Source organism: Giraffa tippelskirchi, chromosome 14 (assembly GCF_054371585.1).
Source record: "Giraffa tippelskirchi isolate mGirTip1 chromosome 14, T2T-mGirTip1v1.2.pri, whole genome shotgun sequence".
In the NCBI taxonomy this organism is placed as follows: Eukaryota; Metazoa; Chordata; class Mammalia; order Artiodactyla; family Giraffidae; genus Giraffa; species Giraffa tippelskirchi.
In genome coordinates, this window is record NC_137288.1 from 53,809,347 (window position 1) to 53,921,325 (window position 111,979).

General features: G+C 46.1%; 2 protein-coding genes across 3 annotated transcripts; both read left to right on the forward strand.

Annotated features, from left to right (window-relative positions):
* Positions 1–9,334: 9,334 nt before the first annotated feature.
* On the forward strand, positions 9,335–92,192 carry RAB31 (RAB31, member RAS oncogene family). Its single transcript, XM_081561663.1, has 7 exons — positions 9,335–9,477; positions 42,457–42,536; positions 47,164–47,245; positions 61,237–61,308; positions 62,218–62,324; positions 81,516–81,625; positions 88,610–92,192. Exons 1-7 carry the CDS (start codon positions 9,439–9,441, stop codon positions 88,705–88,707), a joined length of 588 nt encoding a protein of 195 aa, XP_081417789.1. The 5' UTR covers positions 9,335–9,438; the 3' UTR covers positions 88,708–92,192.
* Positions 92,193–94,956: 2,764 nt separating this feature from the next.
* TXNDC2 (thioredoxin domain containing 2) lies at positions 94,957–97,625 on the forward strand. Of its 2 annotated transcripts, none has more exons than XM_081561661.1 (2): positions 94,957–95,239; positions 95,548–97,625. In XM_081561661.1, exons 1-2 carry the CDS (start codon positions 95,167–95,169, stop codon positions 97,605–97,607), a joined length of 2,133 nt encoding a protein of 710 aa, XP_081417787.1. In that variant the 5' UTR covers positions 94,957–95,166; the 3' UTR covers positions 97,608–97,625. The 2 variants fall into 2 exon arrangements, with proteins under 2 accessions (XP_081417787.1, XP_081417788.1); XM_081561662.1 differs by having other exon boundaries at positions 95,565–97,625.
* The last annotated feature ends 14,354 nt before the right edge of the window (positions 97,626–111,979 follow it).

The following is a 111,979-nucleotide window of genomic DNA, read 5'->3' on the forward strand; positions in this document are numbered from 1 at the left end:
TCGAGTCGATGATGCCATCCAGCCATCTCATCCTCTGTCGTCCCCTTCTCCTCCTGCCCTAAATCTTTCCCAGCATCAGGGTCTTTTCCAATGAGTCAGCTCTTCGCATCAGGTGGCCAAAGTCTTGGAGTTTCAGCTTCAACATTAGTCCTTCCAATGAACACCCAGGACTGATCTCCTTTAGGATGGACTGGTTGGATCTCCTTGCAGTCCAAGGGACTCTCAAGAGTCTTCCCCAATACCACAGTCCAAAAGCATCAATTCTTCGGCGCTCAGCTTTCTTTATACTCCAGCTCTCACATCCATACATGACTACTGGAAAAACCATAGCCTTGACTAGATGGACCTTTGTTGGCAAAGTAATGTCTCTACTTTTTAATATGCTATCTAGGTTGGTCATAACTTTCCTTCTAAGGAGTAAGCGTCTTTTAATTTCATGGCTGCAGTCACCATCTGCAGTGATTTTGGAGCCCAGAAAAATAAAGTCAGCCACTGTTTCCACTGTTTCCCCATCTATTTGCCATGAAATGATGGGACTGGATGCCATGATCTTAGTTTTCTGAATGTTGAGCTTTAAGCCAACTTTTTCACTTTCCTCTTTCACTTTCATCAAGAGGCTCTTTAGTTCTTCTTCACTTTCTGCCATAAGGGTGGTGTCATCTGCATATCTGAGGTTATTGATATTTCTCCCAACAATCTGGATTCCAGCTTGTGCTTCTTCCAGCCCAGTATTTCTCATGGTGTACTCTGCATAGAAGTTAAATAAGCAGGGTGACAATATACAGCCTTGACGTACTCCTTTTCTGATTTGGAACCAGTCTGTTGTTCCATGTCCAGTTCTAACTGTTGCTTCCTGACCTGCATACAAGTTTCTCAAGAGGCAGGTCAGGTGGTCTGGTATTCCCATCTCTTTCAGGATTTTCCACAGTTTATTGTGATCCACACAGTCAAAGGCTTTGGCATAGTCAATAAAGCAGAAATAGATGTTTTTCTGATACTCTCTTGCTTTTTCGATGATCCAGTGGATGTTGGCAATTTGATCTCTGGTTCTTCTGCTTTTTCTAAAACCAGCTTGAACATCTGGAAGTTCACGGTTCACGTATTGCTGAAGCCTGGCTTGGAGAATTTTAAGCATTACTTTACTAGCGTGTGAGATGAGTGCAATTGGTGCGGTAGTTTGAGCATTCTTTGGCATTGCCTTTCTTTGGGACTGGAATGAAAACTGACCTTTTCCAGTCCTGTGGCCACTACTGAGTTTTCCATATTTGCTGACCTATTGAATGCAGCACTTTTACAGCATCATCTTTAAGGATTTGAAATATCTCAACTGGAATTCCATCACCTTCACTAGCTTTGTTCGTAGTGATGCTTCCTAAGGCCCACTTGACTTCACATTCCAGGATATCTGGCTCTAGGTAAGTGATCACACCATCGTGATTGTCTGGGTCGTGAAGAACTTTTTGTACAATTCTTCTGTGTATTCTTGCCACCACTTCTTAACATCTTCTGCTTCTGTTAGGTCCCTACCATTTCTGTCCTTTATTGAGCCCATCTTTGCATGAAATGTTCCCTTGGTATTTCTAATTTTCTTGAAAAGATCTCTAGTCTTTCCCATTCTATTGTTTTCTTCTATTTCTTTGCATTGATTGCTGAGGAAGGCTTTCTTATCTCTCCTTGCTATTCTTTGGAACTCTGCATTCAAATGGGTATATCTTTCCTTTTCTCCTTTGCTTTTCGCTTCCCGTCTTTTCACAGCTATTTATAAGGCCTCCTCAGACAGCCATTTTGCTTTTTTGCATTTCTTTTTCTTGCAGTTAATTCTTGTTATGTATTTATTTTGGCAGCACTTCACAGTGTTTGGGATCCTAGTTCCCTGAACAGGGATCAAACTGTGCCCACCTAAGGTGGAATCTTAACCAACAGACAGCCTGGGAAGTCCCTGCAGCTAATTCTTGGTTCTCTATGTCAGCCCTGGTATTTTCCTTCCTGCTCTGCTCATCATGTTTACCCACACACCCCTGCCAATGCCTCAAACTAAAAACCAAATACACCTAAATGCAAGATGTGGTAGTTAAGTCGCTAAGTCGTGTCTGATTCTTTGCAACCCCATGGACTGTAGCCCACCAGGCTCCTCTCTCCATGGAATTCTCCAAGCAAGAATACTGGAGTGGGTTGCCATTTCCTTCTCCAGGGATCTTCCCAACCCAAGGACTGAACCTGAGTCTCCTGTATTACAGGCAAATTCTTTACCGTCTGAGCCACCAGGGAAGCCTGCAGTAGTTCAAGTGCTCACTGAATAGCCTGTCTGGGCTGGAATCCCAGTCTTAAGGCATGGGCACAGCTTCACAGAGACCATCTGCCTCCATTGCAAGGACAATAGCACCTTCTTCTAGGCAGGAGGAAGTGAGATGCTGGGCAGGGTTGCACCTGGGACCTAGCTGGCAGTCGACACTCAGTAAGTGTTCGTGCTCATTGTTAAGGGTCATTCTCCCTTCCAGACTTCCATGTTCAAAGGGGGAGAATCTCACCAGTGACCCTGACCTAATCTTTCGGGTCCTGTTTCCTCCCCTCCTATCCTCTATATAAAAATATCATATTTTTAGCAGAGAGCTTTCAGATTTTTTATCCTTCTCCCCCACCAGAATCCAAAAATAAGCTTGATGAGAGTATAAATTTGCTTATCGAGAGTAACAGAGAAAACAAACAAATATTGCTTCAGAGAAACGATGTGTGACATCCCTGTGGCAGAATGACTGTGAGGATACATGCATGTGTATGTGCCAAGTCACTCAGTCATGTCTGACTCTTTGCAACCCTGTGGACTGTAACCTGCCAGGCTCCTCTGTCCATGGCATTCTCCAGGCAAGAATACTGGAATGGGTTACCATGCCCTCCTCCAGGGAATTTTCCCCACCCAGGGATTGAACCCGCATCTCCTGCACCTTCTGCATGGCAGGTGGGTTCTTTACCGCTGAGTCACCAGGGAAGTCCAGTGAAGATATATAAACATATATAAAGAAAAACCATGTAAAGACACGCATACACACATAAAGAAAGAATGTGTGACTCCATAGGTCAAACAGTGGAGTCCAGCCAGTGTGAACGGGCACTGCTCCTTCTGCTCCACTCACCACAGCATGGAGGTCTAGATTTTATGATTTGCTGGTTTGCTGGTTTGATAGGTGGAAAATGATTTCTTGATGCTTTAATCTGTATTTTTCCTCACTTCCAAAGTTGAATACTTTCTTCATAGATTCATTTCCAACTTGTGAATTGCCTGATCATACCTGTTCACTTTTTTAAAAGACTTTTTTGTTTTAAGAGCAGTTTTTGGTTCATAGCAAAGTTGAGAGGAAAATGCAGCGATTTCCCATATGCCCTCTACACTGACACATGTACAGCTTCCCCCTTATAGACATCCCCCAGCAGACGGTACACTTGTTACGACTGATAGCCTACACTGACACACGATAATCATCCAAAGTCTGTCATTTACAGTTTGCTCTTTGTGCTGTTCATTCTATGGGTTTGGATAAATGTATGACATGTATCCATCATTATAGTTTCATGCAGAGTATTTTCACTGTCCTAAAACTCCTTTGTGCTCTGCCTGTTCATCCCTTCCCCCTGACCCCCAGTGATCTTTTACTGTCTCCATAGCTTTGCCTTTTCCAGAATGTCATAATCACCCAAATACACAGCCTTTTCAGATTGGCTTCTTTCACTTAATAATATGAACTGAAATTAGCTCCATGTCTTTCATGGTTTGATAGCTCATCCCACTTTAGTTTTGAATACTATTCCATTGCCTGGATGGACCACAGTTTATTTATCCATTTGCCTACTGAAGGACATCTTGGTTGCTTACAAGTTTTGGCAATTATGAACAAAGATGCTGTAAATAGCTGTGTACAGATATTTTTGTGTGGCTACGTTTTCAACTCTTTCGGGTAACTGGATTCAAGTGGATTCAAGTGGATTGAATGCTAAGAGTATGTTTAACTTTATAAGAAGCTGTCAAACTGCCTTCCAAAGTGGCTGCACCATTTTGCATTCAGCAATGCAATGACATTCTAGTTGCTCCACATCCTTGTCAGCATTCGGTATTGTCACTGTCCCCGATTTTGGCTATACTGACAGGTATGCAGTAGCAGTACCACACGATCTAGCAATCACGTTCCTTAGCGTGAGCTGTAACAAACTGGTGTGACTTAACTGTTTAACATGCAGAGACAATTCTTGCATCATCTTATACTCATGAAAACTTATTTACTGCGAACGTCTGTCTAAATCTACCTCACGTATGCATTTTATGTATTACCTAAGTGACATATACCACTGCACACTGTTAAAGATAACCCAGTAAAGATATCCGTTTGCTTAGTCATTCCCAAATGTGAAGAGATTTCAGTTGTTTCACCCCTTTTATATGATTTATGCAGCTGTCCTCTTCCATCTCAGCAGAGATGGCTTTTTGTTTTTCAAATGTATCTGTTTCTTTGCGTGCATGTCTGTTTGTCAGACAGTCAGGCTTCTATTTACTCACTTTTCTGTGTGTTTTTCCATGTTATTGTCTGAAAGAGGATTTGCTGGATCAAGCAACACGGTCAGTTTTATGACTGTTATTAACTAGATTTTAAAAAAAGAATGGGGCAATTTTTCCTGTCCCTTGGTTCAGTTCAGTTCAGTCGCTCAGTCGTGTCCGACTCTCTGCGACCCCGTGAACCGCAGCACGCCAGGCCTCCCTGTCCATCACCAACTCCCGGAGTCTACCCAAACCCGTGTTCATCGAGTTGGTGATGCCATCCAACCATCTCATCCTCTGTCGTCCTCTTCTCCTCCCGCCCCCAATCCTACCCAGCATTAAGGTCTTTTCCAATGAGTCAACCCTTCGCATGAGGTGCCCAAAGTATTGGAGTTTCAGCTTCAACATCAGACCTTCCAATGAACACCCAGGATTGATCTCTTTTAGGATGGATTGATTGGATCTCCTTGCAGTCCAAGGGACTCTCAAGAGTCTTCTCCAACACCACAGTTCAAAAGCATCAATTCTTCGGCGCTCAGCTTTCTTCACCGTCCAACTCTCACATCCATACATGACCACTGGAAAAACCATAGCCTTGACTAGACGGACTTTTGTTGGCAAAGTAATGTCTCTGCTTTTAAATATGCTATCTAGGTTGGCCATAACCTTCCTGCCAAGGAGTAAGTGTCTTTTAATTTCATGGCTGCAGTCACCATCAGCAGTGATTCTGGAGCCCCAAAAAATAAAGTCTGACACTGTTTCCACTGTTTCCCCATCTATTTCCCATGGAGTGATGGGACCAGATGCCATGATCTTGGTTTTCTGAACGTTGAGCTTTAAGCCAACTTTTTCACTCTCCTCCTTCACCTTCATCAAGAGGCTCTTTAGTTCTTCTTCACTTTCTGCCATAAGGGTGGTGTCATCTGCATATCTGAGGTTATTGATATTTCTTCTGGCAAGCTTGATTCCAGCTTGTGTTTCTTCCAGCCCAGCGTTTCTCATGATGTACTCTGCATAGAAGTTAAATAAGCAGGGTGACAATATACAGCCTTGACGGACTCCTTTTCCTATTTGGAACCAGTCTGTTGTTCCATGTCCAGTTCTAACTGTTGCTTCCTGACCTGCATACAGGTTTTTCAAGAGACAGGTCAGATGGTCTGGTATTCCCATCTCTTTCAGAATTTTCCACAGTTTATTGTGATCCACACAGTCAAAGGCTTTGGCATAGTCAATAAAGCAGAAATAGATATTTTTCTGGAACACTCTTGCTTTTTGGATGATCCAGCGGATATTGGCAATTTGATCTCTGGTTCCTCTGCCTTTTCTAAAACCAGCTTGAACATCTGGAAGTTCACGGTTCACGTATTGCTGAAGCGTGGCTTGGAGAATTTTGTCCCTTGGTAGACTTTCACTAAATAATATTTGTTGGTGAATTACTCGTTTCTTTTAGAAGAAATCCCCACCCAGAACCTTCTGAGGTGAGGTTCTGGGTGAGTATTCAGGTCAGCCTTCCTGTTATGTGGACACCCCAGTCCTGGGTCTCCCAGACCTACAGACCCACCAAACAGGAGTCTCATTTGAATCAAGAGAGGCCAGAGACCCTGCAGGAAAAAGTCCTACATAGACTGAGGTGAAAAGATTAATTTCTAATCACCTTTCTTTTCTGTGGCACAGCCCCATTCCCCCCCGCCCCCAATCTAGTCATTTTCACACCCTGGTGACACAGAGGTGACCCCACCTTCACCTATTGGCACCTCTCATACCGACAGATAATTCCATTATAAGTTTAGACCCTGACCAGTTGTAAAAGGGATTTAGTGCCTAATTATGTTTGTCACTAGCAAACTCCATTAACAATAACCAGGAAATAAAAATAGAATCTAGGTGATGAAATAAAGCCTAACCTTGTTTCTGTGCTGAATCTAGTCCCCTAGCTCCTGGGGCACTGTGTGCAGAAGCCTGGAGCTGGACACGTCAGACCAGGGCTCCTGGTACAAAATGGTGGCGAGGACACCTCAGCTCAGGGACCTGTGCAGAAGCTCCGCCCCCAACTCTGAGTTGACGAATATGGGTGAGCCGTGTGCAAAGATGCCGCATCCAGCACTGCCATCTGGAGCGAGGGCAGCAGCTGTGCCTGGGTGCCCGAGAACCCCGCCCCCTCTCCCCAAAGCAGCCCAGCCCTGCTGTCGGCAGAGCGGGTGTTCTGGAGCATGACCTCCCATCTCTCCATCTTTTGATTGAAGAGTCAAGCTTTCCTTTGCTTCTGAACTGAACCTGGCTTCAGTTCTACTGGCTCCAAGGACACTGGGCAGGACCCTCACGGGGGACAGGAGGGCAAGTGAGCTGCTGAGTCAATGCTAGAGAGCCGTGAGTAGAGCACGTGCAAGCCCAGGCAGAGACCTCCCTGGGAGGTGGCAGCTGAGCACGTCTCTGGAGGTTGATGGGTTCTACCAGCAGGCAGAGAAGAGGCTGGTTTGGGCGCAGCATTATCACAAGATGTACTCAAGAGTTCAATTGCATCTTGTAGGCGCCACCGAGGACTTCACAGCAGCAGAAAAGCATAAATCCAAATTAGCCCGATGACCTTTTGGTTTACAAAGATTTCATGGCAAACATTTGCCTATTCTATCTTTTAAAAATTTGATAAGCCCTCAGTTACATACCATTGGATTTTTATCTCTGCTTAAGTTACATCAGAACCTCTTCGTATTTGCAGAGAATTCCAGAGGAGTCAGGCTGAGCCCTTCCGACAGTCATCCTAGAGTATGATAAAAACATTCCTAGGGAACACTGTACCTTTAATAAGTGGAGACCTACCCAGGACAGACAGTCCCCAAATGCGTCTGGGAGCAGCCACTGTCTCTCCTACCCGGGAGAGCCTGGTGCATCACTTTGGGGTGATCACAGGGACCAGGGTTTCCTCGAGGCCAGTTCTTAAGCCCCCAAGGATGACCTGGCCCAGGAGAGGGTATAAATCCATGATGGTGGTCCATAAAGTGTTGGCATTTTGTGAAGCGGTTGCCTGGTCTGAATGAGACACGAGTGAGGAGATTTTAATGGGGTGAGTTTGGGGAGAATAAAACAGGCGGGTGATTCTTAGGGGGAAAGCCCGGATCAGCGACTGCTAGGGGGGAACCCAGAAGCCACACAAGCATGGCAGACGCCTAGGCCAGTGCAGAAGCGAGAGGAATGGGAGGAATGAAAGAAGAACAGGGGATCCGATGAGAAATTCTGCCAGCCCACTTGTCGGGGGCGGTCCTGCCCTCAGGGACCTGTTGCAATGTTAATGGAAAAGCCACCAACCCTGGTTTGGCTAACTTTCGGGAAGTGAGAACTGGTTTGGTTGACTTTGGGGAAGTGAGAAGCAAGGCCAAAGGGAAGCACTCCGACGGACGGACGTGGAGATTCAAGTTGTTCTGCTGGGGATGTGAGGCGGCCTGGCCAGAGCTGCTTGACCACGGCCACTCTGCTGCTATGTGGTGCTTGTCCTCTGCTCAGCAGATCTGAAGACAGGAGGCCCAGTGCCCAGGGCTGGGAGACTCTGGGCAGGCCTCTTTTCATCCTGTCCTTGCTTTAGATACTAAACCAAGGACAGGTATCGATACAAGAATCTCCACGCTGAATAAGACCTGTATGTCATCCATGGCTACTTTTTAAACAATTTAGTCCAGATTTATGTGAGCCAGTAATCCTCTAAGCCTGCCCAAGCCAGGGGAAGCTACTGCCCTGGGGGATTCACTGCCAACTGTCAGGGCTTTTCTTTGAGAGAAGGGCACTATTTTGACTCCAGCCTTTCAGAATTTCTCTCTGGAGGTCGTCATTGCACGCTCCCACAGCATGAGGTCACCCGGGTGGTGGGTAGCTTCAACATGGCCTCACTAGGAGCAAAACCCAGATAATCAAGGTGGGGCGGGGGTTCACTGGAGAACTGCAAGGTCAGGACAGAGGCCTGAGAGTTCGGTTAGGGGATAAAGTTTAAAGAAAGTTGTTTCCAATCTGAAATGCCACACCTAACTCAAGTACCTATGTCCAAAAGGCTGACATTTCTGTAGTGGAAGAGGTGCGCGCGCCACTGTGAAGACAAGCCCGCAGGACCCCAAGCCCGCCTCGAAAGGATGCAAAAGGTCCGCCAAGCTGCCTGTTTTTGGTCGGGGGTCTGACCCTAAGCTGCAGCATTTTCTGTGCCCTGCACAGCAGCTTCCTGCCTACAGTGCGCTTCCCCTTTCAGACGCGGACCAGCCTGTTTTGGGGGGAGGAATAGGCTTTTGCTTCTAGAACCACTTCCGATGACACATGGAAAAGCGAACATGCGGCTGAGACTGGCAAGCGACCTGGGGGTACACTGAAGCCCCCTCCCCACCGCACGAGGAACTGCGTGAGAGGCGGGCTGCATGATCAGACCCTCCTTCCGCCCGACTGCCTCTGTCCAGTGCGCTCAGGCTTCCAAGTGCTCCCGGCAGATCCCGGGCGGACAGCATCCCCTGTACCGAGGGGGATGCAGTGTCCAGTCGTGGGCCCCCGCCTCCGCGGGCCGGACCGGTCCTCCCTCCACCCCGTGGCCTGGGAGCCGGGGGCCGGGGGTGGGGTGAGCTGGTCCAGTCCGAGGCCGGGCTGGCCGGAAGGAGGAGGCCCGGTGCCAGGACGCCAGGGGCACGCCACGGGCGGGGGCCCGGGGGCTGACGCCGTCAGGGGCGGTCCTGGGAGCCGGCCGGCGAGGTTCCCCGCACCCCCGGGAGGAGCCAGCGGCGGCCACGTGACCCTCGGCGCGGCCAGAGGCCCAGAAATAGCAGCTGCCGTGGATCCGCCCGCGGGCGGCGCGAGGGGAGGCGGGGACCGCAGGAGCCGGCTGGCGGGGCGCGGAACGGCGCGGCCCCGGAGGATGCGGAGCCCCTGCTCGGCCCGGCCCCGAGCTCATGATGGCCATCCGAGAGCTCAAAGTGTGTCTCCTCGGGGTGAGTCCTGCGCCCCCGGGGCCGCGCGCCCCCCTAGCCCCAGCGTCCTCTTGGTTACCCTCCTCCCTGCGCCCTCCTTGTCCCCGATTCCTCGCGCCCCCTCGTCTTCAACTTCCCCCGCCTCTCCCCGCCCCCCAACCGCCCCCTCCCCACGTCCATGCGCCCCCGTGTCCCCTGTGCGCACCCCACCCCCGGCCCCGCCGGGTCCGGTCCGAGGCTCTCGGGCGCTTCCTGGCTCGTCCCCTCGCCGCGCCCGCATCCCCGGAGCCCTCGTCCTCTCGGACCGCGCCGGACGCCCGGGACCCCTCCGCGGGGACAGCAGGCCAGGATCCCGCCTCCGTGGGCTTTCTCCTTCGCCTTTAATAATTTCCTTCCGGCGGAAACTTTAAGTTACTCAGCCAAGGCGCGCAATCCTTTTGCCTCCTGGGGGCAATTGGTTTATTTACTTAAACAAACAAACAAAGCTCAACTCGGCGTGAAAAAATGCGCGAGGGGATGACCTGGCGGGAACGTAAAGGGAGAACGCACCGTAGAAAACTTTTCGTGCAATGGATCAGGGCAGGATGGCTGAGTCCTCCCCTGTCCCCACTTCCCCTCCCGAAGTGGGTCCTTCTGAGTCCAAAGAAACGTGGAAGAAGCCGGAAACAAAGACAGACATAAATTCCCCAGTGGTGCGGACCTGCCCGGGGGGAGTGCCCAGGGAATTCAGCTGGCGTTTTGGATCGCTCCCTCTTGGGTACCCACACCACATTCCGGAATTGTTTCAAGAGCTGGTTTTCAGCCCTGGTTTTAGCAGCTTTTGGCACGGACGCCTAGTGTTCAGTCCTTGGCAGTTCTGGTCTCCCAAGAAAACAGTTTCCGAAAAAAGCAGCAAAGGTTGGACTGGTTCTGTTTATATCAAGGCAGTGCCAACTGGTCTGTCAAGAGGGGTGTGCAGAAGCAGATAAAGAAGGAATGGTTCCAGGTTAGGGCCGGATTGCCCAGGACCCTGATGCTGGGAAATATTGAGAGCAGGAGGAGAAGGGGGCAACAGAGGATGAGATGGTTGAATGGCATTACTGACTCAATGGATATGAGTTTGAGCAAATTCCAGGAGATGGTGAAGGACAGGGAAACCTGGCGTACTGCAGTCCATGGGGTCACAAAGAGTGGGACACGACTGAATGACTGAACAGCAACAACAAGGGGCTGTCTGGACTCCCTGGAGGCCCTTCTGGAACCTGGGGAGATCTGCCCTCACTGTCCTTTGCTAAAGTCCCATTTACACTAGGTTGTCTGGTTGGCTTTGGTCTCCTGATTCATCCAGGGGCATCAGGCAGAGGCCCTCCCTTCTCTGTGCCTGACCCCATGTTGGGCCATGGCCTGGATCTGGTGGATGCTGTCCTGGCCTCCCTCTGTTGACCTTTGTCAGCGTTGCAGGGGTAGGTGTCACATACTGCCAGGCTCTCTTTAACATAAGCCAGACACAAATTCCAGGAATCGCGTGTTTTCCTCCTGAGGAGTGATTTCAGCCTCCAGAAAGCGCTTCAAAGACTCAGAAGGTCGGGTCCCCAGGAGCCAAGAGGCAACTTTGACATGTGTTGTGTGTGTCAGGATTGGCCTTGGGAATAAATAAAGTCAGAAATGATATGCTTGTCCCAGCACATGAATTATGTTCAATTTTTCTGCTTATAGATAAGTCTGTTTCCTTCTACAATCAGGTAGGAAGATCCCTGATCTGAAGCAACAAGCCTGGGTTCTTATTCTCTCCTGCTCACTGCCTATGCAGTTTTGGAAAAGTGTCTTGATCGTGGTGCCTGTGAAATGGACATGATAACATCTTCCTCTTTAAGGCAGAGGACTAGACTAGAGGATCTCCTAAGATACACAGCGCCATTCCCTGTGACTCCAGGATGATAATTAGCAAGCCTGGGAGATGATAAAGCTGGGGGAAGCCCCTGCACTTCTTTTTGCCTTATCTCTAAGGATGGAATGCACTTGTTCAGTGACTTCCTGGAGACAATGCCTCTCCTTGTGTGCTGGTCCTTTGCAGAGGCCCAGAGGTAGGAGGCTGGGCTTGAAAGAAAAGAACAGCCCCACAGCAGTTCAGGAAGATAAATCTGAGCAGATGGAGACTTTGAAGTTTCAATCCCATCACACTGTATCTGTGGTCTTCTCTTTTTGAGAGGCTCTAGGTTTTATTCTTGTTCAGATCAGAAGCCATTTATTTGAAATCTCGGAAAGGGCATTGCTCTTTTTATCACACTGAGTAATGGGTCTTAAGTCCCCCGGTTTGGCTCATCCCATCCTGTGTGTGTGACAGCTACGTTCTCAGCTGCTCCTCAAGCAGGGCGATGCTCTGGGTGAGGTAGCACTGGTGGTGATGGTGGTTTAGTTGCTAAGTCATCTCTGGCTCTTTTGTGACCCCATGGACTGTAGCCCGCCAGGCTCCTCTGTCCATGGGATTTCCCAGACAAGAATACTGGAGTGGGTTGCCATTTCCTCCTCCAGGGCATCTTCCCTACCCAAGGATTGAACTCCAGTCTCCTGCATTGCAGGCCGATTCTTTTATCGCTGAGCCGCTAAGGAAGCCCTGAGTTCACACTGGGTGGGGCCAAAGCCAATCTAACTGCTGGTTTGCTCTCTTGGCGGATCCACAGGAGAGAGAATCTTGTGGATTTGCCCCTGGAAAAGAGAGTCAGTGCCAAGCTCATGGTCCTCTCAGAATTTTAACAGGAGCCCTGGTTCCTCTGTTCTTTGTATGGGAGGCCTGTCTTTTGTGGATGAAGTCTTGCATGCAGTCAACACCCAGCTTCCTGTTTTCAGCCACTGCCACACCTTCCTGAAATCTCAGGCCCTTGTAGCCACGCCCGCTGCCAGCATCACTGTCTTGTCAGCCCAATTGAGCAGGTGATGGAGTGGGACCATTTAGCTGCCGCCTTGCTGGCTCACCCGAGAGGCTGAGGGGCTGGTCCTTTAGTGCCCGGTGATTGTCCCTGTCACTCGGTGATCACTGGGGGACCTGTTTCCCATTTAAGGCCGTGGTTGTACTCAGCTTGGATGGTGCAGGCGTACCCCCCTCTGAGCTAAAGGTCCCCATGTGGGTGAAGATTCCTAGCTTGAGGGTCACTTGCAGCAAGTGGCAGTGGGGTGTGCCAGGTGGCATGCACCTGTGCCTTTCAGAACCCTGCTGTTAGGCCCTGGGGTTCAGAACCCTGATCTCACTTCTCTTGGTGCCTGCTCCCACATGGAACCACAGCCATCTGTGGAGCATTCCCCGAATGCTTTGTGCTTTTGGAAAAACCAAGGACTGAGAACGTGGGGTTTATTTAGGCTACCTGTTAGAAATTCTTGGCTCTTGTTGTTTCCATGGGAGGACTTGGTCATATTTCTCCCATGCCTTCGTGAGTGCCCTTCCCCGGGTTAAGCCCAGATGTCTTGGGATCAAGCTGGGCAGCAGACTGTCCAAGTTGGACGTGTAGGACCCATGAATCTCACTCTTGCCAATTAAAGTGCCAGTCTTCCCGCTTTGTGAATGTCAGTTAGTATTATGAAACACATAGCTAAAAAACAACTCCATTAAAAACAGCGAAGTATGTTTAAAAAAAAAAAAACTAACAAAAACAATATTGAGGCAGCAGCTGTTCCAACCCCCAAAGTGGAAAGCATCCCAGTTAGCGTTTTTAACACACATCACCACGTGGCAAAAAGCAGGAGGGAGGAGAGAGAGAGAAAGAGAGAAAGAGGAGGGGAAGGAGCAGGGGTAGGGCCAGGGGAGGGAGAGAGGCGCTTTCTTTTCTTTTATTATTTCCTCTGGGTGTACGCAGTTAAAAACTGCTTCCGAATGAAATCCCAAAGAGATTTATATTTGGACTTCGGTTGTCTTGACGACAGTTTAGAGATTTCTGCCACTTCCTCCGCAGCCATCAGAGGCCTGGTGAGGCCTCTCCTCTGGCCTCTGTTCTAAGAGCAGGCAAGTCCCTGGGATTCTCTGTGACATCTGGGCAGTGAGGACTTCACCAGAGAGGGCTGTGGGGTCCCCGGGGGCACCAGGACCTACGAGGCTGCTCACAAGAAGCAGATCAGCCCGACCCGTGGACCCTGGCCTGGCTGCTCTGGGTGAGGGTGAGCACCCATTACTGACAGTGTTCTGTAAGGTGATGTGAACGTGTGGGGTCCTGGCGGAAGGAACACATGCGTAGCATGGGGAGGAGCCGCCCAGGCAGCCATCAGCGTTGTCTAAGTCTGAGGTTCTGTTGGTGGTGCTGGTGCTAAGCTGTTCAGTCATGTCCGACTCTTTGCGACCCCATGGGCTGTAACCTGCCAGGCTCCTCTGTCCATGGAATTCTCCAGGCAAGAATACTGGAGTGGGTTGCCGTGCCTTTCTCCAGGGGATCTTCCCAACCCAGGGATCAAACCTACATCTCTTACATCTCCTGCAGGCAGGTTCTTTACCACTAGAACCACCTGGGAAGCCCTGAGGTTCTGTTAACATACTCATTTTTTTCTTTTCTGGAAACTAGCATTTCTTTTCTTTTCTTTTTTTTAAGTGTTTTTTAAAAAATATTTATTTATTTATTTGGCTGTGCTAGGTCTTTTAGTTGCGGCATGTGGAATCTAGTTTCCTGACCAGGGATGGAACTGAAGTCCCCTGCATTGGGAGCACAGAGGCCCAGTCACTGGACTGCCAGGGAAGTCCAAACTAGCGTTTCTTTTGGTGGTGGTGGTGGAGGCAGGGGATGTGGAGAGGCTAGGAACATACAGTAATTTGTTTTCTACCTGCTTCCTCTATTAAACTGAATCCCCGTTGGAAGTGTGGTTCAGCTTTGGTGACTCTGGGATGAGAATAAATACCCACGATGCAGAGGGTGTCTCCCAGCAGCGCCCAGTGTGGATCCACCAGACCCTTGTGCCTCTTCTGTTCATGGCCAGTGTGTGCATCAGAATAATTTGTGGAGCAAATGGTCCCTCCCCAGCCCTCGTCTGTAGCTACACCTTAAGGTGAAAGTGTTAGTCGCTCAGTCATGTTTGATTTTTTGTGACTCCCTGGACTGTAGCCTGCCAGGCTTCTCTGTCCATGGGATTCTCCAAGCAAGAATACTGGAGTGGGTTGCCATTCCCTTCTTCAGGGGATCTTCCAGACCAGGGATCAAACCCAGGTGTCCTGCATCACAGGCAGATTCTTTACCATCTGAGCCACCAAGGAAACCTATACCTTAAGGACCAGGACGTAAGGAGATCTGAGCTCAGGCATTAGAAAAGGTCTTCAAGTTCAGTTGTGTCCAACAGGTTAGACTAATGTCTAACTTATTGTCACATGTGTTAGAAATTGGAATAGGCTTTCCTTCCCTCGGGGTTCCCTGGTGGCTCAGCTGGTTAAGAATCCATCTGCAATGTGGGAAACCTGGGTTCGATCCCTGGGTTGGGAAGATCCGTGGAGAAGGGAACAAGCTATCCACTCCAGTATTCTGGCCTGGAGAATTCCATGGACTATACAGTCCATGGGGTCTCAAAAAGTCAGATACGACTGAGTGACTTTCACTCATTTTCCTTCCCTCAGTTATCCATTGATTATTGACCGCTTCTTTTGTGCCGGGAGCTGAGGGTGGCGGCAGGTGGACAGGACAGCCATGATGCTCTTCCATGCGCTCTGCCTTTCCTAGGACATGGACATAATAACACGTGAACCAAATGATATTCCTTGTATTCTGTGATAGCACTCACCATGGAGCCACGAGCCACAGAAGTGACAGAGTAGGGTGATGATAAATATTGACTGTCGTCCATCTTGTTAGACATGAGGACAGGTGAGGGACAGAAAGGTTCTGCTCGAGGTCTGTTCTGAGTACCTGCTGTGGATAAGGTCCTATGTCAGCTCTCCTGGAGGTAGAAAGTTGGGAGGGTGGGCTGTGGTCCCCCTGGTGATGGAGAGGCTCTTGGTTGGGCAGGTAAGGCAGGAGGCAGCATCCATGGCCACAGTGACGAGTGGGATATGGAGCTGTCGCGTGGTACGGTGGGGGACACACAGGTGACGTTAAGTGCAGTGGGGGCTGGGAACCCAGCCATCTAGAAGGTCTCCCAGTGTGGGAAGGATTTGTGCGGGGCCTCAAAGATTGAGTAGAGCTTGGTGAGCTTGGACTCTGGGATCCGGAGAGCAGGCTCTGGGTCTTGCGGTATTTTCTGGAAGGCTGAGGTCGTTGGAGGAGCACTGCTTCCCACTCCCAGGCTGAGGGTCGCCTCTTGACCCACCATCTGTAGCAGGGGGTCTTTTATCTTAACTCCCCGTTCTTGTTCTATTTTGAAAAATATCAAACTTACAGAACAGTTGAAAGAGCAGTAGAATGACGGATAATTCTTGCTACTCTTGCTTTTCTCTCTCTCTCTCTGCTGCTGCTGCTGCTAAGTCACTTCAGTCATGTCCGACTCTGTGTGACCCCATAGACGGCAGCCCACCAGGCTCCCCCATCCCTGGGATTCTCCAGGCAAGAACACTGGAGTGGATCTCTCTAATGTATACAAATAATGCTACCCCCTACCCTGCCACCACCGACCCCGAACCATCTGAAAGTGAGTTGCAGAGATTGTGACACTTCACCCCGCAGGCTTCAGTGTGTATCTTTTAGGGAAAAGGATATTCTTCCCCACCCCACCCCCCACAACTGTAATATCATCATCTCACCCCTGATATTGAACACAGCAACGGTATCGGTTGTATAGTTCATGTTCAGGATGCAGTCAGGGATTGTGTGTTCCATTTGCTTCTCACCTCTTTCATCTGAGACAGTCCCTCTCTTTTTTCCCCACCGTGACATTGGCATCTCTGAAGCATCCAGGCCGACTGTCTTGTACAAAGCCCTGGGATCTCAGTGTTTCCGTTTTGTTTCCTTGTTGCTTCTTCTGGGTTCAGGTGGGAAGACAGTGTAGGTGATGTTGAACGGTCTTATTTTTTTCTGTGCCCATGTATAATGTATAGTGTGGAAACATCTTTCTCATTTAGCTCCATGGCTCTCACTCAGTGAACACTCCTGGCTGGCTTCTCTGACTGTGCAGTGGTGTGTCTGAACAGAACAAAGGGCCTTGACCTTGTGAGTCTGGTGCTTTAGCAGGGACTCAAGGTGTAGACTGAAATCTACTGGGGGTGAGTGAGATGCTGATCTCACCCACCCACCCGCCCAGTTCTCCTCTTGGGGCTCTGGGCCTGGTCTTTTTCCGTGAGCACTGACCACCTCCTAACAGACCAGATGGTTTATTTTCCCCAGTTGAGTGCTAAAGCTGCTGAGAGTCACAGGTGTCCTGAGGAGTTTGTTGGCAGAAATACAGAAAAGTGGGATTTAATATCAGGGTCCCCTGGAAATCTTCTCCCCGAAGAACCTTCTGACTCCAGGAGTCTTTTCTGATCAGTTTCCTTGCTCCTGAGGCCCAGCCTGCTCTCTGTTCTCTGGAGGTTACCACTGCACCTTCTGCTTACTCCAGATCTAACCCAGAATGCAGCCTGGGCCTCTTTCAGTCTCCATGGAGGCATCTGGATGACTCGGGCTGGTAGAATCCAGGGAGGTCACGTCCCTCCTACTTTCTTTCCTTTGAGCAAGATCTGGGGAGCTGGATCCCTTTGTATCAACAGTCTGTGTTTTTCTAGAAGAAACAGACGCCTGAGTTTTCCAGAATAACTCCCTTTCTGCTCTCATGGAGTTGCTAGTTTAAGGAGGACATGCAAATAAGATGCCTTGTCCTGAAAAGTGCCTCTTCACCAGCCAGCCCTGGAAGGGGAAGAGAAAGAAGGAATGTAGGGTGGGGGAGGGGATCGGGGAGAAGATAAGACATAGGCTTACGCACACAGACACACACACACACACACACAGTATCACATAACATTTGCCCTCTGCTGGCAAGAGAAGAGAGCAAAGCTTTTCTTGTTCTCCTCCCTCCCTTTCTTATCAAACAATTGGCCAGGGCATTTACATTTATAGCAAGCTTAATTAAGAAAGTCTTTCTTTGTGTGTTTTTGAAGAACATCTCATAGCATCAAAGCTAAATACTTCACAGAACCCTTTCATTTTAGGAACTAAGATACTTTCTAAACTTTTTCACAACAAACTTCTGAAAGGCTACTTTTTTTTTTCCATTGTCTGTGCTCCTCTTCATTGAATTTTGAATCTAATGATGAAGTTGGGGAGGGATTAGGGGTGAAATGGCAGAGACGGGGTCGTCACCAGGATGACGCCTTCAACCTCGTCTCTATTAGGACATGGAACTGTCCTGCCTTGCCCAGGTCTTGTTGCCTTGGGTGCGATGGAAATCCCGCAGCTGTGAAGACAGCATCCCGCCTGCCCTCCTTCATCTCACGGCCACCTCCTGATGGTTCTTCTCTCCCTGTCTTTTATGTTCAGATGACTCCTTCATTTTATGATCAGCATCCAGCCTGCCGTCCTGCCCCCTGGTTTTCTCTGTGCTTTTCAGCCCCACAATCTTCCATCTTTGTGTTTCCTTATTCTCTCCACTTCTCATGGGTGAATCATCAGTCTGTCCTTTAAAGAGACACCAGGGCTGGGCACTTAGAGGAAAATGTTTCTGACTCTGCTTTCCAACCCTCTGAGCAGGGGGGTGTGCTGAGTCCCAAAGAGTGACCTTTTCTTCCGCTGCCAGTATAGACCAGAAACCCGGCCAGCTCACCCTGTGGGGAGTAACGCAGGCATTTCATGAGGCTTCCTGTTTTAGTTTTTAAAAAGGGATCTGTATAAAGTAGATGGGGATTTCACTAATGGGAAGAGTGCTGTGGGGATGAACAGAGACCCTTACAGGTGTGTGCGTGTAGGCAGGTATGAGGACTTGCCACAGAGCTGGGGTGCTGAGGGAGGCTCTGTCCCTGGGTTTCCAGCCCAGCATGGTCCTTGGGCAGGAAGCGGGAGGTGAAATAACAGCACCAGGTGACCCCTGAGATGTCACATGACACTCAATTGCCAGGTAAGGGAGTGGAGCTTTTAGAGCCTTAAAAGGGCCCCAGAAGCACAGCCCAGAGAATATTGTTTTTAAAGAAAGACATTGCTTTAAAAAGGTGGAGTGTATTATTTCTAGATCTCCATCTCAGGTTAGGTTAATCTTAGTAAGATAACTAGTAGAATCTTTTTTCGATAAGAATAGAAATATTTTTGAAACTCTTGCTAAAGTTACAGTCGATGTAATTTATGATTTGAACATGTTGCTGCTATTGATGTGAATTGCATGATTGTGCATTTTACTCCTGTCAGCCCTATGCTTCCAATTTGTTAATGGTAATTATCGTGTCACAGCTAACCACGTGCATACCCTTAGTCTTGCTCGTGAGCAGATGCTCTGCTGGTGTCTTCTCTGTATGTCCTCGACTTCTTCCTTATTAAAATTATCCATGGGTAGAAGAAAAACAGTAATTATAAACTTACAAGCACCATAATAATTTGCAGTTGCCCTCAGCCCTGATCACAACAACAGTGACATCAGTAACAGTTGAGGAAGATTGAACCCAGGCCTGGAATTGAAGCCAAAACTTAACTCTGTTCTTTCTCAGGCAAGAAAGTGCTTTGAGAGAGTAGTGTTGAAATATACACATTACCCTGTGTAAAGTAGCTAGCTAATGGGAAGTTGCTGTATAACACAGGCAGCTCAGCCTGGTGCTCTGTGACAACCTAGAGGGGTGGGATGGGGTGGGAGGTAGGAGGGAGGTTCAAGAAGGAGGGGACACATGTAAACCTGTGGCTGATTCATGTTGTTGTACGGCAGAAACAAACACAACAGTGTAAAGCAATTATCCTCCAATTCAAAAGAAATTTAAAAATTAAAAAAAAAAGAAAAAAAAAGGAAAGCACTTCAGAATGCCTTGGATGAAGTGAGATGTCTTGAAATTACTCTAGTTTATGAGTATTTCTGTAATCAGGACAGCTGACATGTACCGAGGGTAACTCACATGCCAGACACCGTGCTGACTGTTTTGGCTTTCTGTTGCCTTATGACAAACCGCCCCAAACTTAGTGCTTAAAACAACAATTTATTGCTCCTCCTCAACGACTGCTCTGTGGGCTGACTGGGCTCAGATGGGCAGTCCTTGCTCAGATGGTGGCCGGGGCTGGAGCCGAAGTTGTGGTCGCTTGGGCTGGGCTGGCTGCACCCGCTGGGTGACCAGACATCTGTCTTCACGTGGCATCTCCACGCCATCACGTGGGCTTCCTCCACGTGTGGAGGGCAGTCAGGGCAGTCAGACTCCCTCCACCGTGGCTGGTCATCTCCAGAGCAGGAGTTGTGTTGTGAACTCAAGTTTTCACACATGACACACAGTGAGGCCAAACAAACTGAAGTGTCAGAGTTTGCAGCAGAGAAAGGGGTATTGCAGGACTGAGCAAGGAGAACAAACAGCTCATGCTCAAAAAAGTCTGAACTCCTTAATGGTTTGGAGAGAAGAGTTTTATAGGAAAATTTGGGGTAAGGGCAGGTAGCAGGTTGTGCTCCAGGAATCTTGTGCTCTGCCTGAAGTTAGCATCCTCCACCTGGGTGAGAGGATTTTGAGCATGACCTTGCTAGCATGTGAAATGAGCGGTAGTTTGAACATTCTCTGGCAATACTTCGGCAGCCTGACGCTAAGAGCCAACTCATTGGAAAAGACCCTGATACTGGGAAAGATAGAAGGCAAGAGGAGGGGGATGGGCAACAGAGGATGAGATGGTTGGATAACATCACCGACTCAGTGGACGTGCGTTTGAGCAAGCTCTGGAGGTGGTGAAGGACGGAGAAGCCTGGCGTGGCGTGGTCCATGGGGTCGCAAAGAGTCGGACACAACTGAGCAACTGAACAACAACAACCTGGGTGGGGGCCTTTGTTCCTGCAAAAGAGCTCAGAGAGATTTTCTGTGCATCCCTTGAGGAGGAACCAGGACCCCGCCCCAAGGCTGTGCTACTATTTCCTGTGTGCTTTTCCTTTGTTTCTGCATCTCCTCCCTTCCACAATTAGAAACTGCTTGAGTCTGCCCTTTGGAACTCGGGGAAGGTCTAGGAGGCCGAAGCCTTTTTCCCACAAACAAGAAACGGGGGACAAAGAAAGGCTTTTGTTCCCACAAGGGCCCCACAGAGTCCTGCTTGGTTTCTGTTCCATGAGCTTTGGGTGGATGCTAACAGGCTCCTTGCTCACAGATCACAGAATGTCATTTCTGTCACATTTCACTGATTGAGTCAGATGGCCAACCCAGAAGCAAAGGGGGGATTAGACTCCATCTCTTTTTCAGTCTCTTGGACTGGATGAGCGTTTCACCCGCATCAGGCATTAAAGGAAACTGAGGCTCGGGGCCAGATAACAGCACAAAGACTCCCAGCTGATAATAATAAGTGAGCTTTCGAGGATTACAACCAGCTCCACATGACCCTGGAACCAGCGCACACAGCCTCTTTGCTGGGCTGCAGACTTTCTCAGTCACAAATTACTTGTTCAGACCGGCATGTGGCACAGTAGAATGGGGTCACAAAAATAAAGAAATAAAATAATTCGTCAAATTGAACCAGGTTTGAAGTACTTCCCTGGATAAGAAAGTGGAAGTGTTAGTCGTTCAGTTGGGTCCGACTCTGGGCGATCCAATGGAGTGAGTATCCTCCCTGAAAGAAAAGGCAGATACCCTCAATATCAGGGTTCTGGCCAGGGTTGGGGAGGTGAGATGACTGGCCTGAATTAGTTGTGAAGACGTGAAGTGGTGTCTGCAGGGAGGCCGAGACACACACAGGACACACCGTGCTTGCGACAGTGATGCCGGCCCACCTTGGGTTCCCTTAGCGCCTCCAGGGGCAAGCGTGCGGTCTGGTCCCTGAGTTGTAGTCAGTCTTCGGTCAGCTGTGTGACAGCCCCTGCCTGTGCTTTGTGGTGTGAGATGAGCTTTGGCGGGTCCTGGCATCCCTGACGTCACAGGGCTGTGTGTGCAGAGAGGCCTTGGGTTCAGCTTTATTTGTTATCCAGCTTGTGTTCAGGAAGCCCTGGATTCCAAGCCTTTTTCCTTTGCTCCCTCAGGGGATACATGTGAAGTGCTGTAATTGTTTCAGAAAGTGTTGGTTCGCAAACTGTGATCAACCTGCTGGATGGTGGAGCTATAGGCATTAGGAGTTTCCAGGGCTGCAGTTCAGCTGTCTTCACAGCTAGGTGAGCCTCCTGCCAGACGAACGCTTGCTCTGGCTTTGTCATGTCCTAGCTCGATTCCTCTGGGAGATCACATAGCTACTGGGGTCCAGATTCCCACTTTGTAAAATGCTGGCAGTTTGCACAGACAACCCCTCTGACCCGGCCTGGTGTTTCATGTTGAAAAATTCTCTTACCTCTTCTTCCAAAAACAATTTTACACCCTGATGATCTTGAGGCTTAAGAGAGTCTAAGTAGATTCTTTGCACAAGAGGATCTCCAGTTAAGTTTTATTTAATCTGCTTAGCCACGGGATCTGGCAAGGCATAGGTGGTAAGTAATAACTTTTGATTTACTGTGTGATATTGTAGAACTTCATTCTTTTCATGAATTTGACCCGATTTGTAGTTCAGTTCAGTTCAGTCGCTCAGTCGTGTCCGACTCTTTGCGACCCCATGAATTGCAGCACGCCAGGCCTCTCTGTCCATCACCAACTCCCAGAGTCTACCCAAACCCATGTTCATTGAGTCGGTGATGCCATCCAACCATCTCATCCTCTGTCGTCCCCTTCTCCTCCCGCCCCCAATCCTACCCAGCATCAGGGTCTTTTCCAATGAGTCAGCCCTTCACATCAGGTGGCCAAAGTATTGGAGTTTCAGCTTCAACATCAGACCTTCCAATGAACACCCAGGATTGATCTCTTTTAGGATGGATTGATTGGATCTCCTTGCAGTCCAATGGACTCTCAAGAGTCTTCTCCAACACCACAGCTCAAAAGCATCAATTCTGCGGCGCTCAGCTTTCTTCACTGTCCAACTCTCACATCCATACATGACCACTGGAAAAACCATAGCCTTGACTAGACGGACTTTTGTTGGCAAAGTAATGTCTCTGCTTTTAAATATGCTATCTAGGTTGGCCATAACCTTCCTTCCAAGGAGTAAGCGTCTCTTAATTTCATGGCTGCAGTCACCATCAGCAGTGATTCTGGAGCCCAAAAAAATAGTCTGACACTGTTTCCACTGTTTCCCCATCTATTTCCCATGGAGTGATGGGACCAGATGCCATGATCTTAGTTTTCTGAACGTTGAGCTTTAAGCCAACTTTTTCACTCTGCTCCTTCTTCATCAAGAGGACCCGATTTGTAACATACTCTTTAATTTTTTTAAAAAAATAAATTTGACATTAACACTGAATAAGTTTAAGGTGCGAGCTCAGTCGCTCTGTCGAGTCCGACCCTTTGCGACCCCGTGGACTGTAGCTCACCAGGCTCCTCTGTCCATGGGATTTTCCAGGCAAGAATACTGGAGTGGGCTGCCATTTCCTCTTCCAGGGGATCTTCCTGACCCAAGGATTGAACTTGAGTCTTCTGCATCTCCTGCCTTGGCAGGCAAATTCTTTACCACTAAGTTTAAGGTTAGGTGTGTATACACTTATGTGTTTTAATACGACTGCTGATGTAGTCATATTTGTCACATTGCATAATTATAGTACAATTTTTGTCTATATTCATCATACTGTGCCTTAAATCTCAATGGCTTATTCACTACTTGTTACAACTTTGTGCCCTTAACAATAGCAGTCTTACCCACTCCCCTCCTCCTGCTGAACCCCCATCCCCTGGTTACCACCATTTTACTGTCTGTTTTTTACAGGTTTACCTTTTTTCAGATTTAACATAGAAGTGGTAGCACCCAGTACTGGTCTTTCTCTGCTTATCTCACATAGCATCACGTGCTCAAGGTCCATCCATGTGGTCACAGATGAGAGGATGTCTTCCTTCCTCATGGCTGAATAATACTCTCTTGTCTGTATGTACCACATCCTTTTTATCCATTCATTTGTTGATGAGCGTTTGGATTGTTTCCGTATCTGGGCTCTTGTGAATAATATTGTGGTTAACATGGGGTGCAGATATTTCGTTGAAATTCTGTGCTCATTTCCCTCGGGTATAAACCCAGAAATGGAATTACTAGATCATATGTTAGATCTATTTTTAATTTTTAGAGGAACCTCAATATTATTTTCCATAGTGTTAGACCAATTTACATTCCCACCACAGAGCACAAGGGTTCCCTTTTCACTACATTTTCACTACAACCTGTTGTCTCTTGTCTATTTGGTGTTGGCCATCCTAACAGGTGTAAGGTGATATCTCATGGTGATGTAACATATTCTTCACATTTTTATACTGAAGGGTAATGTTCTTGCAGAAAAGCTCACAGATCTTATAGTGCGCAATGGATTTTTACAAATTAAACTGATGTCTGTAATTAAGCTATGTAATGTCCAGATCTAAGAGCAGAATATTCCTGGGACTTCCCTGGAGCCTAATGGCTAGGACTCTGTGCTTCCACTGCCAGGGACCCAGGTTCAATCCATGATCAGGGAATTAAGCTCTCACAAGCTATGAGGCATAGCCAAAAAAATTAAAAACCAGAATATTCCCAGTAAGTGTTTATGAATGATTTTCTGCACCTTTACCAACACTGAATATCATCAAAACTTTTTATCTTTGCTGATGTTATAGATAAAAGATGATAACCTGTTCTAATTTGATTTCTTTAATTATGGATGACTCTGAGCATCTTCTTATGTTTATTGACTAGCTATATTTCTTGTTACCTATACATTCACATCATTTACCTAATTTTTATTGGGTTATTTTTCTTATTGACTTGTGAGAACTCTGTATATTAAGAAACCAAACCCTTTGTCATTTGTATTGCACAAGCCTTTCTTCAATTTGTTGCTCTCTAGTTTACTTTTCTTTACTGAATTAAAAATCATATTAATATTTTAAAATCTTTATTTAGTCAAATGTATCAATATTTTCCTTTATGGTTTTGGTGTTTATGTCTTGCTTAGAAAGTGCTTCCATATTCTAATATTGTAAAATTTTAACCTGTATTTTAATTTTTCTCTTGTCCATTCATAGTGTCTTAAATTTTTTTTAATTAAAAATATTTTTTTATCATGTGAAATTTATTTTGGTACAAAGAGTCAGGTTAGGATTCAGATTATTTTTCTTTACTCCAAATGTCTAGGTAGTTCTTTTAATGCTGTTTATTGATTAGTGCATCATTATTCACTGGTCCGATATGTTATTTTTTATCATAAATGAAGTCCCCGTATGTATTTGGGTCTGTTTCTGGACTCTGTATTGTTCTATTAAAAAATGCACTGATTTCTGAATCTATCAAATTCAGGAAAATTTAGAAATCATGTGAAGGAATCTGCTTTTGGGGACTGAATGATGCATGGGTCTTGGACATCCAGGGCTGCAGGTACTATCTAGTTGATTGGTTTGCTCATGGAACAAATATTACTATAAATGAGCACAAGCTTTACTAGGTGCTGAGTGTATTGTGAGTTTGTTCATCTGTGCCAATGTTCATCTTACAGAGAATGATAATCTGGAACATTGCATATATATGGAATTCATTCAGTAGTTAGTGGAAGATACTTTGATGAGTGAAAAATTTTAGAGGAGCTAAAGGAAAGAGTGATGTTGTGAGCTGAGCCTTAACTGGGTGGTACTCATCTCTGAAGTGCGATGGCTTCTGTGTTTGGACCAATTTTAGGAAAATAAGTAGGCGAAATGATGAGTTAACAGTTTCCACTATCTACAGCACTGGGGTATTTTCCATGCTGTGTTTCTTTATTTTTCCCCCTTCAATATGAGTGGGATTACTTCTACTGGAGTTAGTCCAGAAAGTGCTATGTCAGTGGGAAAGTTAGTGCTACATTGAGCTTAACGTGTGACGCAGTCCGTTTTTAAAATGATCCTGGATCCTGGATCCTTCATCTCCCACAAATAGAGCAGGGGTGGAGTCCTTCTTGTGACAGGCTGAAGCTTTCTAATACCTGTGGTGATGGGCTGTAGGTCATACTCTTCGGTCAGTGAAGCGATGACCCCGCATCATGGTGGGTCCAGCACTGCTTGTTGCCCCTCAGGAAGGGCAGAGGCTACTTTCAGAAGGACACGTTTCAGTATCAAGTGTGAATCCAGAGGCACAGGTTCTTCTTCTTTCTAGAAGTCGGATTCCTCCTCTCTGCCAGGAGTCTCAACTTGAACCCCAAGTGTCATCCAATTTTCCTGGGCTCGCATCACTTCCAGGAGTTACCCAAGAGGGGTATGGACAGAGTTCCTGGGACCACGGGCTGCCACCTGCCTCCTAGCTTGCAACCCCTGCTCCTGCTCTCTGGGGGCGGATCCACATGTCCTGGGTGCTGTGTCCCAGCCTCTCTGCCGCCGGCCCCTCCTGTCTTTAGACTCATCTTCCCTCCCATGAGCCCTGATACGTGAATCCGCGCACATGACTGGTGAAATCTCATGGGTGTGAAATGGGCTCATTGCTCTCTGACGGACAGAACTCCCTTTGACTGGAATGTTAACACTTCTGTTGCCCGTAATCCTCGAATATCACGGGATGGAAGACTTCCTTGGGTTAGTTTCCAGGTCACATATAGGGTGGGCAGGATTCTCAGAGCCCCTGCAAAGTGCCCGAGGAAAGAGCTGCTTCTACCTGAGTACTAAGCTGAGTTTTGTCTGGAGTTGGGTGTGGTGCCCAGTCTGAGTTGCAGAAGCCACAGAATTAGCCGGAAGGAATGTGGTCAGTGTTTATGTGTTATTTTAGTAAATTCCTTAGAGTCTTAATTTTGGACGGCAGTAGATCTTGCCTCTGAATAGACTCAAAGAGGCCGAGTACCTCTTGGGCAGCTCAGCCACGGGCAGGTGACCTAGTTCAAACAGCCTGAGGTCTGCGCCCTGGACCTGGCCTGGGAGCCAGGCGACAGTGGGGAGCTGTGCCCGCAGACTCATGGTTGGCCTGGGGTTGAGACGTGATTTCGGCTGTGACCACGGCTCTCCAGTGTCCTGAGAACCCTGTGAGTAATGCGTATGGCTCACCACGCCCCGCAGTGATGCTCTTCTGGACCTGAGGTCCTAACAGAGCTCACACCTCATGGTGCCAGGTGATGGAACGGCGGTCTCACATCAGCAGTGTGTGCTGGGCGTCTTGTGTGTGATCTTATTCTCACAAAATCTATTTCTTCTTTTGAAAAGGGGCACTTTTCCTCCCTCTTTGCCATCTCGATGTAGAGAGTAAACAGCATCTTCTTTGCCATTAAGACGTTTAATTTTGACTCTGGACTTTGGATCCTGAACCCAGAGCTGAAGCTGTGGAAGCTGGCTGCCCACTGTTGTCACTGCTCTGTCTCCCTGTTGAGTCCGCAGGGGGACCGAGCTGGTCCGGGGCCTCCCCATAGGTGGTGCCCTGTGATGCTGGAGGCAGCAGAGCCTTTTCTGTGACTGAGTGGGAGTTCCTGCTTGTTCATTCATAGTCAGAGCTGAAATTTCCCATGTATGTGAATTTGTTGATTTATAAATTTCTTGAAAACTCAGAATAAGAAAATAGTGGCATTCAACCTGGGAGTTCTTGGTAAATATTTACTGATTGTGTTAACATGATATCGGGTGTCCAAAGGCAATTCAGCAAATGTTAATAATTAATTAGACTTATCGAAGGCAATAGAAGTCTCCAGTGGGTCATGCTTTCAGTTTCTAAAAAGTCTTCAGATTCCAGTGGTGATAAATTTGCTTGAAATGTTGTATAATCTGTATTAGAATACACAAATGTATATTAAAAACAGAGTACTGTTTTATGTGAATTTCCAAGCTTTCCCCTAAGACTAAAAGGTAGTGCTTTGAAATATTGGATGAGAGGATCCAGAGGTCATTATTTTTGTTTTTAAATCTGTGTGGTCCCCACTTTACTCTTTCAAGTATCTATTAAAATGTATCACCTATTTGCACTTATGAATGTTTTATATGCCAGTTGTAAAAATGGATCAATGGATTTATGTGTCTAGCAGAAGATCAGTTAATTGGTTTTGAATAGTGTGCCAAGGTGACACAGTCAGTTTTATGATTTCCATAGATGATAGATTTTGCTCCCGTGACAAGGTCAAGCACATAAAAATTCCAATCAAATGCCATAAAAAGCACAGTTCCGTATGCCAGTCTGATTCTGTAGGAGTCTTTTTGTGGCAGGGCTGGCAATTCCATCTGTCTCAGCTTAAGGTCAGCCTGAGTCCTGTCTCTGTAGCAGGTAATCACACACACAGCTTCCTGATACACATAATATAGTGAATACATGGATAATGTGGATTTACATTATAGGTCATTTAAATCTGAAAGCGTATTTCGATTGCAGTTGAGGCTGAGTGGGAGGTGGAGTGTAGCTGTCATAATTCAGGAGGGCGAGGGCGCTTTCCTATCACTTTCCTATCTCTTGGTGATAGTCTGTTTTCCCTCTCCTGCTTGGTATCCCGGGGGGAGCGGGTAAATACTGCTGTTAATTACGTGCCGCTCCTAATGGGCAGATGTCTGTCGTCCCTGACTGCAGCTCTTGATCAAAAATGGAGTGGTCAACGCGAATAGCTTGTGTTTATTATTCTGGTCATGGAAGACAGCAGGTGTCACAGCAGATCAATCTCAGATTGGTAATAGGTCGTTGAGAAGGCAGAAGATGGCAGGCTAGGACAATTTGACCCATATCTGTCATATAATCTCAGGGAACGATGGTTGGTTGATGATGCGTGCTGCAGCTGAAATATATAGCTTTAAGGCATCTAAGTCAGGGTCAGGGGGTTCCACCAGATACCCCACCCCCTTCTGCTTCTTTCAAGGGCCCCTGTTACTGAATGGTCGTAAAAAGAGTTTTGTCTGCTCTAATGGTAACCAACAAGACAGGATTACCAACGACTTTGTCTTGGCAGGCAGCCAGAGTGTAAAGGATGCTCGCTGCCGTGGCAACCCTGCTGGGCCTTAGGCGTGGAAGTGGATGCAACTGCTGAAGAAGGGCCAGAGCCGCCCTGTGGGGCAGAGAGTGCGACCCGGGTCAGATGATGTCGTGCCAGCCCCGGGTGGTGGGAAACTGGGTCTGGGCAAACAGAGAACCTGCCCAATAGCTAAATGTGGGTAAGTGGCATTTTCCAAAGAAGGGCGTAGTCTAGAAAGAATATGGGTTTAAAGAAATGGTATACTGTCGTACTTGTATATAGATATACAAGTAAAGCTTATCAATTTAGATTTGGAAATTGTGAGATTTCAGACACAGGGCCAGAATGAATCTGCCTTATAAATGAATGAGAAATAAGCAGATGATGAGATCCAACAAGCTGTAAGGATAATTCTTAGCCTGTTTAGAGGGATGTGTGGGTTTTTAAATTCTTTAGATGCACTGTGTTGATGAGGATACAAGCTGAGATCCCAAAGTCCAGGGACTTAGGCAGGAGAGAAATCATCTTTTTCTTCTTGGTCAGCTCTGGTAGCTGATTCAGGACTGCTCTGATGGATTTGGGGGTCAATTTATTGCCTCTACTTCTATCCCATTTGCCGGAACCTAGTCTCCTGACCACCTCGACAAGCAGGGGTGACCTGCTAAATCTCAGGGCTCTTTTTCTAATGGATGAATGGCAGCAATGATCCTCTCCCATATGCCCCTTTCATGTCCTAACAAGGTCACTGCCGGCATATGAAATTTGAAGACAGCGGGTTTATTACTTGACCGGATCTTTGACATGAGCCATCTCTCAGACTCTGGATTCTAAGGAGAGAGAAGCAAGAATTAAGCTGGTTTGTGGAGCCTCTTAGACTCAGATCCCTCACTTGTATAATGTTGGTAACAGTGTCTGTCCCAGCAAGTAACAGTTACACAGCACAGGTAACATGAGACCACGGGAGGCCCCTGCCTGTCATGTGATAACTTCTCAATAGAAGGAAGTTCTTCCTCCCTAGGAAGACTGGTAAAGGTCATCTACTTCCCCGATGCTTCTGGAAAAACAAGTCGATTTGCTCAAAAGTTACCTTAGTTTGCCTTATTACACCAGGATTACACCACATTACTGTAAAAGTGTTTTTACTTCTCCAAATGCAAATTTTAAAATTCTGTGATGAGCTAACGTTCACCCAGAGGCTACTCATACTCTCTAGACACATCTTCTGGCCCCATTGCACCAGTGCTAGAAAGAAGGGACAATAGAGCAGGTGTCTGGGGCATGAGGCATGCCCCGTGAGCTACAGTCCCTGAGGCAGAGTGGACATTCTCCACCTGGCCTGTAGCCCGGGTCCCTGGCTCTCGAGCCCAGACCCTGTCAGGCGAGCTGCTGGTCCTGGGCAGGCCCTTGGCAGGTGCTGCTTTGGGGCAGGTGTGATTCCTGCTGGGGAATCTTGTGCTAGAAATGTGAGATGGCCAGTGGCACGCTGGGACATGGCGGCTCCAGATTTAGGGGGACATCGCTAAGTGATGTATCACAGGGACTGAAGTCCTGAGGTTGGAATTGATGAGGCTTTAGTGGGGGGACCCGCTGTTTGGGAAGCCACGTTCTTTCCCATCACTGCCCCTCCCCAGCCGGGGTCCCACATGTGGGCTACCAAAGCAGCTCCCCCAGTGCTTTGCTGGCTTCCCTGGGCTGTGCCAGGGGGTGTTGCGGAGCATGGACTTTAGGCATGGGCTCAGTAGTTGCAGCTCCTGGGCTCTAGAGCACAGGCATAGTAGTCGTGGTGCACGGGCTTAGTTGCTCCACCGTTTGTGGGATCTTCCCAGAGCAAGGATGGAACCCATGTGTCCCATGCTGGCAGGCAGATTCTTTACCACTGAGCCACCAGGGAAGCCCCTGAATTGTTCACTTTAAAATGATTAATTTTGTGTTATGAAAATTGCACCTCAACAAAAACAATGAGTGTAGACAACTTCCACATGTGATACGGTTTAAACGTGAGTAGTTAGGAGGCAGAAGGTTTAGATCACAGTATTAACATTTTGCTATCAGAGACATGTGACACATAGGACGTCGGCGATGGAGCTGGTTTCCAGCAAGGTTCCTGTAATTCCACCTTTGTTTTGCTAACTCTGATTAACACAGTCACACGAAGCACACCCCATAGAGGCCAGAATCTGTGACTTGGGTGATGGCTGTTTAAAATTTGGATAATACAAAGGAGTGTGGGGAGAACATGTTAGTGGAAAAAGTTACGTTTATACATAGAAGCTTAAAGAAGGAAACACAATGTGTATGCCGATTCCTCTGCGTAGGATCACATCTGTTCCTACTTAAAAATAGATCCAAGGAGTCCTTTGTGTAGAATTACAAAGTTCAAAGGCTACAAAAAGGTACAGCCTTCCCAATCTTTGTTGTTGTTCAGTCGCTCAGTCTTGTCTGACTCTGCGACCCCATGGACTGCAGCACACCAGGCTTCCCTGTCCTTCTCTATCTCTTGGAGTTTGCTTCCAATCTTGGATGGCCACTGTTAACGTGTTTGTATGATTTTTTTTTTAAGGATGTATTTCAGGCTTGTGCTCGCTCACCCAGATATTTTTTTTTTAAGTAAAGAAGTCATTAGAGACCTGTAAATGAAATTTTTCAATCTATAGATCTTGGAACGCTTTCCATGCATAGTAGCTCCTGCAGGTGGACTTCTTTCTTTTGAGTGGCTGCATAATCACCACGATGACAGTTGGCCAGCACTGTTCTCAGTGCTGTGGATGTATTATCTTATTTAATCTTTACCACAGTCCTACTTGGCGGGCCTCTGCTATTGCTCACAGAGGAAGGAACAGAAGCACAGAGAACTAGTAAGAAAATTAAATCTCGTGTGTCAGACCCCAAACACACACTCTGACCACCCCCAAATTCTGCTCCCCTGCACAGTTAGTTTGTGGGTGGGCTGGGGGCTATCATGAGTTCCGGTTTCCCTACAGGCCACCTCCGGCCTGTATTGACTGTTATTTTGCACTTTTCCTTTGTCACAGCATCTCCTGGGATGTACGCCCATGTGTCTCATACTCTGGGTTGTGATCTCTTGGGGTCTCTGTTTCCTTGAAGTTCTCTTCATGTTTTCCTCCAGTTAAAAGAGACAGGAAACAGCTCAGAAGAGCAAAACAATTATGATTAAGGTTTACAAAATTATTCCCATATAGCTATCAGATTTGGATCTTTTAGCCCGGAAAAGAGAGCATGCAGAATTTCTGTGGCTTGGCGTGCGCACAGGAAGAAATCTCGGAGACTCATCTCCTGTAGGGGAGGCAGGTCCTGGGTGTCCCCCTGGGATGCTGTCTGGTTGAGAACCACTCAGATTTTCTGGGTGCCCCTGTCTGCCCTGCCACGTGGTGAGTGGACTCCAGGTTATATACCGGGGCTGAGGAAGCCCCCACCCCGGGTGCCAGGGCCCTTGCTGTTTATTTCTTCCTTTTCTTGGCACTGGGTCGTTGTCTCCCATGCTGAGTTCCAGATTGAACAGTAGCTGGTAACCCAGCCCATGGATCAGAGGGTAGGACGCTGGGTACTTGGTGACTTCATGGCATTATCAGATGCGGGATGTTGCAGAGAATAGATGTGCGCTGGGCATTGGTGTTTCACCTTTTTTAGAGAAGCTAATAGACACCGGGACTTCCCAGGTGGCGCAGTGGTCATGAATCTGCCTGCCAATGCAGAAGACTCAGGAGACGTGGTTTGATCCCTGGGTCGGGAAGATCCCCTGGAGGAGGGCATGGAAGCTCTTTCCAGTATTCTTGCCTGGAGAATCCCATGGACAGAGGAGCCTGGCGAGCTACAGTCCATGGGGTCGCAAAGAATTGGCCCTGACTGAGCAACGGAGCACACAGGCAGACGGACAGTGCAGTGATGCTGGCCAGCCTTGTGGCTACTGTTTTGAGGAAGCATGAACAACATCGAGCTGGTTTGGATCTAGAGTCCAGATCAAACGTCATAGAAAACTCAAGTTCCAAAATGTTTTCCTTCAGTCAGCAGAAGGGCAGAATGCTGCCGCTGTCTGCTTGTTCTGGCTGACTCTGTGTTCCTGGTTGCCAGATACAGTTTGCCGTTTAGATCCATTTAGCAGAAAAGGATTCCATCTTGTAAAAACACAGGCTTGATGTGCGCTGGCACTCGGGAAGCTCAGTTAAATATTCTAATCCTTTTCTGGGATAGAGGCAGGCACACAAATGAGATCGTGTCACAGATTTACCCGTGTGTTTCTATACACGTCAGACCTTGGGCAAGTCTCTTTTGTGCTAGATTGGGTAAGGCACCAGATTCGTGGGTAGGAAAGCAAAGTTTGAAATGAGCTGCTTGGGTCATGTGGTCAGGTCACGGTGGAACAGAAGTTTGTGCTCTCAGGTCACAGAAGTTCTTTAGTCCCATCCCTGACCCCTCAAGCTGTCCAAACCACCGAGTGAAGAAACACACTTCCTTTGGTTTGTCTGACCAAATTATTATCTAGCAACTTCTGGCCTGGTTGCCTCAATCAAACTGCAATCTTCCTGCCTGCTTGAGAGAGAGTTTGGTGGGGGAGGCGGGGGCCCCAGAGTCTAGATGGGTCCCCAGAGTCAGAGCCTGAGCGGACAGAAGGGTCCAAGTTGAAACCTGAATCTTGAGCTCACCCCTGGAACAAGTCATCGTCTTTCCCAGATCATTGCTTTTTCTTTCTTGTTTTGTTTTTTAATAAAGTCAATCAGTTGTGTTGTTCTAAAGCTAGAATGTAAAACAGACATTCTCATCCTGTCACTTGGATTCTGAATGCATGTGTAGCAATGCCTTTAAGCCATGACCGTGACCTGAGATGCAGATGAAATAACGCCCGAGGTTCATGAGTGGCCAAGGGGGTGCTCCGGCTGGAGGTAGCCAGACTTTACTGTTGGCCAGGCCCAAACATAAGATGACGTTTTCCAGCCTCTTGTTTGATGGGAGAGCAACATGTGAAGTTACGACTTGGTTGTAACTGCCTGCAAAAAATAGTAGGTGTGATAATGTGATGGCCTAGTCCAGGGGCGGGAGGAGTGGGCCTGCGGGTGGTGGGAAGTGACCAGGGTCAGCAGTAAAAGCCTTACAGATGCTTCCTCCTGGGGGTCCAGCTTCGGAAGGGCAGCCTTCTGCTGTGTTTCCCGTGGCTGGTGGGGGAGGTTCCAGTATGCCCTGTGCTAAGTCACTTCAGTCATGTCCGACTCTTTGTGACCCCATGGACTATAGCCCGCCAGGCTCCTCTGTCCATGGGATTTCCCAGGCAAGAATACTGGAGTGGATTGCCATTCCCTTCTCCAGGGGATGTTCCCAAGCCAGGGATCGAACCTGAGTCTCTTGGGTCTCCTGCATTGGCAGGCGGGTTCTTTACCATTAGTGCCACTTGTAGCCTCCTACTGCTTCCCGTGGCCGTCGGGAAGATTCCACATGCCCTGAGACCCAGTTAAAAAAGAAGAAAGATACAGTGGCCCACAGAACCCAGAGCAGGAATGCACCTGGGCCTCAGGAAGATACCAGAACTGTCTTTGGGCCACTTGGCTTAACTTCTCTCTGCACAGCTGCTTCCGCTTTCCAGCCCAGGGAGTTGAAAGGTGGCCGCCTCCAGCCTCCCATCCACATGGTGTGGTTCTAGCCTCCGGGGGCTTAGTCCCTGTGTTTCCCAGTCTCTATGTGTCGAGGTGGTGGTGGGGGGCACATTGAGATTGAGTCCTTCCCCCCAACGCTGGACTGTATTGATTGTAAATCTGTCTATGACACCGACGAGGCTATTTGGTTGAACAAAGACCTGAAATCTGGGAGCTGTGGCAGTTGCAGCTTACGCCAGCCTCGGCATCCAGGGATTTCTGTATTTGGTGGCACAGTACTGAGAAGATCCTAGTAGGTCATTCTTTTAAAAATTTCTACTCTTGGTTATGTCCTACAGGTTGTCTAATATCTTAGTACAGTTTTGCATGTGTGCAGTGTGTAAATAGATACACACCTATCAGAAGATCCACACCTCGTTTTCTGCAGTCAGGGATGAGCAGTCAAAGCGGCCTGAGACTCGTCCTTTGTGGGATGTTTGCAGTGCATGAAAGGTGTTGACCCCCAGCGTCTCTGGGAATATTCTCTTCTGGGAATATTCAGTGATTTGTACAAGGGACAGTTCCTATCTTGGGAAGCATAAACTACGTATTTTCTTTCTTGATCCTAAAATAAACTTTTTAAAGAGTTGTATGTCCACAAATCTTGATTTATCCACAAGGAGAACGTCACGGTGTTGGTACATAAAGTTCAAATATGTTGATTCCCTCCTATCAGCATGAAGAGGTGGGGATTCTCCTGGTAGCCGTGATGCGGGCAGCCTTGTGTTTCCTGGTCAAATTTCTTAAACTGAGTGTGCTAGTTTAGTATTTATTCCTAAAGAGCATAGATGGAAAGTGAGGGGGGGCAGTATTAAATAATCCCCCCCCCATTGGAAATTCACTGCTGCCTTTCCTGTGTGTTTTGTAAAGTCTCTGAAATGCTTGCAGAAGTGCTGGATGACTGAGGGACCAAGCCGTGAGAAAGTCAAGCCAGCGTGATGGTTACGGGAATGGCTCTCCTTGCACTCTGCAGGCTCAGCCCCCACCTTCTGATACCCAGCCCCTCTCTAATACATCTCCTCCCTTCTGTGACCTCCCCTTCTGAATCTAGTGTGGGCATCAAGTCTGGGCGGAATCCAGTTGACCCTCAGACATATAGGATGATTCCTCACCTGTCGTGGGTCAAAAACTATCACTGTTAATGGGGAACAGTGACAGTCAGGAAGGTAGGTGAGTTGTGAGCAGAGGCTGGCGTCTCTGCTCATCAGTACCTCGCAAGTATGTTGACTGTTTGCTCCTGACCAACAAGGGAGCGTGTGTAAGCGCTGCAATCTAGTGTCGTGATTAAAGATCACAGCAGCTAACTTTCTGCATCACATAGGAGCTCGGCTTGGGGTCAGCAAAGTGTTGAGTGTTAACTCAGGCCAGCGAGTGGTCTAAGGACAGCAGCTGTCAGGCTTGTCAGGGTCGGGATATAGGAAGGATCCCATCTGCCTGCCCTGCAGAGCTGAGCGTGAGCGCCTGCTGAATCTCTGTGTGGAGTCTTAGCTCTGACAGGATGGACTGGCCACCGTCATCTGTGAAAACACCTGGCACATAGTAGGTGCTCAGTAAAAATGCAGTAGATGTGTGCAGTCTCCTAAATGCTTCTGCTTCCTGGTTTGGTTTCCTTCTAGTCCTCTTAAAGATACCCCCGTGCTGGGTCTCCTTGATTCCACTGTCCTCGGGACGAAGCCCAGGCTCCAGGGGCTGGAGGGGAGGAGGGCCATGCCTCCTCACCCAAGTCTAAGAGCCCTTGGGGTCCACATCTGCGCTTCCCACTTGAAGGACAAATTCATGGTGTGGCAGTACCAGCTGATCCTAAGGATAGCAGAGCGCCCTGGATGGTCACCAGGTGCTGTGACTCCAATGTTTCTGTTTCCAGGAGCTCCGGGCTGGGGGCGGGCATCCTGGTGAGAAAGGGGGACCAAATCTCAGTGTTCTAAAACCTAACATGGGGGCTGACTTCTGTCACTTTCACCATTTTTCTACTTTTTAAGAGCAAGTTGTTGGGTCCAGGTCACATGTGTATGCTAAGTCGCTTCAGTTGTGTCAGACTCTTTGCGACCCCCATGGACTGTAACCCACCAGGCTCCTCTGTCCATGGGATTCTCCAGGCAAGAATACTCAAGTGGGTTGCCATGCCCTCCTCCAGGGGATCTTCCTGACCCAGGGATCGAACCAGCGTCTTGATTCCTGCAATGGCAGGCAGGGTATTTACCACTGTGCTACCTGGGAAATCCCCCAGCCTACACACAGGGGACCAAATACCAGGTGTCAGAAGTCACTGGGAACCACATTAGAAGCTGCAATTATGATCATTCTGTGTCCTTATTTGCTAGACCTGCAACTTGGGAGGAGTGAATATTGGGTGTTTTGTCAGAACATTACAGAACAATAAAATCCCACGTCCGTGCAGGGAGCCTGTGCAGGCCGGTGGGTTCCCTGCTGGGAACAGGGGGCTCGTGTCTCTGCGGTTTGTCTGCAGAGCCTGGCTTGCCCAGTCGCTACCCCACACGTGTGCTGCTTGAGCAGAAAGAAAGGTGACAGAAGAGCAGGTGATTCCTCTGGCAGGAAGTGAGATTAAGTAACACACAAGATTAGAAAAATTTTTAAACAGTTAAGGTCACACTTTGTAAGTCTCGGACACACGGAAATGCCTGCTTGGCTGCACGGAGTTTGTGCGTCGGGATGAAGAGCTCTCTGGAAAAGCCGAGAAGCGGCGGGATTGCGATGTTGGAAGTGGAGGGTGATGGGACTCACCCTCCTTCCCCTCTTAAGAAGCATCTTCCTTGTTCTTTTCCTTCTTTAACTCGTCTGAGGAGTGAGGCAGAGGGAGGACTTCTTTCGGAGCTGCGCTGGTAGAGGGATGGAGCCCCTGGTGCTCACCTTTTCCCACACCAAATACTCGACCTCAGTTTCCTTAGAACTCCTAGGACTTGCCTTTGCCACCTGCAGGATGGAGAGGCCATCCCCCCGCTCTGGAGCCAGAACACTGGATGATTGATGGAATGCTAGACTCTGGAATCCAGTAGATCCGCCAGGGCTGGAACAACGAGAGGCAGATAAATGTAACAGCAGTAGAAAGGGCCGGCATTTAAAAATAGCATAAATGTTTTCTTACTAGAAACATTTTTTTGCGGGGAGTGGATGACATCCCAGAATCGAGGCCACTTGTTCTTTTTAAACACCATTCTAGAGTCAGAGAAGACCTGTGGGGCGTCCTGAACTTGGAGACCCACATCCCTGGACAGGCTGCTGTAATTCCCCTCCTTGGGTGATGCTTCCAGGACTTAAACTTGACCAATGATAGGAGGATACAGGGCAGTTTAACTGAAAACTCTTCCATAAACAATGGAAACTGAACCCATGGAGAATCTAGATAATGGACTTTCAACTAGAAGATCGTCATTGATGCCACCCAGCGTGCTGCAGCTGAGTCCCAGCACAGCCAAATACATAAATCAAAATAAATATTAAAAAGTAACATATATACATGTTTATTATGTTCAAGGAAATAAAAGTCATGATTTCAGACTTTGGCATGCCATCAAAAACTATACCATGAAAATTTTACAGTGGAAAAACTGCAATAACTAATATCAGAAAATCAATAAATGGGTTTATCATCATGTTCAATACATCTGTAAAAAGAACAGGAAGATAGGTCAGAATAATTCCAAACTCAGACTAAACAACTGGAACTCAGACCAAAAAAAAGGTGGAAACTAAAGAAGATAAAGATGTACGTGGTATGGTGAAAAAGTATAGTACAGACACAGCTGGAGTCACAGAAGGAGAGAAGAGAGACGACAGCAGAAACAAAGTTTGAGGAGATGATAGCGGACATTTCTCATAGAAAACACCTGGCTGGGTGCCGAGAGCTTTTATGAACTCAGCTTTTGTCATCGTCGCTGTGAATGTTTAGTCCGCTCCTGCTCCGAAGAAGGGTTGGGATTATTGGCAATATGCCTGGAGTCCAAATTCAGGAGTCCCCCAAGGCAGGCAACAGAGGATGAGATGGTTGGATAACATCATCAACTTAATGGACATGAGTTTGAGCAAACTCCGGGAGATGGTGAAGGACAGGGAAGCCCGGCATGCTGCAGTCCATGGGGTCGCAAAGAGTCGGACATGATTTAGCAACGGAACATCAGATGTTCCCCAAAGATCTCTTCACTCCTAGGGTGTTCTGCTTGGACTGCCAGCCTGAGAGTCTAGTTGGCACTGGCTGAAATCCCCAGTTTGAAAGTAGAATAAAGTTTCCTATGGAAATAATATTATAAATGGCTGTTGGGGGTCTTCATTGTAGAGAGCTATAGTGCAGGGGCAAGCTTAGGAAAGAATCATGATTTATTTAGAGCATTATGTCAACAGAAAGATGCACACCTGAGTTTCAAAAGTTTGGAACCCAGCCATCAGCCATCCCGTTGACGTCTTGGGGTGGCTTGTGCAGTCTTGGTCACCCTGGCTCTGACACCTGGTCTGATTCCTTTGAAAGTTTAGGTCTGATGTGTAAGTGACCTGGGGGTTTACCAGGTGGCTCTAGTTATAAAGAACCTGCCTGCCAATGCAGGAGATGTAAGAGACCCTGGTTCGATCCCCGGGTCGGGAAAATCCCCTGGAGGAGGGCATGGCAACCCACTCCAGTATTCTTGCCTGGAGAATCCCATGGACAGAGGAGCCTGGCGGGCTACAGTCCATGGAGTCTCACAGAGTCAGACACGACTGAAGCAGGTTAGCTCACAATGCAGCACAACCTATTAGGGAAAAGACTCTGACCAAGAGTAGATATAGATACAGATGTACGTGTGTGTATGGCTGTGTCACTGTGCTGTACACCTGAGACTAACTATGAACGACATTTAAAATCAACTATGCTTCAATTTAAAAAAGGAAAGAATTGGTTTTATGCTGATGCTTCCTTGGTAGTTGGCAGTATGTCCCCCTCTCATTTGGGCGAGACCTAGTAGATGTGTCTTTAGGACGGATGACTCTTATGGGTGGTGAACCTGGAAAGCAGTAGTAAAGGCCCTCCTCGTGGGTCCGAGAAGTGGACTTCTTTTAAGAAGACATTTACATCTGTCGGGGAGTTGATTTACCTGGTGAGAGCCTTTAGGGGTTTCACAGGACTCAGAAAATTGTGCTCTGACCCTCCAGCCCACTGTGTGACCTCAGGGAAGCCACGCAGCCTCCTTTCCTGCAGACTAGGGGCTGGATAGGCTGTGACAACGTCCTGTCATCTCAGGAAGCGGAGCCAGCTTCCTTCCAAGGGCGTCGAGTCCCCCGGAAGTCATGGGGCCGAGGAGAAGGGGTGAGCAGCCTGTGCCTCCTGGCCCGCCTCTTGTTCCTCTGACGCCTTCACCCACCCAGGAGTTGCTGCATCAGAGCTTTGCAATTTCCTGTGGGACAGGCATGATCCGGGGCGTTTTCCTCTTGTGTGTGTGTGTGTGTGTGTGTGTGTGTGTGACCATTTGAAAGAGGTCCTGCAGGAAAAGGAAGTCACCCAGTTCAGTGATTCATGACAACTGCCCTGCATCCTGCTCTGCCATCCTCTGCCATCTGCGGGCAGGGCCTTCCCCTGGTGGCCAGTGGGGGAATGGCAGGCCTGGGAGCAGACCGACTCCAAGTTGTCACAAAGCCTCTGACCCCACAAGATGATTTTGTCATCGTTTAGTTGCTCAGTTGTGTCCAACTCTTTGGGACCCCGCGGACTGAAGCACGCCAGGCTTCCCTGTCCTTCACTATCTCCCAGAGTTTGCTTGAACTCATGTCGGTTGAGTCGGTGATGCCATCCAACCATCTTGCCCTCTCCTGCCTTCAATCTTTCCCAGCATCAGGGTCTTTTCTAATGAGTCGGCTCTTGGCAGCTGGAACCCTTGGGTAGAGCAAGTAGATGGGCTCCAAAACCTGCCCCCTGGAGCAGAGTCCTGCCCATGAGAATGCCCCATCAGGCCAGTGCCCTGGACGCCACCCGCTCCCTTAGAGGACAAGGGCTCTGCTGCTGGGGGAAGGCTATCAAGGGGCCATTGTCCCAGCTGGGTATGGGGGAGGCCTGGGTGCAGTGCAGTTCTTTCTGTCCAGAGTCGCTGGGGCTGCGAGGACTGCAGGGTGGCAAGGGTCTGCTCTTTCACAGGGACTTTAAGTTCAGCTGAGATGGGAAGGACGGGGCTATGGTTTGGGGACACCGAGAAGTGTTAGCTGGAGTCCCTCCCAGGGATGCGGGAAATAGCAGTCACATAGATCTGGAGTCCAAGGAGCCGGTGTTTCCTTTCTGTCGTCACCTCTTTGAACTCTGGACATCGACCCAGGGCTGCAAAGATGCAACATCGGGTGCGGCTTTTTTCCAGGGCTCAGAGCCAGTGCAGGCCACGTGCTCCGGGAGGTGACACCTTCTGGACAGTGACCTTCTGATGAGGATCCCAAGCCCGAGGCCCTCCCGCCCCGGGTTTGCTAGGATTGTCCCCTGAATGCGGGAGCGAGAGGGCACGCCCATAATTCAAATGCTGATGGTGTTTCAAATCTCATTTCATATTTCAGTGTCTGGAGAAAAACACCTTTCTCTGAGTTTCAGCATTTTCTCCTTGATCTGTGGGCTTATGTGAAGCTTTGAAGAGAAGCTCATCACTGTCTTTTCCTTCGTGGGCTAGGTGTGTCTCTTTCCCCTCTCACTTCTCTGTCTCAAGTCTCCTCGGTCCTCCCAGAGCAGATCTTTCCATGCACCCTGCATCTCCTCGCTGTGCGGCCGCTCTCAAAGGGGAGTGGGGGCAGGAGCTTTATTCTCCTTTGTCCTGCTTTCTGTGCAATCTCTGGACTTCACCTTGCCAACTCTTCCTTTGAAATTTCCATTTCTGTCATCATGTTTTTAGTTTCTAAGGGTCTGTTTTACTTTCTGAATGATCTTCTAAAAATGCATCCTGCCCTTTTCTGTGGGTGTAAATCTCTGGTATTTCTTAGTTGAGCATTTCTTTTTAAAAGATGAAAATGCATCCCCAGGGACTTCCCTGGTGGTCCAGTGGTTAGGGGTCCACGCTTCCAATGCAGAGGACATGGGTTTGATCCCTGGTCAGGGAACTAAAACCCTGGCATGCTGCGTGGCTTGGCCAAAAGAAAAAAAGAAATAAAAGGAGAATGTTTAAAAAAATAAAATGCCTCCCCAAAGCTCTGTTTGCACAGGGGCTCGTGGGTGGGGGCACACGTGGCCTCTAGTTGGGGGTCTCCTTGTGTTCATAGCTGGGTCTGCAAGAGGGTCATAGCCTCCCCCACCCCCGAGCTGTGTGCAGGGTCGTGGGCCAGCCTGTGTCTGACACAGGTTTTCTGGAGTCAGCCTCCAGCATCCTCCTGGAACATCCCTCCTCTGGTCCCGTGGCTGGGACGCCTAGGTGTGATCCTCTGCAGTCTTGCCTCTGATTCAGATATTCTGATTCCAGCACTGCCTCCAGCTCTTGGTACCTTCAGGGAACGTGGGCAGAACTGACTTGCTCTCCTCCCTGCAGGCCCTTAGGCTCCAGCTCCTTCTTTCACAGTGACCCCCCTCCCTCCCCCAGCTGTTCCTCTCTGTCCTCACTTGTCTGACGGTTGTCTCTTCTCCCATCTCTTTGACCTTGTGAATGTGTTTTTTTTATTCCTTAAACCATTGACAAGGGATTTGGAAAGGACTGGAGAAAATGCACTTGCGACTTCCCAGGTAGCACTAGTGGTAAAGAACCCGCCTGCCAATGCAGGAGACTAAGAGATGCGGGTTCGATTCCTGAGTCTGGACGATCCCCTGGAGGAGGAAATAGCAACCACTCCAGTATTCTTGCCTGGAGAATCCCTTGGACAGATCAGCCTGGCCAGCTACAGTCAGGTCGCAAAGAGTCAGACACAACTGAGCAACTTAGCACGCACACATGGAGAAAAATGCATGTGTCTGTTTCCAGTGTGTGAGTGGACCCCCTTTCCTAAGAGCTTTACAGAATTATTTAACAGAGAAAGAGCTGAGATGAGACCTTTATACAATTGAGCAAAACTGGAGGTTCTTATGCAGCCATCAGATTCTAGAGAGAAAATGATAAACATGCAATAATTAGAATTTATCGTTCTTACAGGATGATACCTAGTAAAATAGGTTATGTCTTTTTAGAGTGCTAAAGGTTTGAATAAAATCAGTTTCTACCAAAACAAAGTGATGTGTTGCCATACTTCTTAGACCCTTCCCCAAATTTCCAAATTTCTGGAAGTAAATGTATTGGAACATGCCAGTTCTAGGTTAATTATTGTGTATAGATGGCACATGTTTCTGAAACTTACTTTTAGCATACTTCTTTTATGAAGGCAATACAACTTCATTGTCAAAAATTCTGGTATGAAATAGAAGAAAATATCCCACTTCTCCCCAGCTGGAAGTAAGCTCCCCTGTGCTGGGTTCTGTTTATACTGGGTCAGAATCCGTGCCCATGGTCTTCATGGCTGTGTTCTCCTCCTCTTTTAGGACACTGGCGTGGGGAAGTCCAGCATCGTGTGTCGATTTGTCCAGGATCACTTTGACCACAACATCAGCCCGACCATTGGGTAAGTTCTCATCTGTTCTTCCGATTCACCTTTCTTCCTTTCTGAGTGCCCAGAGAGGTCACAGTGTCTGAGCTTTCGGGGGTGTTCATCCCAGCCAGGGAGACTCAGTCCCGACTGTGAGGACTTGGACACAACTCAGGGACTTGGGCGGTGTGTCCGGTCTTCCTGTCCCTGCAGTCCCTTCCACCCTGCACCAGCCGCCCTCACTGCCGCCTCGGATTGTTTCCTTGATCTCCGAGTGCGTTATTCTGCAGATCATGCTGAATTTATTTCCAGATGGAAGTCAAGATCTGGGACAAATCCCTGAAGGTCCTGCTTGAACTTGCCTGCCAGGAAACCTGGGAATGTGTCCACTCACAGCAGAGCCGTCTGCACGGCTCGTGGGCAGATTGATTTTCCTTTCCCAGCTTAATCCAGTGTTAGCATCTCTGTTCTGATGCTTGGGAGGGGAGGGGAGGACTGCCCTCCTACCCCCTGCCCTGCCCAGACCCCAGCCTTGGGACGTGAGAGCACTTCCTGTTCACTTTCCCCTTGCTTCGGATGCCTTCACCAGATGTGCTTCTGCTGTGCTGTTTTGCAGGTGCTTAATTTTTCACCATCTTAGTACTTGGCCCAGTGTGTTTTTCTCCATAAAGACAGCATGCTCTCTGCAGAGAACAAGGTTTGATTTTCCTCAGCAGGGAAACAACTGGTGTATCAATTTGGGGAACTGGGTAGGATGGATGAGGACAGGGCAATGGCCTCCATCAGCCTTGAGTGGAGAAGATTCACGGTAGGGCACACGGCAAGCTTCTGACTCACAGCCATCAAGTCCACTGGGAGTCCACCCGCCTCCCATGGTGATCACTGCCTTGGGAAAGACCTCAGGCTGTGAAAGGGCATCGTTTCTGCACCAAAAGTTCATCCTTGTCGCCCGGTGACTCATGAGAAACCCTGACTGCTGTTCAAGCAGATTGTCAGCATCATGAACAGATGAGTGCACCTCTCTTTCCAGTTTGACCTTTACAAGGACATCGTGTTTCTTCTCTGCCAGATTCTGCTTCCCACAGGTAATGAAGCCAGTTCAGCATTGCTCATCCCCATCGCTAGGGGAGTGAAGATGCCTGAGAGTCTGAAGTTGAAAGCTAGCAAGGAGGCTGAAAAAAAAAAAAACCCAACCAAAAGAGCAACGGTTGTCAGTCTTCATTTCAAACAGTAATCGTCTTTCTCCTAGTGGCAGGAAATCAGGAACAGAGAGAGGTGTGTGCATGTGTGCACAGGCATGTGTCTGCACATACAGGTATGTGTGTGTGTGTGCATGCTCAGCCGTGTCTGACTCTTTGCGACCTCATGGACTGTAGGTCGCCAGGCTCCTCTGTCCATGGGATTCTCCAGGCAAGAATCCTGGAGTGTGTTGCCATGCCCTTCTCCGAGGGATCTTCCCGACCCAGGGATCGAACCCACATCTCTAGCATCTCCTGCATTAGCAGGCAGATTCTTTACCAGCTGAGCCACGAGGGAAGCCCCACATATAGGTGAATACATACATATCATATGGTATGACATGCATTGCTACTCTCACTAGAGCTGTTCCTCGTGGGCTCACTGTGTACCGACGGGAACATCACAGCTGTCATTGCCTTATTTGACCCCGAAGCAGCCCATAGATCACACAGAGTGGATTTGGGGCCTATTTCACAGATGAGCAAACTGAGGGACTGTGACTCTCATCCCCTAGGGTGGCCATGGGGCTCTGTCTTCACTCCTGACTGTGCCATCAGATTCTTTTCTTGACCAGGGTCAAGGCCGTCTCTTACTTCCATCTTATCTGTAAAGTGAAAAGTGTAGCCTGGGTATATTTTTTTCCCCTAGCTCATAAAAGTCTAGGATTTTAAAGGCATGAACTTAGTTTTCTAAACCTGAGAACTTTTTTTGAGCAGAGTTGCTGTATTATTTATCCCATTGCCTTGTTGTTTAGTCGCTAAGTGACTTGTTGTTTAGTCGCTAGGTCGTGTCTGATTTTCTGCGACCCCATGGACTGTAGCCTGCCAGGCTCCTCTGTCCTTGGGATTTCCCAGGCAAGAATACTGGAGTGGGTTGCCAATTCTTTCTCCAGGAGATCTTCCTGACCCAGGATTGAACCTGCATCTCCTACAATGGCAGGCAGATTCTTCTCTACTTTACCACCGAGCCACCTGAGAAAATCAGACTTACATCAATGTAAAAACAAAAATAAGCATCAAGACAAAATGTTGATATAGCTGTCTACATACAGTTTTAAAAAGCGTTTTTGGAAAATGTTCCATAAGCCAAGTTAAAGGGCAAAGGTTAAACTGGAAAAATATTTTTTAAAATACACTGTTACCAAAAGTTGGTATAAAATAGTCAGAAAGGACACAAGAAGCGGGATGACCATCCCCACTAAAAAGTAGGCAAAGGTCATGAACTAACGATTCACAAAAGGAAACCAACTGAAGAGTAAACACTAAAATGATGTTCAGACTTACGATAACCATGACAAAAAACCAGAAATGAAATACCATTTCCTGTGTGTCATCCTGGAGCAGATTCGAAAGGCTCTTGTTTGGGGAAAAAGTCATCTCATACATTTCAGTGGGTGTATAGGTAGGTACAAGCTACCATTTGGTGAGCATAGCAATGTAGAGAATATATGCTTCCAAGAAGTCCAAAGAATAGTTGTACAAGGACACAAAGATTCAGGTACAAGGATATTCATTTAACCATTGTCATAATAGTGAAAAATAGGTGACCATGACATGGTGTGTAATACGCAGTCACCAGGTAACGATGCTGATCTATAGTCACAGAAATAGAAAGATGTCCAGGATATATTAAGTGCAGGAGAAACGAAATCTATGTATCATCAACTTGAGGGATAAAAGTTGTGTCAACACCATTTGAAAGACAATACCAACTTATTAGCAGTGATTATGGCTGGGCAGTGACATTACAACTGATTTTATGTTCCTCCTTTATATTCATTTAAAAAAATTTTTTTGTGTGAAGTACTAATATTGCTTTTATAATGAGAAAAGCCATCAAGAGATTTTGATTTTTGGAGTATATTTGTTCTGACAAGTTAAGTGGGACGTAGTTTAAGAACTCTTAAATAAATGAAATGTCATGCGGCAGATGCGATTTTGATCATGTTAGGTTATATCACTTAGAAAAATGCTTAGAATTTCCATCTAGTGCAATTGTGTGTTGATAATTAGAGCTCTCTGACTATTCACCTTGGTGTTGAGTACGTTGTGGGGACAGTCATGGGACCTGCAGAAATGAATATCTTCCTCCCTGGAACTTCCGTGGTCTGCCCTTAGTCTCAGGGAAGAGTAGAAATTGAGGAAATCTTACCAGGACGAGCACTGAGTGATTGCAGGGTTGGACTCTTGGTGGACTGTGAGGGCCCTTGGGGTCCATGAAAGTGAGAGAAGACATCTGGATGGTTTACCCCCGCACACTGCAGTGTGCGTCCTGAGAACAACAAGAGGAGGACACCCTTATTGTCCCTAGAAAGTGAATTTGGTTCAGTGATCATACCTGACATATAGTCTAAATTTTCATTTTTCCACTCAAAATGTCTTTGGAGTGCTTTTCCCACTAATCCAAGGTCCAGTCAAGGTCCATACAGTGCATTTGGTGGGTTTGTCTCTTTCCTCTCTCTTAATCTAGATTCTAGAACAACCCCCCATCTTTGGTTTTGTTCACTTTTCATGACATTGACTTACTCCAAGCATTCGGGCCTGTCATCTGGTAGAATGTTCCCTATTCCAGATTTACTGGATTGCTTCCTCACGATTAAATTCACATTAAACATTTTTTGGCAGGAACTCTGTACAGGTGAACAGGTGATGCATGTACTGACCACACCACGTCAGGAGGCTCCTCTTGTCTGCTTCTCCCACAATCAGAGGCTTGCTGTTGTTTAATGAATGGGAAACTTTATCACACAGGAAAAAAAAACCCCACAAAACCAAGGCTACTCAACATTCCTTGTGTTAGACTTTTACATCTTTTCTGAGTACTGAGAAAAAGCTTAAGAGGAACTATGCAAAAAAGAAAGTATCAAGTGTTTCATTATCTACTGAGAGTTTCAAATTCTCCCTTTTTCATGGAGAAAACAAGTATTTATTCATTACCCATCTTTATCCCTGCACTTGTACAAGCAGGATGAGGGTGAGACACAGTATTCTAATGGTTGCTGCCAGTGCTGGGGTCATAGAGCAGGGAGTATGCACCACTGTTTACACCTCTGCAAGGCCCACACTCTCATGTGCCCGGATACAGCCACTGTTTTCACTCTTAATTGTGGTGATGATACATTTTTAAAATCAAAGGTTTTCTTTCCTGATTTCAGGCATCTAATGTCTTAGGACTGTTGAAGACAAGTGTTTTGAAACACAGTGCTCTGAATACACTTTTTCCCTCCCCCCACCCAAGCCCCCTGTTGGACTAACAGAAGAGGTGGGATTTCTTCTTTGGGGTGACAGGTCCCCTTTCCTCTCCATGGCCCCTAGAGGAGAGCTATGGGGTCCTGCCAAGGCCCCGCCATCACCTGTTGGAAACAGGAGTCTTCGTAAAGATCGCAAGGGTGATAGCTGATGTGCCAATGTTGCTTGTTTTTCAGGGCATCTTTTATGACCAAAACTGTGCCTTGTGGAAATGAACTTCACAAGTTCCTCATCTGGGACACTGCTGGTCAGGAACGGGTAAGGACACACTGCTGCTGGCTTCCTGGGGAAACGATGCCAAACAGTACTGGTTTCTTTGTATCTGGCAAGACTTGGTGACTAGTGGTAGAAACCCAGCTTCAAATGAGCTAAGCACAAAAGGAAACGTGCTCTTTAGGCATGAGGAACGGAAAGGGGCCGAATCCCATCCCTGCCAGTGTGCTGTCAAAGCTGCACGACTCTATTCCATTTTCTTTGCTTGCTGACCTTGAAATTGACTTCTTTTTAGGCCGACACCCTGGCCATCAGCAACCCCAGAAATAGAGCAGCTCTGGGGGCTCCTCCTCTACCTGGTCTGAGCCATGTGCTCAGGGGATGTGGCGCCCCTGCTGGCGGGGCCGGGGAGTGCATGTGCCCCTGGAGGTGGCTGCCTTATTTCCAGCTGAGCCCCATGGCCCGGGAGCTGGACAGGCTTTGTTCCCTGAAGTCTGGGTTCCCATCCTGGGACACGGGGGAATGGGTACTGGGTTACCAGGAACAATGGATGATGGCTCTCTTATTCCTGTTGTTGTTTTTCAGTCGCTAAGTTGTGTCCAACTCTTTGTGATCCCCCTGGACTGCAGCATGCCAGGCTTCCCTGTCCTTCACTATCTCCTCCCATCTCTGATTCCTGATTCTTTTTATTTCCTGAAAATATTTATGGAGATGATAACTCAAGAAGCTCACATCTTTAGATTTTAAAAAGTGAAGTAATAGATACCTACAGACTGTCTTGAGCAGGGAATGTGTGTAATAACTAGGGCATATGTTATCAGAGTTGAGAGGAGTAGCCTGGATGGGTGAACACAGGGCTCACCACTACCTTCTCTTAACCAATCAAAACTGGCCCCAGAGCTGGTTATCGCAGAGTAAGACAGGTTGAACTTGCCCTGGTCTGTTCCCAGCTCAGATGTCGCCGTCTCTGCCCACCCCACTTAGAATGTTGGCACTTCCTCACTCCCCACTCCGACTTGCTCCCTTTTTCTCCACAGCCCTTCCTATGTGCATTCAGGTGCTCTGTTGTGTCCCCATGGACACAACTTTGCGACCCCATAGACTGTAGCCTGTCAGTCTCCTCTGTCCATGGGATTTCCCAGACAAGCATCCTGAAGTGGATTGCCATTTCCTTCTCCAGAGGATCTTCCCAACCCAGGGACTGAACCCATGTCTCCTGCATTGGCAGGCGAGTTCTTTAACCACTGTGCTACCAGGGAAGTCCACAGCCTTCACCACCCTCTAACAGGCCCCTCAGTTCACTCATCAATTCTGTCAACCGTCTCCCTCTCACCGGAGAATCCAAGACTCAGGATTATCCATCGTTTTCATTATGAGCTCCTCACACAGCCGGTGTGTGTTTATACGAATTTCATTTTCTATAAATCCCCTCTTAAAACGAACATTCCAGTGTTTGTAGATGAAGCTGTCTCAGAGGTTTCCTTTCCTTTAATGAGGACGAATCTTCTGGCCTCAAATGCTACCCTCTTTAGAACATCTGTTACTTCGCTGTGGAATTGAGAACTCAGATTAGCACACAGGAAGCCGTTACCTTGGGCCCCTCTTTCTCTCTGACCGTGGGCCACACCCACTCCCAAAATTAGGGGGCTGGAGTCCAAGGGAAATGACAGCATAGGGGTCTCTTCTCTATGTCCCTGTGTGTTCTCTGTAGCAATTGGCTAGATTTCTGTTTTTGGAGTTGGGGATTTGTTCCCTTAAGCAAAGAGATTTTCTTCTTCCCCATTTAACTTTTGCTCATGAAATAGTTGCCTATGCAGCTGCTTTTACAAAAATAATTTTATTTATTTATTTTTGGCTGTGCTGGGTGTTCCTTGCTGTGCTCATGGGCTTTTCTCTAGTTGCAGTGAGCAGGGGCTACTCTCTAGTTGTGGGGCACTGGCATCTTATTGCAGTGGCTTCTCTTGTTGCAGTGCCTAGGCTCTGGAGCACAGGCTCAGTAGTTATGGCCCATGGGCTTAGTTGCTCTGCGGCATGTGGGATCTTCCCGGACCAAGGATCATAACTGTGTCTCATGCATTGGCAGGCAGATACTTTACCACTGAGCCACCAGGGAGGCCCCTGCGGCGGCTCTTCCTGAGTATCGTAAGTCAATTTTACACAGAGAGGCAGCGTTGCGGCTCCTACTGCCGCTGCATGTCCTCTAGGCTGTGCCCCAGTCTTGTGCTCAATGCCTTCTGTGCACTAATGCATGTAGCCCACTCATGGCACTCAGCTGGGGACTGTCTTTATTGCCATTTACAGGGGAGATCACCCAGACTCAGAGAGGTTGAGTAACCTGGTCAAGACCACATAGCTAAGAAGGTATAAAGCAGAAATTTGAATCCAGCAGTCTGGGTCCTGTGATTGACAGTTGTGTTTTGATGGAAAAAGAATCACACAAAACCACAAATTAAAATTATCCAAAATCCCATGGCCCAGATATTATTTCTACTGTTGACGTTAGATGACCATTCTCCAGATAGCTCACAGTGTGTGTGTGATAATTTCTTATCAATGGGATCCTGATTCTTTATAACCTGCCGTTTTCACTTGTGTTAAAGTGTCCCTAGAGGGAGATTTCTGTGTGACTGAAGCAGGGCTCTTGACATTGACTTACCTATTCTAATAGTCATGAGAGCAACTACTTCGAGTGAAATTTGGCCCTAACATGACTATCAGAGTTTGGAGTCTGGCCCACTTAGCATCTCAAAGCAAAATCACCATAACATTTCTTTCGTAGGCCTGTATTTTTAATTATTCTAATTGCTTTTCTAAAATTTGACTCTCAGATTGTAGATACCTGTGACTATATCACTGTGTCTATAATTTGAAAAGCATAAGCCTCATATTAGGGCTTCTTCTTATACTCCAGGGAAGAAGGCTTGGGTTTGGGTGGTCATTTCAGGTGAATCCAGGTTTGTGGAGCTTGAGTGGACAGAGTCCACCTGACCTTGTGGTCGTGGATTCCTCTGGCCCTCGACAGCCTGGCATGTCACCCCCAGGCTGACCTTGTCTCGTCCCTCCATGCAGCCTGCCCTCGCTCCAGTGATGGCAGTTTTTCAGTCGTTTTGGCAGCTTCATGCTGGACTTAATCGTGCTTGTAATGACGTTGCCTCATGTTTGAGCTAAAAATAAATTCCCTGCTATTGCTGGTGCAGATTGTGGTTGGTTCTCTCGTTAATTGTTGGAGCCCAGTGCATTTTATTTTCCCTACTTATCGTTGTAGAAACCTACTGCTGTTCTCTTTAGTTTTCACAATGCTAAATAAACCCAATCTCTTTGGATTTATGAGTTGACCATATCAAGACAGATTTCACTGCTCAGTGCGGTGCTTTGCATGTGATGATTTCTCAAAGCTGGACCACGTCTGCGTCTGCTTGGCACACATAACACTCCTGTCAATGTCCTACTTACTGTGGTGCTGAGTCTACATTAGATGTGGCACAGATTTGTACTCTCCAAGGATGATTTTTCCCTCTGAGCACTGAAGATGTAAAAGGATCCTGGTCTCCTGTTCTTGTATAAGAGCGCATTCGTTCTTGTTTGTTGTAAATTTTATTGAAGTGTAGTTGATTTACAATGTTGTGTTAATTTCTGCTGTATAGCAAAGTGGCTCAGTTATACACACACACACATATATATTCTTTCCGTACTCTTTTCCATTATGGTTTATCATAGGATGTTGAATATAGTTTCCTGTGCTATACAGTAGGACCTTGTTTATCCATCCTGTTTAAAATAGCTTTCATCTGCTAATTCCAGACTCCAGTCCATCATCTGTCTAAAGCCCTCTGTCCCTCTTGGTAACTACAAGTCTGTGCTCTGTGTCTGTGAGTCTGCTTCATAGATAAGCTTATTTGTGTCATGTTTTAGATTTCACACATAAGTGATATCATTTGATATTTGTCTTTCTCCGTCTCACTTACTTCACTTAGTATAATACTTTCTAGGTTCATCCACATAGCTGCAAGTGGCATTGTTTCATTCTTTTTTATGGCTGAGTAATATCCCACAGTATATAAGTACCTCATTTTCTTTATTTGTTCCTCTGTTGATGGACACTTAGGTTGTTTCCATGTCTTGGCTGTTGTGAATAGTGATGCTATGAATCTTTTCCTACTAGCGTTTTGTCTGTGTATAAGAGTGCATTCATTCTTGACATGTTGTCTTTTGCTTTTAGTTCACCCTTATATAATAGGCATCCTCCAATTATTTCAGTGGCAAATGGTAATCCATCAAGTGCCTCTGTAAAAAAAAAAAAGGTTAAAAAAGTATAACCATTTCCAGTTGATTGTTGAATCCAGTCTGTTAAAAGCTTACCATGTTTGAGATTTGTGCATTGACTGTGCTGCTCCCCAGGGGGGTGTTTTGAGAGAAGAGTGCCCTTTTGGAGTTCGGAGGCGGCTTCTGGCGTGTCCATCCTGTCCTATTCGCAGGGGTTGTCCTGTTGGTTTCTGCTTCATGCTGACAGGTGAGGAGGGGCAGCGGTAGGTCAGCAGAGCCTCTAGCAGGATGCTCTCAGCGACTGGAGCTCAGAGAGAGCCCTGGGGAGAGAAGGGAATTTATCTGCTGAGCTCTGTCATCCCAGCTCCTCTTGTCAGGAGTTGTGAGGGGAAATGAGACTTCTGTGCCAGGTGTCAACTCATTCCTTCCTTCCGAGTGTCCTCTGATCTCCTCCTTTGTTCTTCCTTTCAACTGGGGACCGGTGTATCCTCATTGCTCCTGAATATCACAATGTGAGACGAAGCCTTACTTTTCTAGATGTATACTTCCAAATCTTTCTGTGCCTGCTTTAAAACACAATCACAATCCATAGAATAACTCCATTAAAAATGTCAGCATCCTGGAAAAATGTCAGACTTCCTTCTCCTGATGTGATCTGTCAGAGCAGCATTATTTTAAGAATCTAACCTGGAAAAAAGTGAACATCATCTTATTGTTTTGTTTCATTTGGTTAGAGTCATCACTGTAGTTGTCCGTCTTTCCTAGTGGTCTTGTTGTTTAGTTGCTCAGTCGTGTCCTACTCTTTGCGACCCCAGGGACTATAGCTCTGCAGGATCCTCTGTCCATGGGATTCTCCAGGCAAGAATACTGGAGTGGGTAGCCATTCTCTTCTCTATGGGATCTTCCCCACCTGGGGACAGAACCTGAGTCTCCTGCACTGCAGGCAGGTTCTTTACTGCTGAGCCTCCTGGCAAGCCCGCTCGTTTCCCTCCTTGGGCTCAGCTCCTCCCAACTCCCATAACTTGGAAGCTTAGATAATGGGATCATAGATGCTAGGGTGCAGTTGAGAAAGCCATGGCTTCAATATTGGATCTGAATGGGTCCTTGGGAAGGAAAAGAGAATCGAAATCAGCAACTTCAAGGTCAAGTTCAGGCTCTTTACAAACATCAGAAGAAACTTCTGCTCCCTTTCCTTCTTTCTTAGGGCCCTGGAGTTCGTGGTCAGGAAAATGGTTCACTATTCATAGGCTGTGGCTAAAGTCAGAGGAAAGTTTGACCTTCAGACATCCTTGAAGAAAGAGGCCTCTTACAGGCCCTGAATGAGCTGGTCTTTGTTTTCTCCCTGGCTCGCCCTACAGACCCTGGAGAGAGAGGCCAGCTCCCAGCACCGAGCCTACACTTTCAGCTCTGCTGGAGGGCAGGGGGCTTCACCCCTGGCACCTCCTCACAGACTTCCATGGGGGCGTCTGCCTTCAGTGGGAGGAGGTAGGGTCCATGCAATGCCCCTTATTAGAGAACAGTGCTTCCACAGTGTGGACTGAGGTCTGAATTAGGGAACTATGCCGTCCCTCCATCAACCCCCCTCCCCCCACCGCCCTAAGAAGGCTCTCAGAAAGGAAAAGTGGGTGAAGGTTGTGTGTGAAGCTGATGGCTCAGAGGCCCGCAGATGTGCTGTTAAATGAGAGCAGCGGCTGTTGACGGGGCTAAGGAGCCTCAAGAGTCACCTTTTAGTGAAAAGTCACCCAGAGGGGCAGAGACCTGGGGACAGAAACCGAGGAAAAGAGTGTGGCAGTGGTGTTCGGGCTGGGGCAGAGCTAGCTGCTCACCAGCCTGGCTCCCAGGGTTTGTTCTATGTGGGGGTGTTAGCGTCATTTAGGAAAATAAGATTTTAGGTGCAGAATTGTCCTGCTGGGTGTCAGAATGTTGCCGACAGGAGGGAAAGAGGAAAGACACATCCGTGTACTGAAAAAATAAATCCAGTAAGTCCTTCAGGAAACACTGCAAAGTCTCTCCCCTTGGTGGGTGGAATGGGAATGCTCGGAAGGGGCAGGGGATGGGGAGTGGGGACTCACAAACAGCAGCGGGGTGGGAGGTCTCAACCCTGAGCTGATCTGAAGGGACCCAGCCCCTTCCTCCGGCATCCTCCCCACCACGACAGACCCTCTGCTCCCCAGAGAGCATCTCCCCCTCCTGGGGATGGATGTGGCTCCTCTGGGTGAAGACTCTTGGCTGCTAGGGCTTTTTCTGTGTGTCTTTAGTCTGGGATGTGATGCCATAAGGCCTTCCCAGGTGGCGCTAGTGGTAAAGAACCCACCTGCCAATGCAGGCGTTGTAAGAGATGTGGGTTCAATCCCTGGCTCACAAAGATCCCCTGGAGGAGGGCATGGCAACCCACTCTAGTATTCTTGCCTGGAGAATCCCATGCACAGAGGAGCCTGGCGGGCTACAGTCCATGGGGTCGCAAAGAGTCGGACACGACTGAAGCGACTTAGCGTGCATCCACATGATGCCATAAGTGACTTCTCATTGTGAGGCAGGGTCTGCACCTCTTGGCTAAAGGCCAGTCTCCTCCTGTGACTCTCAGGGGAACTGGGGCAGAGAGCCCAGATGGTGGGGCGGGAGGCAGGACTTTGGGGCCCGGCTGGGGCTGTGCTTGTTAAGAATCTGAGATGCCCTTTACCTGGCTGGCCTTCTCTTCTCCCCCGCTTTCCCTCTTTTCCTTTTACGCAGCAGATTTCATACGTCTGGTTAAAATACAAGCAATAAATGTCGCTCCTGATAAGGAAGTTAGACACACAGACTTCGGGTAGCATGGAAAAGCATGTCTGTGAGCCCCTGCAGGTCCTGTTATGGGGACAAAGGCGTGTCCTCTGAGCGAGAACTTTATCTTCAGAGCAGCCCCTCTGAAGGAACCACCTCCTCTGTCCATCCTGAGGAGAGTGTGTGCTTCTGAAGTACAGGGATTTGTCGTCGTCTTCACCGTCTCTGTTTCCTGTGGCTGCTGTAGCGCACATGTAGTGCCTTCTAACAGCCTGGGTTCACACCCTCCCAGGTCTGGAGCGTGGGCCGGCAGGTTCATTTTTGGAGGCTCTGAGAAGAGTCAGCCCACAGTCTTCACCTTGTGGCCCATTCATCCATCTTCAAAGCAGAGCGTCTTCAAGCTTCTCTGACTCCCCCGCCTCCCTCTTCCACCTGAGAGGACGCATGTGGGAGACACTGCGTGATGCCACTGCCCCCACCTGGTAGCCCGGTGTAACCACCCTTCCCAGGACCAGCTGCCCACCTCCGGCTGCCCTGTGCTGTAACAGGTCACAGGTCCAAGGATGAAGCTATGGACCTCTTGGAGGACTGTTGTCCTACCTGCTGGCCCTCTGTCCCCATCGCTTGGAACGGCCCTGTCATGTACCAGATGTCCAGTAGATGGCTGTTGAATGAATGAGTAAAGTTAGCGCCAGCCCGTATCTTCATTACACCTCTGAAAGTGATGCTTCATTTCAGAGAAAAAACTGAATAGTGGAAAAAGTGGGATTTGGGGTCAGAAGACCTACATTTAAGGACTGTTAAGAGCTATGTGTCTGTGGGCAGTTTGCTTAATCATCCTGAGCCTTGGTTTTCTCATCTGTACAATGGGACACCCCCCCACCACCACCATCTAGCCTGCCCATCCACACAGGGTTATTGGTTCTTTCATTGCTGAAAGCTTGTTGAGTTCCTGCTGCTGCCCAAACAAGGGGTCACAGAAGGTTCTGGGTGGAGAAAAGGTGTGAATGGAGGAGGGGCGAGCTCTGTGGATGTGATTCCTGAATGCTGAGGAAATCCTTGGGCATTGGCACTTTAAAAGAAAAAAGAAAGCAAAGGGGGAAAAAAGTCCCCTTTCATTGCAAAAATAATATATACAGTTAACATTTTAAAAGAGTTCTTTCAGGAAACGTGAAAACAAGTGATGGGTTTGCCTGTAATGGCGTTACTCAGAAATAGCCATTTTGATAGGTTTTTCTATTCAACTTTATGTATTTATTATTGGGTTTTTAGGACATCTGAGTAGGCATATTAAATAGGCCTCTGCTTTCTGTGGAGAGAGAGGGTCTGTGTAAAACTCAGAAACCTTCTTCTGAATGGCACAGAAAGTACATTCAGTGATGGTTTTTCCATTCAGCCTCTGCCAGCTGGGAATGTCGGGAATGTCAAGAACGCCCTTCCCCCTCTTCTCCCTTTGTTTGAATCCTGAGGGACCTCAGGACAGGTTCTGGCTTCTGCCCTAGACTGCCCACTGCCCTGGCATTCTGGGGGAGGCTGAGGATTTCTGCTTGTGTGCTGCCCCTCCCCCACCCCCAGGACAGGCGGGCACTGCCCCCGGACTATGTGAAAGCATCACACAAGGGACCAGCGTTCTGTGAGATCCTCAGACAGCCAAGCCCTGCAGCTTGTGGGCCCGATGCCAGTGCCCTCGGCTGGGGTGACTCTCATCGGGGAGGCAGAGCCCAGCTGGGGTTGGTCCTTTTTAGGAAACTTCATGTATTTTCCATCACTGCTCCTTCATGACATGCAGAACATTGCTGCTATGGAATTTATGATGCCACAAACCTGCGTGTGAAGAATTTTGCCTGAAGTCGACTGGGTGGTCTAAAGGACTGGGTTTCCTGGAATGGTACTTTCCACTGTGTGCTGACTCTGTGTGTGTGTGCATGCGCACACAGGATGCTGTGGGATGGGATGAAGGGAGCTGTGTTGCAGGTGAGGCAAGAGCAGGGCCAGAGTCCCATCCAGAGTCTGTCTGACCTTGACCATGAGTGTCCTCACAGAGCTAGGAAAACCTTAGCTGTCACCACCCCCCACCCCCGCCATCCCAAACCAGATTGGTACTGAGCCAGATGCAGGTCAGCACCCTGTCTTGAGTCGAGATCTCTTCACCTTGTGCCCCTAAAGTGGGTTCTCAGGACACTCATAGGTCCCTAGATGTTAAGAAATATAACTTGAAAAAAGGTAGGAAATAAATAATTCTGAGTGAAAGCAAAATAAATAAGTTTCTTTACTATAGAAAATTTGAGAGCCTTTCATGTACCAATAATACTCCGTGAACTCCAGGGAAGCATTATAACATGTAGTTGTTCAGTTGCTAAGTTGTGTCCGACTCTTTGCAACCCCATGGACTGCAGCATGCCAGGCTTCCCTGTCCTTCACTGTCTCCTGGAGTTTGCTCAAACTCATGTCCATGGAGTTGGTGATACCATCCAACCATCTCATCCTCTGTTGTCCCTTCTCCTCCTGCCTTCCATCTTTCCCAGCATCAGGGTCTTTTCCAATGAGTCGGCTCTTCACATCAGGTGGCCAAAGAATTGAAGCTTCAGCTTTACCGTCAGTCCTTCCAATGAATATTCATGGTTGGTTTCCTTTAGGATTGACTGGTTTTATCTCCTTGCTGTCCAAGGGACTCTCAAGAATCTACTCCGACACACTGTTCGAAAGTTTTAGTATGTAGCGGTTCCTGAAACTTGCTTGGCCAAGAAACCTTTCTCTCCAAAAAGCACTTCGAGGGCACAGGGTTCTGCAGGACATCCCACCCACCCCCCTGCTGTGAAATACTGAGCCATCTTGCCTTCTATGCCATTTCATATTTTTCAGAAACTTGAGTTTAATTGCTGCCCAGTATTCCAGCAATTAAACCAACCAAAGATGGTTTCATTGAGGCCACCTCTGATCATCCCCTTCAGAAGTGAAACTGTTGAGTCAAAGTGTACGAATGTTTCAAGACTTTTTTTTTAATTTTAATTTTATTGGATTTGTTGATTTACAATGCAGTGTTAGTTTTAGGTGTATCGCAACATGATTCAGTTATACATATATTCATTCATTTTTAGATTGTTTTCTCATGTAGCTTATCACAGAATACGGAATAGTGTTCCCTGTGCTTTACAGTAGGTCCTTGTTGGTTATCTATTTTATATATAGTAGTGTGCATGTGTTTATCTTCTGATTTATCCCTCTCCCTCACATTTACTGTTTGGTAACTGTAAGCTTGTTATCGATATCTATAAGTCTGTTTTGTATCTTTTTAAAGAATTAGATTCCACATATAAGTGATATCATATGGTATTTGTCTTTCTGTGTCTGACTTACTTCACTCAGTATGATAATCTCTGGGTCCATCCATGTTGCTGCAAATGGTATTATTTTGTTCTTTTTTTAATAGCTGAGTAATATTCCATTGTGTACCCCAGCGTTCGAACCTTCATCCCTTAGTCTCCTGCATTGGCTGGTGGATTCTTTACCACTAGTGCCACTTGGGAAGCCCATATATATACCACATCTTCTTAATCCATTCTTCTGCCAGTGGACTTTTAGGTAAGCCTTTGTAAATACATTGTCCAGATGCTTTCCAGAAAGGCCATGCCCATGTATCCCTCTGCTGGTTGCTGGAAGTGGGCAGCACTTTGCACCTGTGAAAGGTGAGGGTCTAAGACGCTCAGAGGAGGGCAATCCCTTGCCCTCACCCTGTAAACATCCAGGAATTACAACATAGTCACCCCCACACACAGACATAAACAGTCATTTCTTTTGAGTGAACACATTGTCTATTCGCAGCGCCGTGTGCTTCTTCTAAACAATTGAATGTCACCTGAAAGTTATCTGAACTCTTTAATGTGGCATTCTAGATATAGTTATGGAGGAAGGGATTTCGAATTGGCCTCTATTGTGCTGATTTTCAAATACCCTTTCAAGGTGAGTTGTTTTGATAAGTTTTGTCAACCTCCTGTGATTGCGTACTTTGTTTCTACAAGAATCTTTTACTCAAGTGTTTCATCAGTCTTAATTCTGACCTCATGGAAATGGAAGGATGTCATGTTGAATACTGAGGCTGTTTGTGGTGCTTTTGTTTTATATTTGTGGGGGGAGTATACACATTGTAGGTAAGAGGTGATTTATCTTTTTGTCCTCCACAAACATCCTTTGGTCAATGCGTTATTGAGTTTTAGAACTGAGACTTGAACTTGAGCTCATTAAAACCCCCAAGTCCCCGTCAATAAAGTTGAAGTGGCTTCACCCCCGGATTTATTTCAAAATGATTCCATTTGGAGGAAGGAAAGAGCAAGTAATGCATTATATAGAAAGCTCTAATCAATAATTCATGAGACCTGTAGACCAGTGACTGTTCCAGATTCACTTCATGGCATTACTGCTGAGAACTATTTTAGAAGACCCACAGTTTGTGTCTGAGTTCGCAAGTGTCTCGATTTTCGAGATGTACGTTTGGTACTGCCTCTCCTACTTCAAGTGTTTAAGTGGACTTTTCTTAGATGGAGGCTGTTTTGGAAAAATGGGCATTTTATGTAATTGGGCTGCAGGGACACTTTATTCCTTTCCATTAGCAAAGCAGGAATGTCTAGCAAACACATGGCTTTTTCCTTCTTTATGACAGGAATTCTGATTTTGGTTTCTGCGTCTGGAGTGGGTTGCCAAAAAATGGACTAAAAATAGATGTTTGAGGGCTGACAAGGACAGCCCAGAGCTGGGTAGTCAGTGCTGATGGAAAGCTCTGTCCTCAGTGAGTCATGGGCAGTGGCCAGGGCCCTCCTGCCGGGAACTCCTGTGTCCATCCTGAGCTCCATGTAACTCGTGCCCCCTTCTGAAAACCACACGGGTGCAGGGCAGCTTCTCATGGAGTGGAGACCCGCCTGAGGGCCAGAGGCTGGGATGGGGACCTGTTTTCTCGTACACTCTGGTGAGGCCATGCTAGCATCCTGCAGTAGAAGGGAACCTCGGGGGTGGACATACGTCCAGTTTCCAGATAGGATCATTTCAACTTGGCCAGTGTTGGTTCAGTGAAAAGCATTGCCCAGAAAGTAAACGAATGATGGTTTTATTGTTTGCCGGGAAAATGTCTGTCCTTCCTCCCCTCCCTGCTCCCCCCAACCCTGACTCTAGTAAATATGACTGCTTTTATTTTTATTATTTTAAATTTGATTTTTATTTCATATTGGGGATTTACAGTGTTATGCTACTCTCGGGTGTACAGCAAAGTGATTTTTGTACATATATATAAATCCATATAAGAGACAAGGGTTTGATCCCTGAGTTGGGAAGATCCCCTGGAGTAGGAGATGGCAACCCACTCCAGTATTCTTGCTGGAAAATCCCATGGACAGAGGATCCTGGCAGACTATGATCCATAGAGTCACAAAGAGTCAGACATGACTGAAGCGACTTAGCAAGCACATATCCCTCTGAATCTACTGTTTTATATATAGTAGTGTGTATATGGGGCTTCCCAGGTGGCGCTAGTGGTAAAGAATCCATCTGCCAATGCAGGAGACACAAGAGATGCAGGTTTGATCTCTGGGTTGGGAAAAGCCCCTGGAGGAGGAAATGGTGACCCACTCCAATATTCTTGCCTGGAGAATCACATGGACAGGAGGACCCTGGCAAGCTACAGTCCATAGGGTCACAAAGAGTCAGACATGACTGAAGCCACTTAGCATGCATGCATGGTGTGTATATGTTAATCCCAAACTCCTAATTTATTCCTCTTAGCTTTCCTCTTTCGTAACCATAAGTTTGTTTTCTATGTCAGTGAGTCAGTTTATGTTTTGTAAAGAAATTCATTTGTATTATTATTTTAGATTCCACATATAAGTGATATCATAAGATACTTGTCTTTCTCTGACTTTCCGTAAACAGTTCTTTTTATTTTTTTTCTCCTTTAAATATTTATGTATTTATTCATTTACTTGGCTGCGCTGGGTCTTAGTTGTAGGTTACAGGATTTTCGTTGTGGTGTGTTGCATCCCTGGTTGCGGCATGTGGGATCTAGTTCCCTGACCAGGACTGGACTCCGGGCCCCCTGAATTGGGAGGGTGAAGTCTTAGCCACTGGACCACCAGGGAAGTCCCTCGATAGTCATGTCTTTAAATACATTGCTGTGGATGAGTGAGTGCCTCCCTCCTCAAAGCCACACCAACTCCAGTTATGGTGTCTGTTTAATACTTAATAAATTAATAAATAGTCCATCATTGGTTTTGTTTTCATTTCTCTTATTATCATCGAACATGTTTAAAAATATTGGCAATTTATAACTCTTCCTCTGTGATTCATCTACCTATCTATATCCTTTGTTCATTTTTTCTATTGAGCTGTTATCTTTTTCTCATTGTCTTTCAAAACCCCTCTGTGATGTATTCTTCAAATATATTCAAATATGTTTAAAGGTATATTCTTCAAAATAGACACACAATCTGTGTGTGTCCCCAGGATAAGTATCCATCCTACTTGAGGATAAGTGGTTCTGGTGACCAGCGATGTTCACATTTGGAGCGAAGCTCATCTCTCTCACCGTTTGTTGAGAATTTGCAGGAATTGCCCAGCCCCTAGGGCAGAGGCCGAGGTGCCCCAGCGGTGTTCCTCCCTAGAGGCTGGCCCTGGATTGTGTGATCTGTGTCCTTAGTAGACATCTTCTTATTGTTGTATCATCCTACTGAGATTGTCCTGGTCCATCATATCAGATAAACAAAGAGCAGTAAAGAAAGGAAAATTCCTAGGATAGCCACACTGATAATAACGTTTACTTTTGGCCAAGCCCAAGAGTGAGTTTCATGGTCTGTAAACCACAAGGGTATGAGCTGTGGTGGAGGAAAATGTATTATCTGAGTCCTGGGGAAGTCCTAGGGGGGGAATCCAGGGATCCTATGGGGCTGATGTAGGACGATAATTTTATGGTAATGTGGGATTGTATAAAATATGCTTACTTTGGCCTAAAACTGTACCTTGTTCCTCATCAGTTTCATTCACTGGCCCCCATGTACTATCGTGGATCTGCGGCGGCTGTCATAGTGTACGACATTACCAAGCAGGTAGGAACGCCCCCTTTAGAACTTTGGTGCCATTTATGGCCACTCTCTGTTCTAGAAAGACCGAAGCAGGAACTTCACTGCCTGAGTCTTGCCCGGAGACTGGGATGAGGTTGCACAGTACGGTGCAACGGTGATTGCTGGGAATGAACACTAAATGCTGAATTTTATCTTGTCTATATGTAGCAAGTGGAGAAAGAGATGGCAACCCATACAGGAATTCTTACCTGGAGAATCCCGTGGACAGAAGAGCCTGGTGGGCCACAGTCCATAGGGTTGCAAAGAGTCAGACACGACTGAGAAACTAAACAACATCAATATATGGCAAAGCCTTTCAAATCTATTTGCTAAATTAAACAACAGTCATCATTCATTTTTAAAATTGATTGTTCCTAGGAGTAAGGTCATGCCTGCTAATACTGTTCTCCAGAGTGTTCAAATTTTTAAGAAAAGGAAAAGTACTTTTCAGTTTTGCATCTTTGGTTATTGTTGTTTAGTCACTAAGTCATGTCCAACTCTTTTGCAAAAAAAAAGATATATGTATATATATATCTGTTTTTTTCTTTTCTGACAAATCATGAACAACATTGTTTCAGTCCTGTAGCTTCGTCTTATTCATGTTAAGGCAAGGCTATAATTTAAAATTAATGTTATTTGTAGAAGGAAATTACTAACATGATTATCTTAACTTCATCAAGTTTATGTTTTAGAAAAGGAACCTTTTACAGCCTATGTGAGTAAAACTTAGCTAATACTAAATTTTGTGCCAAGATTGGGGTAATAGATTCATCTGTGTGTGTGTGCCCCCTGAAAATATTTTTCTTCAGTGGATTATATTGGGTTTGTATTTCTATGTGGTTGAGATATTACGTTGATGGGTCTTTCCCAAGGTTGACTACACTTTTGGTTTAGGATTCATTTCATACCTTGAAGAAATGGGTGAAAGAGCTGAAAGAACATGGTCCAGAAAACATCGTGATGGCCATCGCTGGGAACAAGTGCGATCTCTCGGACATCAGGTGAGAGGAATTTAAAAGATGTGTGTGGGGCTCATGTCCTCCACCTTGAATGTCGGTGCTTCAAACGCTGCCATACCCATGTGGTTAAGTCTGTTCTGTCATCATTTAACTGATGTTGTCCACTTGTGATCGTCAAGGTGTTATTTATTTAAGCAGAGTAGAATTGAGGGGAAACAATTGGGAAATGCAAATATGAGGGAGCACTCATGAATATTAACATCAAGTCTCCTGTACAGAGCACAGTTACACTCCTGACTCTACATGTCTTTGGGCTAAATGGTTTCATTATTTTTAAAAATAAATTAATTTATTTATTTTACTTGGCCTCACCAAGAGGCTTGCAGGATCTTAGTTCCCCAACCAGGGATGGAACCTGGACCTAGCAGTGGAAGTTTGGGTCCTAACCTGTGGACCACCAGGGAATCCCCTTATGATTGTTTATTGTTACATTTCCTGTTAATTTTGTCATTAGTACTACCATTACCATTTTAGTAACATTTTCATATGGGAAGGAGTGTTAGAATTCTTCACATTTTCCATAACGTCCGGTTCGTTTTCTTTCTAGACTTTAAAGGATGTGGCCAGGTCTGTATGAGCTCACTGTTTTGTTCCAAGATCTGAATTTGGTGCCTCATGTGTGAACACTTGGGCTTCCCCCAGAGAGAGTGGAATGTCTGCCTTGGCTGTTTCTGGGCAGTCATTGTGAGTAAAGAGCAGATAGGAAAATAGAAACCCCAAAGTGTGTGTGTGTGTGTCTGTGTGTGTGTGTGTGTGTGCGCGCGCGCACGTGTGTGTATGTGTGTATACACATGTTTTTTCTTTTCTGATAAATCATGAACTACATTGTTTCAGTCCTGTAGCTTCGTCTTACTCATGTTAAGGCAAGGTTATAGTTTAAAATTAACGTTATTTGGATATTGAACTTGTGCTGGAGGAAGATTTGTAGGGACCTAGACTACATAGACGAGAGCTGTGATGGTGGCTTTATATAGCCTGATAAGCAAACTATTTTTCCTGATTAAAACTGAAATAAAAAAGGAAACAGTGAATTTGCAGTGTCTCCCTCCCCTGGTTAATTTAATTCTCAGCAATGCGAGTACTTGATTTTCATAAAGACCATGACCCACGCTTCAGGTTTTGCTAATCCAAACATGATGAAAACAAAGCATGATGAATGATGAAAACAGACCTTGTGAAAACCCTTAAGGTAGTCTCTGCCAGGTTGCTCTGTTTCTTTGGGATTTCAAAAGCTTTATATCACATTGCATCAGGTTAGTTTGTAATCACACCCATAACCACCACTTAATTGTTTGTTTTTTAGGGTACAAATCTTTAAACTCTCTAGACTTAGTGTAGGTCTCTGCCTTCTTTACTGTAATCCTGAGATTAATCCTGTAATATCGTCGGAAGGAGGTGGGGTGGGCAGATGGAGGTAGGCTCTGCTGAGAGAAAGCCTCTGCTGTCAGCCGACACCACGGATTGTGGTAAAGGTGTGACTTTCAGTGAACTAAGCCTTGAAGATTGTGGGAGAACTTATGGGTCACAGTTTAAGCAGAAAATGATTTAAACATGAATGGAATTAGGACTCTTGATTACAGGGAATTGAAACCCAATTGAAATTAATTTCAAGAAAGAGGGGAATTTGTTGTAAGGTACTCATGGCTCAGACAGTCAAGAATCCACCTGCAATGCAGGAGACTCGGATTCGATCCCTGGGTCAGGAAGATCCCTGGAGGAGGACAGGGCAACCTGATCCAGTATTCTTGCCTGGAGAATTCCATGGACAGAGGAGCCTGGTGGATTACAGTCCATGGGGTCGCAGAGAGTGACTAACATTTTCAGTTTTCACTGGTATCCACATGGTCAAAAAACAGAGGTGCCTTTATTCTGGTATTTGGTTTGTTCCATTTTTGGTCTCTGGAAAGATCCTGGCCTGATGCTCTATCTGTTTCTAAATTGCCGTGGAAGAATTGCCCCACATCATGACACAGCATTTGTGGCTGAGAAAGAGGATGTTATTGGGACATGATTTACATGAATATAAAACTCTGGAAGACAGTTGGGCAATTTCTTTTAAAACAAGCATGAAATTATTGTGTTTAGCAATCACACTCTTGGGGCATTTATCCCAGAGAAAAGAAAATGTGGGTTCACAGAAAACCAGCACATGAGTGTTCATAGAAGCCTTGTTAGTGGCAGAATCAGTCCAGCTGTCCTTCATTGGACACAGCAGGCGTGTCACCCTGTGGAATACGACTCAGCAATGTAAAGAAACAGAACAGATGCAAGCCGCCTGGACAAATCTGCGGGGAAATACACGCTGAGTGAGTAAAGCCAGTACCAAGGGTTTCATGGTGTATGATTCTACTTGTATAACGTTTTGGGGAGTGAAGCCATTTTTGAAACAGAGGAGGGTTAGTCATTATGGTCAGGATGATGTGTGGGGGGCAGGGGGAGGAAGGGCAGCATGGACATCCTCGTGATGCTAGAACTGTCGCCTCTCTGTGCAGCAGGGGGACACACAAACCCACACGGGTGATAAAACTGTGTAGAACTTAATTCATACAGAGGAGCACGAGTAAAACCAGGGGAATCTGAATGAGATGGAGTGTGGGTGTCAGGAGTCTGGCTGATCTTACAGTTTTGCAAAATGGTGCCGTTTGGGAAAACAGGGCAATGTGTACAAAGACTCTCGGTATTATTTCTTGTAACTACGTGTGAATCCACAGCTACTCCAGTAAAACTTTCAATTCACAAAAACTGGATTTAGATTAAAAAATTAAGTAAATCTTAGGCAGTGGTGTGTGTGGGTATGTATCTGTGCACATACACGCGTGCATATTATATATGTTGTATATGATGAACTAAAGCTTTGTAAACACACTGGGCCAAAGAGTGAATTTAACTACTCACCATACCCCACCCCCCACATGCTGTACAAAAGAACAACAGGGGAACTATATAAAAACCCCCATTTAGGAAAACCCGGAGGGGGAAGCCTGGTGCACTGGTCCTTGCCCGAAGGATAAACTTTCTCCCTCTAGACAGAAATAGTCTAGTAAGTGATAGCCCTGTGAACCTAGCGGGCACCTGCTGTTGATTCCTGTCCATGGCAGTGGAGTCGAGTTCTTAGTCAGCCAGTCCAGCTGCTCTGGATTCCGCCTACGACGTTTCTGGGGCATTAGCCAAGTATCTACACTCGAGACCTTATTTAGTGCTTGACCTTCTTTTACTTTAATCTAAAGTACTAGGCTTCTTCTGTAACTGCCAGAGACTACAGTTTGGTTTTCACTGGGGGTTGGAGAAGGAGCGTATATAGATTTGGGGTGTGTGTGTGTGTGTGTGTGTGTGTGTGTGTGTGTGTGTGTGTGTGTGTGTGTGTGTGTGTGACTACAGTTTGGTTTTCACTGGGGGTTGGAGAAGGAGCGTATATAGATTTGGGGTGTGTGTGTGTGTGTGTGTGTGTGTGTGTGTGTGTGACTACAGTTTGGTTTTCACTGGATGTTGGAGAAGGAGCGTATATAGATTTGGGGTGTGTGTGTGTGTGTGTGTGTGTGTGTGTCTACAGTTTGGTTTTCACTGGGGGTTGGAGAAGGAGCGTATATAGATTTGGGGTGTGTGTGTGTGTGTGTGTGTGTGTGTGTAAGGGGAACCAGGCTCACCTAACAGACTTTGGTTGGTTGTGTAAGCCTCTTAATCCTTGTGCCGAGCTATTCCTGGCATAGTTTGAAAGTGCCCTGGAATTGAAATGGGGTTAACTCCCTGACTCAACTCAGCCCACTGGAGGCACTATGGGAAGTACAGGGAAAGAGAAGAAAGTGTCTCCTTAGAGCTGTTTCCTTTGTTTGGGGAGCCAAGAGGGCCACACGGTGGGAGAGGGGGAAGGTGCCTAGTGAGCAATAAAAACTGTGTTAATAAAGTTCCACGTTCGGGTGCAGGGAGGACAAAGGGATTCGGGAACAGGAAAGCCCACAGTCATGGAGGTGATGGGGAAGTCTCGTGGATACCACATGTCACACACTGGGCTGTTCAGGAGGAGCCGGATAGGAGGCGATTCCGGGAAGGGAAGACAGTGGACAGAGGCGTGCACGTGAGAGGGCCTTTGACAGTTGTCATGGGGGCCTTTGACAGGTCTGCACTTGGGAATGGGGAGAAGATGGTGGGTGGTACGTGGAGAGTCTGTAAACAGCTTACAAGTATGTGGAGTTTGGGTTGATGTGCGTGACTGGGGTGGCAAACCCCTGGGGTCCTGCCTCCTGCTTGTGTCTCTCATACCCGGGGCTCCATCGTCCATCAATCACGACTCTGCCTTCTCCTGAGCCTCTGTGGGCTCAGCTTCTTCTCAACACAGAGCTTTGTGGAGTCACCAGTGACTAAAGCCGGGTAGCTTAACTGCCAGCCTCGGGGCAGGCATGGGGGCCACTAAGGTTCTGCAGTTTCCTGTGTAACAGCTAGACCAAGGGCCTGGGCTGAGGGCTGGATGGTGCAGGCTCGGCCCCCCCGTGCAGCTGCCTGAAACACACACCAGCTCCATCAGAAGTCACCAGGCACCAGTGGTTTCAAGTCTGGGGAGAAAGTCAAGGGCTTTAACAGATGAGAAAAATATTTGGAAATACATTTTTTTGACTAAGAATACACAAATTGCTTTCACTTCTTACTTGTGACTTTAAAGCTCATTCCAGTCTTAGCAGTGGGCCAAAAATGGTCTAAGTGTTTCTTTAAAATTATACAGACCAAATGATGGAACTTTAGATGTTGGGTGATAAAAATCCAATTTATTCCAAATACCGAAAAGCACAAAAGCCAGTGAACGTCAAAAACCACTACTGTACAAGACGTGGAAATATGCTGCAAGTTTTAAAACACACCAAGGGAATTCCCTGGCAGTCCATTAGTTAAGACTCTGAATTTTCACTGCCCTGGGTTCAATCCCTGGTCGAGGAACTACGATCCCACAAGCCTCGAGGCGCAATATAAACAAACAAGTAAATGAGTGAATGACATCAACGCACCCAGCATTTTCCTTACGTGAGATAAGAAGGTGTAGAGTCTGCCCTGTTACAGTGTGTGCTCTGAGCCCCAAGATGCACGATTTTCTGTGCCGTGTGGGGGCCGAGGCTGCATCCTTCATCCAAGCAGGAGGAAGGAACTGATGACTGTCCTCCCCAGACAATGATCTGAGATTGCTTTCCATTTCAGTTATAAAGGACTCTTAATGAAGAGACAGGAGGAGGGGGCGGCAGAGGAGGAGATGGTTGGATGGCATCACTGACTCAATGGACATGAGTTTGAACAAATTCCGGGAGATAGTGAAGGACATGGAAGTCTGGTGTGCTGCGGTCCTTGGGATTGCAGAGTTGGACACGACTTAGAGACTGAACAACAGCAACAACTTAATGAAGAGTCTATAAAACATTTGCGTGTATCTTAAAGAATCATATGAATTTTAAAGAACAAAATGAACAGCTCTGAACCTACGAGTGCGCCTCCCTCTCCAGTCACATCCCCTTCTCTCCCTGCACAAATCTCTGCAGCTGACTTCTGTGATAGCCATCTCTTTTTTCCTTTGTACTTTGCCACCCATGTTTGCCTTTCTAAACAATAGGCTCAGGCTTGCCTGCTTTTGAACTTTGCACAAATGAAATAACCTGTGTGTCTTAGATGATGGCTTGTCTCTTACCCTGGGAGATTCCTGATGAAAGTTAACTGTACTTTGCCCGTTTCCAGCACACGGTTCTGTTTGAACTGAGTGTAACATGGCTTATCTCCCCATCCTGCAGTGGTGGGTATTTGCGTGGTTTTTGGCTTGTTGTTACTATGAACAGTGCTTCTTAAATATTCTTGCACATCTGTTAGTGCCAAGTGTAAGCTTTCCTCTAGGCTTGAGTGTGTGAGAGCCTAATTGCTGAGTCATGGGCTGGGTGCGAGCTCAGTTTTACCGAGGTGACACCAGGGTTCTCCAAAGGGGACCTGGGCTGTGCAGGAGACACCTGCTGCTCTCTGCCCTTAGTGCTGTAAGATGCCAGGGCGTGGAGAGAGAGCTGATAAGAATTTCAGTTTGCTTTTCCCCAGTAACCAGCCAGATCGGCACGTTTTTATTTATTGGCCATTGAGATTTCTCCTTGTGTGAAGAGCCTGTTCAAGTCTTTGCCATTCTTTTCTGTTGGGATGTTTACCTTAATCTTATTTATTCATAGCATGTGGTGGCTCAGTGGTAAAGAATCCACCCACCAATCAGAAGACATGGGTTCCATTCCTGGGTTGGGAAGATCCCCTGGAGAAGGGAATGGCAATCCACTTCAGTTTTCTTGTCTGAAGAATCCCATGGACAGAGGAGCCTAGGGGGTTACAGTCCATGGGGTCTCAAAGAGTCAGACATGAGTGAGCAACTGAATGACATTTGTCTATCTGTTATCTATCTTTGATAGTATATGCTAAAATATCTTCTTCAAATTTATGTCTTATATTTTCACTGTCTTTATATTTTTACATCATCAGAAGTCTATAATTCCTACCTAAGAGAAGTAATCAATTTTTTTTCCTTTACACTTTTTTTTGGCATGGAGGGTGGAGGGAGGGTGAGTCATTTAAGAAATCTTTCCACACCCCTAAGATCAAGAAGATATTCCCTGTGTTGATTATCTTTGAAAAGCTTTGCAGTTTTGTTTTCCTGTCTGTCCTTAAGTCACTTGGCCTCGATTTTGTATATGCTGCCTAGATTCTCCTATGTAGACATCCAGGTGTCTCAGCACTGCTGGTTATAAAGTTCGTTCTCTCCCCTCTGCAATCTCTCCATCTCAGTCCTATGTCACGTGCCCTGGTGCACAGGTCTGTTTCTGGGGCTCTTCGTTCTGTTTCACCAGCCTGCTTAGTCATCGTCACACCTATACTTCTCTGATTTAATTATCACAGCCTTATCCTGAGTCTTGATAAATGGTCTTGGACTTCTGATATGGTCTGGAATCTCTCTCACCGATACTTGTTGGCCACACAGGTTTCATGAGAGTGTATGGTGTGACTGGATTTGTGTGTTGTGGTCTGCTGGAGATTAGGAGAGAGTTGGGGCCCAAATCTACATGTGTGTATTGGGGAGTGTTTATTTTTATAACTAATTTGAAACTTAGTAGTGTGTGTGTGTTCAGTTGTGTCTGACTCTTCGCCACCCCCTAGACTGTATCCCACCAGGCTCCCCCGTCCATGGAATTCTCCAGGCAAGAATACTGGAGTGGGTTGCCATTAACTTCTTCAGGGGATCGTCCCAATCCAAGAATCAAACCCTGGTCTGCCTGTTGCAGGCAGATTCTTTACCATCTGAGTCACCAGGGAAGCCTAAATCAACTTTATTTTAGAATAGTCTTATATTTACAGAAAAATTGTAAAGTTAGTATGCAGTTCTCATATACTCCACATCTAGTTTTCCTATGTAAAAAAATATTTGTTTATTTGTTTATGACTGCACTGGGTCTTCCTTGTTGCTTGCAGACTTTCTCTAGTTGTAGAGAGCAGGGGCTACTCTCTAGGTGTGGTGCAATGGCTTCTCAATGCAGTGGTTTCTCCTGTTGCAGATCAAAGGCTCAGTAGTTGTGACACACGGGCTTAGTTGCCCCACAGCATGTGGGATCTTACCAGACCAGGGCTCAAACCAGTGTCCCCTGCATTGGCAGGTGGATTTTTATCCACTGCACCACCAGGGAAGCCCCTTTTCCCCTACTTTTAACATCTTACAATGATTTAACATCTTACAATGTGGTACATTTGTCACAGCTGAGCAACATATCGGTTCAGTTCAGTCGCTTAGTCGTGTCCAACTCTGTGATCCCATGGGCCACGGCACACCAGTCCTGCCCGTCCATCACCAACTTCCGGAGTTTACCCAAACTCATGTCCATTGAGTTGGTGATGCCAACCAGCCATCTCATCCTCTGTCATCCCCTTCTCCTCCTGCCTTCAATCTTTCCCAGCATCAGAGTCTTTTCAAATGAGTCAGCTCTTTGCATCAGATGGCCAAAATATTGGAGTTTCAGCTTCAACATCAGTCCTTCCAATGAATATTCAGGACTGATTTCCTTTAGGATGGACTGGTTGGATCTCCTTGCAGTCCAAGGGACTCTCAAGAGTCTTCTCCAACACCACAGTTCAAAAGCATCAATTCTTCAGCACTCAGCTTTCTTTACAGTCCAACTCTCACATCCATACATGACTACTGGGAAAACCATAGCCTTGACTAGACAGACCTTTGTTGGCAAAGTAATGTCTCTACTTTTTAATATGGTATCTAGGTTGGTCATAACTTTCCTTCCAAGGAGTAAGCATCTTTTAATTTCATGGCTGCAGTCACCATCCACAGTGATTTTGGAGCCCCCAAAAGATAAAGTCTGTTTATTTTTTTTTTTTACTGTTTCCATTGTTTTCCCATCTATTTGCCATGAAGTGATGGGACCGGATGCCATGATCTTAGTTTTCTGAATGTTGAGCTTTAAGCCAACTTTTTCACTTTCCTCTTGCACTTTCATCAAGAGGCTCTTTAGTTCTTCACTTTCTGCCATAAGGGTGGTGTCATCTGCATATCTGAGGTTACTGATATTTCTCCTGGCAATCTGGATTCCAGCTTGTGCTTCATCCAGCCCAGCATTTCTCATGATGTACTCTTCATATAAGTTAAATAAGTGGAATGACAATATACAGCCTTGATGTACTCCTTTCCTGATTTGGAACCAGTCTATTGTTCCATGTCCAGTTCTAACTGTTGCTTCCAGACCTGCATACAGATTTCTCAAGAGGCAGGTCAGGTGGTCTGGCATTCCCATCTCTTTCAGAATTTTCCACAGTTTATTGTGATCCACACATTCAAATGCTTTGGCATAGTCAATAAAGCAGAAACAGATGTTTTTCTGGAACTCTCTTGCTTTTTTGATGATTCATCGGATGTTGGCAATTTGATCTCTGGTTCCTCTGCCTTTTCTAAATCCAGCTTGAACATCTGGAAGTTCATGGTTCACCTACTGTTGAAGCCTGGCTTGGAGAATTTTGAGCATTACTTTACTAGCATGTGAGATGAGTACAGTTGTGCGGTAGTTTGAGCATTCTTTGGCATTGCCTTTATTTGGGATTGGAATGAAAATTGACCTTTTCCAGTCCTGTGGCCACTACTGAGTTTTCCAAATGTGCTGGCATATTGAGTGCAGCACTTTCACAGCATCATCTTTTAGGATTTGAAATAGCTCAACTGGAATTCCATCACCTCCACTAGCTTTGTTCGTAGTGATGCTTCCTAAGGCCCACTTGACTTCACATCCCATGATGTCTGGCTCTAGGTGAGTGATCAAACCATCATGATTATCTGGGTCGTGAAGATCTTTTTTGTACAGTTCTTCCTCGTATTCTTGCTACCTCTTCTTAATATCTTCTGCTTCTGTTAGGTCCATACCATTTCTGTCCTTTATTGAACCCATCTTTGCATGAAATGTTCCCTTGGTATCTCTAATTTTCTTGAAGAGATCTCCAGTCTTTCCCATTCTATTGTTTTCCTCTATTTCTTTGCACTGATCGGTGAGAAAGGCTTTCTTATCTCTCCTTGCTATTCTTTGAAACTCTGCATTCAAATGGATATATCTTTCCTTTTCTCCTCTGCTTTTCGCTTCTCTTCTTTTCACACTTATATTCCTTAATTATTAATACTTTTATTAACTTTATTGATTATATTGATACTTTATTATTAACTAAAGTCTACACATTACTGAGATTTCACTACTTTCCCCTCATATCCCTTTTTTATTCTGGGATCCCATCCAAAACACCATATCACATCCAGTTGCCAGGTCTCTTTAGGATCTTTGGACTGGGACAGGTTCTCAGACTTCCTTTGTTTTTGATGACCTTGACAGTTTTTAGTACTGGTCAGGTAGTTTGGAGACTGTCTCTCCTTTGGGGTCTGTCTGCTGTGTTTCTCATGATTGGACTTGGGGCAGGCATGTGTTTAGGGGAAGAAGACCACAGAAGTGAAGTGTTCTTTTTGTGGCTTTATTACCAGTTAAGAAAGGGTTCGTGTTATCAACATGATAACATCCCTGGTGAGGTGGACCTTGACCTTCTGGCTGAAGTGGTGGCTGTAAAGTTACCCTCCCCCGCTCTGTGGAAGGCAGTCCCTGGGCACAGCCCACACTTGAGGGTGGGGATTGTGCCCCACCTCCTTGAGGGAGGAGTCCCCATGTAAGTTGTTTGTAATTCTTCTGCAGGTGAAGTTTGTCTCCTCTCCCTGATTTTTGTATTTAGTCATTTATCTGTATCAGTGTGGACTCACGGATATTTATAAGTTTAAGTTATAGTGCAATATTGTGTTACTTAACTTGTTGCTCAAATTGCTCCAACTTTGGCCACTGGTTCCTTTAACAAATTCCTGTCATTTTGGTTCTTGAGCACTTCCTTACTTTTTGGCACAAGGAGATGTTCCAGACTCATCTTGTATGTTTTAGGCTACAACCCTAGACTCAGCCATTTCTCCAAGAAGCTCTTGTCGATTCTACTGGAAAAGGGTATTTAGAAACCAAGATCTGGGATAAGTGTGCCCATTGCTACTGGAATGTCGTTGAGTCTAGGTAAACAGAGCTAGGAAATATGTGTATGGATGCTAACTGGAGTATACACTCACATGTATCTATAATTATTTCTATAATCATTCATTTGTATCTATATTAAAATAAACATAAGTTTATACTGATACCTCTGACTCTAACCCAAAACCACAGGATTCTTTCTAACCTTCTTTAGGGGGTGGAGGAGAGATTTTTAAAAGGTCAGCAACTAACACACAATTAAGCAGAGGGATAAGCTTTTGTTCCTGGAGATTTTCTTAGAATATACTAGTCTTTCATCTTTCACTTTACATATTGCCCAGACCTTTCCGAGTTCAAAATGTAACTTCTGTGAAGAATTATAGCCATGTCACTGGTTACTTTCAAAATGGCACAATATTTGCTTAAGTACCCTTCACTTAGATAGTGGACTGAGTCATCACTGTCAACCTGAACTGAATGCTTACTGTGTGCCAGTGACTGTTGTAAGTAGTTTATCTTAATCTTCATAGCCCTGCCTGTGAGAGTTACCATCATTCTCCCAACTTACCAATAAGGAAACAGAGACACAGATTGAGGAGCTTACCCAGGTCCTGTGGCTGAGAAGATGTGGGGCCCAGCTTCAAACCCAGGTATCTGTCCCAGACATCACTTTGCTGACTAAGGTCCATCTAGTCAAAGCTATGGTTTTTTCAACAGTTGTGTACAGATGTGAGAATTGTACCATGAAGAAGGCTGAGCATTGAAGAATTGATGCTTTTGAACTGTGATGCTAGAGAAGACTTTAGAGTCCCTTGGATTGCAAGGAGATCAAACCAATTAATCCTAAAGGAAATCTACCCTCAATATTCATTAGAAGGACTGATGCTGAAGCCAAAGCTCCAATACTCTGGCCACCTGATGGGAAGAGCAAACTCATTGAAAAAGACCCTGACGCTGGAAAAGGTTGAGGGCAGGAGGAGAAGGGGGCGACAAGATGAGATGGTTGGGTGGCATCATCGACTTAATGGACATGAGTTTGAGCAAACTCTGGGAGATAGTAAAGGACAGGGAAGTCTGGCATGCTGCAGTCCATGGGGTTGCAAAGAGTTGGACATGACTTAGTGACTGAACAATAGCATCTGTCCCAAAGCTGATGTTCATGCTTTGTTCATCTCTTAAGAGTAAGAATAGGATCCAGGAGAGACAGTGATTTCTGAATTACCGAAAGAAAATAAAGGGTAACCGATTTGATAGAGAATTTCAAGCTAATAACTTTTTCCAGTGGTTTCTCTGGCCTCTTGGAACTAGCCTAGGTTTCTGTCTGGAGAAGACGTGTTAGGAGGCAGAGGAAACGGCCAGGCCCCCCTTGAGACCCTGTGTTTTCTGCTCAGTCCTCATTCAATTCAAATTGTGACATTTCCATGAGAAAACAGTCCATCTAAATCTGTGGCAGGAACCCGACACTGCTTGTTTGAACTTGACACCAGGAATGTGGCCCAGTGGATAGCATTTACAGACTCATATTAACAAGCAGGCTTGGCCCCCTGGGAGCAGAAATCCTTCCCAGGGTACACATGCCAAGTGCTTTAACTGTAAGTGCTTAGAATCATTATAAAGAGTTATTGTCCAATCAGATATTTATTGCAAAGGTAGTAATTCTTTTTTTTTTTTTTAAGTTCGGTTAACTTTTAGTTCCACCTTACAGATAAGCCAGTCTGAGAATCTAAAAGTACTGGCATGTTGAACAGAGATTTTGTGGCTTCACTTATTGCTAAAATGGTTGCCTCTCTGGGTGTTACACAAATATCTTGGATATTTAGATATAAAGTACGAGCTGGCAGGAGCACAGTAAACCTTGAATATTCATTTCAGTGGCTGCTTGAGGGAGCTGGGGAGACAGAGACCACTTCAGGGCACATGACAGCCTTTGCAAACAGCCTGCAACCTGCCTCTGCTGGGTCTTGGTGGGATGTTGCGATTTCCATTGCTGTGGGCTAGAATGCCTTAAACACGTGGGAGGTTTTGACAAAAAGTAATGCCAGCAGACAGTACACAGCCTCTCCCACTCCTGGTGCCCTGTTGTGTCCTCATGGCCAGCTGAGTCAGTGGTATAAGCTTGACCTTGGAAGGGGGCTATGGTTGGAGGAGAGAGTAAACTTACAGGGCACACATTTTTCAGTGAAATGGTAACTGTCTTATCCCAGGTGGTTGGCAGAATATCAAATGCTTTCTCAATGCTGGTATGGTATTATAGAAATATAATGTCCACACTAGAACACACCAGAACCACGAGCTCTTTGGGAATAGCTCAAGAGGCCATTATTCACTTATTACTTGTAAAATGGTGTCTGATAAATAATATACTTTATTATAGTATACTTTATTATGTCCTGGATATATAGTCATCATCTTAATATAGATATCCAAACTCTGGACTTCACAGTGTCAGATTATGAATCGCATAGACTGCAAAAATATCGAACTCAGTATCTTATAGTCTACCTTCTACGGGAGTTGTTCTCAATCAAAAGTGTAAGAAGAAATTCAGAAGTTGCTACAATGCCCATTTCTGAGATGAGCCCACTAAACATTCTGGTTCAGTAGGTCTGGACACAGGGGTCTTCATTTCTAATTAGCCCCAAATTATCATAGGATCGGAGGTCTGTAGACCACACCCGACACTGACGCCCTTTGAGATGTCTGGTGGCATCCTCTGAAGACATCTAGGGAAGCTTCGTGACTGTTGTCATGAGACGAGAAGAGCAGGAACCCTGGATGTTTGTCATTTCGCTTCTTTGTTTTTAGCATCAAAGTGTTTTGTTTTTTAACATACGTGTTTACTCTTCTGGGAGAATGGAGACTTTTGTGCACTTTCTCTAAGACACCTGAAAATGTCTTAGAAGATGTGGCTGGGTTGTTCTGCAGTTACCCATGAACTCTTTGGAATCACATGGTGACCCTGCCTGCGGAGTTTGAGCCTTCCTCTCTCTCCACATGCTGACATTGCAGATAGTAATCATTTCATCTTGACCATCTGATGTGTGAATAATGTGATCCTCATTTTCATGTACATTTCTTTCATTGCAAGCAGAATTAAGAAAACTAAGATCTACTGAAGAACTATCCTTTACTTATAGACAATAAATAATCAATTAGGAAATCAAGTTGAAGTGAAAACCGTCTTTAAATAGCAATGTAAATCTGACTAATAGACTTTTTTGCTGTGTGTGCCATTTTTTAAATTTGAAATATTGTTAATTCCTAGGAATGAATTTAGCAAGAATTGAGCTAGACCTATATAGATAAATGTTACAGTTCTAGGTAGGATAAAAAGGTGCTTTTTCCATGGATAGGAAAACTGAGTAGTATTGTAGAAATGTTAGTTTGTTCTAAATTAAATCATGAATTCACTGAGATTCTAGGTAAATTATCTCAGATAATTTAAAGTAACATTTTAGAAAGGGTTTTACAAAATGATACTAAAATTCTCCTAGAAAGATAAACAGGTAAAAATAGTTTTGGAAGGACTAATATCAGCATATATTAAACTATATTTTAATGATTCAGTAATAAAACAATATAGCATGTCACAGAAATGGACAGAAAATCAATGTGCAGACCACAGAATCTAAGACATAGGGTGAAATATGTAGGGATATTTAGTATACGATAAAGGTGATATTTAAATAAGTGCAAAAAAGGGGATAGTTCAGTACATGGTTTGGGGATAATAAGGAAAAAATGAGAGAAAATAAATTCAAAATGGATCAAGGATTTAAGTGCAAAGTAACAAAACTATAAAAGTTAGAGAAAGCAGTTGAATCTTCAAAAATAACCTGGGAATGAACTATTTAATAATGAAACAAAACTCAGAAGACATAGAAGAAAATGACCGGTAAGTCTGATTATATAAAAACTCCTGTATGGCAAAAATGCCACAGACAACATCTAAATACAAATGGTAAGCTGAAAGTAATGCAGAAAATATATTACAAAAGGCTAGATTCCTTAATATGCAAAGAGCACTTACAAATAAATAAGAAAAATCCAAACAATCCAAACCAAAGTGTGCAGAGAACAAGCACAAGAATTTCGTAGAACAAGAAGTATCTGTGGCTTATAAAAAGTTGTGTTCCATCTCTGAATAAAAGTTACTCTGAATTAATATCAGATTTTCCTCATGGAGAAAGAACTTTATGATGTAATTTTACTCTTGGAGTGATTTATGAAAGTTAGTGTATCCAGGATTTTGGCCACCTGATTCGAACAACTGACTTATTGGAAAAGACCCTGATGCTGGGAAAGATTGAGGGCAGGAGGAGAAGGGAACAACAGAGGTTGAGAAGGTTGGATGGCTTCACCGATTCAATGGACATGAGTTTGAGCAGGCTCCAGGAGTTAGTGATGGACAGGGAGGCCTGGCATGTTGCAGTCCATGGGTTCAAAAAGAGTTGGACACAACTGAGCGACTGAACAACACATGTATTTAATGCTATAGCCTGTGTTCCCTGTTCTTCCGTGGAGTAGGGACACCTTGCCTTGGAGCCTTCCTGGGCCATTAGACACGGGGCATGAGTCAGATAAACCTCCTCGGGCTTGGAGGTACTTTGAGCCTTCTGTTTGCCTGTTTCCTCCAGTTGATTCATTTCCTCAATCTTTGGGACTTTTGCTAAGAAAGTGGTACCATCTTTGTAAAGATTTATTCTGGAAACTTTGGTCTATCTTATCTATGTGCCAGGTACTGTTTTGAGCACTTTATGATATCAACTTATATTTAAAACGGAAAAGCGTTCATGCCATCTGGCAGCAAAGGGGGCTGAGACCTGAGTGAGGGAGACGTGAAGAGGCTGATCACTGAAGGAGAAAATCTCACTCCCATGAGCAGCAGGCTGGGCTGCCTTTCTGACGTGAGTGCTGTCCCGTGACACATTGTGAACGAGAGTTCAAGGCCAGAGCATTGCACTTCTGCACGGGAGGCCCATGGAGGTCACCGCTCCCTGCTGTCAGGAACGGCACCCGAGGGTGAAGAGCTGGTCTGCCCCAGCCTGCGGACTGAACTCCCCTCCTCACCGGCGGGGCCCCCGGAGTGCCTTCTTGGGGTCCCTGCCCCCCTCTCCCCCTGCCATCCGTGGAGGAGGCTCGCAGGGAATTAAATAGCCCGAGACTGGAATGAGTCAGCTGCTGCGTTGCTGGGTTACACCCGCCAACAACAAAACAAGGACCCTCGTTGGGCAGCCCGGCCTGTGGAGAAGTCTGGAGCCACAGGAATGTGGGTTCCCGCCCTCCTCCCCCGTGGGGAGCCTCCCAGAACCAGTGGCCTCTGCCTGGATGGCCGGTGGGTGGACCTCCCTGCAATGTGACCTCTGAGGCCTGTTGGAGCTTGGGGCTGGGGGAGATGCCCCCTCTCGTGTGTTTTTCAGCCCTAAGTCTCCCTCCTGGCTGGGTGAATCTTCGCCCCTCCCTGTCCACACTCCCCATACTTCCCCTGAAGTCTGCTTGGACTCTCTACCTCAGTCGTCCTCTCGGCTGAAGGCCACTCGCGGTGACGGTCACCCTGCCATTTGGCAGGTGCTGACTGATTGCCTCGTAGGTGCCCGACCCTGTTAGGATTCCTGTGTTTGTGCTTAGTCACTCAGTCATGTCCGATTCTTTGCGACTCCATGGACTGTAGCCCACCAGGCTCCTCTGGCCATGGGAGTCTCCAGGCAAGATTACTGGAGTGTGTTGCCATTCCCTTCTCCAGGGGATCTTCCTGACCCTGGGATTGAACCTAGGTCTCCTGCAGGGCGATTTCTTATCATCTGAGCCACCAGGGAAGCCTCCCCAAAACAAACCATGGTCCTGATCGCAAGAATCCACAGCCCATTCAGGTGACAAGTCTCACCAGGGCTCTGGGCTCTCAAGGAGGGGGTGCTGTGCTGCACTCTCTAGGAGGCCTCGTGTGGACGGTCGTCAGGGGGATGCGGAGGGGTGGACGAGAGCAGGGGCCCAGAGACAGACGTGAGCTCCGGAAGCACCCAGAATGGCTGTCGCCTGGGCATGAACAGGGATGTCTAAGGCAGGAAGCCTCTAAGTCCTGCTAAGGCGCTGGGTTTTACAGGTTAGAAGACACGGAGGAATTCTGTTCACAGGAACATTTGGTGGATCAACATTTGTGTGTTGATCCCCTCGGTGGGCCTGGGGGTGATGACTGCAAGAGCTGGAGGACCAGTCAGAGGCACCCACAGGAACCCGGTTGGGGCACAGCATTTCTGGAAGTCCTGCCTTCCTGGATGTAACTTCATCTTGAAAGTCTAAAAGTACTCTTTCCCATCAAAATCGACCTGCTGTGTGCTTATGCCGTGGCTTGGGTGGACTCACTTCAATTTACCTATTGAAAGCCTAACAAAGCACCCAGCCTTATTGCAGACACTCGGTAAATATTTGTTGAAAGAACTGAAGGAAAGTTACGGATGCCGTGGTCTTCTGTGAGGGTGATCACAGAAGGCCCGTCTCTGAGATGCCCTCTAGCCCCCTCCCCGGGCTGTGCGTGACCTCTCCTGACTCAGCCAAAGGGCTTCCCAAGGTCACCTGTTGGTCACACGTCTGCTGGAGGCCCGAGGCAGCACACGCTCACCTTCCCAGGGTCTCCTTTCAGATGGTAGCTGTACTGTTTGTTCCAACAACAGTTCTCTGACACCCATTGGGTGTCCTGCAGTCCAGCTCATTTCTGATGCTAATCTCAGTTCACTGAGGAGGGAGAGGGACACCCCTGGACCCTCAGGCTCCTAGGGCTGGAACCTGTTCTTCAGGACAGGCTACACTTGGCCCCTGCCCCCAGCCCTGCCTGCACCAGGCTGCACTCTGGGGACATTTCTTTGACTGTAAAGACTGAAGGAACAGCCTCAGGAATGTGGGTTCCTATTGGGTGGTTGGATGGGAGCAGTGTGAGCAGAACCTGCTGGGCTGGCCCTGCCTCCGCCCCGAGTCTCCTTGTCACCTTGGCAGGTCATCTGTTTAACGAGACCTGTATCTAAACCTGGGGGAAATCGGAGGACACGCTTGTCCTCTCTCCACCGTCCAGGGCCCAACGTTGTCAGCTGTGAGAGCATCTGCCCTTCTGGAAGGCTTCCCATCACCCTCAGGGTGGGTGGTTTGGATTTTGTCATGAGTGACTTTGTTCTCACCGTAATCCTGGTAGACGGTGTTCTATTCCTCTTGGTCCCCCGAGAAGGACACGCTGAAGCCTGAACTGACCTTCCCTGCCTTGAGGGGAGGGGTCTCTGCAGCTTCCACGGTGGCTAGAGGGCCCCCCCCACACACACACCTGTGAGCACACACAGTCTCCTCTGCTCCATCTTAGGGCAGGGAGGAGCCCCACCCTTTGAGCTTTGGTTTGATAAAGACGGCCAGGAAGAAAAAAAAATGTAGAGTAACTTGCCAAACTGAACCTAGAAAAGCCCTCTTCTGGGATATTTCATCTGTAAAATGCATTGCCACCAAAAGACTGAAGACTTTTTTTCTTTTTTTTATAACTGAGAGGCCTGGGGGCTTGTCTATTAGAAACAAGGAAGAGGGTAGATTCAAAAGGGTCATTTTGCCCGGGGTGTCCTTGGTAAGAATGATAAGGCAAGTTTAGAGTCCAGCCGACATGGCTCAGGTGTCCACGTGGCAGTGGGTCCCACACCACATGAGGGGTGAGGGTGCGCCCCACCTGGGGGATCATTGTCAGGCTCTGGTCCACGTTCTCACTGCCCCTGGAGGCCACACATCAGTGGCCTCCTCTATGGCACCTGCCCGGGCTCCGTGCATCAAACGCTCGGCTCTCTATCCCTCTACTCCTGAGCACTTACTTTGTAATCTCCGTGTTGCAGACATTATAATAGTGTGGCTTAGTGTGTCCATAGGTGTGTGTTCTTTGCTCTCAGGTGTACGTTCCATAAGGCAAGGACTGCCTACAGGAAAGGGCTGGCGTACAACCATTCTCTCTAAATATTGGTTGAATCAATGAATAAACTTCTGGAGAATAGGAACTGTGTCTTTTTTAATCTTTCAATCCGCCGCAGTGTCTTCACCTGAGAAAGTATATCAATAAATGTCTTTTTAGATTATTCATCTGGATAGAGTTCATGTCCTGAACCTTTGCAGTAACAGCCTTTTAAAGGAGAAAGTTCAAACACGCCGTTGGAACTGTAAATGTGTTCATTGCCAGCCTTCCGGATCACATCATGTATTTTCTCGGATTTGTAAAAGGCAATATATAGAAAGTGTTAGAAAAGCACATATGCGAGTGTGTGCACATGTGCAATTTTTAAAAAACATTGAGTCATTATTATGGGAAAAAATCTGGAACCAATCCTAACTAACTCTGAAAGCTGGCCTCACTTGTAATGCCTTTCCTACTGTTCTGGAATTCTCTCCTTTGGTGGGACCAGGGACAGTAGCTTATACACGCATGGCCTGTCTCCATGGATGCCAGAGACTGGGTTTCAAGCTTGAAAAAGCTTCACACACGTTTCTAATACTTACTGGGTGACTGAGTTGTTATTCTGCAGGCCCACGAGGGAGCTGTTTGCATGTGAGCTGTTTCTTTGCTCTGCCGGGTTATTTATTCTGTACAGACGGGCATTCACCTCTGCTGGTCTGCCGTCTTTTCCAGGGAGGTGCCCTTGAAGGATGCTAGGGAGTACGCGGAGTCCATCGGTGCTGTCGTGGTTGAGACAAGTGCAAAGAATGCGATTAATATCGAAGAGCTCTTTCAAGGAATCAGTAAGTATCTAGTTTGTGTTTTCAACATAGTTTGCATCTTTATGCTTCTGGGGTTCAGAGGATAAAAGCCACGGAGCTCTGGAGCAGAGCGTTTTCTCTGAGTCAATTTATCTGATGCCACAGACACTAAACCCTGCAGCCTCACCCGGGTTCCTGCAGACCCACACGACCCCTCTCTGTTCTCTGTCTCCAAGAGTCTGTGCTTTCACCTGTCCAGTCTGTGTTTCGCGACTCAGAATGAAGTAACTCCGTTGCAAAATAAAATTTATTTTACTTACAGAATTACGTATTTGATAGCATTTTATGTTCGTATGTTGAGGGGAGGAAAAAGAGAGAGAGTGAGAAAGATATGGAAAACCAAAGTCCTCCATGAAGCTGAATGACTCTGGGCAAAGGAGACAAGGGAAGCTTGTAGTCATTTTTTGTGTCTGGTGATCATCAACAAGAAACAGTGTCTCCCTCCTATGTGACCTGTGGGTAAAGAGTCGATGTGGAAAGGTTTTCTTCATTTCTGATCTTTTTTTTTTTTTAATTAGAGTATAGTTGATTTACAATATCATGTTAGTTTCAGGTGTACAGCAGAGTCATTCAGTTATACATGTGTGTGTTTGTCTATATATGTATTATATATATGTATGTATTCTTTTTCAGATTCTTTTCCTTTATAGGCTATTACAAGATATTTAGTAGAGTTCCCTGGGCTATACAGTAGGTCCTTGTTTATGTACGTTATATACAATCGTGTGTATATGTCACCCTGTCCCTGTGCAGCTCCCCGTATTTTCCAGAGCTCTTTCTCAGCGTCAGTGCAGCTCTGTGTACCTGAAATTCACCTTGGGATTTCTGCACGAGCTAGGAGACCTCCCAAGGTTTATGCAGTCATGTTGTCAGTAAAAAATGACGTAAAGACTTCACAGAAGAAAACAAGCCTAAATCCAAGCGTTAGTCTCTTCATGCGAAAGATATTCCTTTGCACGGCTCAGCCAGTATAAATCTCTTCATGTGTATGAGGTCTTTTTTCTTTTCCCCTTCATGTGGCCTGTGAGATTTTAGCTTCCCAACTAGGAATCGAAACTGCCCCCCACCCCCTGCAGTGGAAGCACAGAGTCTTAACCACTGGGCTGCTAGGAAAGTCCCTTTTTTTTTTTTTCTTTTTTTATATAAGGTCTTTATGGCTCAAAGTGATGGGGACTTTGCATAAGGAATTCCTGAGAGCCTGGTGGTCTGCTTCATTTAGGAAAAACAAATGTTTTGCTTATGTAGTGCTTAGTCGTGTCTGACTCTTTGTGACCCTTTGGACTGTAGCCCGCCAAGCTCCTCTGTCCATGGGATTTTTCAGGCGTTTTTCTTATACTGGGTAATTATGCCTGAAATAAATAATTGCTTCAATGTTTACTAGCTCATTAATGCCCCGTTTATGTTATGAAATCATCTCTGTTATCGTCCCTGCTTTACATGAGGACACTGAGGTGTGGAGAGGTTTGCAACTTACTCCCGAGCACAGGGGGTCAGTCTTGAGAGCAGGACTCCAGAATCCATGCTCTGACCCTCCAGTCTGTCCACTTATTGCAGATGGCAGCTTCTGGTAACGTTATTCATGATGGTGAAAAACAGGAAATGACTTAACTGCCCAAAACTTGGGAAATGATTTTTTAATAATCCTGGAACACCAGTATAAACTAGTGATTAAAAACAAGGATGTAAATCTGTCTTTACTGACATGAAAATATAAACTGTTGTGTGTGAAACAGAAATTACAGAGCACTTTGTATAATATCCTGATTTTATAAAATGTGAACCATAGAACTACATTCCCTGGTGGCTCAGATGGTAAATAATCCGCCTGCAATGAGGGAGACTTGGATTCGATCCCTGAGTTGGGAAGATCCCCTGGAGGAGGGCATGGCAGCCCACTCTAGTATTCTTGCCTGGAGAATCCTCATGGACAGAGGATCCTGGAGGGCTGCAGTCCATGGGGTCGAAAAGAGTCAGATGTGACTGAGAGACTAAGCACGTAGACTATGTAATTGTAAATATATTCTTTTGGGCAAAGAGTCAAAGGGAACACACATGTTAAAATGTTAACAGTGGTTGTTTCATGGTGGTGAGATTGCAGGCACTTAAAAAAAAGACTTTGTTACAGAAAAATGTAAACATATACACCAGTAAACTGAAGAATGTAATGAACATCAGGTACGGTCATTGGAGGATTGCTTCCGGGACCACTGACACCAAATCCAAAGATGCTCAGTTCCATGTATAAAAGGGCATTCTATTTGTGTATAACCTACGCACATCCTCCCATATACTTTAAATCATCTCTCGATTGCAAATAATACCTAAGACCATAACAATGCTATGCAGTTGTAAATACAGTGTAAATGCTATTCAAATAGTTGCCAGTGTGGCAAACTCAAGTTTTGCTTTTTGGAACTTTCCAGAATTTTGTTCTTGAATATTTTCAGTCTGAGGTAAGTTGGATCCAAGGATACAGAACCTGCAGATATATAGGGCAGACCATACTCATAACCAAGCTGCCTTCATCCCTACCTGACACTTCCCCCAGCCCGCCCCTCCCCCCACACCTGTATTATTTTGAAGGGAATCCAGGACATCATTTCATCTGTAAATATTTTCAGTATGTAACTTTTTTTTTTTTACAAAGCAGTTACATGATGGCCTTCATCGTCATAATGCTATTATCATATTAATGACATTGAGCATGTGATGTTCAAATTTTTAGTAGCTTATAATTATCAGAAATGATTCGTTTGCATTTAACAGTATGTTTGGGTCAGGATGCAAATAAGCTCCATGTATAGTGATAAAATTAGCTGGTGTGCCTTTTAAGCCTCTCCTTCACAGTAGGTTCCCTCCATGCAGTTTCTTTATTTGAGCAATTAGGTCATTTGTCCTGATCCAGGTTTGTTGTTCAGTTGCTAAGTTGTGTCTGACTCTTTGTGAGCCCATGAATTGTAGCACAGCAGGCTCCCCTGCCCTCCACTATCTCCAGGAGTTTGCTCAGACTCATGTCCATTGAGTTGGTGATGCCATCCAACTACCTCATCCTCTGTTGACCCCTTTTCCTGCCCTCAGTCTTTACCAGCATCAGGGTCTTTCCAGTGAGTCAACTCTTCACATCAGGTGGCCAAAGTATTGGAGCTTCAGCTTTAGCATCAGTCCTTCCAATGAATATTCAGGGTTGATTTCCTTTAGGATTGACTGGTTTGATCTCCTTGCTGTCCAAGGGACACTTAAGAGTCTCCCATGGCATTCCATAGCATGAGTAAAAATTTGTTAATCCACTCACCTACACATTTGGGTAGTTTCCAGGTTTTAATGATTACAGGCAAGGTTATGATGAGATTTGATGCACAGGTTTCTGTGTGGATAAACAGCTAGGAGTGTGACTGGCTCCTCTCATAGGCAATAGTCCACATTCTAAGGGTCCCCCAGTGGGGGACCGAAGTGTCCCAAAGTGGTTTTAGCATTTTTCATCCCCACCCCTAATCCCTCAGAGCTCCAGTAGCTCCAGCTCCTTGCCAGCATGTGGGACGATCAGTTGTTAAATTTCAACCATTCGGATGGGAATGTGATGGTCTCCTCTAGTGGTTTTGACATCCGTCTTCTGACGACCGACAGTGTTGAGTGCCTGTTCAAGGGCTTATTCACAATCCTTGTGTCTCCTCTGGTGAAGTGTCTGTTCAAGTTTTGCCCATTTTGTATTGATTTGCTGTTTTTTTTAAAAGTATTTATCTATTTTGACTGTGCTGAGTCTTTGTTGCTTAATGTGGGCTTTTCCCTAGCTCCAGCATGTGGGGGCTACTTTTTGTTTCAGTGCTCTGGCTTCTCACTGCGGTGGTTTCTCTTGTTGTGGAGCACTGGCTTCCACAGTTGCAGCATGTGGGCTTCAGTAGTATCGGCTTGTGGGATTAGTTGCTCTGCAGCAGGTGGGCTCTTCCTGGACCAGGGATCGAACCTGTGTCCCCTGTGTTTGCTGGTGGATTCTTAACCACTGGACCACCAGGGAAGTCCCTTGAGCTGTTTTCTTATTTCTTCACTTAATGATCAGCAGTGGCTCATCAGTTGTAATAAATGCTCCCCACGCATGCCAGGTGTTAAAATAGAGGACATCGGGGATGAGGGGGAGGAGTGTATGAAAACTCTCTGAACTTCATGCTTGATTTTTTCTGTAAACCTAAAACTCCCCCTCCCCCCAAATATAGTCTACTAATTTTTTAAAAAAGGAAAATGGTGCCTTTGAATAGCGAGGAAGCCTAACGATTTTAAAGGAACTTAAACCCCTCCATGTTGAAGACATTTGGTGTTTTGGATTCAAGGTCAATGGTGATCTCGCCCCTTAATTCCTTCTTTGCTGGGGCACTACCGTTCCCACGGCTCCTGGACTTGAACTTCAGTTTTCTTCCTCCCTCTCTCACCCTCTCACCTCCGATCAGTTGTCACGTCTGCCAGGTATCTTCCTACAGTCCTCCTTCCCTCCCTGTTTTCTACTTCTCTCCGTGGCACTCTCATTATCCCCAACCAGGATTTCCTGCCAGCATCCTGGCTGAATCCACTTCCTGAATCCTACGCCATGCTCATCCTGCACAGAGTGTTAGCGCCTTTCTAGGTCTAGACGCTAATGTTCCAGGTTATCTCACAGTCCCAATGTTGTCTTCTTGACGGCAGCAAAAGGACAGTTCAGAGGAAGACCTCAGGTGTCACAAGTGTGGCACCAGCCCCATTCTGTATTCCTGGGCAGGGCCACCTGATTGTGAGCTCTGCAATGGGTCAGAGAGGACCCCCTCGCCCCAAATAGAGAGACTGGGAGATCGTGATTAAGAGCAAATGCTGCCGAGTCCTAGTAAACACAGTCAGTTTGTTAGTGTGTTAGTCACTCAGTCATGTCCGACTCTTTGTGACTCCAGGGACTGTAGCCCACCAGGCTCCTCTGTCCATGGGATTCTCCAAGGAAGAATATATTGGAGTGGGTTGCCATTCCCTTCTCTAGGGGATCTTCCTGACCCAGGGATTGAACCTGGGTCTGCTGATTCTTTCTTGCAGATTCTTTACTATCTGAGCCACCAGGGAAGAAGGGAAGCATAGTCAGTCTACTTCTCTGGATAATTCAGAAAATCAGAATTGAGAAATGGAAGTGACAGGCAGCCCCTCTACCACCCATCCAACCAAAGCGGAGCCTGGTAGATCCTGGGGCCAGGGTGAGAGAGGGAAGCACCCAGACAGCAGCTTGGCAGGAAGAAGACGCCAGGCCTGTGCAGGAAGCGGCCGGTCCCCAGGACAGCTGCCGCTGAGTGTGCTGTTTTATTTTTGTTGTGTATAAAAGCGTCACAGCCCCAGTCCAGAGCCACCACGATTTACGGTTTAGAGGCTTAGAATCGGTTTTCTCCCATAACTTTGTTCTTGAGGAATTATTTACAAAACCTGCTTTTTCTCTGGGCTGTCAACTTTCAGGAAGACAGAACTCAAAAAAAAAAAAAAGTCTTTTAACTTTTCCTGAGTAGAATCTTGCGCAATCCAAACCTTATTAAAATAAACACCCTGCTGTGGGATTTATCCTCCAGAGGACCTGTTTGGAGACTGTGCTCTCAGAGGACATTTGGTAACAGCACAGACATACTCGGATGCCCAGAGCCTTTTCAGATGTGTGTATGTGTGTGTGTGTGTGTGTTTGCCCTATTCTGTGCCCATGTAATTAATACTGATTCAACAGTGTTCCAAGGTGATCGCCTTGGTACCAAATGCTATGGCATTTTCTGGAACTCTTCTTTTGTGTAAGTATGTTTACGCTTTCAGTAAGTTCCATGTAACTCAGACCACAGGATCTGAGTTCTCGGTGTGTTTCCGCAGTGCTAGTGGCTTCCTGCTCTTTTTAAGGGGCTTGCCTCATTGTTGTTGTTCAGTCGCTAAGTCAAGTCTGACTCTTTGCAACCCCACAGACTGCAGCGCACCAGGCTTCCCTTCCTTCACTATCTTCTGGAGTTTCCTCAGACTCATGTCCATTGAATTGGTAATGCCATCCAACCATCTCATCCACTGTCACCCCCTTCCCCTCCTGCCTTCAATCTTTTCCAGCATCAGGGTCTTTTTCAATGAGTCAGCTCAAGTGACCAAAGTATTGGAGCTTCAGCATCAGTCCTTCCAATGAATGTTCAGGGTTGATTTCCTTTAGGGTTGACTGGTTTGGTCTCCTTGCTGTCCAAGGGACTTTCAAGAGTCTTCTCCAGCACCACAGTTTTATGACTTAAGAAATCATAAGAGTATTGCAGTACTTCCCTGGTGGCTCTGCAGTAAAGAATCCGCCTGCCAATGCAAGAGACTCAGGTTCGATCCCTGGGTCAGGAAGATCCCCTGGCGAAGGGAATGGCAACCCACTCCAGGATTCTTGCCTGGAGAATCCCATGGACAGAGGAGCCTGGTGGGCTACAGTCCATGGGGTCACAAGCAGTCAGACATGACTGAGTGACTAACATTTTGCTCGGCTTGTTTATGGCATTAACATACTGTTTCCTGTGAATAATGTCTCTAGAGGCTTTCCCGTTAACGCTCTGAGTGCGTTGGCAGGATGAGGGATGGAAACCCAGTGTTAATATGCAGCGTTGCTGGGACCATCGCAGTTCCCCAGCCAGCTCTATTTTAAGAAGCTGAGGCCTCACTGTTGCTGTTGAAACTGAGAGGTGGTCGTTCCAGTGGGCGGGTGGGGGAAGGCCGGGAGCGAGCCGTGGGCTGATGTCTGTGTGGAGAAGGCGGATGCGGAAAGCTGGTTTTACCTTTCCTTTCTATGTTTGACGTCACACAGCCCAGGCCTGGGGGTGGCGTGGTGGACGGACACCGGGAGAGGTAGCCCCTCCGCCTTGTTGCAGCCCTCAGGTTGTGCACGTGACGTGAGGGAGCGGAAGCAGGCCTCCATCTGCACAGGGGGTCAGTTGGGAATGAGAACTCACCCTTGGCCTCCCTTCCTTGCAGGTCGCCAGATTCCACCCCTGGACCCCCATGAAAACGGAAGCAGTGGATCCATCAAACTGGGGAAGCCAATCTCGCAGGCTGGCCGGCGGTGCTGCTGACCCAGGGCTGGGTCCCCTGTACTTGACAAGGCCAGAGCTCCCTCCCTGGGCCCTGCCTCCGGGCCTCCTGCCCTCAGTGGTCTGGCCCCTGGCTCAGAGGGAGGAGAGCCCCGCAGAGAACAGGGCAGGAAATGTCCCTGGAAAAGGATTCTGGGAAACTCTGGGAAAACCTGCCACCCCTCCACAGAAGGGCCTTTGGTGTGTGAAATTCACTCAGAGGGAACGGATTTTAGGTATTAAGTATAGTTGAGTTTTTTTGTTAAAAGCCTTAAAATATTCTTAAATTTGTACAAGAGTCTTATTGGCTTATGTGTGTGAGATTCTAAAGAGGTGTTCCACTCTGATTTCCTGTGTTTCTAATCAAATGTCAGGAACTTCTTCAGTGCTATTGCCTTAGTTACTCCACTAAGCTTTGCTGAAAGGTTCCCCTAATTTTCCTTTCAGTGGGGTATAATTGGACCATCTACGGTAGAACTTGAGCTTGTTATGAAAGTGGAGAAAGACGTATTAGGAACTGTTGTCTACATCTCTGACTTTTACTCCATGAACATTTTTCCAAGCCTTGGTCATATAAACCAACCAACCGAACCCAACTACAGTATTTCACGTTGTGCTGGGAGTTGGAGGCCTGGTGTTGGAAATCATTTGGAGTCATTACTGTGTAAGCAGTGACAAATGCAGGATATAAATGTTATTCCAGAGACCACCTGGTTTGCATGACCTGCAGGGTAATAAATCCCCACTCTCTTAGGGAAGTTTCCCAGAGAGTGTTATTTTACTAAGAGAGTGTGATATAGTGCCATATCCCGGGAACAAATTACCTGAAGGATGTTTGAATCTAAATTGTAGGGCAAACTTCTCATATTAAACAATATCAATGAATAATTGATTACAGGAAAGCCAGCCAGAAGAAGTACCGGCACAGTAAGATTCTAGACCCCCGCCTCCCCTGCCTGCCCCTCCTCCCTGCCCCCGCCCAAAACTATGAAATCAGAGGGTCTTTAAGAAGAGACCAAGCTTTGGTGGAGTGGGTATTAAGGTTGAACAGAAGTCTACCCCTGGAATGCCTGTTAGCTGGGAACAGGCTCCAATGAACTTTCCCTTTTCAGATTCCCTGTCAGCTCAATGAATTGTTTTGTGCTCAGTCGTATCTGACTCTTTGCAACCCCATGGACTGTAACCCGCCAGTCCTTGGGATTCTCCAGGCAAGAATACTGGAGTGGGTTGCCATTTCCTCCTCCAGGGGATCTTCCTGACCCAGGGATCGAACTAGGTCTCTATGTCTCCTGCATTGGCAGGTGGACCCTTTACCACTGAGCCACCTGGGAATCCCAGTGAATTAAAGATGTGTGAATCCAGTGGAAGGGAAGGGAAGAAAAACTGTTCCTATTGAAAGTTCACATGCTGTTTTCTTTCTAATTTTCATAAAAACCTGGGATCGAGAAGCAGTTGTTTTTCTAGGAAGGCTCAGGATGGGGAGTGAACCTTGGAAGAGATTCAAATTGGTGCCTTTTGTGGGGTGAGATGTGGCTGACCAGGTAGTGTGGTAACAGGGCCAGTTGGTACCTTCAAGGCTCAACAAACATTCATTGAAGACCTACAATGTAAAAATCAAGAAAGAGATCATGAGCCGATGAGAGACCTTGAACTTTCTGTAACTTGGTGTGAGCCATTCTTGAGCCCTGCCATGCTGGTCCCACCAGCCCTTGATGGTTGGGGTTACTGAGTCTGCCGTCAAAAAAAGTGACAGTCCTTGCGAGATCAGGGCCCCATTCACACTTCTTCACATGGGCTGCAATGAAGAAAACAGTTTGAAATCTCAGACTTAGGTTTTTTTAAACTTGAGAATATGTTGTCAATTTGATGCTCTTACCACTTCACTCAGCTTGCAAGAATCATTTGACAATCTTAGGACATGGAAGCTGAAAACACTTATTTTTGATTCAAGAGTTTAAACTCCAGACGGGTTCCCCTAAAACTGCTGGCAAATTGGAACTTGGACACCTTGGTAGGGACTTTGCAGGGTTTTAAGGATTTTGTGCACCTTGTCAACATTATGGGCTCCGTGATTCTGCTTGCAGGCTGAGCCATTATCTTGCCTGTTAACAAAGTTTAAAAAAATGTGGGTTGCACATTTAAGTGACCTCGTTCCAGGTGGCATGCAGGCTTATTTTGGAATCTTTCATCATCTGGCAGTCCCCAAGGACCAGAGCTTGTCTCTAGACAAGGTTGCCTAGCTAAGGAGGTGCATGGGCCGGAGGAATTTGCAGCTTTGGGCTGGATGTTCAACGCTCCCATCTTGCATAAAAGAGCTGGTCTTAACCACGCATAGCAGGCTACCCACCTGTGAGCCTGTGGCTTAGTTTCAGAAGCCCACGTGGATGGGAGCCACTCGTTTGCCTTTCTGTGCAGCCTTAACTTTTCAAGGCATCAGCCAGCCACATGCCTGTAGTCACTCCTCGGAGCAATTGTGGAAAGAGAAGATGGCCCTCAGGCACATAGACGTTTGCAGGAACGCGGGGTCTTTTCTGAAGACAGAGGCTCGAGCCTTGTCCACAAGGAGCCTTGCTTATTTTCCTTCATTTTGCCTTGAGATTACTTTCTGACTGTTCTAATCTCTGAACCATAACCGTGTGATGTGATGTAAAGGCCTGAACATTAGTGTTGTTCCAAGTTGTCCAGCAGTGTCCTTCACCCAGTTTCCCCAAATGTGCTCTTCTGTTTTCCTTTCTCTCCCTTGTGGTACGTATGCGCACGTGTGTAAATACAACTTCAGATTTGTTACAGCGACATGTGATCCATTTCCCTGGCTGAGTGTGGCTCGTGACTCAGTTGTGTAAATCGGGCATGGGCTCTCAGGGGGATTGTCTCCCCATGGGAATCCCCCAGATGGCAGTGGAATTGTACCAACGCTGCATGCACGTAATTGAGCTGCCATCTTTATAGTGGGGAGCGGTGCATCGGAGGACTTTCTTGCAGACCAGAGAAGTCTGGAGAGCTGAAGCCAGCCTTTAGCCAAGCAAAGGGCTGGACCCCGTGGAGGACCCAGGGGGGCTCAGGTGACCAAGGTATGTCCCCTGAGGTTGAGGAACATGACCTGCGATGGCCCAATAGGCTCCCCTCAGGGCCCTGCTTCTCTCTACTCTGCGACGCTCATCACAACTTGAATAACGAATGAAAGAGAGGGCTCTGAGCCGCATTCAGCCCCGTTAGGTTCTGGTTTAACCTTTGTTACTAAAACCAGACCCAGAGATCCAGTGTCAGCACTTGATTGTGTACACTGCCCCCTCCCTCGTGTTTTCATAAGGGGCCTCTGTCTGGGCTGGACCCAGTTCCCACGTATAAAAGACGCCGCTGCAGACCTTAGGACCTACCTGTCCACTTTGTATTCTGTAGTAAAGCACTGCCTTCCACGTCATCCAATTGTATCTGTTATTTTTGGTTTAACGCACACTGATTCATACTAATAAATATTTTAAGTTTTATCAAGTTGTCTTTTTCTTACTATAACGTTGGGTTGAATAATTGTAGTTTTTTAAGTCAGTTGCTGGCAATGGGCAGAGAAGTTGGAAGACCAATGTCTCTAAGCTTCAGTTTCCTCATATATAAGATGCAGAGTGTAATTCAAGTGCATCCTTACCCACAATTCTGGAATCTCAAAAGCCTCAGAAGGGACTTTTTCTGAAGTTTGATACAGATCCTCTGGCTGTAAAACCAGAGCTGAGTGGATGTGGTGTTCTTTGTAGTTATTCATCCCACCAAGGAGAGGGGCAATGTCTACATGTCCCGTTGCAGAAATCCTGCCGTTTGCTCATCAGTCGATCCTTGGCTCTGCTGTAGGCTCTGTGATAGATGCACCAGATTGCTGTCAGAAAACCCAAGCAAGATTCTGAGCTCCCAAAACCCCTGTCCCCAAGGTGTCACACAAGGTACGATATCCACCATATTCATGAGAAACTGTCCAGGGGGGCTCTGGGCAACCAGCGGGGCCGTGTGTACACAGACTCCGACACACGAGGGGTCTCCTGAGTGGGCTGCACGGGTTTCACTCAACGGAGAACACGTCTTTTAGTCCTGGCACAGAGCCGACGCTCATAAACAAGACACTTGAGTATAGTGACCTGCTTTGCCCCAGCTGCTGCACCAGGTGTTTTACATCACATGCCCTCCTCCTGTTTTCACAATCCCTTTATCAGGCCGATACCACGATTGCATCCATTCTACAAATGAGGAAACCGAGGCCCAGGAAGTTAGTAAGTCATGTAAAACCATAGACTAGGAAGAGCTGTTGTTGTTTAGTCACTAAATTTTGTCTGACTCTTTTGTGACTCCTTGGATGTAGCCCACCAGGCTCCTCTGTCCATGGGACTTCCTAAGGCAAGAATACTGGAGTGGGCTGTCATTTCCTGTCCTGGGGATCTTCCTGGACCAGGGATCGAACCCACGTCTCCTGCATTGGCAGGCAGATTCTTTACCACTGAGCCACCAGGGAAGCCCAGAATAGGAAGAGAGGAGGAGCCAAATGTCAGCTTCTGTTATTTTTTAAAAACTTTTAAAATGGAGATATAATTAACACATATTAGTTTCAAATGTACAACATAATGATTCTATATTTGTGTATCTTGTGAAATGATCACCATGTAAGTCTAATTAACATCCGTCACCACACATAGTTACAAACTTCTTTTTCTTGTGATGAGAACTTTTAAGATCTACTCTCTTAGCAGTGTTCAAATATGCAGTGTGGTATTATTAATGATTTATTACATATTAATGTATTGATTAATTATAGACACCATGCTCCTGGGGGATTTCAGCCTAAGGAATACGGTTTTACTCTGATGACAGCTCTGTCTTCCGATTCCTGCCCTTTCTCCATAATATGTGGGTATACAGGGCTGTGTGAACTCTGGCTGGTTGTGGGTACACAGGGCTGTGTGGACTTGCTGTTCCTGAGCCCCCTGCCTCCTGCTGGTTCCAAGGTGAGGCGGTTGGTCTGGCCTGGTCCTAGAACTGGGAACTGTTAAGGATGGAGGAGGCTGTCTGGGGTTGGAGCCCGTGCTGTCACCTGCTGGTCAAGCCTGTGCCCCTGGTCCTTGCCTCTCGCTGCAAATCCCCCTGCACTGTGGCTTCTTTGTTCTTCTTGAGCTTCTCCTGGTTAGAAGAGAAGCTCAAGTCTTAGAACATCACAGCCCCACTTGGGATGTGAGGACCTCCCTGGCCCAGCAATCTGCCCATCACCCCTGCTGCCGTGGGCACATGGAGCCCACATGGCTGTGGCATTTCCTAGCCTTCCAGGTGGTGCGGGAGGCAGATGCTCCTTCGCTTCCAGCTTTCCTCTGAACACATCCAACCTGGGTCCTTGCTGAGGCTTCTGCCTAGAGAGGGGAGGCCAGGATTCTCTGTCACATGGATGGGGGGCCATGTTCTCACTACTGCCTCTTCTCAGTTAGGGAACTCCTCCATATTGTAATCTGCCTTCCCAACATGCAAACTGGATATCTGACCAGCAGGTAGGACTTTGCAGAAGAGGGTGATGTAGTTGAGAGGAGACCTTGTTGTTTAGTCATTCAGCTGTGTCCGACTCTTTTCGACCCCAACTGCAGCACACCAGGCTTCCCTGTCCTTCACTATCTCCTGGAGTTTACTCAAAGTCATGTCCATTGAATGAGTGATGCCATCCAACCATCTTATCCTCTGTTGCCCCCTTCTCCTTCTGCCTTCAATCTTTCCCAGCATTAGGGTCTTTTCCAATGAGTTGGCTCTTTGCATCAGGTGGCCAAAGTATTGGAGCTTCAGCTTCATCATCTGTCCTTCCAATGACTATTCAGGGTTGTTTTCCTTTTGGATTGACTGTTTTGATCTCCTTGCTGTCCCAGGGACTCGCAAGAGTCTTCTCCAGCACCACCGTTCGAGGAGATCACAGAGGAGACCTTAGTAGATGGTTGTGGTGGCCGAGTCATAAAGAGAAGGCTGGGGGTGGGGAGTCCTGGAGGAAGGGGGTAGGAAAGGTGGTTTCAAGTCATCCCCCTGGATGGGGCACTCAGCAGGCAGCCCAGCCCAGTATCAGGAGTGTGGGCTTGGAACCTGCCCCACAGATGAGCTCTGTGACCTTGAGTGGGTCCCATAACTTCTCTAAGGCTGAGTTTTCTCACTTGTAAGGTGGAGGTCACAATGGGACTTACCTCAGTGGTTTGTTGTAGGAAATAATACCTATGAATTCATTTTAGGGACTGGGCATGGCCCCACACACCAGAGCAGCCCCAAAACCCAGAGTGTCATGAAACTCTCAAATGGGACCCTTGTGAGAACGGAGAGGGCACGCCGGCTGTAGGCTCCACCCCAGTACAGGTTGTTACTCAACATACGATGTTTGGTTGGAGAAGGTTGAAGGGGATGGCCTTGCTGGTGCCATGAGGCACCTGTGAAGTAGGGGTGGGTAGAGACCAGGAACCGGAAATGGAAAGTGATGAAGCTGGGGTCCTGGAGGAACCAGAAATGAGGTCAGACAACCAAGCAGAAACAAATGAAGGTGAGGATAAAGGTCAGGAGGAGGGGAGGGGGCTGTTTTGGGGACCTGTGTGCTTAGGGGGTCAGCTGCAGTGTCAAACTAAGCAGAGAAGTTTGTAGTTAAAGGAAAAAAAACCTAGGTGAAGATTACGTGTAATCACATGCTGCTTGGTCTTGTGTGGAATGTGAGTATGCAAATGAATGTATCAGTTAGAAGACTACCTTCATGCGCTCTAAGAAGGATGCCTGCCGGTCTTCCTTGGAGTAGATGATCAGAATGCTTTTGTTTCTTCTCTGACATTTTTATTTTTTTTTTAACTTTTTCTTCAGAAAGTCCATTATTACAGGTTATGTCCAGCCATGTGACTCTCCAGGTCCCAGCACATACCCTGGAGGCCTTTGTCCATGAGGTCAGCAATGTTCAACGTACACATGTGGGGGCATCCGAAGCCCTGCAGGCCGTGGACACACTCCCACCTGAGCAGAGTGTTGACACCCCCAGCTCTCCAGCCCAAGTTGTCCTGCCCAAGCAGGGGGACTTTCTCAATTCCTCAGCAAAAGCTGTCCCATCCGAGCAGGCTGACACTCCCAGTTTCCCAGAAAAGACCATCCTATCAAAAGAGAGGGAAATTCTCGATTCCCCCCAGAATAACATCTTGCCCAAGCAGGCTGCCACCCCCAATTCCTCAACCCAAACCGTTTCTCCAAAGCAGGGTGACATTCCCAATTTCCCAGAAAAAAACATCCCGCCAAAAGAGGGTGACATTCTTAATCCCCCCGGTAAAACCACCCTGTGCAAGCAGGCCAACAACACCCCCAATTCTTCAGAAAAACCCACCTTGCCCAAGCAGGGTGACACCCCCAAACCCTCAGCCAAAACCATTTTGCCCAAGAAGGCTGACACCCCCATCTCCCCAACCCAAACCATTCTGCCCAATCAGTCTTATGCCTCCAAATTCTCAGAAAAAACCATCTCAACAAAAGAGGGTGACATTTTCACCTCCCCAGCCAAAGTCATTCTATCATGGCCGGCTGACTCCCCCAAGCTCCCAGCCAAGATCATCTCACCCAAACAGGCTGACTCCCCTAACTCCCCAAACCAAATCCTCCCAGCCAAGCAGACTGACTCCTCCAATTTCCCAGGCAAAATCATTTCATCATGGCGGGCTGACTCCCCCAAGTTCCCACTCAAAACCACCCTGCACAAGCAGATGGACATCCCCACTTCTTCAGAAAAAAACATCTCACCCAAGCAGGGCAATACCCCCAATTTTCCAGCAAAATTCAGTTTGCCCAAGCAGAGTAAAACGCACAAGTTCACAACCAAAGCCATTGTGCCCAAGAAGGGTGACACACCAAAGTCCTCAGCCAAAACCATTCTGCCCAAGGAGGGTAAGACCCCCAAGTCCTCAGCGGAAACCATTCTGCCCAAGGCAGGTGAGATCCCCAAGTCCTCAGCCGAAACCATTCTACCCAAGGCGGGTGAGACCCCCAAGTCCTCAGCCAAAACCATTCTGCCCAAGGAGGGTCAGACTCCCAAGTCCTCAACCGAAACCATTCTACTCAAGGAGGGTAAGACCCCCAAGTCCTCAGCCGAAACCATTCTGCCCAAGGAGGGTGAGACCCCCAAGTCCTCAGCCGAAACCATTCTGCCCAAGGAGGGTGAGACCCCCAAGTCCTCAGCCGAAACCGTTCTGCCCAAGGAGGGTGAGATCCCCAAGTCCTCAGCCCAAACCGTTCTGCCCAAGGAGGGTGAGATCCCCAAGTCCTCAGCCCAAACCGTTCTGCCCAAGGAGGGTGAGACCCCCAAGTCCTCAGCCCAAACCGTTCTGCCCAAGGAGGGTGAGACCCCCAAGTCCTCAGCCCAAACCATTCTGCCCAAGGAGGGTGAGACCCCCAAGTCTTCAGCCAAAACCATTCTGCCCAAAGAGGGTCAGACTCCCAAGTCCTCAACTGAAACCATTCTACTCAAGGAGGGTGAGAACACCAGGTCCTTAGAGGACACAATTGGGCCCCCAGAAGGCAATAGCCTGCAGTCATCAGAGGAAGACACAGAGTTTCTGGATGAGGACCTGGTGAAGGTGATCCTGAGCAAGGAAGACTTTGAGGTGGCGCTAAAGGAAGCTGGGGAGCGGCTGGTGGCCGTGGACTTCTCAGCCATGTGGTGCCGGCCCTGCAAGACCATCAAGCCGCTCTTCCAGGCCCTGTCCCTGAAGCACGAGGATGTGGTGTTCCTGGAAGTGGATGCCGACGAGTGTGAGGAGCTGGTGAGAGAGTACAAGATCAATTGCATTCCAACCTTTCTGTTTTATAAAAAAGAAGAAAAGGTGGGCCAGTTTTCTGGTGCCCTGCACGAAAAACTTGAGACACTCATTACAGAATTAAAGTGATCGTGTGTTCCAAAAGCATTAGAAATAGTTGGCTATTCATAGCTTCTGATTTTCTTATAAAAAGATGAGGGGTGACGAAAGTGTGTGTTCGAGTGGCACCTGCTTGTAAATCAGAAACATTAACTCTACCCTTTCTGAAAAGCCCTAATGCCTGTTGTGTCCATGTTCTTGTTGATGAAACAGGTGTGAAATTATATCATTTCCTCTGATGTAGATGGGAAGTCCAGCTGTCTCCTACTTCCCCCCACCTTTTTTTTTTTTGGCCGCATTGCATGGCATGTGGAATCTTAGTTCCCCAACTAAGGATTAAACCTGTACTCCCTGGACCGGAAACCCAAAGTCTTAACTGCTGGACCATCAAGGAAGTCCCTGTCCCCTATTTTTTAATCTTGATTTTTTTTTTTTACTCAATCTTGAAAAAATTTTTTTCACTCACTCATGTAGTCCTAGTGGCAACATTGGAAATTTAGATAATTCTTTTGTTGTTGTTCAATAGCTAAGTTGTGTCCAACTCTTTGCCACCCTATGAACTACAGCATGCCAGCCTTCCCTTCCTTCACTATCTTCCAGAGTTTGCTCAAACTCATGTCCATTGAGTTAGTGATGCCATCCAACCATCTTGTCCTCTGTCGCCCCCTTCTTCTGCCCTCGATCTTTCCCAGCATCAGGGTCTTTTCAAATGAGTCAGACAGGAAATGGCAAGAGTGAACATCAACTTTTTAGGAATCAGCGAACTAAAATGGATGGGAATGGTATAATTTAATTCAGATGACCACTATATCTACTACTGTGGGCAAGAATCCCTGAGAAAGAATGGAGAAGCCCTTATAGTCAACAAAAGAGTCCAAAATGCAGTTCTTGATTGCAATCTCAAAAATGACAGTGATTTTGGTTCGTTTCCAAGGCAAACCATTCAACATCACAGTAATCCAAGTCTATGCCCCAACCTCTAATGCTGAAGAAGCTGAAGTTAAATGATTCTATGAAGACCTACAAGACTTCCTAGAACTGACACCAAAAATACTCTTCTGTAGAGGGACATGATTTAATGATGAGTGGGAATTTCTTTTCTGATGTTCATGAACCTTTGGGATTTCTGATAAGATACTTTTGGAAGTGAAGAATTTGAAAGAGTCACGTATCTAACCTCCTTCATGTACAGGAAGTGCTACGGAAACGTCAGGGAATTTCACAGGCTCTGTAAACCTCTAAGGGGTTCATCGGTGTCAGAGCTGAGATGGAGGCCATGGTTCCAGATTTTAAGTTCGAACCTCTTTCTACTGACCAATGCTCATACAATCTGAGACAACGCAAAACTTGTGGTTTGCTGCTACCAAGAGCTTTATGATTCAAATTTCAGTTAGTGTGACCCTTGCTGCCATTATGACATCAGCACCCTAGTAGCAAGCTCCTGCTTTGTTGTTCTGGCAACTGGGTTTCCGACACCTGCTCTCAGGTGTCTCAGAGTATGTATGTATGTACGTATGGGCTTCCCAGGTGGCTCAGTGGTAAAGAATCCACCGGCCAATGCAGGAGACAAAGGAGACACAAGTACTGTTCCTGAGTCAGGGAGATTCCCCTGGAGGAGGAAATGGCAACCCACTCTAATATTCTTGCCTGGGAAATCTCATGGACAGAGGAACATGATAGGCTACAGTTCATGGGGTTGCAAAGAGCCAGATACAGCTGAACACACACACACGTATACATATATGCATGTGTATACATGTAGTTAAAGGAGGGGTACACAACTCTGGAAAGACAATTCTGGGGGCCTGAGACACCGGGAGCAAATGGGTGGCTCTTGAGGGTCTAGTTGGATCCAGGGAGGAAATCTATACTATAAGAGAATTGGTCCATGCTCCTCAAATCACCTACCTCAGCACCATTCTCTTGACTGGATAATAATCAGACAGTGGCCAGGACAGAGTCATGTTCTCTGTATTCAGAAGACTCAAATATGGACACTCCATTTTGCTAACTAAGAATCATGTACTATAAAAAATGAGCCAAGCAGCTGTTGTCACCTCTAATCTTTAGCATGAAGGAGAAAAAAGACACACTTCTAATTAGGAGCATGATTCCAGATAATTGTCTTGGCCGTGAATGATGATAAATCTAACTAGAGTCTTTGTAAGAATCAACGGAAAACCTGTTTGAGTTGATAAGAGGACTTGACAAAATGGTGGTATTCAGAGAATATCCAGAAGTCAATAGTGTCCTTTTGATTTAGTGATAAATGATTGGGAATCTTCATGGGAAAACAGTGATGAAAAAATAAAATACCTGGCAACAGTCCTAACTAGAATGGTAAGGATGGTTAAGACTAAATCTAGAAGTTTGAAGACATAGTCAACAAGTAGGTCTAAACAAAGTGAGACAAGATATTGATTCTTTCCAGTTAATAAGTAGACAATATAATTACCAAGCAACATTTCAATGAGTCATTGGGAGAACCTGAAAAAATACTTAAAAATCATAGATAGGAACAGACAGGAAAAAGTCTAAAAAGAGAAGTAATGAAGAGAAATTTGCCCTATAATTAATATATAGTGTAATTATACTAATATAATACTAATATCCATATAATTAGTATAGTCATTGTGTATAAGTGTGGGGATACCAATAGTAGTATTGAAGGAGGAAGAAAAGAGAGCAATGAATCATAATAATAACCAAAAATCAGAATTTGAAGTGTAAATAGTAATATAGGAAAAAGAAAACATTTCAGTTCAAAGGACCGTGACTAGATTATTATATTTTTAATTGTATAGCAAAATTTAGATACTTGGAAAAAAAATCAGTTGACATCCTTATTCCCATGCCAGATACCAAATAAATAAAAATTGGATTAAAAAATTAAAAAATAAAACATGAAATCATTTAAAAATTGAAGATTTAGTTAAATCTTCCACCCATCTGATTCATGTATGGGAAAAGAATTTTTCAAATACAAGTGCAATTAAAGACTTTTGAACATGTAAAACATTTAAACATTCCCATGCCAAATTAGAAACACAATAAGAAACAAAAACTGAAAAAATATTTGCCAAATATATGACATAAAATTCAATGTTTTTACTCTAAAAAGTACTCCAGCAAATCAGTAAGAAAAAGGGAGCACCACAGCAGAAAAGTAAGCCAAAGACATAGTTTATATTAGAGTAAGAACAAATGGGTGATAAACATGGACATTTTGTACTGATAGGAAAATACAAGCAAAAGTCACCAAGACTTTGATAGCAGGGTTCACTGGGATGCAGGAAAACAGCCACTCACCAGGTGCCAAGAGTTAAGATGCTGCAAAGCCTTGGGGCACAGCAGGATAACAAAGGTGCAGACCGTTTGTGAACCTGAGCCTGTGCACCCATCTGCTCCAGCTGCCATGGCTGCCGGGACAAAATCCCACACACTGTGGGATTAAACAACAGACATAGCCTTGGGGGCCGGAAGTCCGAGGTCAGGGCATTGTTAGGGTTGGTCTATGCCGAGGCCTCTCCCAGGCTTGAGATGGTTCCTTGTCACTGTTTTGTCTTCACGCGCAGGCCTAGCATCTGTGTGCCCAAACCTCCTCCTCTTAAGACACCAGTCAGATTAGCCTAGGACCCACCCTAACAGCTTCATTTTAATAAAGTCTTTGAAGAGCTTATCTCCAAACACAGCCGTTTTATGAGGTACGGGGGCTGGGAATTCAATGTGTGGATTTGAGGGAGGACATAATCTAACCCTTAGCAGCTCCAGCTGAGGCTCAGGGTCTGGCCTCTGCGCTGCGTCTCAAAAAAAAAAAAAGAAAAGGTCATTTCCAGGGAGATGTAGGAGCTCACATCTGGAAACTGCCAATCAGGGAAGGGGGTGTCCTAAGAAACTCTGCTTCAGGGCCCCATGGAGTCAGCCCAACAGTGCCAGAGGGGGCTTCTCCAAAGGCCTGGGAGGGCATGGTGCCAAGTGGTCTGTGGTCCCCCTGGAATGCAGGCCTTGAAGCACAGACAGAAAGACCATGATGCTGAGGCCGCAGGTGCAGTGAGGCCAGTCAGTGTCCATTGCTCCAGATGATTCCCCCACCTTGAGAGAAGCCTCGGGGACTGGGAGGACCCGTCACCAAGCTCCCATACCGCAGGGCAAAAGGCCTGTGCTGACCTCTTACCCTCAAGCAGGCTGGCCAGGGGGAGGCGGTATCAGATCCCCTTCTGCTACCCCTGCAGGAGGGAGGGGAGTGAACTCGGGGTGGTCAGGACCAGGTTAAATCAGCATTTCTCAAACCACCGGTCATAAAACCACATGCAGAGCTGCTAAACACCCAGATGTCCAGGCATCTGTTCTTGAGAAATCAGATTCAGTTATACATCCAATCGGATTTCCCTGTAACTATAGGCCTTAAAAATAAATAAACGGTATGCTTTATTCAAATGACAAATTATAACACTCGAGTTTCACAAAAGACAGCACATGGAACACAAACCCAAAGAGAGTAGGAAACGCTTATGAGCTAGGCACTCAGAAAGATGCAAAGGATACGAAGAGGGTGAGAGAGTTTGGGGGTCTGCTTTTCAAAGTGATGCTTTACAAATGCATTTTTCTCCAAGTGTGAACAATTTAATTTCATGGTGGGGATCCACACAGAGGTTGAATTCATAGGGGATTCATCCTGTTCCTCGGATGCTTAACATGTCTGTCTCTTTGGGGCAGAAACGTTCAAAAGTTTCAAATAAATTATACTCAGTAAATACGTAAAAGATGTTGGTAGATTGTTGTTTAGAGAATCTCATTGTGATTTGGGGCAGGTTTTTAAGATCTTGCAAAGGAATTATGAAATGGTACATTCTGTGGAGATAGAAGTTAACTAAAAAACAAAATAAACCAAAAAGTAGAAGGAGAAGGTGGCTGCAAATTCTAAAATAATAGTGGCACTTTAATCAGGAGCTCCTTTAACACCCACGGTGAAGAGAGTCAGCCACGGCAATGATGAATATAAGGATCAGTGTAGCAAGGAGCTAGGTAAAGCTTCACGGTCCAGGAAGATCAAGATGTTCAGATTTTAGAGCAGAAAAAAATGATTGATTCGAGTATATGAAAACATAGAAAGTGGTGAACATGAGGTTAAGGTTGGTAAAGAGAGGCAGTGATTGAAACGAAAGAAGGTGAATTGTTAAAACCGGGAGAAGATGTGATTTTTCTGTTGCCTGTCAGTAGGAATTGTGGTGCTTTTATGCCCAAATGTCGAGTTGGCTTCTTTTAGGTTAAGATGGTGATTTCAAGCAAGAGTGCGATGTGGCCTGGGAAGATGGGAGAGGAGCAGGGTCACTCCGGCATTGAGCATGTCCATGGTCTTGATTGCTTTCACTAAACATCCGGGGGCCTCTGGCCTCCAGAGACCACTTACTGGTGGGGTTTGAGGAGGGTAGACAGGAGGGCAGCTTGAAAGGCAAAGCTAAATGCAGCTCTGCTGACTCACAGATCAATATCTTTCACGGACATTAGGACGGCTTGGAGGAAGTCACCAACCAGCTAACGATTCTCAGAAATGGCAAATGAAGCAAGTTGCCTCCCAGAGAAGGTTTTAAGATTTCCTTTAAATCAGGCCAGTTAAGGAGCGCCAGGCTGTAGTGGGTTGTTACGCTCTCACGGACAGCCAAGTAACGGGAATCGGATAAGCCTCTGAGTTAACCAATTTCACATCAGTGGCTTTTGGGGCTCTCCTTCCTATGTTCATCTCCTTAAATAATTTCATCTCTCCCTCTGAGCTTGAAATCACTCCTATGATAAAGGTGATTACTTTCAAATAAACTTTGTTTTTGTATCTGAGATTTTTTTTAAAAAAGCATTTACAAATCTGAACAATAACCTCACTTCATTTTGGACTGCTACTTTCATATATGCATTTAGATATATTTATATATTTAGATGTATATTTATATTTATGTATTTGGATGTAAAGATGCTAAAATAAAATCAGGAGTTTCTCACATTGGATAACAGCTGCCATCATTTCTCCTCTTCAAGCCCTACCCATGGTACTGATTCTTTCCTTACAGGCTTTAAAAAAAGGGCCAAGATTTATTATATATGGTTCAGACACTACACATGTTTATTGTTGATATTCAGGTTGAAGGCAGAAAGATGGCTGCATATGTCAGAAATGAGCTCTATTCAGAGCCAATCGAGAAACTGTTTTGAATACGATGAATATTTGGACATCATAGGCTCTCCTCTGGGAAAACTGTTCAGAGGTTCATAGGACACTGAAAACTCCTCTGTTTCCAATTAAAATTAATAAATTGATCTGTAATTCTTAGGACTTTTCTACACCTCACTGACTTGCTTAAATGGGAGATCTTGATAACCCTTGTTTATCTCCCGAATGGAGATTTCGTGTCTTTGCAACACTTCAAGTGAAATACATCCAAACATCCCCTCTGTAGGAGGGAAGAGTTGAGCTGATCAGCAGGGGCATGGGGACTTCCTACAGGTCAAGCGTGAGTAAGGTCTCTCTCATTTCTGGCAGCAGAGGATGCCAACAAGCAGAAAATGAAGCAGTGAAGATGAGACCCAGGAAACTGGGAGGGGTCTGGAGAAGTTGCCAAAGCCACAGGGGTGATCTGTGGATACAATATGGAACCTGGTTACTGGACGTGGGAATAAGATGAGCTCAGGGGAGATGACGGGAGAAAGGATGAGAAGCAGAGGAGGTGGTCACCTGGGACAAGCAGTGATGAGTGGAGCAGAGGTACAGTGTAGAGCTGGGTCATTGTGGCTTCAAGGCCATAGTCAGGACGGACAAAATCTGATGCTGCTCTTTTAATACATTTGTTGTTTAGTCGCTCAGTCATGTCTGACTCTTTGCTATTCCGTGGACTGTAGCCCACCAGGCTCCTCTGTCCACAGGATTTCCCAGGCAAGGCTGCCATTTCCTCCTCCAGGGGATCTTCCCCACCCAAGGATCGAACCTGTGTCTCCTGCACTGAAGGCGGATTCTTTACAGCTGAGCCACCGAGGAAGCCCAGCAACACACTCATGATTTCTTAAATAAAGCATTGGCTACACAAGACATCTAGAATTGTATTGCTTATGAAAATGTGAGAAACTGGATGGCTGTAACTAAAGTGTATTTACCAATCTTACTCTAAACTAGGTAATAGCCTGCATGGCCAAAAACTCCATGAAATACTATATGTTTAATCCTGTAATGGAGTTTGCCGTGCCTGATGAAAGACAATACAAAGTTTGCTAATGTGTGGGGGAAGGAATGAGCTGGGTCTGAGGCGGCCTTGGGTATTCTGTGTACTTCAACCTCTGATAATTTTCAACCCTATTATTTAAAAAAGAGAGAGACACTTAGATATGTTTAGTAATCACTGGCAAATTTACACATAACTTAGGTAAATGTTACCTTTCACAATGCCTCAGTTATTTTTATAAGAGAATTAGAAACAGGGAAATAATTTTCACATCATATAAAACAATCGGTTGCTTGAACGTCTTTTACATTTTCAATGAGTAGTAATTATACCTTTTCCTGTTATTACATTTCTCTACGTTAGGTTATTTGTCAGAGATGATTTTAACCAAATTCTGAAGTTGATGTGAAATTTGTTAGTACACACAGTAGTGTACTAAATGGTGGCTCCAAAGATATTAGATCCTAACCCTAGGAACCTGTAAATGTTACCTTATTTGGAAAAAGGGTCTTTGCAGATTGTGATTAAATTAAGGGTCTCGAAATGAGAAGATAATCCATAATTATCTGGGTGAATCTTAGAGGTCTTCAGAGTAGAGTTATCCAAGAGAGGTAGAAGGTGATTCAACATACACACTCACACATAGACACACACCATGCACAGGAGAAGGCCATGTGAACATGGGGACCAGGTAAGGACTGCCAGCAACCACCACAAGGTGAAAGGATTAAAGAACAGATTCTTCTCTAGCATCTCCAGAGGGATCGCAGCCCTGTTCACACCTTGATTTTGGACTTCTGGCCTCCAGAGCTCTGGGAGAATAAGTATCTGTTGTTTTAAGCAACACTTAGTGGTGATTTGTTACAGAAGCCACAGGAAACTAATATGCTGCTGCTAAGTCGCTTCAGTCGTGTCCGACTCTGTGCGACCCCATAGACGGCAGCCCACCAGTCTCCTCTGTCCCTGGGATTCTCCAGGCAAGAGTACTGGAATGGGTTGCCATTTCCTTTTTCATGAAACGAATATACTAGTGAATAAAATAATTTTACTGTTTTGCAATAGATGCATAAACATAAAACAGCAATGAGAGGTTGGTATTAGGATACACCGAGGATCAATGTGTTCCTGCACCTGAAATAAGCATTTCTAGCATGATGCTTTCTTCAGTGGTCTAAGAAGTTTGTATTCTGTCCAGTTATAAGAATATTATTCATACACATCTTTTAATTATTTTTGTTCATCATAGGGTCAGGTAGAATGGACATGTTGGCTATTTTTTCATAACCCACAAACCATTGCATGCAAAATACAATTGTATGTTTTATTATATTTCTCTTTTTATTTAGCTCCTATGCTAGTTTTCTGAACCAAGAGGATAGTCAATATCACAGGTCCCACATGAAAGATGACCTACGAATATTTTTTTTGACAAGGAGATTTTAATTTTTTAAAAAATTTAATTTTATTCAAGTTTGGTTGATTTCTATATATATGTACGTATATTCTTTCCATGATAGTTTAACATGGAATATTCCATATAGTTCCCTGTGCTATACAGTAGGAACTGTTTAGCACAGTTTAGGAACTGTTTATCCATCATATATATAATAGTTTGCATCTACTAATTCCAAACTCCTAACCCACCCCTCCTCTAACCCCCCTCCTCCTTGGCAACCGCCAGTCTGTTCTCTATGTCCATGATTCTTTTTTTATTTCATAGATAAGTTCATTTGTATCATATTTTAGATTCCACACAGAAGTGATATCATATGGTGTTTGTCTTTCTCTTTCTGACTGACTTTACTTAGTATGACAATCGCTAGGTCCATCCATGTTGCTGCAAATGGCAGTATTTTATTCTTTTTCATGGCTGAGTAGTGTTCCATTATATGTATGTACCATATCTTTTTTATCCATTCAGGAGGATGACTTATGAATGTTAACACATTCATTGGAAGGCAAACAAAGCTATAGGAGAACAGTGGTGTTGGAGCAGGAGACATTTCTAGGCCTACCCCCTGGCTGGGTGAAAGGGTATGTGCAGGAACGGAGGAGCAGTTAGCCAACAGAGCTGCCCCAATAGAAAGCCATGTGCTGGTGCTCCGTCCAGGATCCACTGATGAAAGAGATACTGAGTCCCCAGGAGGAAGGAAGGGTACATTGCAGTGATTCCCTCAGGACTACCCTCAGAGAGACCTCTGGCCATTGACTCAGGTCACTACCTACCAGGGAGAGGGAAACACCCAGATTTTCCAGTGTTTTGGGCACAGTCTTAGCTAACATGTATACTGCAGATCAGAAATGCCACCAGATGTGTATCCCTCAGCCTGCCCCCTGCTATAGGGTGCCTTACCAGTGGCCCTCTTACCGCCACACCACCCACATGATGTTCATTTTCTTGGGCCCTGAGTGTAAAATGCGCATTTCAATGATTTCCTAAGAGAGAATGTACAGTCAGGGACCAAGCACCCTTTACTGCACTGCCAACATGCAGTAATTTATGTGTAAATATAAATTCTGGAACTTATATAATCATTTCCAAAATTGCACCATTACTAGGTCATCTGGGCAGGCACACTCTAATTTCAGCTTAATATATTTCTTCTGAAACTGAACCACACTATAAGCTGGATCAGTGATAAACCCCATGCTCTCCGGGCTGGACTTTACATGGAACTACAGACTCTTAAAGGACAAGTCATTCACTTTAAAATCCACTGCTAGCATCTGAATTGTGATTTCATTCCCACTCTTTAGCCTGACAATTCTTCAAAATTTATGTTTCTATTGATCTTCGGCCAGATTAAAAATAGGAATAATTATATCCTGGTTGCCACATGCTTGTTTTATTTCTCTGAGCTTGTCAACTCACCCTCCTGGGCAAGGACAAAGGGCAAGAAGCAGTCTGGCAGCTCAGCCTGCTGCTGACTCTGGTCAGGGCGCAGTGCGGGTGACTCAGGCCACCCTGGAAGGTGAAACTGGCTGGAGGAGGAATCGATGCTGCCTTGGAGCCCGGATGTGTGTCACTTGTCTTTGCCAGCAGGCTCCAGCCCTGGGCTCAGTCACTTAAACAGAGCTGGGAGGCGGTAAATGGCGTGTGAAAAAGATAGGCATGTGTGTGTGTTTCCAAGGGTGCCAGGCATTTTTTTTTTTTTTAAATCACCTCTGTAAGGAAGTAAAACCTTGAAATCACTGAGGCTAGGATAAAGTAAAAAAATTGAAGTATAGCTGATTTACACCGTTGTTTTAAATTGTGCTGTACAGCAAAGTGATTCAGTTATATGTATATAAAATATACTTTTTTCAAAATATTCTTTTCCACTGTAGTTGATCATAGACTATTGAATATAGTTTCCTGTACTTCCCAAGTGGCACAGTAGTAAAGAATCCACCTGCCAATGCAGGAGACATGGATTTGATCCCTGGGTTGGGAAGGTCCCCTAGAGAAGCAAATGTCAATCCACTCCAGTATTCTTACCTGGAGAATCCCATGGACAGAGGAGACTGGTGGGCTACAGTCTATGGGGTTGCAAAGAGTCAGACAGGACTGAGCATTAAGCCCATTGAATATAGTTCCCTGTGCTATTCAGTAGGACCTTATTTATCCATTCTATATATAATAGTTTGCATCTATCTAAAAGCCCTTTAGTTCCAAGGAAGGTCCTCCATCTGAGGAAGCAGCTTGGTGAGTTTCTGTGTGATTGCATTGGAATAAAATGAAATCTACGTACTTGGCTTTGATTTCTATTAAACATATAACAAGTAGACAAGGGCTAAAGCCACTGTACCAAGTAAAGTGCTGAGGATATTACAGTGTTAATGCTTCCTCTATCAACTCGATGTACTTCTTTCATCATACAAACCTGCCAGATGAGTTCATGGGGGTCAGTAGGGTCTGGCCACACTTCCAGATCCACTCAAAAGATGATTGATTCCAGGGTTCCTGCCCACCTCACAGGTGTTCTGGTGGTGGTGTGTGAACTCATCCCATCCACGTTTAGACTGAACTTTCCAAGTTCCTAATTGTAACTGCTCAGGCCTCACAAGGCTGGGTTTCTACATAACCCTGGGGTCATCTAGCCTTCATTCGGGTCACAGGCTTAACCCACATGAGTACAGGTCCTTATTTATCTCTGCACTGAGAAGTGACCCGCAAATGTATTCTTATTCCCGTTTTTTAATGTCATTGTTAGAAACTTACTTAATATGCTGACAAGATATATCCAGACTTGGGCAACACACAGGGATCAACAGGAGAACTGGAGAGAATTTCTTTGGAAGTAACTATTTGTCAGAGTGTGCTGTTGAGTCTCCAGTGATGACAGCTTCATTTAAAAAATTTTTTTTCAGATACATTTATGATTCTAAGGAGATAATACAACTATATAACCTCTAAAAAGGAGCCAAAAATGAATGTTTACCCCTGCCTGAGAATGAGCAATTATAAAGTAAATAACAGCAATGGTGACATTTACTATCTTTCCAGCGCCAGACATTGTATTCAAATGTTTACAAGGCTCCTCTCCTTTAATTTTTACAACAGTAAATAGTTGTATTATCCCCTTAGAAAGCAAAAGGCCAGGAATTGAACCCAGACTGGAGTGAGCCTAAGCTCAGATCCCCAATATTGCTTTTAAAAGGCCAGGAAAAGTGATGTAAAAAAAAATCCATTGAGAAGGAAGGGGATGGCCAGGGCTCTGTTACAGAAGGACCTGATTAACTGTGTGCACTGAACAAAAGAAATGCTTTCATTCTTTTATTTTATTGTGATAAAATATCTCCGACATGAAATTTACCATTTTTTTTTCTTTTTTTTTTTTTAGTTGGGGGCTAATTACTTTACAATATTGTAATAGTTTTTGCCATACATTGACATGAATCAGCCATGAGTTTACATGTGTTCCCCTTCCTGGACCCCCCACCCACCTCCCTCCCCATCCCATCCCTCTGGGTCATCCCATTGCCCTGGCCCTGAGCCCTTGTCTCATGCATCGAACATGGAATGGTGTTCTGTTTCACATATGATAATATACATGTTTCAATGCTATTCTCCCAGAGCGTCCCACCCTCACCTTCTCCCTCAGAGTCCATAAAATTGTTCTATGCATCTGTGTCTCTTATTCTGTCTCGCATATAGGGTTATCGTTACCATCTTTCAAATTCCATATATATGCATTAGTATACTGTATTGTTGTTTTTCTTTCTGGCTTACTTCACTCTGTATAATGGGCTCCAGTTTCATCCATCCATTTTTCCAGTGTGCAGTTCAGTGGCAGTTTGTCGCAAACAAAACCTCAAGCAACAATTGAAATCAATGAATACAAAAAAAAAAAAACCCAAGGTTTTATTTTCAGAAAATCCTACAAAATTATCTTCTGTTTATGAAGTATCTCATTAAGAAGATGACATTTGGTTGTGGATTTAAGTGTCTAACAACTTACATATGTGTATGGCTGATATTTCAAAGGAGCTATCAAACTGTGGGATCTATCTTATAACAATCATTTATTAAAAGCTCAGTGTTTGCCAAGTATTGCACTGAGCACTTTGTACTCATCAGCAAAAGTAAACAGAAGTTGGAATGTTGCCATATTATAGATAAGATCGTGAGTATAATTGCACAAATGGCAAAAAGTGATGGAGCCTGGATTCTAGTATCAGTTCAGTTCAGTTCAGCCGCTCAGTCGTGTCTGACTCTTTGCAACCCCACGCACTGTAGCACGCCAGGCTTCCCTGTCCATCACCATCTCCCGGAGCTTGGTCAAACTCATGTCTGTCGAGTTGGTGATGCCATCCAACTATCTCATCCTCTGTTGTCCCCTTCTTCTCCATGAGAACCCCAAGAACAGTATGAAAAGGATTCCAGTATGCTGATAAGCAAATATGTGCTGTCTAACCTGGGTCCAGGTTTTGGAAGGCTCTGCAAGGAAGCCTATGTTCAGAGATCACAAGGAGTCATATAACATCAAATGTGGATTTATTGTTCATAGGCATCTTTGGATTTCTTCTTGCTTGCTTTCCTTTATGAATAAATGTATTTAGGGACTTCCCTGGTGGTCCAGTGGTTAAGACTCTGTGCTTCCAATACAGGTGGCGTGGGATCGATTGCTGGTCAGATAACTAAGATTCCACACGCTGCGTGACACAGCCAAAAACTATTTTTAAAAAGAATAAATGTATTTGTAGGAGAAAACACATTATTAACTGCAGAGAATCTGGGCTTACAGATGCTCTGGTCTTTGTAACCTAGAGAAAGAAAATGGAATGAACAGGAGGAGAAGACAGATTCAATGGGGAAGGATGGATTGAGGAAAGTATACAATTTTGGAGGCCAAAACTACTGACCCAAACAATCCAAAGAGACATATATGCCTCTTCTTTAGTCCCTCGTGTGGAGAGGGATCTAGCATTTGGTGAGGCTGGGGGCGTGGGGGGCTGGGGGGAGATGGACACTCTCCTAAGTCCCTGATTGGAAATGTGAACTGCTACAACCCTTTGGATGAAATGTGTGCCATATGTATAGAAATAGGAAATAGGCTTGATCCAGAGGTTCCCACCACTGGGCTTCTCCCTGTGGAGATAAAAGCATCTTGTGGTAAGGACACATGTTTATTGCTGTGCTGTTTGTTGGGATAAAAGCCTAGGTCAATTTACATGTTCATCAATAAGGGAACAAGTGGTACCATAGTTCAGTTCAGTTCAGTCGCTCAGTCATGTCCGACTCTCTGCGACCCCATGAATTGCAGCACGCCAGGCCCCCCTGTCCATCACCAACTCCCGGAGTCTACCCAAACCCATGTTCATCGAGTCGGTGATGCCATCCAACCATCTCATCCTCTGTCATCCCCTTCTCCTCCCGCCCCCAATCCTACCCAGCATTAGGGTCTTTTCCAATGAGTCAGCCCTTCGCATGAGGTGGCCAAAGTATTGGAGCTTCAGCTTCAACATCAAACCTTCCAGTGAACACCCAGGATTGATCTCTTTTAGGATGGATTGATTGGATCTCCTTGCAGTCCAAGGGACTCTCAAGAGTCTTCTCCAACACCACAGTTCAAAAGCATCAACTCTGTGGCACTCAGCTTTCTTCACCGTCCAACTCTCACATCCATACATGACCATTGGAAAAACCATAGCCTTGACTAGACGGACTTTTGTTGGCAAAGTAATGTCTCTGCTTTTAAACATGCTATCTAGGTT

Coding starts and splice junctions, on each gene's coding strand:
- RAB31 (XM_081561663.1), top strand. CDS start 9,439: ATGATGGCCATCCGAGAGCTCAAAGTGTGTCTCCTCGGG. Junction 9,478..42,456: donor TCAAAGTGTGTCTCCTCGGG/GTGAGTCCTGCG, acceptor CTCCTCTTTTAG/GACACTGGCGTGGGGAAGTC. Junction 47,246..61,236: donor ACACTGCTGGTCAGGAACGG/GTAAGGACACAC, acceptor GTTCCTCATCAG/TTTCATTCACTGGCCCCCAT.
- TXNDC2 (XM_081561661.1), top strand. CDS start 95,167: ATGGAAAGTGATGAAGCTGGGGTCCTGGAGGAACCAGAAATGAGGTCA. Junction 95,240..95,547: donor CCAAGCAGAAACAAATGAAG/GTGAGGATAAAG, acceptor CTTTTTCTTCAG/AAAGTCCATTATTACAGGTT.